The sequence below is a fragment of the Schistocerca nitens genome, chromosome 4 (assembly GCF_023898315.1).
Source record: "Schistocerca nitens isolate TAMUIC-IGC-003100 chromosome 4, iqSchNite1.1, whole genome shotgun sequence".
Lineage (NCBI taxonomy): Eukaryota > Metazoa > Arthropoda > Insecta > Orthoptera > Acrididae > Schistocerca > Schistocerca nitens.
Window position 1 is genome coordinate 443,044,392 of NC_064617.1, and position 144,179 is coordinate 443,188,570.

A 144,179-nucleotide genomic window follows, 5' to 3' on the forward strand; every position below is an offset into this window, starting at 1 on the left:
TTGTGCTAATTTCATGTTCTATGAATTTACTTGTGAAGCGACGTGCTTGTGTACATTTGCTGATTTTGACAATTATTGATTAATAAACAGTGTTATTACTTATGTATATTATGCATCGCTTGGCTGCTATGCTTTTTCACTGATGTCATATTTTTTTTATTATGTGCCTGTTGTGCTTATTTATTTACATTTTAATTGTCACCTGATTAATTGTGCTGATATGGTTATGTATGTAAGTTATACTTTGTGATTTATCTGCTTGCGCCTTCATGTTTACTTATTAAGATTACGTATGAACATTTATTTGCTTATGCTGATATGATGATAATGGCCTGTTTATTATGTAAGATACATTTTTGCTGCTGTGCGTATGGATTGCATATTCACACACTTCTGTTTTGTTGTCATAACTATAAGGTGGTATATAGAAATGCTGATATACTGTGTACAAACATAGAGTTTAGGTCACACTATGGTATTAATTATACACTCCTGGAAATTGAAATAAGAACATCGTGAATTCATTGTCCCAGGAAGGGGAAACTTTAATGACACATTTCTGGAGTCAGATACATCACATGATCACACTGACAGAACCACAGGCACACAGACACAGGCAACAGAGCATGCACAATGTCGGCTCTAGTACAGTGTATATCCACCTTTCGCAGCAATGCAGGCTGCTATTCTCCCATGGAGACGATCGTAGAGATGCTGGATGTAGTCCTGTGGAACGGCTTGCCATGCCATTTCCACCTGGCGCCTCAGTTGGACCAGCGTTCGTGCTGGACGTGCAGACCGCGTGAGACGACGCTTCATCCAGTCCCAAACATGCTCAATGGGGGACAGATCCGGAGATCTTGCTGGCCAGGGTAGTTGACTTACACCTTCTAGAGCACGTTGGGTGGCATGGGATACATGCGGACGTGCATTGTCCTGTTGGAACAGCAAGTTCCCTTGCCGGTCTAGGAATGGTAGAACGATGGGTTCGATGACGGTTTGGATGTACCGTGCACTATTCAGTGTCCCCTCGACGATCACCAGTGGTGTACGGCCAGTGTAGGAGATCGCTCCCCACACCATGATGCCGGGTGTTGGCCGTGTGTGCCTCGGTCGTATGCAGTCCTGATTGTGGCGCTCACCTGCACGGCGCCAAACACGCATACGACCATCATTGGCACCAAGGCAGAAGCGACTCTCATCGCTGAAGACGACACGTCTCCATTCGTCCCTCCATTCACGCCTGTCGCGACACCACTGGAGGCGGGCTGCACGATGTTGGGGCGTGAGCGGAAGGCGGCCTAACGGTGTGCGGGACCGTAGCCCAGCTTCATGGAGACGGTTGCGAATGGTCCTCGCCGATACCCCAGGAGCAACAGTGTCCCTAATTAGCTGGGAAGTGGCGGTGCGGTCCCCTACGGCACTGCGTAGGATCCTACGGTCTTGGCGTGCATCCGTGCGTCGCTGCGGTCCGGTCCCAGGTCGACGGGCACGTGCACCTTCCGCCGACCACTGGCGACAACATCGATGTACTGTGGAGACCTCACGCCCCACGTGTTGAGCAATTCGGCGGTACGTCCACCTGGCCTCCCGCATGCCCACTATACGCCCTCGCTCAAAGTCCGTCAACTGCACATACGGTTCACGTCCACGCTGTCGCGGCATGCTACCAGTGTTAAAGACTGCGATGGAGCTCCGTATGCCACGGCAAACTGGCTGACACTGACAGCGGCGGTGCACAAATGCTGCGTAGCTAGCGCCATTCGACGGCCAACACCGCGGTTCCTGGTGTGTCCGCTGTGCCGTGCGTGTGATCATTGCTTGTACAGCCCTCTCGCAGTGTCCGGAGCAAGTATGGTGGGTCTGACACACCGGTGTCAATGTGTTCTTTTTCCCATTTCCAGGAGTGTAGATTGTTCGCTTGGCAGAGCCTCGTTGTAGGGATTCTGCTGCATCCACTTGTTGACATTCTGTTCTCTACTGGTATATTTACGCGCTATTGCATGTTTTGCTTACGCTCAGTGCCTTATATTTTTAAGATAAGAAAATGAACTGCTATAATTCTACGAACGACATTGGTACAAGAAACTGCATAGAAGTCACATGAGCTGGAGGTTTTTAGGAAGCTGTATAAATTTATGCTAATAGGAAGGAAGCTAACGACGTGACATACCAACACTAGGTTTAGACCATTGACAGTTATTACACTGCATTCTTCGTGAGCAATTGAAATAGGAAGTGATACTTGACACAAGAAATACTCCACATGTTTGCTTCTGCCATGATTCTTGAAGTGGTGTACACACTGTGAAATATTATGATCATTCACACTCCATAATCGTAATTAATTACTGAGAGTTATTCGAACTAAGTCTGTTAGAGGTCATGTATGCATTTCTTTTATTTAATGATGGACAAGGAACCAAAATGTATCTTATAATTTATAATGAGTAGAAAATTTGGGTCAGATGGATTACACAGTGGTTGTGTGTGGACACTGTGTCTTCGGATTGTATGGGATGCTGAATTGAAGTTGCACTAGGATTTTGTCTGTACTTGTTCGAGGAGACTGACTAAAGAGTTGTTATGGAAGTGAAATGATATTGGTGCTAAGGTTTATATGTATCGATGTATTGATGCTGATGATTATTGGAGTTTTGGTGGATAAGAGGTAAAGTAATGATGATGATTATTGGAGTTTTCGTGGACAAAGGTTTATATGTATCGATGTATTGATGCTGATGATTATTGGAGTTTTGGTGGATAAGAGGTAAAGTAAGTGAGGAGCATTTTTTTTGTTGGTCTATATGGAACAAGGAGGATGAAGATGGCAGACTAGAACACTTAAGTAGAAGAAAGATTGTCTACACACACACTTTGTTAAATCAGTAAGCAGTATATACTTTTTTTTTTTTTTTGAGAGAGGAAGCATTTGCATATCTTGGCTCACTGACAGTTGTTCAGCAACCACACAATTTGATCTGGCTTGGCAAACATTGGTCTTGACATGATGACTATGACGTTGACTAACTATTATTGACTGTTATACATTGCTGCCACTACTACTTGATACACATGATGAACATAAAATTTTGACAGAATTGCATTTACACAGTTAACACTATTCAATTACACAGTAGCACTAATGTGGATGAAAGATGAGTGAGTGCTTTTTGTGTGTTTTCCTTTCCCTATCCCAAATTGGTACCAACCTATCTCCTAAATATTATTTTACTTGTTGTTGTGGCTTGCACTGACACCCATAAAAATTATAGGTTTACTGATATTTGTGTATTTGTAATATTTAATATGACAATTATCTGATATCATTTGTGTGTTTATTATGATTTGTATGTTTAGTGTAAAAGCATTGTATGTGTATTCAAACTATTGTTCATGCCTGAACTGTCTGATTAGTGATGGTGCTGCACTTTTCAACATGATGTGTGACATTTAGTCATGTTTAATTTGTGCTGATGAACAGTGTGATTAGTGAAAGTGAATATTATGGACTACGGTTAGCACCTGTTCAACATTGCTGGGTGCCACTGATGGACTGTTTCTACTGAAAAGATGTCACCTGTTGCTGTCTGCACCTGCTCAACATTGCTGGGTGCCACTGATGGACTGCTTCTACTGAAATGATGTCACTTGTTGGTGTCTGCACCTGCTCAACATTGCTGGTGCCACTAATGGAACTGCTTATACTGAAATGGTGTTACTTGTTGATGTCTGCACCTGCACAACATTGCTGGGTGCCACTGATGGACTGCTTCTACTGAAAAGATGTCACCTGTTGATGTCTGCACCTGCTCAACATTGCTGGGTGCCACTGATGGACTGCTTCTACTGAAATGATGTCACTTGTTGGTGTCTGCACCTGCTCAACATTGCTGGGTGCCACTGATGGACTGCTTCTACTGAAATGGTGTTACTTGTTGGTGTCTGCACCTGCTCAACATTGCTAGGGGCCACTGATGGACTGCTTCTACTGAAAAGATGTCACCTGTTGCTGTGTGCACCTGCTCAACATTGCTGGTGCCACTAGTGGAACTGCTTCTACTGAAATGGTGTTACTTGTTGGTGTCTGCACCTATTCAACATTACTGGGTGCCACTGATGGACTGTTTCTACTGAAAAAATGTTGGTATTTGCACCTGTTGACCATTGCTGGGTGCTACTGCTGGAACTGTCAACTACTTGTTTCTTGGGCTATGGAAAGCGTTTATGTGAATATTTGTATAAACTGATTTTTTGCGTATTACTGTTTGTGAAAAGTTATGAGACTCTTACCTGCACATATTCGTCATTGCTGACGCTATTGATTGAACTGTTTAACCACATAATACTTGTGTAAACTGTTATGTAAAGTCACATGTATGAAAGAATTTGTATTGCTTACTGTATTTTATATATTAGGTTATTGAAAGGTCAGTGCAAAGCCAAAATTTTATCTAGTATGTGATATTTACGTATTAATATTATCTTTTATTTTTGTCTGTATTTTTTTGACGAATTTGGTGGTATTTTCACCACCAATGCTGGCAAAAATACCATCAAATTCTAGCCTGTGGAGGAAGGGCATATGAAAGGTGGCTACACTGAGCCACAGCGCCAGAGATCGCGCTAGAGAGTATTGTTCCGCCGCCTCCACTGGCAGTGATTATTGAGAACTCGTAGTGGGCAGTGCTTAGGGAGAGCTCGTGGCAGTCAGTGCTGAGATGTCGTAGTGAGGAGTGTTTGTTGAGATGAGGTAGTAGGCAGTGCTTGCTGAGATGTGATACTGAAAAGTTCTTGTTGAGATGTGATAGTAGCGAGTCGGTGTGGAGAGATTGTAATGTCTAGAGTGCCTTTCATCAATATAAATTAAGGTAACAAACTACTTTTCTTTTCGTTCTCATTATTTCAATGTCCTGAATAATGCGTCATTACAGGTTCAGGCAAAAAAGCATCTGGCTTGTGTTCTTGTATTAGAGTGTAATTCTGTTTTTCTTGAGTAATTATGGTATTTCTATTTTCTTTAATGAATTCAGTATAAATGATATTTAAAATTTTTTGTGTTATTGAAGAAGAACCGTGCCAGATGCGTACGTTGAGTCATAGTTCCACACACAGAACAGTTATACTTGTGCTTTGGTTTCGTAGGTTTTATAGTTGCTGGGGACTTAATTAACTAATTGTGTTAATGAAAATTTCCATTTCATTCTTGTTATTGTTCTATGCAGTCAGATAGCGTAATAATACTAGTCAGGGCCAACCGTTACGAGACTTCGTAACCGAACAGACAGTTACTGAATCAAAAAATTAAAATTATTTGCATTCTATTTTAATTAAGCCCCCATGCATGCGTTACATAGTCTGAAAATTCCCATGCCAGACATTTTACGTAATTTCCTTCGAAATACGTACATTGAATCAAAGTCGTTTTTCATTTTGTGTCTACGGTGTTATTTTGCTACTTGAACGTTTGTGGACGTACAAAATTACCTCTTTTTCGTCATTTGAACAGTTGCATACAATTTCTGATTTGTAAAATTTCTTCGTTTATTTGTCGTTACATGTGATTTGGTGTGTCGTTTATGGGTTGTATTGTTATGTATGTGCATTTTAGTAATGTTATTAATGAAGTTTGCTTATCTGTATGAAAGCGCGCATGCTGTGGCGTCCACTATTGAGAGATTCGCCTGTGGCCAGCCAGAACCACAGGGGCGTATTTTTCATTGGTTGAAAGTTCAGACAGCGTGATTTGTTTAAAAGTCGCAGATGTAAACTACTGCTCGTGTTCTATAAATTGTCACGTTGCAGCTTCTGTGAATGAATTTAATCGCTCTTTCTTGTGGCCTTGTACAGCGAAAGTGTTGATATTCTTTTCTTAATTTACACTTTTCTGATATTTCTTCTTAATAGTGAAGATGATTTTCTACAATTATTGTGACACAGAGGCAAGTTTCTTTCATCTCTCAAATGACTCATGTTACTATAATACGAAGTGGCACGAATACTTTGGCTCATTTTTATAAACGTAACCTGAATTCAGTAAATCAGTTGCATAACGTCTTATAAAGACTGTGAATCGTCACAAAAACGAGGAAATCCCTGTTTCATTTCTAGTGGTAAACGCTTTGTGGAAATCGATTTGGTAGAATAATTTCACTGTATCAAGTATTGCTTCGTATGGAACCACAATTTCAGGACTTTTAGATAGATTTGATAATATAATTCGTATACATATTCAATAACGATTTATGGTGTTATCATTCTTAAGAGATATCCGGCACGTCACTTTCAGAACAGCTGTACAACAGCAGACGAAATAATATTTCAGTATCTGAACGTGTAATCAGTATAATGAACACAACGGCTTGGTCAGCTTGCACAGTTAGCCTTCAGCTGAACTCGGTCAGTATGCGACAGTATCAACCCCGTCTTCAGCAGGTTGCTCCGGCACGCTGCTGCTCTGATAGCAGTAGTTTTTCGTTAAAAGAGCTGCAGTGCGGTTTTGACACGGTGTCATATGAATCATCCAACGACTGCACAACCTAGGACCTCGTCTCTTCCAAGTGTCTGGCACTTACAGTCCAATCGAGATCAAATTCATCCATGTATGAAATCTCGTCGTCTTGTGTCTAAACCTTCTTTTTGGACTGACGCTGTTTTAGACGTATTGAAAACAAGTTCCCCCTAGAGCGAAATATAGTACAAACTGACCTACGAAATTACTGTAGGCGATACGCTCGCCGACACTGTACAACATGCGTATAAGCACAAAGCCTGTGAGCAACTCAGCAGGAGTAGCACAGCTCTGTATCTCTCGGCAACGTGACTTGCTTCGCGATAAATTGCCCAGCGGGTGTCACAAAGCTGCGTTCGATGAAGAAACGCTGCTGCGATATTGCGCTGCGCTCTTTTCACCCACCGCTCCCCTTTTCGCCACCTTGTTTCATTCTTGCTGCTGCTCCTACAACACTCTTCTTCTTATTATTATTCCTTGCCCTTTCCCGCTTCTCCAAGCGTTTGCATTGTTATGCGAGTTGTGGTAATGTCAATGACATCAGGTTTCCTGGCGCCCTCCCTGACTCACTTCAGCCGGGGAAGAATCTGTGTACCCCATCTGTCGGTGTCTACAGTATATGTCATGTTCTAGTGTGAGACTGTTTTCCAATTCCTAAAAAATTGCGTTACGTGCATCTGAGGGGTGACGTGGGTGTCGGCCCGATATTTACCTAGTTGGATAAGGGAAAACGCCTAAAAACCACATCCACAACGGCTGGCTCATCAGCCCCCGTCGTTAATCCGCAAAGTGACACTCTCGTTACGAGCCTCTCACTTACTAAAATTATCAGTGATCCATCACTTAATATTTTACACGTCGTTGTGACAGATTATAAAACGACGGCGAAAGTCATTAGTTATCATAGTGCATGGCAGCAGCTGCGAAAAACAGTCTCCCCTGCTACCCACACTGCTACGGGTACTCCACTCACGAACAAAATCCCACGAACTGATGCTGAATACTCAAGTTTTATCAACAGTTCTCCTCCACTGGCCAGCCAAAAAGTGCATGTAACGTTGTATCAAATTACGAGCCACTCATATTGGCACATGTGTATCCATATTTAACCTGAAACGTGAGAACAGGGCTGAAATGAAATATAAACATGTAGCGAAGTGGATGTATGAGAAATTAAAAAGAGTGGTATGAGACCAGAGCAAATAAAATAGGAAGTAATTAAGGCTAGGAAAACTACTTGTTTTGGCAATGGGGAAACCATAAATGTGACGTATACTAAATGGAGCTTCTGGATGAAACGAGGGTAATCATAAAGGGTCTTTAATGAAGCGAAATTAGATGTAAAATTTAAATACGATGGAAATGAAAAAGATGAGCATAAATGTGCAAGATAGATACTTCAAAAAATTCAGCATGCAGGGAGAAAGAACAAATTATTGTTTTGAAGGGTAGAGACATAGTTGTGACGTGGGATGAACACATGGAGTGAAAGAATATATTGAGTGTAACAAGAAGGTATGGACAAAATTTTAAGAAACATTAGTCACACATAGAGGTAGAAAACAGAGTATATGGACATGTGTTCTGGGACGGTTTATTTCCATGTTAGAGCTCATTTTTCACTTCACTTCATAATTGCATTAGTCGTGGGAAACACAGAAACGTACTAGCATTAAATGAAATATTTTTGTACGTTAGATGAAAATGTTCAAAATACCGTCTCACCCTCTTGTTGACGTTGTATAAGAGGGTACAGCAAGTTGTATTTCTTAGGTTCTCATCCGGAGTTTGTTGCTCCAAACGAACGAGGGTTGTCTTGGGATGCAACCCACTTCATTGTTTGTGTTGACATGCGACTAACTTCATTGATTTACTAGTATAAATGATTCCATGACAGATGGGTAGGTAAAGGTGCACCAATTTCTTGCCTTCAGCGCTCTCTGCTCCTAGACAAACTAGACTTTTCTTGTGGGACCCCGTTGTAAGACATACGGCCTTCGTGACAAATTGTGGAGGACTGTGAATCTGCACGCAATTCACTAAGGATGTAACCCACCATCGGGGATTGAGTACGATCGCAGGTAGCAGCATGTTTTCTTCCTATTGGAGGGCAATTTGAATACTTCCTTTAGTAAAACATTGCATACTGTTGTGATATGTTCTTTTCCTGTGCGTTTCCTATGATAAACGCTATTATGAAGACAGATAGATAAAGAGCTCTAACTTGGAAATAAAGCATTTCCGATCCCTGTCCATATGACCTACAGGGTGTACAGAAAGTTCTGCTACACTTTCAATTATTTATTGCACAAGAACCAAGCATTGTAGAGACATCATACATATGTCATTTTGAAGAGAAAGCTGAAAGATTTTTTTCATGTATACCACCACAGGTTTGGGAAATATTCCGGTAGTCAGCGCTTAGTCCCAAACATGGCGAGTTCAGTTGCGGAGCGAGCTTTCAGTGTGTTGGAGTTCGACAAAAACAAGTGTGCTACAGCTGTTCAACGAATGCTTAGAACCAAGTACGGTAAGAATCCACCAACAAGTAAGGCCATTTACTACTGGCACAACAAATTCGTTGCGATGGGTTTTTTTGTGTCATGTCACGTCGAAAATTGTACGGGCCATTCTTCTTCGCCGAGAGCACTGTTACTTGATATTCCTACTTGGACATGTTGCGGCAATGGCCGATGCCTCAAATTCAATCAGACTCTCCGTTCATCTTTCAGCAGGATGGGGCTCCACGCAATTTTTAACGTGAAGTTCGTGGGTACCTGAACACGGAGCTGCCGCATCGATGGATCGGCCGTGCTACAGAAGGGGGCAGGTGTTTCATGAAATGGCCTCCCCGGTCTCAAGATCTCACTTCGTGTGACTTTTCTCTGTTGGGACACATTAAAGATCTGGTGTATGTACCGCCTCTACCACGTGATGTAGCAGAGCTCCGGGAGAGATTACGAAAAGCGACTGCCACAGTCGACGACGCCATGATGAGACGGGTATGGCAAGAATTCGATTACCGTACTGAAGTCTACCGGGTCACTCATGGTTCACATATCGAATGTTCGTAAAAAAACTGAGAATTTCTCTTCAAAATGCAATATAAATCACATCTGTCCAATGTTTAGTTCTTGTGCTATAAATAATTGAAAGTGTTCCCGGAGTTAATCGATTATTTTCTTCCTCTATGTGTGAGGAATGATTCCTGTAAGTTCGGCCGTCCCTTTTGGTTATATCCATTATAAGGAGTCAACTACTTGTAAGAAGTATTACTGTGTTACACATATTATATTTTACATATATTGGCAAACTTGATCATCTTTGAAATAGCGTCCCTCGAATATGTTGCCAACTTTTCACTTATTGACAGAAGTCTTTTTGAAAGCAGATGGAAGTTTTGGGGTAGAACGGTTCTAATGACACAGTTTCACTTCTCATTGTGTAGAAGATGCTTCTTTTTAGGCCATCCCCCCTTTGAATCAACAGGGAAACGTCAGGGGGGCCTTATCTGGTGTATGGGGCAGTGCGAACAATTCCTTTTTTTGTCTTTCGTCTGAATTTACTTGGCACTGAACCCTGTGAGACTGGGGGCATCGTCTTGGCGACGAGCCAGTTCCACAAGATGTCCCAGAATAATCAGTACTCAGGGATCTTACAGGAACGACCATTCGAAGCAAGTAAGTCTAGAGAACACGCGCTTTAAAATGTATACCTTTATAGTTATGAGAACTTCATCTTAGATGCTGTGAAGCATATCTTTGCAACTGAAAACTGTTTGCCTTCCATATTTTGGGAGGTGATAACACGAATCAAAACATTAATCATATGACAAGAGCATATTAGACGAACAACACTGCATGCAAATATAAAACGTAAGTTGTTCTCATGTTTTAGTCAGTAAATAAAAAATATTTTATTAAATCTTATTTTGACCAAATCATGTCTATACAACCGAAGCTAAGCCAAACGGTAATTACTAAATTACATAGAGCTGCAGGGAAGCTATGCACAGAAGGGTGTGTCCCACAAGCATAATGTAGTATGACTTAGACATCTACCAGCTGTTGTTCCTGTTGACCAATCAATTGTGGGTCCAGTTTAAAACCTACGGCAGTGAATGCGGAACGGCCAACAAGATCAACCACAAATTAGACCTCATAAAGAGGCTGACGTAATAGTGGAACTGTGCATATATGCAGTTAATATTATGGATACCTTCCAGGCTACACACACTAGTGTGTCTTTAAAGAGTTCCATAATACTTTTAAGCCGGCCGGAGCTGCCGAGCGCTTCTAGGCGCTACAGTCTGGAACCGTGCTTCCTCTACGGTCGCAGGTTCGGATCCTGCCTCGGGCATGGATGTGTGTGATGTCCTTAGGTTAGTTAGGTTTAAGTAGTTCTAAGTTCTAGGGGACTGATGAGCACAGATGTTAAGTCCCATAGTGCTCAGAGCCATTTGAACCATTTGAATACTTTTAATAAGCAAAACTGTCACTGCTGTGTCTTGCAATGTACAGAACTGATTATGAATATAGAAAACCTGTCAAATAACTCTGCTCACAATGTTATACGGCTGAGCTTCCTTCGGCAAATCATTAACTGTCAATCCACACAGCCCGAGAGTTCATGAAGCGTGGTCCCGGGTATAGAAGTCATGGAAGTAAATCCTTTATAATCTCGATTTTGATACCATTTTGACGTGGTGAGCTTGTGCTGCGTCATTAGTTGGGCAGAAAGCGGGTAGCTAATGGACCATGTGTCTCTCGCTCAAACGGTCTAGCGGTAATTACAACGCAAATAGAGAGCTTTGGTAACATTCTCATCGGCACTTATTATTTTGCTCCGAATGTACTAGAAAACTACAGATGAACCAACTCTTCATTTGGAATTAGTCCTACTACCTCCCAATATAAAAAGGACCGTAGGTTATTAAAGTTTGTATGTTTATAATTTTGTTATCTAGCAACGTACCTATCTGCCACTTTAATTTGTGACACACACCATCTCAACATAAATGACTCCACAGCTGTGGGTCGTTGTCTAAGCTCTTGTGCGTTAGTGTGAAAACTTGTATCTCTGCTCGTTACGACTTCTCATACCGGCCGGGGTGGACGGCGGTTCTACGCGCTACAGTCTGGAACCGTGCGACCGCTACGGTCGCCGGTTTGAATCCTGCCTCGGGCATGGATGTGTGTGATGTCCTTAGGTTAGTTAGGTTTAAGTAGTTCTAAGTTCTAGGGGAGTGATGACCTCAGAAGTGAAGTCCCATAGTGCTCAGAGCCATTTGAACCATTGGAACTTCTCATTCAAATTGCCATGAACTACCACAATTTTCTTCACTGTTATTTTTCCCTGGCCCATCGTATCTCGTACTACGTAATCCTTAGTTTCAGCAGGGTTTTGACACCTTTTTCTCTTTTTTAACTGTGCTTGAGGGTATATATATATATATATATATATATATATATATATATATATATATATATATATATATATATATATACCTCAACTGAACCTCTCGATACCAGCTATATTCTACTGTGTTTCTGTTAACTACTTAACATATTTCTGAGACAACATTTAGATTTGATTTCATTTGTGGTACATCGATATGTTAATATTTCAATGACATTATTCTTATGTGTATTCTTTCTTTTGTCACTATGATGTTTGACGTACTTGTAACTCTCATTTTTGGGCGCGTAAGCGATAGTTAGTTAGTTGTTAACTGGTTAGAGAGTCGTTCCTTGAAAAAGTCAAGTGTTGGACGTCATGTAGGAAAGACGCGTATTGTAGTCCGCTTATAAAATGTGAACTTTAACAGTGACTGTGAGGAAGATATTTTCAAGTATGTTTTGTATTGTGAAGTGATGTTTTGTGTGTCACGTGATATTGCAATAAAAGCAATTAAAAGTGTAACTTAATTTCGGAGTGCTGATCATTTTTTTTACATCACTATTGTGCTAACTTTGAAAGGTTTAATCTCCAAGAATGGTTTGTGGAGCGCATCTACAAAACTTTTGAATATAGCAGAATAAAACCTAGGCCTCTTTGCATCCGCGCTTGGAATCATAACCACCTAGATTTTCAACGATTGAGCCATGATTTTACGACGAGACCAGCGTGGGACACACAAAAAGATGAGTGCCTAGTTTTTTGATTATTACATGAAATGACTTTAGTAACAGTGCTCTAAAGACACCTGCCACATAATATGACTGTTGTTGCCCGAAAATGCAGTATTTAGCAGCGTGAGCAACACCACAATCGTTATTAAATGCTGACCTTTGTTGTGGTAGGGTTGTTAGAGGTTGCACTTCAGTCACTTTGAACGATTCTCTTCAGTTGTCTTTGGTCTAGTTCTTGCAGGACCTTTGTGCTGCCGCAGCGATGTCGGAGATTTGATGATTTACCGGATTCCTGATATTCACGGTACACTCGTGAGATGGTCGTATGGGAAAATCCTCACTTCATCGCTACCTCGGAGATGCTTCGTCCTATCGCTCGTGCGCCGACTACAACACCACATTCAAACTCACTTAAATATTGATAACACGCCACTGTAGCAGTAGTAACCCATCTAATAACTGTTGTGATATATAGGCGTTGCCGACAGCAGCGCCGTATTCTGCCTATTTGCATACCTCTGTATTTGAATATGCATGCCTATTCCAGTTTCTTTGGATCTTCAGTGCAAATCTGAACTGGTGGATGGAGATTTGAGCAGTTTGTCCTCTCGAATAAGAGTACTCTGCCATACCAGTGCGCTGCTTAGCTCGCGAGCCTCTCCTTTTACGATGATATTAAGTGGCAGGTTAACATTACAACTGCAGAACACATGTTTCCTTCACACATCTTGAAATATCATGAGAGAGAGAGAGAGAACCATGGTAAGAACTTTCCGCGAACTAGTTTGGAAGAGGTACTTATTCGCTTTACTCTGGGAAACATAACCCACTCAAAAAATTTTAGCATATAACATCTATGCAGGAGACACACCATCCACGACTGCCTAATATAAAAAATCTGTAAACAAAATAGCATCTAAGCATCCAAACTGTGCCGCGCAGAGTGGTCGCGCAGTTAGAAGCGCCATGTCACTAACTGCGCGGCCCCTCCCGCTGTAGGTTCGAGACATCATAGTGTGTAAGTCTAGGGACCGATGACTTCTGCAGTTTGGTCCCTTAAGAACTCACACACATTCGAACATTTTTTCGATCCCAACTGTCAGATACCAGACAAACCATTCTCATCATTAAAAAAAATTCGCATCTATGTGTGCTGAATAAACAAAACGACTTTCACAGTTGTATGAGGGTAGTGACACATTACTGTACCTGCTGATTCGCTTTAGACCAGTTGTAGCGCCACCACTGTTTTTTGTCGTCGTACTGTCACAACTGTTGCAAACGGACCGTGGACGCCAGTAGAGGAAGAGACGCCCAGAAATCCATTACATCAGATGGAGCAATACCAATGGGGCGTTCACACTTTGTGTGCCAGGGGCCACCGCTCACAGCGCAGACGACGGAGCAGAGAGATGGGCCGACCACAACAATTATAGGCCAGTGGCCACAGCCTCGGGCTGCCGCCTCGTTATGTTGTAAATCGTTACAAGCGGTGACTCGACACGATAACTAAATACGGAGCGTATATACACTACTGGCCATTCAAATTGCTACACCAAGAACAAATGCAGATGATAAAGGGGTATTCATTGGACAAATATATTATACTGGAACTGACATGTGATTACATTTTCACGCAATTTGGGTGCATAGATCCTGAGAAATCAGTACCCAGAACTACCACCTCTGGCCGTATTAACGGCCTTGATACGCCTGGGCACTGAGTCAAACAGAGCTTGGATGGCGTGTACAGGTACAGTTGCCCATGCAGCTTCAACACGATACCACAGTTCATCAAGAGTAGTGACTGGCATATTGTGACGAGCCAGTTGCACGGTCACCATTGACTAGACGTTTTCAGTTGGTGAGATATTTGGAGAATGTGCTGGCGAGGGCAGCAGCCGAACATTTTCTGTATGCAGAAAGGCCCGTACAGGACCTGCAACATGCGATCGTGCATTATCCTGCTGAAATGTTCTGTTTCGCAGGGATCGAATGAAGAGTGGAGCCACGGCTCGTAACACATCTGAAAAGTAACGTCCACTGTTCAAAGTGCCATCAGTGTGAACAAGAGGTGACCGAGACGTGTAACCAATGACACCCCATACCATCACGCCGGGTGATACGCCAGTATGCCGATGACGAATACACGCTTCCAATGTGCGTTCACCGCGCTGTCGCCAAACACGGATGCGACCATCATGATGCTGTAAACAGAACCTGTATTCATGCGAAAAAATTGCATTTTGCTATTCTTGCCCCTAGGTTCGTCGTTGAGTACACCATCGCAGGCGCTCCTGTCTGTGATGCAGCGTCAATGGTAACCGCAGCCATGGTCTCCAAAATGTTACTGCAAACGTCGTCGAACTGTTCGTGCAAATGGTTGTTGTCTTGCAAACGTACTCATATGTTGACTCAGAGATCGAGACGTGGCTGCACGATCCGATACGATAAACCGGAATTGCGATAGGCTACAATTGGACCTTTATCAAAGTCGGAAACGTGATGGTACGCATATCTCCACCTTACACGAGGCATCACAACAACGTTTCACCAGGCAACGCGGTTCACTGCTGTTTGTGTGTGAGAAATCGGTTGGAAACTTTTCTCATGTCAGCACGTTGTAGGTGTCGCCACCGCTCTGAAAAACTAATCATTTGCATATCACAGTATCTTCTTCCTGTCGGTTAAATTTCGCCTCTGTAGCACGTCATTTTCGTGGTGTAGCAATTTTAATGGTCAGTAGTGTAAATATTCACCATTTTCAAATAGAGTCATTACAGTCTAGCAGTACCAACAATGACATGTGCTCCACATCAGGAGACGAAGTGACATGCTTTCTCAAGCTTCCAGCTCAAGATTTAGGCTACACCACAGACGGGACTACATCGGGTTCTGAGTCCACTCCCAGGGTCTTGACGCTTTCCAGCTGATTGACCACTTTCAGACTCCTTTCACATGTAGGTGCTCTTTCATGCTGCAAGGTAATCGTTTGTGAACGGAGTGATGCAGCGGCCAATCTGCTTATATTCCAGCAGGCAAACTGACACTGTACGCCTGCGTTTACGAAGGTGGACAATCCATCACTGGGGACTGTCTTCCTCTTCAAGAATCAGTACGGGCTTCTACATCTGCAGATGCGTGTTGTCCTGAGCTGTAGAGTCACAATGAGAGGGTACATGTGTTTCTGCGACCATTCCAGCGACCACCCAGTCGCTGCCGCCCGTTCTCCCAGAACCACGGGTTCCGCACAGTCTCTACACGCTGAGGGGGCGTAGCTACTGTGGAACCACAGACAAGACTGCTGCAGCCTGTTTTCTGATAAAATGGGTCATTGTTAATGATGTTCTCTTGAGCTACAACTGGTCAAATTTTTGACTTAAAATCACTGTCTCAGCTCAACTCTGCCGCAATAGAGGTCAGCCGGCCCAGGCCCTTACATTTTGATGCATATCTGATACGGACATTGGCAGTCGGACCCAGCATCACAAGGCAGCTGCAGTGCTTAGCATCGAGAGTTAAAATGTGGTGAGGGGACAGGCTGCTCTGTTTTCTTCTGCTAATTCTTCTACAAAGGATGCGTTCTAGATAGGACTGTCGAATTAAGTTGAGAGTAGTACTTACGAAGCTGGAGGAAACGGTGGATTCGGCACAATATTGTGGCAATTTTAGGGAGCAATATCAGCAACCAGTGCAACTTGTTAGGGCAGAGTGAACCTTGTGCTGAGTCGGTATCAGTGATGTGTTTTATATGCCACCATTACAGCCATACTGCTAGACAGTCTACCGATTCGAAGTACGTCATGGCTAGAAGTAAGATGTAAGCTGGAATTCTACATCTGTAAGAGGGTGTGGCTTCGTGTTGTTGCTTTATTATACTTGGATATGTATTGGGGATAAAAGCTCTACAGAGTCTAGGACAGAGGGTGTTTCCGGGTAGGAAAGCGATTCAGCTGATAATAAACCACGTATAGCAACTATGGGCAGCTAAGGTAGAGATGCACAGGCAGGCAGATGCTATGACAAATGGTGGGGCTACTCCATAGCGGCTGCTATCCTGGTTACTCTCTTTTCTAGAGAGCCAACTGCGGGGGCAGTAGCAAAGAGCGCATTTCGATCAGATGATCTGCTATTACTGATCACTAATTTATAATTGATGGGGAAGGCAAGAGCATTTTTAGGTTTTATTAGAAGTTGAAGAAAGCTCTGACGGCAGAGCCGTTTGGACAAGGGCTCAAGTAACTCCATAGCAAACATAATACTACGAAGTTTTTCCGAGGGCAGTTGAGTGGAATGTCAGAGAAGCACAAAATGTCAGTGGGTGGATAACAAAAGTCAATAGATATACTTACGAATAAATGAAAAGTGATGAAGCGAATAAGTTAATCCTCTACGAAGCGCTGGAAAGGCCTCTAGCTGCTGTCCTGAGAGGCCTACCACGTGATGCTCATAGCAGAGTTCGGATAGGAACCCCCAAAAGACTTCAATGCTTCTATTAGAATAGTTACGGAGCAGGAGGCAATGTATATAGGAATAAAGGGTGCACAATAGGCGAGTTGTTTTATCTACAGACATAAGGAGTTATAGGTTTGGAAAAGCAGGACCCGGCCAGAAGCAGTGTCATCAGTCACGATGTGACAAGTGTGGTGAGTTTGGGTCCCAAAAATGGAATAGTAAATGCAAGGGGCAGAATGGACAAGAAGTGAATTTTCATGCGTTAAACGCAAACGGGGAGTCATTTCAGTACTGTAAAAACGTAGAAGGAGTCTCAAGTGGTAAGAAGCATAAAGTCGTTTGCCCACAGGGGTGCTTGTGTCAGTGGTAAAGCTGGACCCCGTAGGAAGGAGACGGTTAAATCGACCATACTACAGTATGCTTGGGGTTAGAAATAGTGATATGAAGTCACTGGAATCAGCAATACTAGATGTCAAGTTGGTGTGGAACGATTTCAAGTGTGCAAGGAAGTGGTGCCTCATATAAGCGAAGGTCACTGCACAATACTGAGGTTAGATCTTCTGTTTAAGCACCATGCCGAAATTACCTACAGCGACGAGCGGTGGCCAGTGTTCCAACTCGGGGAACCTGTCTCCTGAGAAACGCTGTCGCAGGGTTCGGCTAAGTTAAGGGACAAACCAGTCAAACTGTGAACAAAATCACTAAGCCTTAATTCTCATGATACAGTGACAGATGGCACCAGGAACCTACTCTGTGTACGGGGTAGTACCTGAACTACTGGTTAACTTGATGTGTACGATGGAGCCTCTAGAGGAGAGTGGTGTATTGGAAGGATCACGATGTTTCATATGAAGAAGTATTTTATGCATGCATGAAATGGACAGTGAAAGAGTAGTAAAAGCAAGTTTAGATAACTTCGGCGTCAATGAAATTGTAGTTGAGAGCGAGTCTAGACTTTAGGATGGAGTTGATTTGGGCACGTCACATGTGGTCCATAACCGTACTTACGATAAAACAAAGTCTATGATTAGTTTGGAGGATTGTAACTTAACAAAGATGTTCCTCTGGAGGAAGAAGGGTGAACAACACGTAACTGTTGCGTAGTCTAATTTATCATACCTCCTGTTTCGCTTGTTAACAGCATTTGAACCCTTCTACCGTAACAAAAGTTTCAGTTTCACTACAGTACCAATCGCGAGTAGGGCCATTTGTATTACATTAACTATCTTAGTAGGCAATTGTGAATTGTGATAGTCTTTAAGTTTTTATAGTCTTTCTCTGCGTAACGTTATAGAATGCTTATTAACAATTTTTTTTTAAAGTTTGAAACGTACCTCACGTTCAGATACTTCCTCAACCTTACAAACAGTTCATCTACTACACTCCATATTTTCTAATACACAGGAGTAGCCTCCGGTTATTTTTATTTGCGTGAAACTCCATCCCGTTTACCGTTATTACAGTGAACTATTAGTCTAATACATTAGGTATGGTACTGTACTTGATGTAGTTAGTCTTTTTGCGCTCTATGGCACTCGCACTTCCTCCTACGAGTCATTTCTTAGTTTATGTACGTCATCTCTTATTTCAGAGTGACTTCAGTCTTTACTGAGTCAAAGAAAGCAATAGTATCCAAGGTGTGAAGTAGCTGTTCAATAATATTCAGCGACCCTCATATGTTTGTGTTCTCGGGCAGATAAAGTTAGTAAACAAGGTTGTATCGAAAATAGCGAGGTCATTAAATACAGTGGAAAGTCATTGAAGAAACGCCAGTAAGCTGAAGAGGCATCCCAACATTCACCTACACTTATTGAGGTCGCTCTTGGAAATTCTAATTTGGGATAGAAGCCAAGTATCTTATACGCTTTGTCTTCTCCATTGAGCTACCTTGCGTAGTAACAGAGAAGACACAAATTCATCAACCTAGAATTAATTAGAATGTGTTACTCACCGAAATCGTAGCATTTCTTTCTAATGAAACTTTTTTATCATTATACGGGCGTAAAAGCATTCTTATCTCTTATCTAAATCGATGTTCTACAACACGCAATCACTGACCGTGAATGAGTATTGGTTACCTGAAGAGTCACTGAATCTCTTTAGATAAAGCGTTATCTGTAACAGATTTTGGAGGTCTGACGTACGCGATGTCGAATATAAAAGATGTGGCACCTTGGACACTAAAGTAGTGTGCCACTGAGGCGTTGACTGCAATGGCAACTCTAGGTACAATGACAGGTGAGTCAATAACACCATTGCTTTGTGAGATTTTCCTGCACGATATCTTCTCACGGTTTCTTCCTTAATTTCAGATACTTGGGTTTTATGAGTAAAATTGTGACATTATTGCTCCGATGCCTTAGCTCCATAGACTACTACACTGAAGTCCAATGTCTGCTTCAGATATATAATATTATAAGCATTTTACCCATTATAGGTTCTGCTGTTCCATACTTCGCCTTTCGACAGTTGTCAAAGATAAACACAACTCCCGCAACGGCAGCTGTATAAAGATCATTTTAGTGCACCAAAAAAAAATCTTGCAGGCCGGTAGTTTAAAGTTTTTGCATTAATATTCCTGAGTCGAAAAGGTGTAGTTGGCTACACACTTCTGCTAGCGATACATCATACTTTATCATTTTCATAATATTTGTGATAGCTGCTCATACCAGAAATCTTAACGTTTATGAGAGATGATAAAGCGAGCTTTATTATATAAGGTTACTTGAAAATACCATAAATTGTAAGGTTTATATTTGTATTTACATTTAGTTCTTCGTCGTTTGCCATCACGTTGCTACGAAGCACGGGAACGTATTATTTTAGTTTATGAACGCCGTAGGTAGTTTAACTTACTAACCTCTCAGCAATTCAAACAGAAGAGAGCTTTAATTCCTATCATTGATTCGTATTGCAAACCTGCTTTTACTCTGGATACGGTTTTCGATATACTTTCCCAGCTCACTTTCTAATACATTCCATATTTCAACTTCATCTCTCCAAATGACTTTCAGTATACTAATATATTTAATATGCCAACAAATGACAATTTTTCCACATTTTTCTCGCTCGGTTTCTGCACAAATTTTCTTTCACATTCATTCACGCCAATTGTTGTCACAATGACCACTTTTGGGTACTAGTACCAGATTAACCTGCGATCTGTGCACTTGAACTGCGGCTAAATAGGATTTTGTTCAGTCTGCGGCTTTGGATTTCCCTTCTTTTTATTAGGTACCTTATTAGTTTACTCACAACCTCAGCGCTGGGTTTCAAATTGAAGGCGAGTGGTGCCCTTTCGGGAAGAGTTCCTTCCCTACTGGACCATCTGATGAGGCCTAGTGAATTTCCTGAAAATCTTAACCCGCTCAGGCTCTTTCTCATGAGTTGCAATCACCATACTGTGTCTCCAATGAATCTCTCGAATTATGAACCGCACAAACAGCTGTTACCTCACAATGTTGTATCGATCTGTGATGCGTAATCAGATCATTCCGTACACAACACCATCTATGTGTATGCGGTGCTACTTATTGCTACGTTAATTCATCAGCTCATTTTCATTCAGTTCGAGAACGGCTCGGTATGAATAACTATCAGTACTCACCCATATAAGTTCAAAACTCATCTGCAAAGAGAACTGAAACTGCTTATCGTATGTTAGATGGAACTTCGTTTCTATATATTAAACCAAAACATTCATTGTCCTTCGCGATTTCCCACCATGTTCCGTTCCCAGGGTTATGCCATTGGTTTCAAAGTCTCTCACCTCTATAAGTGGTGGGTGGGAGAAAGTTTCTGTACATCTTGCAACGACTTTTTCCAACCGAATACCTCTGTGATGCGACACGATATTGTAGTGCCTGTGTTATTCTGATTTACGATGTAAAGTTCCTTCGGACGTGTATAGGCACTCCTATATCGTGCTATTATCCGCCGATAATTGGAAAGCTACTTTCACGTAAAATGTCCCCCCTGTTGGGGTATATATATAATGGATGTACGAGTGCAGGTTGTGCGCAAGTTGTTGACGTCATATGGAAGTTTGGGTCTATCCATGAGTCGTGCTGGTATAGCTAAATGGTAAGGTGACTGTAAGCTATATGTGAGAAATCAGGATTCGAGCCAGAAATCAACACAGATTGTCATTGTCGTCATTCCATTATACAGCTGGTGGTTGTTCATATTTGCAACTGCGAATACGGTTCATGTTCCTATCTGATGTTTTATCCTGGTGTCCGCCGAAAATTGTTCCCGACGTTCTGGCGCCATAGCTGTCAATCTCTGCCCCAACCACGTCCCGCAATCTGGTCAATTAACATCATGTTTACAAATAAAGCAGTCAGCTAGCTTGGTCATGTATCTCTCATAATGCAGATGGTACATCTAGGGGCGTGGGCCATGTATCCTTCCTTTTGAAACAACGCAACCTCTAAATAATACAAGTTGCTTGCATACCTGTAGTACTGCTTACGCACAGCCCTTGTGAAATTTGCTTGGAAACTGACGATTTCTTGATAGTTTCGATGCATTAACAAATTTGTGCAACTCATAAATTAAGCAGCGTTGTTTCCACAGATATAAAAGTGACTATAAAAAACTGTGTTAACTATATGTCTTCGAACGTATAAGAGCTATGAATGGTCAGAATAAAAATGTTTCCTCTTTAAGAAATTCTTATTCATTGTTATTAAACACACGATGAGATTTACAACTTTTGATACTGTTTCACATCCTTCGTAGTCTGGACTATAGGTACATTAAATCTTATGACCAGGTTTAGTAATTTCAGGTGCGCACCTAAGTCCATAACCCCCTTTCTTACATTTTTTTCTTTTATTGTAGCTTCTCCCTAATTTTTGTGAATGCCTTTTGTTGTTTATAAGAGAAATGACTTGGTAGTTTCATTTCCATTTGTATATGGTTTCGAATCAGCATAAAATATTTAACCTTATTAACGTCTCCCGAATTTGCAGGCGAACACGTGAAGAGCAAGCCAATGTCTTTCAGTAAATGCCGGACTGAAAAAACAGCTGCAACAATGGAAAATAACTGTGTGTAAGACAAATCCTCTTTCTATCAGCCTGCGACAATACAAATGACAAGAGCGCATTTCATTCTGTCCTTTTAATTTCCCGAGAATCAACAGCCTACTGTTCTTGAATATACGTTCGTCAGTAAACAATTGTACTGTATTACTAGATTTCCACCAAACCGATAGAGTTCAGTGCCTGACTTTTCGTTCTGGCTCAGAAATCTCCTACTAGAAACAGACATTTTTTTTTAAAATATAGGCTAGTTTAATATTCTGAAGGGCAATGCTTCCACGGATGATAAGTGACATCTTGTTCTACATGTTTCTAATTCAGTAAACCAGAATAAGAGAAAGAGAACTAGTTGTATTAGTTGAGGGAATTACCATTATTTCTCCTTTTTTACCTTATTTTAGCACATTCTCACCTCCTCTTTCAAGCTGAAGTTAGCATATAAAAATGTTAATCTCACTTATGTCACAGATTATAGACAATCACCGCTGGTGTAAAGGCGCAGGACACTAGTATGAGAACACAAAGGTGAACAACAAACGTGCCGTGAACGCAAGCCAGATTAAGAAAGGTTAAAATTTCAAGCTTTGCCTCCAGGCGGCACTTAACGTTTATCGGAAACAAACTTCATCATCGGATAGGAGAGGCGTAGGGAAGAAGAGCAGCTATGACCATTGAAAAGGAGTTGTCGTGAGATTCACTTAAAACAGACGAAAAATTACCTTAGTGGCAGGAGAGACACTTCATTCCCGCTTCTATAAAACGTAAGGCCAGTGTCTCAATCATCACGCCACCTCGCTCTTTTGCTTTAGCGGCAAGTGTGGTATACCTGCCAAACAGTGTTCGCTTTTTAGCCTGTGAACCAGTCTCACATAAAAACATGGTTAAGCGAAGACCTTTTTCTCCAAAGTTAATCTACACTAACGCTTAAAATATAACGCGAGTATAACAAAATTACACAAAATTTAAGAAAGACCCAGTACATACGACATTCATCTGATAGGACATTACAGTATGAAAATGCGTTAAGCAGTTAATAAATCATATATTGTTGATTGCCTATCAAAATCAGACTGCGAGGGATATCCTGAAAGTAAGCAATTACCGATCACGAAATGTAAACCACTGTGAAAATGAAAACTATTTTAATTGAAACTTTTCTATGTCGTCGCCCCTCCGACTTAGATATCTGTCGTTGCGTTGTGCCAACTTTCCAATACGCTCACCGTAGAAGACCGCCTCCTGTGCTTTCCGACAGTATTCTACGCTGTGCTACAGCTGGTTGTCCGTCCCAAAATGTTGCCTTTAGCCAGCGGTTCATTTGAGCAAAGCTGAAAATCAGAGCAGGAAAGTACGGGCTGTATGGTGAGTGATCAAACACTTCCCGTCAAAAACACTGCAAGAGCATCCTCACTGTGCCTGGAGTGTACGGCCGAGAACTATCATGAGGAAGGAAATGCATGACAGTTACTCTATGTGGTGTTGCATGCAATGAGGAGAAGTCTCACGGCATGCACCCATACTTGGCGGTAGACACTAATTTCTAGAAATTTTTAAGCGCTCATTGAGCGTCGGGACTAGGAAAAGCGACGTGGCGCTATTCATGGGTATGCTAGAAACACTGCCCAGCACATATGGTGGGAACATAACCGGATTTTCTGTGTGGTTATCATTTAGTGATCGATCGTTCCTTACTTTCAGAGTAGCTCTGCATAAACAGTAAATCATGCCGTAAAAGGAAACAAAAGGACTGATCACAAACTGTTTCCTTACAATTTAAAGTTATAGATTTTTATGTATTTACAGCGGAGTATTACTAGGGAACAGTTTGGAGAAATAAGCCGCACAGTTCAAAGAAAATTAAATGATACTGCACAACACTCCAAGCCGAAATGAGTGAACTAAGAAATCATGGTGAAACACATCAATAAAAAGAGGAAAGTAGATTTAGTTAAGATACATTACAGCAAGACAAGGCCGATGTCAGTTATATATTACAGAATTCAAATGCATTTGTTACTTCACAATCTTTAATTTGCACACTAGTATTAAAGCGAATAATTCTCCATTTTTGCAGGCTTAGCGGTGCTTCTGGTTCTGGTGGCAGCGGCTGTGGGTTCCCACCAGCAGTCACTGGCTGACCCGCCGGTTTGTCCAGAGCGGATCCCGGGCGTGATACTCAACATTACCTTCTACCCAAATGAAGACGACTGCACCAAGTACTGGGAGTGTGACAACGGAAACCTTTATAACGGATCGTGTACTGATGGCTTGATTTGGAATCCCAATGTGGACTCTTGTGACTGGCCGTATAATTACGATTGTCCTTATGATAGGAAACTACCTATTGACGTCATAGACTGTCCTCAGCCATCCCCAGGTGAGATTTTCAACGTTACTTTCTACCCCAATGAGGAAGACTGCACCTTGTATTGGGAATGTGATAATGGACTTTTGAGAAATGGATCTTGTCCTAATGGTCTCATATGGAACAACGACTTACAGGCCTGCGATTGGCCTTACAACTATGACTGTCCCTATGATAAGAAGGGACTTATTATCCTTTCAGATGCCACTCCAGACTGTCCGCAGCCATCCCCAGGTGAGATTTTCAACGTTACGTTCTACCCCAATGAGGAAGACTGCACCTTGTATTGGGAATGTGACAATGGACTTTTGAGAAATGGATCTTGTCCTAATGGTCTCATATGGAACAACGACTTACAGGCCTGTGATTGGCCTTACAACTATGACTGTCCCTATGACAAGAAGGGACTTATTGTCCTTTCAGATGCCACTCCAGACTGTCCGCAGCCATCCCCTGGTGAGATTTTCAACGTTACGTTCTACCCCAATGAGGAAGACTGCACCTTGTATTGGGAATGTGACAATGGACTTTTGAGAAATGGATCTTGTCCTAATGGTCTCATATGGAACAACGACTTACAGGTCTGTGATTGGCCTTACAACTATGACTGTCCCTACGACAAGAAGGGACTTATTATCCTTTCAGATGCCACTCCAGACTGTCCGCAGCCATCCCCAGGTGAGATTTTCAACGTTACGTTCTACCCCAATGAGGAAGACTGCACCTTGTATTGGGAATGTGACAATGGACTTTTGAGAAATGGATCTTGTCCTAATGGTCTCATATGGAACAACGACTTACAGGCCTGTGATTGGCCTTACAACTATGACTGTCCCTATGACAAGAAGGGACTTATTGTCCTTTCAGATGCCACTCCAGACTGTCCGCAGCCATCCCCTGGTGAGATTTTCAACGTTACGTTCTACCCCAATGAGGAAGACTGCACCTTGTATTGGGAATGTGACAATGGACTTTTGAGAAACGCGTCTTGTCCTAATGGTCTCATATGGAACAATGACTTACAGGTCTGTGATTGGCCTTACAACTATGACTGTCCCTATGACAAGAAGGAACGTAGTTCCCTGCGAGATGAGGTGTTTGTTTGTCCTCCAGTTCGCCCGCATTTGTTAGGCGTTGTTATGTTTTTCCCCAATGACGCTAACTGCCACAAATACTGGGAATGTCTAAATGGTAGAGTGAAGGATGGCAATTGTGAAGGAGATCTTGTGTGGAATCCTAATCTCAAGAAATGCGACTTGGAAACTAACTATCCTTGCAACACAGATAACTGATTGTTTAATAATTGATGACAGCAACCCCCATACATTATTTGCAGTTACCGGAGTAGTGGAGTAACGTCTTGACTCATAATGTAATGAAATCTAAATTTTACGAGCAGAGTGACCTAATGTAGTCTCTGTATATTTATTTTGTATTGTGACTATAAATTAAAGTTTGGATCTATTTTGGAAAATGATTGTTTAATCTCTTATACATACCACTACAACAATCCTGGATAGCGTAAAACCATCGAAACAAGATTGTGTCAGTCATTTCTCAACTCCGTTCTCCTCAGGTTTCGTATGATCTTTATTGTCCACACTACGGTCCAGTGAACGTCGGTCAACGGTACTTTGCATTCATTCCTGCGCTGCTGTTAAATGAAACCTAATTGAATATAGTGCACATGCAGTATTTGTCTGAGCTGTAGACACATATATCACATTTGGCAACCGTCTTATGTATGGCATAGGGCGTTATCCGCAATATTTGAAAATATAAGCTTGTTTATAAGAGCATGTGAGAAAACAGAACTACGTAAGTTAATAAATATCATCAATGCATAACACTTGACATAAATATGCAAAGTCCCTACATCAGGCTCTAATGCACAGAATAAAAGAAGAATAAATATAACCTTCTTTTGAACGTAGCCTACAGTACTGAAACACTCCATTACTTACTACTAATATCAGAGTTTTTTGTCATGACTTTCATGTCTCAATGAACTATGCGTCATTTAGCAGTTTCAAAAACCAGTATTCTATAAGGGGCGACAAAAGTTTTCTGTTCGAAGGCAGCACTTTCCAGAAGCAGGCAAAACCGCCGTGAGCGTTTAGGTAATCATCCCATAGACGCACCAGATTGAAGATATCCCTTCCTGCTGCACGAACAAAACTTCTGCGTTACGACATTTACGATATGGGGATGTGGATATAGTGAAGCAGCAGCACGGAACTTTGCGCAACAGTCCACAGAAGGGATTTTGGACAGACGTGTTGTCCCAGACACATTCCTCAGTCTCCAATGGATTTCTACCGATGTTTGCCTTTCGGCAGCCAACAGATGATAAAAGCATTTTGGTCTCGTTTCGACGTATTCGATAACAACGTCGCAATAGATCACATTTCCACATTTATTGCACGTAAGTCGTAAAGACACGAAAGTCACAGTAATCCCTAGCCTATGTGTTGCATACACGCTGCAGCAACGCTCTCAAATGGAAACTTTATTATCGTTTCTTATAGAATAAAGAATGGTCTTCACGGCAGTGAAGAAACTCTTGTGCGTCAGTGACCAAAACCATTTTATGGTTATGTACCTGCTATTTCAGACACTTTGTCCGCTTGTAATATTAAACAGGTTTAGAAACTTACGAATTATTCTCTACACTTGTCGCCAGTTCCCATCATTGTTGATATTTTATTAAAGTTGTCGAGAGTATTTACGAGTCTCTAAATTGACTGACGTGCTATGTTGTATAAAAACTTTCCAACCCATCAGTGGGTATAACATTAAATCCTATACATTGCGCCCAACCCCAGGCATCTTCAAGGGATCCATTCTACCGTCAATCCCTCGTGTCCAACACATAGTACAATTTCCAAACCCAATGCCAGAGGAACTAGTCTTAAGAGTCCTACTGGATATCACGACCCTTCATTCGATATCTGTACCACTTTTCACTCATTCCAACGTTCCTTTCAAATCTACTTCAATAACTTCACATGTTAGTGCAACCAGTGCTCCATTGTCATCGACATTCCAGAAATGGAGAAAGTGCAATGTGATAAACGATCGTAGCTCTAGTTTCTGTGTTCTATAAACAACTGTCCACGATGTTACAATCTTCCTGACACTAGATCTACGAAACACTAATCAGCCGAAATAATACATGCAACAGTCTAAGAATTTTAAGCTGCGTATGTGACTGTTAAGTTCCTGCAGGAATTCCACATTGGCAAAGGACTGTCTGAATGAATAGTGCGTGTGTTTTCCTAACGTGTCGAGGGAAAAATAATGCATATGAGACAGAGTATCTTTGTCTCGAACTTTCTGATGCGAACTGACAGATATTTAATTGGAAGGATATTCAGCTACAAACAGTTGTTGCGGAATGTAAACGTACTAAGTATTGTAATTACTATCTATTCGTTTGTCTCTAACTAATATGAGTTATTTTCAAAAGGTATTCACGAGAATATATTTTAAGAGCACGGCAGAACTGTTGACGAGTATTAACGAAGATGGTTGCATCCTTGACACAGCATGTTATAACAGTTATGCCGACTTCACGATCAGATTACGTTATGCAAACTGCTCCTCTCCACGTTTTCAGTCAGCTGCATAAAGCACTTGAGGGTCATTAAGAATCGCTCTTACCTTTGAGTCTATTGCGTTCGTTGTCTATTCGCAATTGGAGTGTAAAACGCTATTTACATTATTTACCTAACACCACGATGCCACACAACATAATGGCGTCTGTAAGATTATTTGTGATACTGCAACAAATCCTGTGACCACAGGACACTGCACATACTTCTCATTTCTGAAATCTGCTAAATATCACATGCGATAACGGTTGCTTTCTGATATGGAGTCTTCTGTAAAGGCAGCTGAAAACGGCTGCTGTTAAATAGAGTGTACATGGACTTTTAATATTCCAACGATCAAACTAAGGGACGATGGCTCTACAGATGAATATCTTGAGTAAAAATATCTTTTTATGCTGTCTTTTATAATTTATGTGCACAAATAAAGCTATCCGAAAATTACATGTTTAACGTAACGTAGCTAAGTGATAGTTATTTGACATTTTTCTCATAAGCCTTCAGTGTGTCCAACTAGTAGAACCTGCTTACAAGCGAGGTTTTTGATCCATCATCGACTACAGCTTGTTTGAGAGACACGATGCGTTATGTGTTACCATGAGATGAGGGTGGATGAAAGAGACTTTCGCCATACACATGCTTGTCTAACTGGAAAAATGCAATCCACAGCACCTTTCTGAACATCATAAACACTTTCGACAAAATCATAATATTTAGCGTGTTAACTGGAGAATGCGTAATATTAGAGGCTCAAAACCGAAGCAAGGTAGGTTAGAAGATGTAATATTCCACGGTTGGCGAAGTCTTTAGTTACGGAGGATAAACCTCAGATTGAGGAAGGAAGAGAAAGGAAATCGAAACATATCCGTCACTTGTGTCTATGAATTTTGTGAAACTTTTGAAAATAAGAATCCGGTTGCTGGACGAGGGTTTGAATCTGCTCTTTCTGGATGCAATTCCACTACCTTCATCACTGAGTCCTCTGTCTCATCTCTAGATCAGAAATTAGAACGCCATTATTAGAATCTTTAATGATGTAACTTCAGTTCCTATTGTGATATGGTTCCTGCTATGGGAAATAATATAAAATCTCTCGATTTATGGCACAGGCCGCTGCTGGGTTTAAGTTACGGACCACACCACTAATACGAGCCGCGCAGCTCTCCTTCAGTCGCTCCATACTGTATAGATTTAACTGTAGCTCCCCTCTGTAATTTATTTGGAAATACAAAAAAAATGGTTCAAATGGCTCTGAGCACTATGGGACTCAACTGCTGAGGTCATAAGTCCCCTAGAACTTAGAACTACTTAAACCTAACTAACCTAAGGACAACACACACATCCATACCCGAGGCAGGATTCGAACCTGCGACCGTAGCGGTCGCGCGGTTCCAGACTGTAGCGCCAGAACGGCTCGGCCACCAGCGGCCGGCTTGGAAATACACTTGACTGGGCCACTGTGCTATACATATTAAAACGTGTTTAATTTTTTCAGTACCAGTAACCGCAAACTTTGATTTAATGCGATGCAATAGCCTCCGATTATCACATTCATTCCGTAAAAGAAATCTGGCTTAACTTTAAGTTAGTTACACAACTCTCATAGCACTTGTATCTACATCTGCGAGTTTTACTCCGAACTATGGACAATTTGCTATCTTTAATGCAAGGCAATGACACAGGAAATGAGAGGCTTTGGCAGCATTCCATGCTTTTAAGGTAGTGCTGACATCTTCCTTTAAACAAACTTTAATTCCTACCAAGGCTGCCCAGGCGGGGAAGGAAGCCAGTGTGCTCTCCGTGTGCACACCGGGGGGAGTCATTCCGGATGCGGAAAGGTTGCCTCCGGATGCCATGAAGAGTACAAGGTGCAGCCAACTGCTGGTGGTAGAGCATGTCGGTACCAACGACGTGTGTCGCTTTGTATCGGAGGAGATTCTTTCTGGTTTCGGGCGGCTAGCGGAAACGGTGAAGACTGGTAGTCTTCCTTGCGAGATTAAGGCGGAGCTCACCATCTGCAGCATCGTTGACACAACCGTTTGTGGTCCTTCAGTGCAGAGCCGAGCAGAGGGTCTGAATCAGAAGCTCAGGCGGTTCTGTGACCGTGTAGCCTGCAGATTTCTTGACTTGCGCCATCTGGTGGTGGGTTTACGCGTTCCGCTTAAAAGGTCAGGAGTCCACTACACACAGGAAGCGGCTACACGGATAGCGGGGGCTGTGTGGAAGAGAGTGGGCGGTTTTTTAGGTTACAGCAGGGGCGGGCAGGAATTCTGCACGTGTGCGGTGCACATGCACGTGTGCAGTTAACAGGTGTTCTGCGTGCACACAGGGGCAAGCTGGCCACCCGCTTCTCTCCCCTCCCCACCATACCGTCTCTGCGCTTCTTCCTCTGTAATGCGTTTTGTTTCCTGGCCTGCTTTATTGAATGAAGGAATAAGGGTAGTAAAAGTGCTTGAAAGTAATCATCGTTTGAAAGAGTACCTATTACCTACGATACGTTTTATTTAATTATCACAGGTGGAGTTTACAATACGTTTAATGTCTGGAATAAAATTTCTACATACAGACAAACGCAAACAGTTACGCAAATTTTCATTACTGATGTTTGCTCTTAACCGAGACTTATTAATTTTCATAACAGAAAAAAATCTCTCACAAACGTATGTCGAGCCAAACATTGACATTATCTTCGCGGCTTCACGATGGAGACGAGGAAACTTGGTGTGGAAAGTCGTGATAAAAATCTATCACACGTCTTGCCAAAAGGAACCTGTCTCTCAGACGAGAATTACGCTGTAGACCTATTAATTCCATTTGCAAACTGGGATGAAATCTACAGAAACAGCAGATTGTCTATTCAAAGCCTTGGGATAAGTAAAATATATCCCCAAATCGCTTGGGAAATTCCTCTTTTATTGCACTAAGAACGGCAACATACTGAAATTTATTATAATGGCGTATTAAACTTACGCTGACCAGCGAGAATACTGTCACATATTATACATTTCCAATTTTCACGTTTTTGCACACAGAAAAAATTATTCTCCCATTCCTTTTTAAAAGATAGCAAATCTCCAAATCTCCGTTTCCTTGATTCACTCTGCATTTTCCGGTTACTGAAATTCACTACGTAGTGGTCGCTTCGCGTCAACGTCCGCAGCTTAGCCTGGAACTACACTGCGGCAACCTGCCGGCTGTCGCCACTGCTCCGTTCGACGATTGCACGCAGGCAGCACACGTGCACCGCTGTGTGCTCATGAGCCGCGTGCAACGTTTGCCCGCCCCTGGGTTACAGTGTCTCAGGAAACCACAGAAAGGGCGTCCGTCAAAAAGGGGGCAGGTAAAACACAGTAAAGTTCTTGTAGAAACGATCGGTGTTGTAGTTGCAAATTGTCGTAGCTGTGTTGGGAAAGAACCAGAGCTCCAAGCCCTGATAGAAAGCACTGAAGGTCAAATAGTTATAGGTATAGAAAGCTGGCTAAAGCCGGAAACAAGTTGAGCCAAATTTTTTTTCAAACGATCTAACAGTGTTCAGAAAGAATAGATTAAATACAGTTGGCAGTGGAGTATTTATTCCTGTCAGAAGTAGTTTGCCTTTTAATGAAATTGAAGTAGATAGATAGTTCCTGCGAAATAGTATGGGTAGAAACTATACTTGACAATCGGACTAAACTTTTAATCGGATCATTTACCGACCCCCCGACTCCGAAGATATAGTTGCTGAACAATTCGAATAAAACTTGAGTCTCATTTCAAACAGGTAGCCTACTCATACAATTATAGTCGGTGGCGACTTCAATTTACCCTCGGTATGCTGGAAAAATTATACGTTAAAACCAGCGGCATGCACAAAGCGTCATCCAAAATTGTACTGGATGCTTTCTCAGAAAATTATTTTGAACAGAGTTCATGAGCCCACTCGAAGCGTAAATGGTTGCGAAACCATACTTGACCTTTTAGCAACAAATAATCCAGGACAAATAGGGATTATCATGACGAATACAGGGATTAGCGACCACAAGGCAGTTGCTGCTAGGCTGAATCCCGTAACACCCACAACCATGAAAAAGAAACCAAAGTACATCTACTTAAAAAAGCTGATAAAAATGCTCTTAACGCCTTTTTAAGAGACAGTCTCCACTCCTTCCGATCTGATCACGTAAGCGTAGAAAAGATGTGGAATGACTTCAAAGAGATAGTATCGACAGAAATTGGGAGATATATACCACATAAATTAATAAGTGATGGTACTGATACCCCATGGTACACAAAACGGGTCAGGTCGCTGTTGCAGAAGCAGCGAAAGAACACAAAATCCCGAAGATTGCTAAAGTTTTGCAGATGTTAGCTGTTGTGTCGCTTCCCTAAGGTCTCGACACAATGAGTGGCTAGGTGCACGCGAAACTAACGCAGACGGGCGTAAATTCTGAAACAGGAGACTGGATGAAAAACTATAAAGAAAAGAAGAGAGATTTTAATATACTTAACTTTAATGTAGTCTTGTTCTTGTTGAAATACATCTCTTGCATAGTAGTAAGCAATTAGCAATGATACACATGGCGCCTTGCTAGGTAGTAGCGATGGACTAGCTGAAGGCTATTTAATCTGTCTCTCGGCAAATGAGAGGAATACTTGGTAGGTCTAGTCGCAAGCTATGTCGTCCGTACAACTGGGGCGAGGTCAAGTCCGTGTCTTGTGACCTGCCATGTGGTGGCGCTAGGTTTGCGAATACACAGTGGCGACACGCGGGTCCGACATGTACTACAGGACCGCGGCCGATTTAAGTTACCACCTAGCAAGTGTGGTGTCTAGCGGTGACACCACATTAGCGTACTTCAGTGCGAGATGCTTTCACTAATTTCCACAACGAAACTCTGTCTAGGAATCTGGCTGAAAACCCAAAGACATTCTGGTCATATATAAAGCACACCAGTGGCAGGGGGCAATCAATACCTTCACTGGGCGGTAACAGCGGTGAAGTTACTGATGGCAATGCCACCAAAGGAGGGTTATTAAACACGTTATTCCGAAACTCCTTCACCAAAGAAGACGAATTGCAATCAAGAACAACTGCGAAAATGAGAAACATAGACGTATATATCCTCGGAGTAGCAAAGCAGCTTAAATCACTTAATAAAGGCAAGGCTTCCGATCCAGATGGTATACCAGTCAGGTTCATTTCATAGTATGCACATGCAATAGCTCCATATTTAGCAATTATATACAACCGCTCGCTCACAGGAAATTCCGTACCTAAGAACTGGAAAGTTGCTCAAGTCACACCAATACCCAAAACGGGAAACATGAGTAATCCGCTGAATTACAGGCCCATATCACTAATGTAGATTTGCAGTAGGGTTTTGGAACATATACTGTATTCTAGCATTATGAAGTACCTCGGAGAAAACGATTTACTGACACATAGCACGGATTCAGAAAATATCGTTCCTACGGAAGACAACTGGCTCTTTACACTCATGAAGTAATGAGTGCTATCGACACGGGATGTCAAATTGACTCCATATTTTTAGATTTTCAGAAATTTTTCGACACCGTTCCTCACAAGCGTCTTCTAACCAAACTGAGTGACTATGGAGTCTCGCCTCAGTTTTGCGGCCAGATTTGTGATTTCCTGTCAGAAAGGTTCGTAGTAATAGACGGAAAGTCATTGAGTAAACCAGAAGTAATATCCGACGATCCCCAAGGAAGTATTATAGGCCACCTATTGTTCCTGATCTATATTAACCACATAGAAGACAATCTGAGTAGCCCTCTTAGACTTTTTGCAGATTATGCTGTCATTAACCGTCTTGTAAAGTCATCAGATGACCAAAACAAACTGCAAAATGATTTAGATAAGAAATCTATGTGGTGGGAAAAGTGGTAGTGGGCTCTGAATAAAGAAAAGTTTGATGTTATTCACATGATTACTAAAAGAAATCCGGTAATTTCGATTACGCGATAAGTCATACAAATATGAAGGCTGTAAATTCAACTAAATACTTAGGGATTACAATTACAGATACCCTAAATTGGAACGATCACATAGATAATTTTGTGGGTAGAGCCAACCAGAAACTGCGATTCATTGGCAGAACACTTAGAAGGTGCAACAGATCTACTAAAGAGACGGCTTACACTACACTTTTCCGCCCTATTCTGGAGTACTGTTGTGCGGTGTGGGATCTGTATCAGGTGGGATTGACGGATGATTTTGAAAAAGTTCAAAGAAGGGCGGCTCGTTTTGTATTATCGCGAAATAGGGGAGATAGTGCCACAGACGTGGTACATGAATTAGACTAACAATCATTAAAACAAAGGCGTTTTTCGTTGCGACGGGATCCTCTCATGAAATTTTAATCAGCAGTTTTCTCCTCCGATTGCGAAAACATTCTACTTGCACCCACCTACACAGGGATAAACGATCATCACTATACAATAAGAGAAATCAGGGCTCGCACAGAAAAATTTAAGTGCTCGTTTTTCCAGCGAGCCGTTCGAGTGTGGAACGGTAGAGAGACAGCTTGTAGGTGGTTCATTGAACCCTCTGCCAGACACTTAATTGTGAACAGCAGAGTAATAACGTAGATGTAGATGTAGACGTACATGTAATGCGTAATATCTAAGTCACAATAGCCTCTGGCGCCCAAATATTCGAATATGTGTCTGCCCCACAAATATTTCTTCGTAACTGTGTTGATTAGAGCTCTACATATAGGAAATTAGCATTTACCGTCATACCGATCACGAAATCGTTGGTGATGTGTAGTATCAACTATGTGATCAAAAGTATCTGGACACCTAGACGTAAATTACATGCAAGTTCGTGGCGCCCTCCATCGGTAATGCTGAACTTCAATATAGTGTTGGCCTACCATTTGCCTTGATAACAGCTTCCACTCTCGCAGGCGTATGTTCAAGCAGGTGCTGGAAGTTTTCTTGGAGAATGGCAGCCCATTCTTCACGGAGTGCTGTATAGAGGAGAGGTATCGATATCGGTGGGTGACGCCTGGCACTAAGTCGGCCTCCCAAAACATCCCAGAGGTGTTCTATAGGGTTCAGGTCAGGACTCTGCGCAGGCCAGTTCATCACAGGGATGTTACTGTCGCATAATCACTGCGGATCGTGTTGAAAGATGCAGTCGCCATCCCCGAATTGCTCTTCAACAGTGGGAAGCAAGGAGCTGCTTAAAACATCAATGTAGGACTGTGGTGTGATAGTGCCACGCAAAACAACAAGGGGTGCAAGGCCGCTCCATGAAAAACACGACCACACCATAACACCACCGCTTCCGAATTTCACTGTTGGCACTACACACGCTGGCAGATGACGTTCACCGGGCATTTGCTATACCCACACCCTACCATCGGATCGCCACATTGTGTACCGTGATTCGTCACTCCACACAACGTCTTTCCACTGTTCAATTGTCCAATGTTTACGCTCCTTACACCACGTGAAGCGTCGTTTAGCATTTACCGGCGTGATATGTGACTTACGAGCAGCCACTCTACCATGAATTCCAAGTTTTCCCCCCTCCCGCCTAACTGTCATAGTCCTTGCAACTCCTGTGTCATGGTCTGGTTAGATGTCTGCCTATTACACATTACGACCCTCTTCAACTGTCGGCGGTCTCTGTCAGACAACGGACGAGGTCGGCCTGTACCCTTTTGTGCTGTACGTGTTCCTTCACGTTTCCACTTCACTGTCACAGTGGACCTAGGGATGTGTGGAAATCTCGCGTACAGGCGTATCACACAAGTGTGAAACACACCCGTTTAAATTCTTTTATTGGGTTTTGTGTAATTTGCCGAAGCCGCCGAACAGTTAATTATTATGATTATATGACCGTGTGCTTAATGAATGAAAGACTGTCGGTTTTTCTGCTGTGGTTTCGGGGGTATTTCAACCGAGTGCTGTTGTTTTGCAACTGAATAGTGGAATGATTGAAAGTTTGTCTATTATTAAGGACCACAAAGGTTGCGATGTACAAACTGTATTGTATTATCTGCGAACCCACAAATTCTGAGGCAGTTGCTACCATCGCCTTACACGTCTAATTACGGTTATATCTTTTTATTGATTGCTGATTTTCAGTACTTCGTCACACGCAATTCTGATGGTTAACATTCACAACAATCCTCACTGCAATCCATGGTTGTTTCTGGCCAACGCAGTTGACGCGAAACACGTAATTCCGCACTTATCACTTTCTGCTGCATATCACTCGCGAATCGGTATTAGTGAGGGTCAACCCCACAACGAGTAGGGGGACGTGCTCACTCGTCATACTCCAGTGAATTTTACCGTTTACAACTCACTCGACCACCATTCTTGCCCATCCCTGCAGTACCACTTCTCACTCACACTCTCCCGTACTACTGCTCACTCGACACTAGTCTCACTGCCTCCTGCAGCGCTTGACAATCGACTCCTGTCTACTATCGACCTGAGCGTCGGATACTAGCATCTATGTTCGTGGGATCACGGATCCCTTACATCACCGCCCTAAAAACCTTCTTTGTAGCCACAGGCGAAAAATAATAATAGGAAAAAATTATCACATAGCATATAAATGAAAAAGAGGAACGTAAGTTCTTGTTCACATACTGAAAATTACATTGTATCGCAAATAATACCCTATTTACTCCGGTAGCAAACTGCTCCTACAGAAACATTATACAACATCACTCTATCTTCATTAATATAGCATGGTAAATATTTTTATAAAACTTTGTCGTACGTTCAATTACCTAAAATCTTCACTTTCAAAGGTTTGTACGAGCTATTAACTGCATATTTGTTATAACTTGCTACAGCATAGACAAAAAAAATTGTTGAATGCCAGCTACCCCTTTGGTATGCTGTCCTTTCAGTAGGGTTCCTGCCGTCCATACTACTATCACTCTTATTCATAACTCACTTGCCCAACACATATAAAAGTTAAGGAAGAAAAATCACAACTTATTTGAGTCTTTAACACAAGAAAAATTGAAAATGAGACAAAATATAACGTTTATACCTTGAATTATGCACTTATTTTACAATTCCTCATACCTCTACAGACACAAGAAAAATTGAAAATGAGACAAAATATAACGTTTATACCTTGAATTATGCACTTATTTTACAATTCCTCATACCTCTACAGACCGACTCCATAATATTGAATCCTCCATTATACCACTAAATATGTCTTACATAACTATTTGCATCGCCATAACTAATGTGGTCACCCAATGAAAATTTTAAATTACTGATCATTTCATTTTGCCAAACATTTACTGCCATCGCTAATGCTCAGATGAAAAATATAATATTTCGCATTACACTGACATTAGTCCAAAGCTGCTATATGGATATTTATTGTTCATTACACAGTGCCCGAAATCTGCTTCTAAAGCTTGATGTAAGTACAATCATACTTGACTTTGATAGCTAATTGGATACATGAATTACTACTGAGTTACACTTTCTGTTTTATCAGCATACTTTAGATCAACATGTATACATATAAATAACATCAAACAGATGTTGATCATGTGCTAAATGACTTACTTCAAACATATCACACTCCATAGATTTCATTACACATAACTCCCTCAACTTAACAGCAACTTCAACTGCAAATAAATATATATCTTCAAGCTACATCAATCCTCCATATACTTCAATACTTCAAACATCTCATACTCAATACACTTCATTACACATAGCTCCCTCAACTTAACAGCAGCTTCAACTGCAAATAAATATACATCTTCAAACTACATCAACCCTCCATATTCGCTGCAATAAGTACACAAAAATACTACTCCAGACTCCTTGGCCTCTCCGTACACAATATGTAGATGTATAGGAACCTGGTGTTTATGTGTGCTGAAAGCAATGGTCAAAACACAGTGCTGTCATATAGGAAAGAAACGAGGGTTAGAAGGTATTCACACACCTACTATCTAACTTTCAAAGTCATTCAACTACTCAAGGTTTAGCGATGATTTTTTAAAAAAAATGTAAGGAACTTTTGCTCACATCAATGCTTTCAGCACTGCTGATACCTGTATCTAACGTTTAACCACAATGTTCTGTTCACTGTAATTATATAAATGTACTCTTCAGGTGAAGACAACACCACAGTAAAACTCTGAAAAAAAACAGCTACTAACACACAAGTCCTCTACATTTGTTCATATTGCTAAATACCATAATGCTGCTGAATATAACAACAACAATTACAATAATAATAATAATAATAATAATAATAATGCAATATTAGTACTTTGAACTTTTTATAAAATTCTTATAATAGTAAGAACTATAAAAGTAATAATAAGTGTTATATACAGAACTTTATTTAAGAAAATTACTTATTTTAATATTCACATAGAGAAAATTTTTAATGATGGACAATTTTCAAAAGGCATCCCTCTTAGAAAGCCTTATATTATTTATCTTTTTATACTACTTTCGTTATTGCACAGACTGCAGTTTAGACACAAGTACTCATATAAATACCGAAAAACATCTTAAATATGAAATCAAAGTTTTCAATGCGACCATCTATTTTTGGAAGCATTGCTATTTGTTGTCTAACTTCGTTCTTATTCTTGCAATTTGGACACAATTAGGTGACGTGAGCTTTTTTAAAAATGTCTGTTACATTTTCTACGCAATATTTTAGTTTTAATGACATTGCATTCTGGACACAGCTTACAGCTTGCTCGTTTATTGGGTTTTCTTTTTTTCACTGACTATGATACACTTTCCACTCCCTCAGAGTTACGGATGTATCAAACCATTCTCTGAGAATCTTCTTCTCTTAGAAAATGTTTCCTTGAATCACTGTGTTCTGTTATCGTGGTTCTGCAAGAACATTGTCTTTCTTAGCATCTGACATCAATTTTACGTCATTTTGAGTCAGTGTACAAAGTACTTCTTCATATGAACTTCCTACGTTACATATTCTGATGATTGTGTACCTAGTAACTTCTCATGTACTCCTGATGACATTCGAAGCCGATAGGTGGCCATGTTATGCTGGTGAGTGCAACTGTCATTCTGTATTCCATTTTTAGAACGAACAGGCTGTACTCTATTTGCTGCTGGGGCACGATTCATACAAGCAGAAATAAGAAGGATTCAAATAACTGAAGAACGCTAAACAGTTTCTTGGAGAAAGCAAGAGACAAGCACATCGTAGTAAATGCAGAGGTTTTGTTGATTGTACAGAGTAAGTTGGAAGGAAAAAAAAACATTATTACCATATAGTACAGCAGAAAATTAAAAAAAAATTGACATGAGAGCAGTGATATTTGTTTCGGATCACTATCAATCCAACACAACATATGTAAATGTTGAGGTTTATGACCAGACTTCTTGAAATATTTTTACACGTCTATTACTTATGACTATTGAAAGTTGCCAAATTCCATCTTATCTTGGTTGTTGTTGTTATGGTCTTCAGTCCTGAGACTGGTTTGATGCAGCTCTCCATGCTACTCTATCCAGTGCGAGCTTCTTCATCTCCCAGTACTTACTCCAGCCTACATCCTTCTGAATCTGCTTAGTGTATTCATCTCTTGGTCTCCCTCTTCGATTTTTACCCTCCACGCTGCCTTCCTACGCTAAATTTGTGATCCCGTGATGCCTCAGAACATGTCCTGCCAACCGGTCCCTTCTTCTTGTCAAGTTGTGACACAAACTCCTCTTCTCCCTAATTCTGTTCAATACCTTCTCATTATGTGATCTACCCATCTAATCTTCAGCTTTCTTCTGTAGCACCACATTTCGAAAGCTTCTATTCTCTTCTTGTCCCAACTATTTATCGTCCACGTTTCACTTCCATATATGGCTACACTCCATACAAATACTTTCAGAAACGGCTTCCTGAAACTTAAATCTATACTCAATGTTAACAAATTTCTCTTCTTCAGAAACGATTTCCTTGCCATTGCCAGTCAACATTTTATATCCACTCTACTTCGGCCATCATCAGTTATTTTTCTCCCCAAATAGCAAAATTCCTTTACTACTTTAAGTGTCTCATTTCCTAATCTAATTCCCTCAGCATCACCCGACTTAATTCGACTACAGCCCATTATCCTCGTTTTGCTTTTGTTGATGATCATCTTATATCCTCCTTTCAAGACACTGTCCATTCCGTTCAACTGCTCTTCCAAGTCCTTTGCTGTCTCTGACAGAATTACAATGTCATCGGCGAACCTCAAAGTTTTTGTTTCTTCTCCATGGATTTTAATACCTACTCCGAATTTTTCTTTTGTTTCCTTTACTGCTTGCTCAGTATACAGATTGGATAACATCGGGGAGAGGCTATAACCCTGTCTCACTCCCTCCAAACCACTGCTTCCATTTCATGCCCCTCGACTCTCATAACTGCCATCTGGTTTCTGTACACAATGTAAATAGCGTTTCGCTCCCTGTATGTTACCCCTGCCACCTTTAGAATTTGAAAGAGAGTATTCCAGTCAACATTGTCAAAAGCTTTCTCTAAGTCTACAAATGGTAGAAACGTAGATTTGCCTTTCCTTAATCCTTCTTCTAAGATAAGTCGTAAGGTCATTATTGCCTCACGAGTTCCAATATTTCTACGGAATCCAAACTGATCTTCCCCGAGGTTGGCTTCTACCAGTTTTTCCATTCGTCTGTAAAGAATTCGCGTTAGTATTTTGCAGCTGTGACTTATTATCTCGGTATTTAAATAAAAAATGAAATTTTTAATCTTTTTGGGTCATATAAACCAGAACAGAACAGCAGGGTTAAACAGCAACCACCACTGCTGGGATAAGATTGTAGTCATTACTACATCTTTATGTAAACAAGCAGCGCAACTGCGCAGTGCTCCGGCGCAAATGGAAGAGTGCCGCACACGACAGCACACCCTCCCATCACTGCACTGCACTCCAATGCTATTAGGATGGTTGAATCTTACGCATGTTCTAGCTAGAGACTTGCAGGCAACTCGCCTCGTCTCCTGCTGTTGCTCTGAAAGCCCATTACTACACATGTAAAACACTATTTACACGCATGAAGTCGGTAAAGAATTACACAGACCGCCTCTAGTTACAATTACTACACGCGGTTTTTTTTTATTCCATCTCGCTGTACCAACGGTCATAGCAGTAGGATATCATATGAATGAATCAGTTATGATTTTTTTATTACTTAACAGCCATAGCTAGCTCCACTGCCACTAATGTCAGGTGTGTTAGAATGGAGACTGAGGTAATTCTGAGCAGAGAGCTTGCCGTAGCCGTCTCCTGAAGTTCACACTACAAGGTGTGACACACCGCTATCACGAGATGTCGTACCCGGCCAGATAAGGCTGGCCATGAAAAACCTCTTCGCCTCCGAACGCTAACTGAAACCTGCATCCATTGGAACACGTTTACTGTATTCATGAATAATACGAGACGCTTCTTGTAATCTGTTAAAAGTATTTCTCGGAAAGACTGGAGCCACCCATGGAACAAAAACGACTTAGAAAACAGGAATACCTCCACCAAAAACGACCGTAGACCCCGCCGTATCTGGGAGCACAGTATTCCTCCTCTACCGCCAGAGCCTCTCGCAAGACAGCACAAGTTCACCAAGATTGCTGACCACCTGAGGAGACGGTCCCCCCACAACACAAAAGCATGTATAGTCAATTAAACAAAGGAGTTAAATGGAGGGTTGTCCCAAGTGGAACTTGTTCGTCTAAATTACAGCAACACAGTCCCGCCCCTTGGTCAGGATGTAGCTGCACCCTCATATACAGAGTAGGAATGTACCCACCGTCCCCAATAGGCCTGTCATTTTGCGATGGACAACAATTTTATTTAACGTCAACGCATTTCTTATAATCGAGGATCTATATATGACGGTAGTATCTGTTCCCGAAAGAACAGTTACCGTGGATGACCAAGCAGCTTTTCTAGAAATGAAATGATAATTAAATGGACACCCTAGCATCAAACAGGCATTGATGTACTTCATTGGGGACATCTTGAAAATGTGTGCCCCGACCGGGACTCGAACCCGGGATCTCCTGCTTACATGGCAGCCGCTCTATCCATCTGAGCCACCGCGGGCACAGAGAATAGTCTGTCTACAGGGACTTATCCCTTGCACGCTCCCCGTGACATCCACATTCCCAACATGTCCACACCACTACATTCGTAGTGCGCCTAATAGATGTTTGCCCATCATACACATTACTCGTGGCAGATTAATCTACCAAGTCCCGTACGAGTTCGGGCATAGCGTGTGCGTTCGCACAAGAAGGTCAATGGCCGGGAAGCCATATTTTAACTATACAGTATATGACAGTAGTATCTGTTCCCGAAAGAACAGTTACCGTGGATGACCATGCAGCTTTTCTAGAAATGAAATGATAATTAAATGGACACCCTAGCTGCAAACAGGCGTTGATGTACTTCATTGGGGACATGTTGAAAATGTGTGCCCCGACCGGGACTCGAACCCGTGATCTCCTACGTAAGCAGGAGATCCCGGGTTCGAGTCCCGGTCGAGGCACACATTTTCAACATGTCCCCAATGAAGTACATCAACGCCTGTTTGCAGCTAGGGTGTCCATTTAATTATCATTTCAAATCGAGGATCTATTAAAAAGGAAAACACAATCGTGACGATAATATACGTCCTCTTTCAACGACAATAGGCGCAGTCGTTTATGAGCAAAGTCAGTAGAGTTTTCACGTTAGACTGCGAGATATAATTAGAAGCTTATTATTTTGGGATATCCAACGAAGTGAACCACTGGCGATTACATTCAGAGTTCAAGCTATACATCCCCTATACACGTCCACTATTTTGCTGTGAAATTTACCGATCACCGCAGAATGTCCTCGTCATACAGAAGAAGCGAGAATTTAAAATATGAAGAAACTAAGACATCTACTTTAAACAATTTCTTTCAGCTTTATGGACAAATTACATGATCTCAAAGCGTCTCTCGCTTTCAAATCAGTGTCTGTAAGTAAAATGTAACGCACGTTTGTATTACAAACATTTCTGACATTTGAAATAACACTAGAGAATAGTCTTTGACGCCATTAGCTAACATGCCAGGAAAAAAACCACCGTCAGTTTTACCTTAGACGACAACGTGTTGTAATTCCAGGGTACGTTGCTGTTTTTTGCACTATGGCAAGGCCCATTTAACCATTGCGACGCTGTATCACACTGGTGTCTATGAAAGAAATCGTGAGAGCCGGACGTGTAATAGAACCTCCTACAAGATTTTCCCGCATCTCTTGCTCTCTTCCGTTAAACTGAAACCAATTACTGTCTGCGTGTTTACATTTGACATTTTTGCTCCAAAACTTCCCTCTGCCAACAGTAGATTCTTGTGTTCTAGTTTTGTAAGGAAATTGATCATCACAGCCTGTTTCACGCAATCCACACGTATGTCAGGAAAAAAAGACGTTATAATTTCTGGGTTCTACAACATGCTACTAATCAAGTAGTGTCTACTTTATAATTAGAGGTTATGAAGTATGAAACAACACAGGACTAACGCTAACACTCATTTATTAAACACGCAGTCATGCTGATGATAATGAAAACTATTATGATTCCATGAGATACATGCATCCGATTTCTATTACTTTTATGAACAAAATCGGTGTAGAGTCAAGAGAACTATCTGCACCAAAATTGGTTGCCACATAAAGCACTCCTGATAACAGAACCTGCTATTAGATTTTATTGTGTCTCTCTCATCCGATATATGGAAAAAACAAATACCATCTGCGTGTTGACATTGAGCATATTACATATACACGTATATGGATCATGTGGCAAGTGCTCGAAGCTGCTTTCACAGATCAGGTTGAAGTTTTCTCTACTGTACTGGAGGAAGACCATAGCAAGCAGACTATCAGTCACACGAGAGGGTTCCTGTATTCATAAGCAGTTTAATACATTGTTTTTTTCGGCGGTAACACACTCAAGCCGGATATGATTAGTTTTGCACACCGCCATACACTTCGATTTTCTATCACGGCTTCGAAGTCTGTGTCAGGTGTTAAAACTACTTTTAACACGTTTTCATCCCTTGGCTCTCACAGAAAGCTGAACATCGGATGGCTAAGTTGTGCAGCTCCCACTACACAAGGTCGGTAGAAAGAAAACAGAGGCGATGTTTGTTATTGACAAAAATGTGGAAGACATCATAGCATATGGAAACTGAAAGAATCTGCGGCTTTGTAGAGCGTTTCCAACAGCTATCCGAGGTGATGTCCCATACAATTAATCTCATCTTCCACAGCGATGAGGTAGCAGATATCTCGGTGTTCCATTTGTTTCCTCATTTTGCATTCTCGTATGTGGTTACTGTTCCAGTGTTGACCATTGCTGTAGGGTGCCGTTCACAACACGCACGAGGTAGTAGAACTAAAAAGATCTACTGTTATCTTCTTGGCGAAGAAAATAATAAAAAAATGTTGGGGGCATTGCAGCATATGGAAATAGGACGAGTCCGCAGCTTTGAGGAACGCTTCCAAACAACTGTCTGACGCTGACGACCTTTACATTTAATGTCATGCTACAAACTGATTAGCACGAGATATTCAGTGTTCTGCCAAGGCTCCCTCCATCACAGCCAAGTGGTGTCAGTCAATCATTATCCAGTAATCAACAGCGTACCAGTGGACGGATGGGATAGGGAAGACACTCTTGATATGGGGCGCTGTGCTGTAACACACACAACAGTTGATAGTGCGTTCAATTCTAGCAATTTTACCAGCTGTTCCGTAATTTCCACGCCAGACAATGATATAGCAGAACGGTTCCCAATTTCAGAATCATCGATAAATCATCCTTCGACTAATTAGCAACTACCACTACTAGGTTGCAAATACAGATAGTTTAATGTACAATACGTTGATTTGACCTTATACACCAATGTATACCAGACAGCGTCCTATAACGATGCAATTAGGTTATCCGCGTATTTGGAGCTCTTCGATCATACTGAAAGAATTTACGATTACAACTGGCCATCTTTCCTGTGCGGATGGGCATCACAGAGTATTCTTGCATTCGCATGGTAAAGTCGGAGATTGGCAGGTCCCTCTCACCTTGACCTTGACCAATCCTCAATGCAGCATCAATCTTACCAATGGCATCCATCCAAAAGCACAAGATTTCTCCAGACGCGTGCTTACCGGTGTTTAGAAGACATGGTAATGTTGCGGTGATATAACAGACGGTTAAGAAGAACAGTGTGGTTCATACATAATGGAGCTCCAGACAGATATATTTTGAAACGTTACACGTAAATCAACAGCGCTATCAATTCAGAAGCATTATTACACTGTCTGGAGTCAGTACCAGGAAGGTACCGGCATGAGAGAAATGATTTTAGAGCATAAACACACATACCTATGGTTACACGGTTTTGCACCTAAAAAATGCTATCTTGTCAATACCATACGGTTTCTGAAGAATTAGTTGTGCAGAGTGTAATGTTCGTAATACCCTAATCCAATATATATATATATATATATATATATATATATATATATATATATATATATATATATATATATGTCCAACATCATACATACAACCACCCCACAAGTTTCCCACCCCAAACACTTTGGTGACAAATTTTAAAATGATAAATATATTTCCTTCTACGCTACTCTGGTGTCCTAGGATGGCATCTTCAGTGTATATCCACCGCTCGAGCTGCATATAAACCAACTAGAACGAAGACTGCAGACTGCTGAAATTGATGGATTTTATACTTTATAAGAAACGTACGTACCTTCAACCACATTTCTCACAGTAATTAGTAGTAGTATCGGTTTTGACGGATGCCACAATGTTTCACTAGAAAACAGAGGAAGCAATAACGAAAATGAATATTTTCAACGGCTGATACACTGAAGTGTCACACCCTTCTGCACAAAATGCAAACGAAGAAGGAGCACTATCAGTAGCCATAGGAGACGTAACAGTCTTATTGCTGTTTACAGTAGCATCACCATACCACTGCTAGCATTCCTCTTGCACAAAGAATTCTTGGTCTGATGTTGGTTAGTTTTGCTCATTTCTTGAATAATACAGCAATTTCGTCCTAACACCACATCTCTCGAGTATAAAGCTCCCACACTGTTTAAGGTGATACATGTGACAACAGCCTGCTCTGCTACAGAACACTGCAGGGAATGACTTAAGTCTAATGAATGCATCGTTCTGCTTAGTACTGCGCTCGCCAAAGGCGGCAGTCGTCGTTAAGAGCTCTTCCTGTCTTGTTCGATGGTAGCCATGCTCTCGGTTACGAGTAGTTTGTGACATGAGTGTTTCATTATTGATCTAGTAGGAATAAAAGTGATACGGCATTCTGAATGTTAATTTCGAGTAAATAGATGCCCCAAAGTTGATCGACATCAATTTAAGATAATTAGCTTCCACCGACATAGACATCCAATGCGCCAATGAAGAATCTGCACGGGTCAACATTTACGAGAGCTGCACCGCGTACTGGTAGGAGGAAATCATACGACACGACCCACCAAGGCGGATAAAGGAAGGTCCGAGTTACACTAGCAAATTCCGGGTGGAAATGCTGACCAGTTATACTGTACGTCATATATACCACCCTCTACGGACTCGCGACTAAGCTGAGTAATAACAGTATCAGTTTAGAAGCGGGGGGATCTTGCATTTGGCATCCCTTGGGGCGGAATAAAACTGCGTGAGAGGAAGAGCATTAAAAAGAAAATTGCCAAATCTTGCAATTGGCATCCATTTCGGTGGAATAAAGCTGTGTGAGAGGAAGAGCTTTAAGAAGACAGATGCCAAGTTTGCACTTGGCGTCCATGACGTCGGATAAAACTGCGTGGGGGGACGAATACTATCAAGAAGGTTAGTATTGAAGATACCAATTCGAGAGTGCCTACCTGTAAAATGTGTTACGAACAGCAAGTAATAGTGATTTCAAGTGACTGAAACGGAAGCAGGAAGTGAATGGAAAATATAGAGCAAAATATGGTCCAAGCTAACGCAAATTTAGTGGGGAGTAGTGATGAATTATTTACACTTCCTAGGTCTAAAGAGCTGTTACAGTAGGGAATGATGAGCAGGGAAAGATGGCAGAAACTTTAGAAACGGCAGAAACAAGGGCTTAGTGTCCCACTGGAACGTTGTTAGAGAGAGAGCAAGCACAGTACAGGAGGCTATACAGAGTAGAGGTGAAGATATGGGCATCAGGGAAATGTTGATAGCTATAATGAATGGCACGAAAGCGTTGAGTAAGAAAATAGAGAAATTTAATCAGAAAACTAGGGAAGAAATCACTGGGGAAATTAAGGAAAATACTAATAGGCTAGATGAGTATATCAAAATAGCTGACAATAAATTCACCGAAATAGAGGGAAGGATATCAACAATAGTAAAAGAGCAGAAAACGGTAGCAAGTGATTTGTCAAAGAGGATAACCACAAGTGAGACTACAATAGTGCATCACAGTAGAGATATCAGTGAACTTAAAGTATCACAACTTTCGATAAGAATGTTACTAAGAAGATTAAAAAGCAAAAAGGGGAAATATCCAAAGTAAACGAGAGAGTGACGGAAGTAAAGTCAGAATTATCGGATTTGGTAGAGAATAATACTAAAGAGATATCTTACAGGATAGCTAGTATTCAGCAAGAAGTCAATGGTTTTACAAACAGAGGCACTGATATCTTTGCTGAAAAGGTAGAAAAGAAATTAGCTGCTAAATTTAAAAATCTAATGGAAACAGGTAATAATAGTGGAAAAATTAAAAATGAGGACCACTATCTCAGGGTGTGTACATCCCAAAGAATTTATAAATCAATTTAAAGAGGTTTTGCCAGAAAATTGGGACGACAGAAGAAAAATACGTTGTGTCACTAGCAGAATGGAAGGGGACGCTCTGACGTGGGGAATGAGAGCGGGAGAAGCATGCCAAATTTATGACGAATTTATTAAGAAATTCTTGGACAAATATTGGTCTAATAGTATACAAGGTAACGTACGTAATAGTATCTCTCAGCCGCGCGAGATTAGCCGAGCGGTCTTAGGCGCTGGAGTCATGGACTGTGGTTTTGGTCCCGGCGGAGGTTCGAGTCCTCCCTCGGGCATGGGTGTGTGTGTTTGTCCTTAGGATAATTTAGGTTAAGTAGTGTGTAAGCTTAGGGACTGATGACCCATAAGATTTCACACACATTTGAACATTTGAAGTATCTTTCAAGGGAGAAATTTTTTTGGGATTGGGTTCGATAGTTACAAAGATTATTTCCAGAGTTTCTGGGAAAAATATTTGTATTTAGATAATCCACTGAGTGAGGAGGATCTTATTGCAGTAGTGTTGGTGAAATTGCCGATATCTGTGCAAGAAAAGCTGATAGGCATATCTAAAAAGAAATCTGAGAAAATATTACAAGCACTTGATCAATTAGATGTTTTATCAGGGGAGGAAACATCCAGTAACGGCTGGAGAGGTGTAAATTGGAGGTCAAGGGAAAATGAGAACTGGACAGAGGGTAACAGGAATCACAATAGCATGAGGGAAAACGAGAGACGTAATAACGGGCATAACAGACGTGGTAGAGGAGGCTGGAACCAAGGTGGTTCGAACAGCCATGGTAATAGACGGTACGAAGCACAGGGAGAGAGATGTGAAGGTGGCAGGACCGAAAGAGGTTCCTAAAGAGAAATTATCGAGCAGGAAAACTAGAGGGGAGTTCGTGTGGGGTCCGAGCACGAATTCAAACGGACGGTGGACGAATACAGATCAAAAGGGAAATAAAAGAGGATTGGTACGATATTAAAGAAACTCTTTAGAGGAAGATGAAATGGTGAGTAAGGAAGAGTGTCAAGCGATAATAGATGTGGATATTAATGGTATCGAAGCAGTAGCAGTCATTGATACATGTAGTGAGTTGTGGATCATAGCAGAGATGCTTTATGACCGAATAAGAGACCTGGAAGCGATACCTATGTTACCGTTACAAGGAGGTATAGTCGTGGATGCAGTAGGAGGAAAAAATAAGGTAATAAAAAACCAAGTGTTATTGGAAGTGAGATTTCAAGGAACTGTATTGGAAGTTAATGCTATAGTGGTACTTGACCTTTGCGTAGGGCTTATATTAGGGATGGATTTATTGGTTGGCGATGCAGCTATTGTAGATTTAAAAAGGGGTAGTGTGATCCTGACGGTAAATGGTACTAGAAACGAGTTTAAGTTTGGCAGGGCCATTCAAGCTAAAGAGAAGGCGTAGGGAAAATTCTACCTGAAAATAATGCGTGAGTGTTTCCAATGGGAAGCAGATTCAAAGGGGAGTGACTGTAGGAAAGAGAGACGAGAGCCAGTTAAGGCAGAATGGTCAGTAGAAGATATCAAAGCTAAATTAAATAATATCGGTGATACGGACCAAGGTGCAAAAAAAGAACTAGGAGAGTTGCGGATAAAACATCAGAAAGTATTTTCAAATAGACCTGGGTTAATGAAGGGAGAATCTTATGAGCTTAAAGTCAAACCGCACCAACCATTCAAACTGAGACCCCATGTGATACCTTTAGCAAGAAGGGAGGCAATAGAAGAAGGATGCTAAAATTGCAAACTATCGAAAGATCGACGAGTCAGTATTGCAATCCGTTAGTATATGTCACAAAGAAAGATGGTTCAGTGAGAGTAACCTTGGATGCTAGGATAATGAATAAGATAATAGAGCCTCACAATGATAGGCCAGAATCTCTTGAAGAATTGTTGCAAAAATTCGAAGGGGCCAGTAAATTATCTAGCCTCGATATGACTACTGGGTACTGGCAAATAAAATTGGCTGAGAAATTTAAACAGTACACAGCTTTTGTATATAGAGGCAGGTGTTATCATTTCAAAGTTCTCCCATTCTGACTGAATATATCGGTAGCAGCGTTCATAAGGGTATTGGATAACATACTGGGAGACGAATTATTGTCTACAATCACCGTTTATGTGGACGACATCCTGATTGCTGCCAGTGATTGGCAGGATTTTGGAAGACGTGTTGAAAACATTTCAAGAGAGCAATGTTACCGTGAATTTAACTAAGTCCGAATTCGGAAAGTGAGAAATACAATGTTTAGGGCATATTATATCGTCAGAGGGTATTAAGCCGAATCCTAAGAAATTGGAGTCTATCAAAGAATTCCCACGGCCAAGAAATAAGAAACAACTAAAGTCGTTTCTCGGTTTGTGTAATTTTTACCGAAAATTCGTGGATAAGCAGGTATTAAATGCAAAGTCACTGCTTAATCTAACCGGAAAGAATATACCTTTGGTGTGGACAGAGCAGTGTCAGAAAGAGATCGATGACATAAAAGAAGCTCTATGTAAAGGGGGAATACTTTACCACCCTAAACTGGACACAGAAATTTGTCTGTCAGCAGATAGTTCGGACTTTGGAATTGGTGCCCACCTATTCCAAATGATAGAGACGGAAGAGGGGGTAGAACATCGCACTGTCGGATTCGCGAGTAGGTTGTTGACAAAATGCGAGAGTAACTATACCGTTACTGAAAGGAGGCATTGGCCACAGTATCGGTCTTCAAATAGTTCATGTACTATTTAATGGGTAGAAAAGTAAAAGTATACACAGACCACAAGGCTTTATCTTTTGTGAAAAGCTGCAGATTAACACATGGCAGACTCATTCGTTGGACTATAGCTCTTAAGGAATACCAATATGAGATACATTACAGACCTGGTAAAAACAACGTAGTAGTGGACTCGCTGTCCAGATTGCCACTGGGGATGAACCAGGAGAATCAAGATGTGTCGGATTCTCGAGAAATCCATTTGTTATATATGAAAGGGGTGGAATATTAGGATAAGATTAAAGGGTATCTGAGGAATATATCACAGGAACAAGAGGAGGACGAAAGGTTGCGTAAGACAAAGGAGAAATGGGAAGAAAATCAAGAAACACAAGTGAAGCAATATTACCTAGTAGAAAAGGGAATACTATATCACAGGACTAACCTGGTATGGGAAAACTGGAAGTTGTGTTTGCCTGAACATACCATAAATGAATTTCTCTGGTATATTCACATGAGCTATGGACATTTCGGTCCTAAAAAGTGTTCTGAAAAATTGGCAGAAATATGTGTCTTCAGTAATATGATGAAGAGGGCTAGAAAGGTACTGGAAAGCTGCGAAGAGTGTCAGAAAACGAAGACACCTACAACTAGTAGCAAGGGTCAGATGTATTGTATTATACCGGAAGAAATAGGAGATATGGCATCGGCGGATGTATTCGGGCCACTACCGACCTCAAGAGGGGGGTTTAAATACGTTTTGGTGATAATGGATGTATTTTCGAAATTTTTGAGGCTGTATCCCTTGAGAAGATGTACAGGGAAAGTAATGGCAAATAAGTTAGGAAAGGATTACGTTCGCACCGTGGGTAAACCAAAAAAAAAAATCTCAGTGATAATGCGGCTCAATTCATATCCAGAGTATGGAAGAAGATGTTGGAGAAGTTAGACATCAAAGCTATTTATATAACAAGCTTTCACACAGCTTCGAACCCGGTAGAGAGAGTGATGAAAGAGCTGGGACGGCTTTGTAGGGCTTACTGCCACGACCATCACACTACTTGGGGAATGTATATTAAAGAGTTTGAGGAGATACTGAACGAACTGCCACATTCGACAACTAAGGTATCTCCATATGAGTTGCTAACGGGCAAAAAGCCTAGAAATATGATTGAGAATGTAGTAAAATTCCCGAAGACATCAGACATGGCTGTAGAAGGAAAACAGGAATTGGTGTTAACCAGGATGTAAGCAAAAGGAGCTTATCGGAAGGCAAGGCATGACAGGAATATTATACCCAAGGAATATGTAGTGGGAGACGTAGTACTGATTAGAGCTCACAGGAAATCGTCCAAAATTGACGCTGAAATAAAGAAATTTTATGAGATTTTTGAAGGTCCTTATGAGGTAAGTAGGGTACCACACCCTAATTTTGTGGAAGTGGCTCACCCTGAGTTGAAAGTAGTCAGAGGAATTTACAATGTAGTGGATGTAAAACGATATCGTGGAAGTTACGGGGAAGCCTCTTACGTTGACGATCATGAACAGTAGCTGCCAGACAGATATCTCTTTAGCGTACAAAAACAAAAAAAAAGTTATGAAACACACTCTAATCCGATTTAGAAACTAACTTATTTGTGTAATAAATATAGAAAGAAATGATAATATGGAAAGAATGTGTAATAAACAGCGGTCTAAGGCGCTGTAGTCATGGACTGTGCGGCTGGTCCCGGCGGAGGTTCGAGTCCTCCCTTGGGCATGGGTGTGTGTGTTTGTCCTTGGGATAATTTAGGTTAAGTAGTGTGTAAGCTTAGGGTCTGATGACATTAGCAGCTAAGTCCCATAAGATTTCACACACATTTCAACATTTTTTTGTTGTAATAAACATAAGTGGAATGAGGAAATCATAATATTTACTTTAAGAGTAGGTCAGTAGGTGAAGGACCCAATGTCGATGAATGAGAGTCGGGGTGTTACGTCACACGAGGCACCGGTTGGTCTTAATGAGCTTTTCTCTGACCGGCCAGGCTGACGGGTCAGTGCCCTATCGTCTGAAAGTGAGGGTGTGTCTACGACTTTGTTTACATACGAAGGATTACATACTGACACAGTGGTGTTTAACAGGATGAACTGTAATGAAATGTGGTACATAAATCTTAGTATTATTATTGATTTATACCTTTGTTATTTGATTTCCCAGGAACTGTTGTAAAATATTATTGTATTCTTGTGTCTAAAGTAGTCTTTTTCTGTTTCATGTACCATTATAATGTAACTGATGAATGATGAGACGTAATGTGGACGCCCTTGTAAGCTGACCAAGGAATCTGGGAAACCTATCCAAAGCAATATCAATTAAAAGGGAAGAACTGGTAATGGCTGTTGCTTCCGGATCCGAGCGGAACCAGCGAACCAAAGAACGCTAACTTTGCGATTACAGTGAATACTGGTTCGAAAGAAACTGTTGTGAGTGGCGTACGAAAAAATTGTCTTGAGCCATCAGTGTTCAGTGGTGTAGTGGACGGCCTGGTGCTGTAAAATAGGGCATATGAATTTGCTGTGTCTCTAAGTGTGCTGAAGATATAGTTTATCATCAATGTACATAGTGGTCTGTTTCAATGAAAGAAACAACGCTCTTGGTAACTTTTTGAAAAACTTCTACAGAGCCGATACGGAAGTCGAGCGTCTTGTTTAGTGTTGAGGTGACGTATTCTTCGACAGGCGTCACGAATTATTGAAAAAGTCTCTACATAAAATGTATATATAATGTTTTGTAAACTGAAATGTATAACAAATTGTCTTGTATCTTGGTTATTCATTTTGTATTGGTGTTATTTGAGAAATGATTATACTCTTTCACTATTTAAATTATTCGTTTATATATTGCGCTTTATCTGAATTATAGGTGTTCATAACGAGAGCATGGGAATAAATATTCTAATAATATGGTGACATAGAAGAGCAATGATACAGAACGATTAGTAATTTTGTAATGGAAAAAAAAAAAGATTTTGTGTACGTCCAATTAAAAGAAAAAAGAAATACTGAGTTAAAGGAAAAGTTGAAAATTTTAATAGAAAGCAAATGACCAAAAAGTAAAGGCTACTCCTAGAATTTTCCAATACCGCGATTCTGTTATTTCCAAAATTGCGATTTTGTCTTACGAAAAAAGCACAATTTTGGAAAGAAACAACAGGGGGAATATGTAAGGTGCCTCTTACGTGAGGAAGACATTTTTACCAGTTTTAATAAATTATTGTCTCTTATTGATGTATTCACGATAGTTAGGTACTGCTGTAGTCTGTAGCCGGCCATGAGTCGGAGAGCATTTCCCACGCTGGCTCGCTAGGTGACGAAGCTACCATATGTCGCGCGTAGTGGCGTGGGGCTCGGCGCTGGATCGTAGCAACAAGCGTCAGCCTGGGAAATATACATGACGGGAAGTACCGCCATCTTGGCGCCAAAGTCACCGATTTTGTTTATTTATATTTAATAATTAAAGTCATTTATGACGACATGAATACTAGGAGGAGCCTCTGGATGTTTAAAACTATTTATCATAATTTTGCCTCGTTAAAATTCACACCCGTTCATTAACAATTGCATATCTTAGTAAGTACGAACTTGATCGGAAATCCATAAACTGCGACGAACCTAGTAAGAGATACGGACTGCGCGCCAAAGTCGGCAGTCGTCGTTAAGAGCTCTTCCTGTCTTGTTCGATGGTAGCCATGCTCTCGGTTACGAATAGTTTGTGACATTAGTGTTTCATTATTGATCTAGTAGGAATAAAAGTGATATTACGGCATTCTGAATGTTAATTTCGTGTAAATAGATGCCCCAAAGTTGATCGACATCAATTTAAGACAATTAGCTTCCACCGACAGAGACATCTACTGCGCCAATGAAGAATCTGCACGGGTCAACATTTACGAGAGCTGTACCGCATACAGGTAGGAAGAAATCATACGACACGACCCACCAAGGCGGATAAAGGAAGGTCCGACTTACACTCGCAAATTCTGGGTGGAAATGCTGACCCGTTATACTGTACCTCATATATACCACCCTCTATGGACTCGCGGCTAAGCTGAGTAATAACAGTATCAGTTTAGAAGTGGGGGAATCTTGCAAGATGTCCATTCCTCTTCAACTGTATTGCTTACTGAGCTATTCCTTATTGCTGTATCTATGGCCTTCCATAACTTCAAGCGCGTCTCGTCATCCCTTAGTATTTCTGCATCCTACTTTATTCATTACTGATTCTCCCTGACTGATCTCTTAAACTTCAGCCTACTCTTCATCACTACTACATTGTGATCTGAGTCTACATCTGCTTCTGGGTACGCCTTACAATCCAGTATCTGATTTCCGAATCTATGCATGACGGTGATGTAATCTAACTGAAATCTTGCCATATCACTTGGCCTTTAACACGTATACCTCCTCCACCTGTGTTTTCCAAGTCTACGTTCTCCTCTTGTGATTCTTGAAGAAAGTATTCACTATTACTACCTGAAATTTATTGCAGTTCTCAATTAGTCTTCCTCCTGTCTCATTCCTTGTTCAAAGCCCGTACTCTCCTGTAACCTCTTCTTCTACTCCTTCGCCTATAATTGCATTCCAGTCCCCCACCACTATTAGATCTTCATCTGCCTTTACACACTGTTTTACCTTTCAGTACCCTCATATACTTTCTCTATCTCTTCATCTTCAGCTTGCAACGTCGGCATGTATATCTTAACTACCGTCGTCGGTGTTGGTTTGCTGTCGATTCTATCCACCACGAATCCTACTCCCATTATACCGTTTTCTGCTGCTTTAGATATTACCCTGTACTCATCTAATAAGAAATCCTTGTCTTCTTTCAATTTCATTTCACTGACCCCTACTGTACCTAAATTGACCCTCGCATTTCCATTTTAGATTTTCTAACTTCCCTACCGCACTCAAGCCTGTGACATTCCACGCCCCGTCTTGTAGAATGTTATCCTTTCGTTTATTATTCAATATTTTTCTCATGGTCAACTTCGCCTAGGCAGTCCCCTCCTGCATATGCGAAGGGGGGCCTATTCAGTAATCTTTTGACAGTGGAGAGATCATCATGACAAATTTTTCAATTGAAAGCCACATGTCCTGTGAATACACATTATGTCTCTTTAATGCAGTGGTTCCCACTGCATTCTGCATCCTTACGCCGTTGATCGCTGCTGATTCTTCTGCCTTTATGGGCAGTTTCTCATCCCAGGGACCAGAGAGTGTCCTGAACCTCTGTCTGCTTCTCCGCCCTCTTGGACAATGCCGTTGGCAGAATGAGGGTGACATCTTACGCCGGAAGTCTTAATCAAAATATAAGCTGAAGCGGGTTTCCAACCTGGGCATAGGAGGTTTTGATTACTAATTGGAGATGATACCTTCAGACAATGGGCTCTACTATGCCACACGCTCTTCCAGCGTCCATATGTTGCGATGTCTTCCACATTTTTGTCAGTGAGAAACATTGCCTCCCTGTTTTCTTTCTGTTGACCTGTGAGATGCGCGATCTGCATCATTTACATCATGCAATGTTCAGCGAAGGAGGATCCTCCCTAAAAGCTGTCAGTGACCACGGTGAGCACGTGGCTGTCCTGAACACAGCCGAGGAATACTGTGCTCCACGATATGGCGAGGTTTGCGGTGGCTTTAGGTGGGGGGGTTTCCTGTTTTCCAAGTCTTTGTTGTTTCATGAATGGTCCAGTCTTTCTGAGGAATAAATTTATCAGATTGCAAGAAGTGTATTGTTGTTGTATTCTGTCCATCTGTGACTGATTTCCGCAGACTAGAGACGGTGTATCAAAGCCACCAGAAGGATTTCATTTTGGACCACCAATGGCAATATAGAAAGGACGTCTGTCCCTACCGATGGTAAGAAGAGGGTGGGAGGGATGGGTAGAAGGGGAGGTAAGACTACCTCCAAGTTGGTTAGTTCCTGAGCACCCGTCGAGGAGGACAAAGCTGCAACTGCTGCCCCTATGCAATCTTCTGGGATCGCTTTTTGTGGTAGTTGTGTAGTTACGATGATTTTTCCCAATACCCAGTACATATGTTACATTATGACCTGTTCATTATGTTTGCTTGTTTTTCCACTACAATTTTGAAGAGTAATTAGGACAGTAAAGCATTTTTTACGTTAGTTATGGTAGCGTGTATTGGCCTTGATTACCTGGGCGGCAGCGTAATTGTCCAGCGGAGTTTCTAGTGAATATTGACATCAAACGGCTATAGTTACAGTCCTCAGCTATAGGGTTGCAGGTAATACGCTTATTAAGCTCCTTTCTGTCTGACACTAGCGTCTTGTCAGTTGAATATATTTCTCACCAAGTACCTCACACCACAGCCTTTATACCAGTTTGAAGGTGAAGGTTGGAGTCTGAGTGCGCCTACCATTGTGAAATTTTTTCTCAGCAGGATACCACCAGTGGCATGGCATCGTCAATTTTTGAGCTGTATTGTCATTTTAGGCAGTCTTTGCGCAGCGATATGAATATATTTGTGTAATTAGGAACGATCTCTATGATTAATTACGTAATTAGGACCGACCTTTACTTCAGTTTCCCAAACAAAATAAATGAAGTACGCTAAACCGATCTTTATTTCAGTTTCCGAACCAAAATAAATAAAATACATTAAGCTAACCTTGCTCTCCTGCATCAGGGCAGTTTGCATGTATTGGGGCATGCAGTTAGACTTCCTGTCCAGAAGGACTAAGTTTCATGTCCCAGAAATGGCACCGCCATATTTACTTTTCCACCAATTAATTCCAAGTGCGTTTGGTGGTATATTTGTGTTAGCGGGCTACACTTAGGGCTTTCCATCCAGGAGATCCTGAGTCTGAGTCCCAGAAAGAGCACTGCCATTTTTAATTTTCCTACAGTTGCCGGGTGTGGGGTGGGCTGGTACGTCAGTGGGACAAAGAAATTCCCACGAAAATGCTAAATTCCCACCAAAATTCGAAATTCCCGCCAAAATTCTAAGTTCCCGCCAAAATTTAAATTAACGCGAAAATGCGAAATTCCTGTCAAAATTCTGAATTACCGCCAAATGCGACATTCCCATCAACAGGGTATGTGGGGATTGGGAGGGGTAGAGGGGAGGAGAGGGAGGCATCCCACTTGCTAGCAGCGAAGAATACATGACGTCACTCGGTGTTGGACCGTGATTTACAGGTAATTAATTGATCAATTTAATTAATTTGCATATCAATTTCATTTCAAAAGTGGTTTCATACCGCCAGTAACCTACTACTTTAGGAGATAAACACACATATGAAAAATTATTCGAACAATTTACTCAATGAATAAACTGCTTTGAAACACATCCCCTACTTAGCAAAGTATATTGAAATTTTCGACCATAGGAAAGCATACACACACACAAAATTAGTCATATAATATCTACGCAGCAAATACACAATTGATGACTGCGAAAGATAAAATATCTGCAAACCGTAAAATAATTGTCAAACCATTATTAACAGAAACAAGGTTCACAACTAAGTACGCTGTATATACAAAACTTCTTTCACAGTTGTATGAGAACGATGACACATTAATCTACCTGTTGACTCACTTTACAGCAGTTGTAGTGACCCACTACTTTTCGGCATCACACTGCCACAGCTGATGCAGATGGACCGAGGAAGCCAATAGACGAAGAGCGGGCCAGAAACCCGTTACATCAGATGGAGCAATACCACTAGCCTTTTATCACTTTGCAGGCCACAGACCATTGCTCACAGCAGACGACACGGCAAGAAAGTGCGCCGACCACAGCAATGGGAAGTCAGTGGCTATACCCTTGGGCTGCTGCCTCATTTGTTGTACTTGGTTTTGTGTCGTTTCGTTATTACTGTGGGCTTGTACTATGGGAAGCAAGTAGAGGATGCTGTTTGGTGACCAGTATCCTCCTTCTGTAACACAACTGCATTTATGTATTAAGAGGGTTCTTTATTCATAAGATAAGAAATTACTTAAGACAGTCCATGTGTTGTGGTACAAGCTCTCCGAAATATTCCACATTAGCCTCACTGCTGGTGAAGTACAAAGCTCCGCTATGTACATTGCTCCAGTCGCTATGTGCTCACTGAATCTTAGCTAGAGGCTCAGCCAACTTCTGCTGCAACTGCCACTGGGATGCGAGTGATGAGTCTGTAGTGGACTGCTAAGGCAGCCAGTCCACAGAGAAGGGTAGCCGAAAGGGCACGCGTACACACACGCCGACTGGCGCGAAGTCTGGAACAGGATTCGTAATGAATGTGATAAAGAAAACAACGTAGCTACTAGAACACTTAACTTTTATCTCGTCCTTTGGTATACAGCATTCTTGATGATACAAGTGAGACTCTTTAGATTCATGAAGTAACTAATGGCGCCTTGCTAGGTCGTAGCCATTAACTTAGCTGAAGGCTATTCTAACTGTCTCTCGGCAAATGAGAGAAAGGCTTCGTCAGTGTAGTCGCTAGCAACGTCGTCGTACAACTGGGGCGAGTGCTCGTACGCCTCTCTAGACCTGCCATGTGGTGGCGCTCGGTCTGCGATCACACAGTGGCGACACGCGGGTCCGACATGTACTAATGGACCGCGGCCGATTTAAAGCTACCACCTAGCAAGTGTGGTGTCTAGCGGTGACACCACAGAGTCGACACATTGTCTCACTAAATGATTGACTTGCAATTACTGGAGCCTCCAGTCCGCGACTACGATCTAAATACTGTCGGCCGAGAGGGCGTTGGCGGCCAGTTTCTTGCACGTCTGTCTTTGGCCTCTATCGATCTTCTCGCAACCTCTTTGCTGCACGGTGTGCTGGCGACAGCTTACGCCAGCACATTCCCCCCCCCCCCCCCCAACTGCTGCACCATTGTCGTGTTGTGAGGCTGTGAACGACAGCTGGGATGGAGGGAGGACACTGGATATAGAGATGAACCAGGAGCTGTTGCTGTGGAGGACAGTGTACTCCCAACTGTTCTCCGCCATCTGGCTAGTGAGGGAACAGGAACATCCTGCTGCAAGGGCAAACGTCCAGGCCTCAGGGTGTGTCTGGAGGTGATGACGGCGACTGCTATGGCGATGGCGGGTCCAGGTCAATGGGGCCGGCGAGTAGGAACGGAGGGGCGAGGGCGCATCGTCCATGCGCTCCTCCTGAGGTGCCCTTGTGGCACCAGCAGACGGCTGCGATGGCTGCGCTGTCCCGTGAGGCTGTGAATGTGGAAGAAGAAAAGCAGTAGATTCACTGTGCAAATGACGCGGATTTGGTTCTGGTGGTGGCGCTGCAAATCATTGAGACCTGCAATCAAATACATAGAAGAGCCAGTGCGTTCCTGGATTACGCCTTTTCTCCAGTGCCCACGAGTGCCATAAACCCTGAAAAGAACAAGATCGCGCAGTGCAAAGCGATACTTGTGAACCATTGGCGGCGCCAGATGCTGCGGTGTGTGTAGCAAGTGGAGCAGCTTCCGATGGCGGCGGTCTTGCAGATGCTCCGCCGGTGATGGCCCATCTCGTGAGTGGGAGCGATAGGAGGCGAGGAAGAGTTACAACCCCTGTTACCATGTATGGGTGGTGCGGAGCTTGGCCATCTGTCGCTTAGCAGTGTGAACGAAGCGTTCTGCTTATCCGTTGGAGTGCGGGTGAAACGGAGCACTTGTTAAATGATTGATTCCACTGCGTACACAAGAAAGTCACGTGAAGTGAACTGTGGTCCGTTGTTACACAAGTACTTCTGGCAAACCTTGTATGCAAAATATGGAGGACAACGCTTCAATGGTTCTACGTGATGTGGCAGAAGCCATACTTATCGCAAATAGGAACTTGCTAAGATAATCTACCACTATGAGCCAATGAGTGTTTCAAAATAGTCCTGCAAAGTCAATATGCACTCCTTGCCATGGCGATTGAATTTTAGACCTGATAATATCTCTGGTGAAGTGGATTGGTTCTCCGCGCAAGTGCGACATAGTGACGTCTTCTGCTCAATGACGTGTGAAATATCGGCGCACTGCTGAGTTCTAGATCCTGTTCAATGAACGAGGCCAAGATGTGCGTATGTATTGCAACAAAATATTGAGTCTTATTCCGTGGCCTATGCTATTTTTCTGTAGAGCGATGGCAAAGATTCCATCAACTGGGAGTCCTGCGCATCGATTTGGCAGTAAGATGAGGCAGATGCACCAGTCTGGGCCAATCAGAAGGCAAGACAGTGCGTCTGCATTGCCATAGTTTCCCCATAGGTCTGTACACAGTTTCATACTGATACTGTGAAAGCAACAAAGCCAAGCGTAGCAGTTTTTGAGCAGTGTGTGTAAGAACCGGCTTTGACCAATGAAACCACGATTTCAAAGCCTTGTGATCCGTCACTAAGTAAACTTGCTACCATACATATAGTGATGGAATTTTGTCACACCATACACAATAGCGAGAGTCACTTTTTCAATTTGAAAATAATTGCACTGAGTTTGAGATAACAGCTTTGAGGAAAAAGCAATAGGCCTGTAATGGTCAACAATTCTGTGGTGAAAGCACAGCACCGACTCAGAAGGAAGAAACGTCGACTTGCTAAACTACCAGCTAGGCAGGGTCAAATGTACTAAACATGTCACTGAAGAAGGCATTTTTGAGTTTCTGAAATGCGTCTGATAGTCTTTAGTCCACACAAAAGGCACATGGGTGCGACGCAAGTGATGCAATGGAGCCACAATATTAGCGGCATTCGGTAGGAACCAAATGTAGTACATCGTCTTGCCTAATGCTGGCTGCAGTTCAGATACATTGCGAGGAATAGGCAGGTCAAGGATTGCAAGCAACTGAGACTGGAGGGGTGCACACCCTGACTGTTTATCACAAGACCTAAGTACTGTAGTTCAGTTTGAAAGAAGTAACACTTTTCGAGACGACAGTTGAGTCCTGCTTCTGACAACACTCGAAAAAGAGTACGCAAATTGGCAATGTGTTCCTCTGGTGTACGACCTGATACGACAATACCGTCAAGGTAGTTTGATAACAATGGCACTTTTGCAGTCGGCCGCTCCAAATAAGGTTGAAAAATGGCGGATGAGGAAGCCAAGGGCAAACGCGCCGGCCGGAGTGGTCGACCGGTTCTAGGCGCTGCGGTCGAAGGTTCGAATCCTGCCTCGGGCATGGATGTGTGTGATGTCCTTACGTTAATTAGGTTTAAGTAGTTTACGTTCTAGGTGACTGACGACCTCAGATGTTAAGTCCCATAGTGCTCAGAGCCATTTGAACCATTTGAAGGGCAAACGCAAATACTAAGTGTGTATTTACAACAAAGACATTCTTTGATTTCTCATCCAATGGAATTTGCAAGTAGGCATCACGCAAATCAATTTTAGGAATGTAACGCCCTTTACCAAGCTTGTCCATGAGTTCCTCAGGGTGAGGTAACGGAAAAGTGTCAACTACGTATGCGGGTTGACTGTAGACTTCAAGTCAACAAAAATGCAAGTGGGACCAGAATGCTTAGGCAACAAGACGAGAGGACATGCCCATTGATTAGCTTGAATGGGATCAATTACATCATTATCTTGCAGTTCTTTCAATTCACTGGCTAATCTCTCTTAACGCAATTGGAACTTAGGCTATGCATTGTCTTTCAATGTAACATGCGCTACAAACTTATTTATTTTTCCCATTCCCTATGAAAATACTTCAAGAAGTTCTTTAAGCAAGCTAGCGACACTATCTTCTGGACCACAATTCAATATGGAAGGTACGTTGCCGTGGATGCTAATGCCAAACAAATAGAAGGTATCTAAACAGAAGATGTTTTAACTGTCTCCTAATTTCAACTCTCACTGTCCTAGGGTGAGATTTGCAAGTGGCAGGCAAACTACACTGTCCAAGGGCTGGAATTTCCTGTCCGTTTAAGCAGTGGGGTGCTTTCTAGATTTAGAAAGGCATGGTGAGTCTAACTGTTCGTACATGGTACGATTAAGCAAAGTTAATGAGGCTCCTTTGTCCAACTGAAAGTTCACATAACGGCCAGCAATTCGTTATGAGACAAGTAGTTTGTTAGAAAATCGTTGCACATCATTAGGGGGTGAAGGACGCACAACCTTAATCTTACTTTTGTCAGAACCTGTTGTAGGTTCGGAACACACAACGTTAACTGCATGTGCACGAGCCAGTTGTTTCTGAGAGAGGGCAAAATTGGCGTTTTTGTGCTGTTGCAAACAAACTGCTTGCACATGGCCTTTTTCCCACATGTATAATGTGGTGTCACCGCCAGACACCACACTTGCTAGGTGGTAGCCTTTAAATCGGCCGCGGTCCGTTAGTATACGTCGGACCAGCGTGTCGCCACTATCAGTGATTGCAGACCGAGCGCCGCCACACGGCAGGTCTAGAGAGACTTCCTAGCACTCGTCCCAGTTGTACAACCGACTTTGCTAGCGATGGTTCACTGACAAAATACGCTCTCATTTGCCCAGACGATAGTTTAGCATTGCCTTCAGCTACGTCATTTGCTATGACCTAGCAAGGCGCCATATACAGTTACTATTGATATTGTGAATCATGTACCGTCAAGAGCGACGTTCATCATTAATGGGTTAAAGTTAAGTATTCCACCAGCTACGTCCGTTTTTCTAAATTCTAATTTCCTTGTCCTGTTCCAGACCTCACGCCAGCCTGCGTGAGCTAAAGCGCGTGCCTTTCGGCCTCCTCTAGTAACACGGTGTTGGCTCTCCAGCCAACCACAACATTGGCGACGAGGCAAAACCGCGTTCTTATCGATATTGCTCTGATTTACTTGTGTAATGGCTTCGCCACAATCTCCAGATGTACTGTCCGAATTTTATCGCTTACAGAATCAGCAGACACAGGCATTACTGGATGCCCTTGGACAGCTTGTCCAGGGACAATGTGCAATGCAAAACGATGCGGCAGCCGCCGCTCCACCGTTAACGCAGCCACAACACGCTGTTGCACCAACTTTTCGACCTTTTGATGCTGCACTGGAAAGCTGGACGGAGTGGTCTCGCCAATTTGGATTCCATCTCGCCGCCTACAGAATTCAAGGTAACGAGCGGCAGGCTTTTTTGTTGTCCTCAGTAGGGGTGAACACGTACTGTGTGATTGTCAAATTATTTCCCCAACGCGACGTAGCAACTCTGTCCTACTACGAAATTTTGTTTGCATTAGATGCATATTTCAAACAATCAGTCAATGTATGTAGTTGTGAAAAGGTATACCTTCTTTTGTACAAAACGTACGGCAGGTCAGACTAATCAGGAGTGGGTTGCAACCTTGCAAGGCCTTACTAGGGATTGTGCTTTTGAGTGTCAATGTGGACTCCCTTATTCAGATACTATGGTACGTGATGCAATTGCACAGAACGTTTCTGATGTTCGTATAAGGGAACAGATTTTGAAACTAGTCAATCCCTCCCTTAAACAAGTGATGGACATATTGGATCGGCAGGACACACTTGACTTTGCTCAGGAATCATTTGGAACTTCGCCACCCATGTGTCTGGTTATCCGGCCACTGGGCGAGCTGCACGGAATAGTAAACAGTCCTCGTGCCCGGCCGCGCCGCTGCCGCCAGGCTCTCAGCCACGGGTGCCGCACCGGCAAGCAAATGCAGTGCTCAAATCCTGCCCGCGGTGCGCTACTAGACATTCGTGTGAGAATTGCCCGTCACACCAAGCTATTTGTTTTATTGTAATAAAAAAGGACATGTTCAGAGTGTTTGCCAGAAAAACCTCAGATCGGAAGCTCAAAACCATTTCTGGCCTTTTGCTTCGTGCCGGAATCGGAATCGAACCAAGGATACTTAGGCTCGCGAAACTTCACCCACGGAAATTCATTTAGTTCATTCCACTCCGCCCAGTGCCACTCTCTCTAACAGCGACTGTGTTCGTCCCACAAATAGTGTGCGTCGACATCGCCGGAACTCCCATCAAGTCGCAAGTGATTTTGTACCAGTGTCTGTTCACATTGCACGAGACAGTCGCTCTTGTCATCAGCAGGACAATAAACTTTTTGTGGACTTGGACATTAACGGCAAAGTGATACCAATCCATGTCGATACCGGGACTGCAGTTTCACTGATCAATCAAGACACATACAAACTGCTGGGCACACCTCCTTTGCATGCCGCAAATGTTAACTAGTTATTCAGGTCAATATATCCCTGTGTTAGGACAGTGCAGCCTTCTTGCAACATACAAAGGACAAACAAAACTTGTGTATTTTTACTTCCTTCATTCTTCTTCTGCAGTGAACTTGTTTGGTTTCGATTTATTTCAGTTGTTTAACTTGTCTATAATAAATCAGGTCCTATCAGTGAACCAGACTGTGCCTTCCGACAGTGTTTCTCGTCTATGTGAAGAATTTGCAGACATTTTTCCACCGGGCCTTGGTTGCGCTAAGAACTATAAAGGACATTTGGAACTGAAGGTAAACACGCAACTGAAATTTTTCAGAGTGCGCAATGTTCCCCACGCATTGCGTGATGAGGTCGCAAAAAGATTACACGATTTGGAATCACAAGGTGTAATTGAACGAGTGCAGGCTTCTCTCTGGGCATCACCCTTAGTAATTTGGCCAAAACCTTGGGGAAAATTGAGACTTTGTGTGGACTTCAAGGCAACAGTGAATCCACAACTAGTGATTGCAACTTTTCCTTTACCCCGCCCGGAAGATGTTTTTGACAAACTGTGCCCGGGTAAATATTTTTCAAAGTGGGACCTAGCAGATGCGTGCTTGCAAATACCGGTGGACAAAGAATTCCATCGCGTTTTGGTGGTTAACACGCATCTTGGTTTGTATCGATTCAAACGACTGCCATTCGGGTGTGCATCCGCCCCTGCATTGTTTCAGCAATATCTACAAACTGTTTGTGCGTCGGTCCCTACTGCAGCAAATTATCTGGACGATATTGTGATTTCCGGAAAGACGGAAGAAGAACATTTGGCCAATCTCAGAACATTATTTCAGGTCTTGCGACAAAATGGTCTTCGCTTGCGGAAGGACAAATGTGTGTTTTTTGCTCATGATTTGCCATACCTGGGACATGTACTCAATGCCCAAGGGAACATCCCAGTCCCACGCACCTTCGTGCCATAAAAATCTTGCCTTCGCCGCAGAATTTGAAGCAGCTACAGAGTGTGCTGGGAAAAATAAATTACTATAACAGATATGTGCCACATGCCTCTTCCATTTCAGCTCCGCTTCATCGCTTACGCCGTAAAGGTGTTCCGTTCGTCTGGATGACGGAATGCGAACGCGCCTTTCGCCAGTTGAAATTGGCGTTGCTTTCCAATACTTGCCTTACGCCATTCGATCCCCAGAAGCCCCTTTTGTTGATGGTGGATGCATCGGATTTCGGGATCGGTGCTGTGCTTGCGCACAAAGATGGATGGCGCGATCGCCCTATTGCCTTTGCGTCCAAATTGCTCTCGTCTGCGCAAAGAAATTATTCACAGATCGAGGAAGAAGCATTGGGTCTCGTATTTGGTGTTACAAAGTTTCATGAATTCTTGAATGGTCGTCACTTTACCATAATCACAGACCACAAACCTTTGACATCGCTTTTTCATCCGAGCAAGCCTGTACCTCCACGTACACGCAGAAATTCATTCGCTAGTCTATTTTCCTCTCGCAGTACCGCTACGGTATCTTGTATCGGTCCACTGATAAGCACGGAAACGCCGATGCGTTGTCCCGCTTGCCTGTTGCGGAGGATAGGGCATTCGAGTATTCCGAACTTGCTTGCATGTTCAATGATGCGGAAACCGATGACGTGGTCGAATCGTCTCCCATTGATTTTCGTCGTGTAGCTACAGCCACAGCTGCCGACCCTGTCCTTGCTAGCGTTCTGCGTTTTGTTGCTACGCAATGGCCGTTGTCAAAGTCACGGATCGGGGACCCGTTGGTTCGCCGATTTTTTGCTCCCAAGGAGAGACTTTTTGTTCGACGTGGTGTTTTGCTGTTGCGTTCTGATAATGATCAGTCCAGGGTCGTGGACCCACGTTCGTTACAGTCGTCTGTCTTACGGCTTCTCCACCAAGGACATTGGGGTATAGTGAGAACGAAACAACTTGCTCGTCAGCAATGTACTTGGTTCGGAATCGATGCCGCGATTACGAAAATGTGCTCTTCTTGCATGGTGTGTGCCGAACAACAATCAGCACAAAAAAAAAAATGGTTCAAATGGCTCTGAGCACTATGGGACTTAACATCTATGGTCATCAGTCCCCTAGAACTTAGAACTATTTAAACCTGACTAACCTAAGGACATCACAAAACACCCAGTCATCACGAGGCAGAGAAAATCCCTGACCCCGCCGGGAATCGAACCCGGGAACCCGGGCGCGTGAAGCGAGAACGCTACCGCACGACCACGAGCTGTGGACCAACAATCAGCACCACCGCGGAAATTCTTTGCATGGCCAAAAGCCACTTCCCCTTGGCAACGCTTATACATCGATTTTGCTGGTCCATTCTGGAATGCTCGATAATCGGCTGTGGTAGATTCATTCAGTAATTTTCCTTTTGTTGTCCGGATGTCTTCCACGACGTCATCTGCCACCATCCAAGCGTTATCTGCTATCATTTGCATTGAAGGTCTTCCACAGACTATTGTTTCCGACAATGGCCCACAATTCATGTCCGCAGAATTTCAGTAATTCTGCAACGCCAATGGTATTCCACATCTGACGTCCACGCCGTTTCTGCCACAGTCAAACGGTGCCGCTGAACGATTGGTCAGGACTTTCAAGTCACAGATGTTGAAGTTAAAAGAGTCGCATTCTCGGGAGGATGCATTATTGCTCTTTTTGTCCTCGTATCGCTCTCAGCCACGAGATGGTCGCTCGCCGGCTGAGTTGCTCCACGGTCGCCCTCATAGAACCTTGCCGTCTTTGCTACATCCGCCGCATCATGTTCCTGTGCAGCGGCAGACACCTGCTTTTGCCCTAGGCGACGTTGTTTACTATCGCCACTATCGAGGTTCACGGCGTTGGCTCGAAGGGCGCATTCTTCGCTGCCTCGGCCGCGCTATGTATCTGGTTTTGGGGGCCCCTGGTGAGGTGCGTCGGCATCTCAATCAGCTGTGCCTCTGTCATCACATGGGATCTGCAGCTCCCCGTCTGCTTTCAGCGACGGTGCCGTCCGGTCAGCGCCCTGGGGACCCATATACTGGCTCGCCTCAGCCCCTGGTGTTACCGACGCCGCCTTCCATTTTGCCCCATGGCGACGCACCGCCGCCACCGCCGCCCCCGCCTGTTCTCCCGCCAGCGACGCCCTCAGTGGACACGTCGCTGCAACCGCCGGGCGCCTCCATGGGTCACGCGCCGCCGATCGCCTCCTCGTGACCAGTTGTCCTCCGACATGGAACTCTTGCCCGCTCCGGACCATATGTCGTCGGGTGCCCCGGCCCGATGGAGGTCGACCCTTCGGCCGCTCCTGTCTCTCTGCGGGAGCATACACCGAATGTTGGCGTGCACCCTGGAGCAGGTTTACAGGCGTTTCCCAGCTCCCCGCTGTCCGAATGGCAGGGTGCGGGTGGCACAGCCTCGCCTGTTGTTAGGCTCCCCACCTCGTCGCATACGTCAACATGGGGTCCTCCCCACGGCGGGCGGAAGCCTTATGCCACATCCGTACGCCGATTTGCGGGGGAGGAATGTGGTGTCACTGCCGGACACCACACTTGCTAGGTGGTAGCCTTTAAATCGGCCGCGGTCCGTTAGTATACGTCGGACTCGCTTGTCGCCATTATCAGTGATTGCAGACCGAGCGCCGCCACACGGCAGGTCTAAAGAGACTTCCTAGCACTCGCCCCAGTTGTACAACCGACTTTGCTAGCGATGGTTCACTGACAAAATACGCTCTCATTTGCCAAGACGATAGTTTAGCATAGCCTTCAGCTACGTCATTTGCTAAGACCTAGCAAGGAGCAATATTCAGTTACTATTGATATTGTGAATCATGTACCGTCAAGAGCGACGTTCATCATTAATGGATTAAAGTTAAGTATTCCACCAGCTACGTCCGTTTTTTCTAAATTCTAATTTCCTTGTCCTGTTCCAGACCTCACGCCAGCCTGCGTGAGCAAAAACGCGCGCCTTTCGGCCTCCTCTAGTAACACCGTGTTGGCTCTCCTGCCAACCACAACATATAATACGTGACGTTACGTGATGGGCTATCTTGTCTTTTATGGAGAGCAAAACAGCTAGGACAAGACTTCACTAGGTTCACAGGTCTGTTTACCTGTCTACGTGGCTGTCCGCGCGGCTGTGTACGCCTTCGTTGTAGTGGCTCCTTGGGGCGGTCGCGAGCAAGGGGCGATTCGACCCGACAAAACGTGGCTTGGTCAAACTGATTGACCGCTATGGCGGTCGAGTCATACTACTCTGAGATTTGCAGTACTTGGGGAAGTGATGGATCACAGTACTTTAGGATCTGTTCCCGTATTCTACTATCTGGAACAATCAATGTTATTGCATCCACAGTAAAAGTTGCCACAACTACACTTAAATTTACACTTATTAGTCATGCCCGTTAATTCTGTGAACCAGCGACGGTACGTTTGTTCCGGCTTTTTGTGCAAGCGAAAAAACTGATATCTCGCTGCAGCTACTTGAACTTGCTGGTCATAGTACTGCGTTAATGCAGCGATTTCTTCGTCATAAGTGAGTTCGTCGGGAGACGCAGTTGGAAATAGTTTTTGTATTAACCTGAACACAGAGGACTCGAAAAATAGTTCAAATGGCTCTGAGCACTATGGGACTTAACATCTGAGGTCATCAGTCACCTAGAACTCAGAACTACCTAAACCTAACTAACCTAAGGACATCACACACACCCATGCCCGAAGCAGGGTTCGAACCTGCGACTGTAGCGGTTGCGCGGTTCCAGACTGAAGCGCCTAGAAGCCCTCGTCTACACCGGCCGGCCAGAACTCGACAATCGATAGGAAGTGTTGTAGCTTCACAGCACCTTGAACTCGATGAACTTCACAGTGTACTTAGAACTGAGTCAGGTATTCGAGCCAATTCTCTTTGGTGTCGTTAAATTGCCGGAACGGTGGTATGCTGATCGGTGGCACATGTTGGGCTACCCGATATGTCGGTTGTTGTCCGGCCGCGCGGCCTTTGCAGCCAGAAATTGTTGTACAGTCGTCAGCAAAGCAGCAATTTGTTGGTTCTGCAACTGGGTTTACACAAATACATTACAGCAAAAAAGCAATCAAAGTCACTGAAAAGAGAAATCTGATTAGTTCTGTGGCACTCTTCCTGGAATACGTTCAGGAACGCAACAAAAAATCAGCAAACACTTGAATACGACATTCCCCGCAATCTGATCACACCTGCAATGTGAAACACAAGAGAAACAAGCAAAATCTGCTCTGAATTATACTGGTCGCCAGTTTTTTTTTTTTTTTTTTTTTTTTTTTTTTTTTTTTTTTTTTGTGTCGTCTCATTGTCATTGTAGGCTTGTACCATGGGAACCAAGGAGAAGATGACGTGTGGTGGCCGGTATCCTCTTTCTGTGACACAATTACATGCATGTGTTAACAGGGTTCCTTATTCGTATGAATAAGAAGTTAGTTAACTCAAGATTACCCAGGTGTTGTGGTACAAGCTCTCTGTAAAAGTGCACGTTAGTCTCACTGCTAGTGAAGTACAAAGTCCCGCTGTGTACACTACTCTGGTCGCTATACGCTACCCGAGTCTAAGCTAGAGGCTGAGCTAACTGCTACTCCGACTCCCAGTCGACTGCAACTGATAAATTGACTCATTGCCTCAATCGATGACGGACTGAACCTGACTGGGGTCTCCGGTCCGCGGCGGTGATTTAAATATTGGCAGCTGAGTGGGAATTGTGGCGCGTTTCCTGCGAGTCTGTCTTTGGCCTCTGTCGATTTTCCTGCAATCTGCTTGGCACATGGTGTGTTGGCAACAGCTTACGCCATCACACTTGGTTAGAAGTGGTGCCTTGGCACAATAAGTAAATACCAGGAGATGACCCCTTCACACACAGCGGAAGGATAACGAAGCGTGAGGAGGCAATCCACAGTAGTAATGTCATTTGCCGTTTGGTTACATTCCTTCAAACAACAATAAAAATATTAAACACAGTAAGGATCAGACTACCTCTTAACAAACAACAACAGTAGGGCATTTATGTCAAAAATGTATAACAGAGATACACACACGATAAGGAACAGTACCATTTCACATTAACAAAAGGGTAAAAATGAGGCCTTGTGGCCTATTCCCACATTCAGTCGGCACTCGACCAAGCTATGCCGCTAATCACAGAAATTGTTACAGTTTATAGTACAATCAGTAATTTCATAAAACGCAACACATTATTTCATAGCAACGTTAACAGTTCCTTATACCAAGAAACGAAGTGAATATACTGTTAAAGCAGAATATTTACCCCTTTTTTTAGAAATTTTTTTAAAATAAATAACACTAAACTGCCTCTAAAGGCTATAAGGTGAAAGCAATGTATTCGCAGCCAGTCACAAGAAACACTTTCAAATGTACTTACGAATCCGTAATGTTTGAGAGGATGCTGGTGCCATATAGTTACTTAAATCTAAAACTCTAATAAGCAAGATATTGAGAGGTTGGATAAGAATACGGTGTGTGAAATACACAAGAGAAATTAAGTCGCTCGTTCCAATAGACCACCAGAATTACTGTACTTAGGCTAATCCCTCGAGCAACGACGTAAGTTAACAAACAACAAGGTGGTGCGGAACAAGAAAAGATCCCAGCGCCGTGAGGTGTAGAGAAGTCAGCCGCAAGCTGAGGCAAGTAAGAGCTGTTAACAAAAGCATTAAATAAGAGAGAGCCAAGGAAGCTGTTTAACAATTATAAATGAAACCTTTACAATAACATACCAAAGAGCAGGAACTTATCTTTAACTCTCGTAAGAAAGATCACTATTCAACAAAAGAGAACACGAGAATTAAAGGCAGCTTCAAGCTGTAATCAACTGGCTAGTCACAGTTGTAATCAGAGGCTCAGCACAAATACAGCCGATAACTGTTAGGCCACCAAGTCGTTTGTTGGCGTATGTTACAATAAGGGAAGAAGGATATACCTAACTTCTACATAATTGGAATTAAACAGATTCTCACGCGTATTAGTTGGTTACGCAACACTCCAAGCAAGGGAACCTATAATACAATTTGCATACATATTACACATACAAGGTTTAAATCCGTTCTCCCCAGAAATAAAAAAAAAGTGAAAGGTCAACTGCTAAAATAACCAGCAGCAGAAAATACAACTAGTAAATGTTATTGACTTTAGACTCAGGTGTTCGAATGGCTAATTAAACATTTCAGTTCAATCAGAATTACACCTAGCCGTCCATAGTAAAACTCAGACCCAGATACATTACAAAACTGTTTAAAGAGTACAAAAATAATAAACTACAATTAGCAATACAATTATTGGAAAATGGTTCGCCACCAAGATTTAAATACGACAGGGCAACGCTCAATGTAATCACCAATACGAGAAAAGGATCAATTAATATTAGTTAAATAGCTGCCTTTGGCCACTGTAAGTGGACTTAAGCAACCAAATTACACATGCAATAAGAAACGCAAAAAAGCACCCTTACAGAGGCACTGTAAGACACAAATACTCAATTAATGTAAAACACCTATAAATAAAAATGGCGCTTAATCAGTAATCACGTTAAATCAGCCCTTCAGGAAGCCACCAAGACCAGGCCAGAAGCTCTCTTAGTACGACCAGTTTTGATGAAAGATGTAAAAGTAGAAGGCAAGTTGAATATTTTCAGAGCAGCATTAAATAGCCGGCTGTACACAGCATTGAATCGCCTGGATCACAAACGAACGGAAGTGAAGACGAATCGAATTTATACAACCAGACGCCATCTCCCTAAAATTGCAACAGGCGAGAAACGCTAAGGCTGTGACCATAACAGGCACACAAGAAACATAGCTGCCGCTGGTAGTGGAGGCCGCTGGTAGCCCAGGTCTGCTGTACCCAGCTGTTCGCTTGCTCTCGTCGCACTGGCTCTCTCTGCATTCCGCCACCTTCTCGATGCCCCGAAACAGATGCTGCTTCCCAAGGTGAATACATAAAAAAAGTGAAATGTGGTGAAATAGACTCACTCGACTACGTAAGGCAGGGAAGAATCAGAATGAGCCGTCACCACAGCTCAACCTCAACCTCTTAAACCGAGACGCGCGGTGTAGCCGCGCAGTCTGGGTGTCTTGTCACGGCCCGCGGGGATCACCCCGTCAGAGGTTCTAGTCCTCCGTCGGGCATCGGTGTGTGTGTTGTCCTTAGCGTAAGTTAGTTTTAGATCAAGTAGTGCGTAAGCTTAGAGATCGATGACCTCAGCAGTTTGCCGCGCGGGATTAGCTGAGCGGTCTGAGGGCGCTGCAGTCACGGAGTGTGCGGCTGGTCCCGGCGGAGGTTCGAGTCCTCCCTCGGGCATGGGTGTGTGTGTTTGTCCTTAGGATAATTTAGGTTAAGTAGTGTGTAAGCTTAGGGACTGATGACCTTAGCAGTTAAGTCCCATAAGATTTCACACACATTTGAACATATTTTTGAACCTCAGCAGTTTGGTCCTGTAAGACCTTACTACAAATTTCAGTTTTACTTAAACCGAGAGGTCCTCCCCTTGAGCAGAAAGGTAATTAGCCTGTTAGACCTGGCTCACATGTATATTACTATTTGTACCAGTCGTCAGGTCATGAACGAGAAGATTCAAACAACCTAAGACCGTATCAATCGAAAAAGGCCCCACAAACTGGAGGGCTAGTCTGCCAGACCCCACACCATGCCGATCTCTAGCATTATTATGATTGTGAATAAAAACCTTAATGGGTGTCTGCCTTGATTGTAACGTTTCCCATGATGGCGGAGGGCTAACTCTGTATTCCTTTTAGTCCTATTCCAGTTCTGCTTGATAACCAAGGGAGTTATATTCTCTGGCAAAATGGCACCGATATTCGACAGAAAGGCAAGTGTAGAGTTAAGAGGGTAAGTCAACATATGAGCCGGCTGAACAGTCTTAGAAGCTTTATGCTAAGCAGAATTAAGGGCAAAATTGATCCAGGGGAGAGGTATATCTCATTCTGTCTGAGCTTTATTGTAATAAATAATAATTAAAGCTGCCTTAGGATGTCTATCAACCTTATCAGAGAAGGAAGGCTGCGGATAACGACGGGTGGTCGTAACATGTTTGATTGCGTTTCAGAGACAAAACCGCTTAAAGTCACTAGAGACAAAGGCGTGACCGTTGTCACTTACAAGAACCGTAGGCGGACCGAACCAACAAAACATGTTAGTAAGATGACGAATAGTAATAGAATCAGAACCCCATCTACTGGGAAGTAACCAAACAAATGTAGAAAAGGTATCGACTACTACTAGTAAATAACGATTCCCTCCTTAAGTACGAGGAAGAGGACCCACGTCATGAAAAAATAATGTCTCCACTGGACTCTGGTCTCGCTCACATTGTAACAACCCTTTGTACGAGTTGGTGTTAGGTTTCTCCAACTTACACAACTTGCACTAGTCCACTAAACGATGAATATCCCTAAATAACGAGGGCCAGGTAAGATGACAGCGAATTTTAGCCACAGTTTTATGAAGGCCCAGAAGACCTCCCACGAACGAATCATGGAAGTATTGGAAGGCAGGAGACACCAAATCGGTAAGTAAACAAATCCTTGTCTGAGCTAATATACCCACCTCTAGACACAGTTCCTTTACTCAAAAGATTACCGGGAATAGGCTCGCCTGCTACCAGACACTTCTTAATAGGCCCGAAATAAGGGACTTGCTCTGGCTTACTCCTAATATCTCCAAAGAGCTGAGGCATCTTCGTCAAAACGTTGCAAACTATGGACTAGCCACGTTACAGCATCCAGTTTCATTATCGCCTTCATCAAACATGCGACTAAGCGCACTGGCAATTAGAACTTTGCAAAAGCTAAAGGACGTCTTTCCTCTAAGTTTTCCTACAACAAAACGGCCACAACTCCGGTATTATAAGTATCAGTTTGTACAATTAACCTCTTCCTGAAATCCGGAACAGTCAATACCAGAGGGTTGCTAAGGTCGGTCTTAATAGTTTCAAAAGTCGATTGCTGGCTTTCTCCCCAAAAAGTCTCCCCCCCCCCTTTTTACGTATATGGTTAGGGGGGGTGGGGTGGCAAGCGGAGCAAAATTAGGGAAAAAGCGGCTAAAATAATTGGCCATTTCAATTAATCTGGCTGCGCCCTTTTTGTTCCTAAATAGTGGGAATTTTCTCAAGGCAGACTCTCGGTCTTGGTGAAACCTAATACTATTCATAGAAACCAGGTGTCCCAAAAAGGACTTCTGTTGCCTAGTAAGATTAATCTCAGAATGTTTGACCGTTAATCTGGCAGATCGGAGCCTTGCAATAACTGTACCAAATGGAAAATAGACCACCACATCATCAAGGTGATTGTGTACACAACCGAAGTGAAGGTTGCCTAAAACTTGATCTAAAAGCAGCTCAGTAGTCAAGCCAAAGGATACTTGATTAAACTCATACAGGTTCCACTCTGTACAAAAGGCAGTAACGCGCTTAGAATCCTCACTTAATGGAATTTGAGAGCAAACCCTACTTAGATCAAGAACAGTGAAATAACAAGCACCAGCAAAGCATGTGAAACAGTTATGGAAATCGGGAATAGGACTGACTCCAAAATAAGTTTCCCATTAAGGGTCTATAATAAATAACTGGCAAATAATCTACGCCTTGTCCCTTCGCCACCAGAAATGTGGGCGAGGCACGCGGAGAAGTATATAATCTATATCACATTATTCTGCAGCATTTCATCAATTTTTCTTTTAAGTATCCTCAATGTGTGAGGTGAGAGACGATACGGGGAATGGCGTACTAGGTCACTGGTTAGCCGAATCTTGTAATCATTGAGAAGCCTGAACCCCAATTTATCGGACAAGTCAGAAAACGGTTCAAGTAGGATAGTTAACTGTTTACCCTGATCCTGCCCAAGATGACTAACCTCAAATTCCGAGCGTTCAGATTTGAAACAAATTATGTCATTAACGGCACGAGAAGAAGATGAGGCTACTTCCTCAGATGGGCAAAACTTGAAGAAAGATGTTTTTCTAGCAAAGTCGAGAACAAAGCATGTTTGCTGGATGAAATCTAACCCAAGCAACAAGGTAACAGACAAGTTTCTAACAAGGATGAATGAGACAGGCCAAGAGATATCACAAATAGATAAACTCAACCGCACCTCACACGCCAGAGGCAACTCTTTCCCATGATCCACACGCTATCTCGGAGAAGACGGGCGTAAGGGTGACATCGTACACAAATCAGCAAACTAAAAGATGTTAACTATAGTCTAGTACGGAAACAGAGCTTCTAGAATCCAAAAGTGCACTACTTGGTTACCGGTTATGTCGAGCACAGACGTGTGGAAAAGAACGCTCATTGTCTGCGCGAACACGCCTACAATGAGCGGGGAGGGATGGTGGGAGGGGGAGGTTACTAGAAAGAGTTTTACCCCTCCTCCGTACGGCGTCAACCGTTAGACCTAGCGCGACGGCCCTTTGGACAGTCGCGTACGGGTGATTATGTGCGCCACATCAGAAACATCGCTTATTGGTAAGAAGACAACTGCGGACGAGTACCATTTTTGGCGGGAGATTCGACTTGAAAATTGCTGCCCTCATCCCGCTGCTCATTAGTAAATTTAAGTGCCTTTGTAGTACCAGATAGGTACACTGAACTGTCGCTAATACGGCCCTCAGCAGTCCGGCCTCTCAGTAATCCGGCATACTTCCGGCTTCTAGTCGTTCAACCTGAAATGACGCCTACAATAATGAAACTTCGTCTGCAACAGTGTTGTTAGTTAATAAAATGTTCAACATTCATGACCGGTTTGAAACTGTGGCTTTCCTTAAGGGTCATTATCATCGCTTGTAAAGAGCAACACGTTATGCTCGACCCCAAGCAGAAACTCGAAATTAGATATAAACTGAACTGAGGTTCTTCGAAGACAACCATTGCTGCTGGCAACAGTGTTAGACGAGGAACTATTTATGACCAAGCTTGAGCAGAAAAGGGGTAATCATGAGCTTAGAGGAAAGTTACGACGAAACTGATGAAGAAGAGGACATAGGAGGAGAGAACACGAAGATAGCTGAAACTGCTGGTTCTGAAACTGGACACGCCTTCATGGAGTACATTATGTAACATTCAGAAACGTGGCAGGACCTATGAAATGCCTGTAAAGCCGTTATGTGATAAAGCACACTGCCGTCGCGTATCATCATTGTGACAACTAAAAAGGTGGGACATGTTTCATAGTGATAGTAATATGTATGTACACATGACGGACTACGTTTTCTGCGAAAATGAATGTATCTTTGGGTTTCAAATGGTTCAAATGGCTCTGAGCACTATGGGACTTAACATCTGAGGTTCAAAAAATGGCTCTGAGCACTATGCGACTTAACTTCTGAGGTCATCAGTCGCCTAGAACTTAGAACTAATTAAACCTAACTAACCTAAGGACATCACACACATGCATGCCCGAGGCCGGATACTAACCTGCGACCGTAGCGGTCGCGCGGTTCCAGACTAAAGCACCTAGAACCGCTCGGCCACACAGGCCGGCTATCTTTGGATTTGATAAAGTACAATCCCTATGTGTTTATAGTAAATTTAACACACTTTCTATAATCCGGCACTTCTGCTCCTCCCCGGAGACTCACACCCTCCCCATCCCGGGCGCTTTCACTGCATAGAACTGGGAGGACACTCCCTCACTCCCCCCCCCCCCCCCTTTCACGAGCCTTCCGCATTCCTCATGCCAGACCCTCTTGTCACCGCTAACCACGACCGCAAACATCTGTCGGCAGCCTTCTCGGGCAATCAACACCCGAACATGCAAACGTCCAATCTCTGCCAGCTCACTTCGACGAGTTCAAATATGTATTTAAAACTACTGATATACACGTAATACTTTTGTCAGAGACATGGCTCAAACCAAGTATTCCTACAACTTCCGTAAACCTAGATGGCAATATCTTTCTCAGTCACGACAGATGCAACAGACGAGGGGGCAGAGTAGGGGCGTACATACGCTCTGATTTGTCACCTACTGTACTACATACATCCGACAACAATGTAGATAAACAAGAGGAACATATGTTCATAGAGATCAAATCCCTTAACAGAAAGTGCTTAATATGTGTCCTTTACAAACCTCCTAAAGTAGGTGGGCTCGCCTGCTTCGAAACTGCCCTCTCTAGCCCCGAATCGTCATATGAACATGTAATTGTAGAAGATGACACTAACATTAATTTGCTGCTCAATAGTCCTTCCACTGGGAAATTTAAGAAGATGCTTTCTTCCTCAAATATGACGCTACTTCAGCTGACACCTATTCATCACACTTTCATAGATATATTCGCAACGAAATCTCCAAACAGAATAATACGCACCTCTCAAATATCTGCGCCTGGCATGTCTACCCATGACATCATTTTCATGACGTATTCACTAGAATGTCCTAGAAAGAAACAAAAACTGTCTACATACCGAGACTTGAAACGCATAACCTTGCCTTAACTCGAAACTGAGGCACAAGAAATAGTTTGGGGAATGACCTCTACTCCCCTCATGGACATAAACGACAAACTCCATGATTTCACTAACAAAATTACTCAACTATATGACAAATATGCTCTCATAAAGACCAGAAAACTAAAAAGGAATCCTGCACATTGGCTGACTGATGAACTAAAACAGCTCATGAATCTCAGAGACGCTGCACATCGAGCATACAAGATACACCCTACGCCTGAAAATCATATTGTACACAAGGAGAAACGAAACATAATCAGTCAAGCGGTGAGAAACGCTAAGCTCAGGCATGCCCGTACATTAGCTGACAAAATATGTAGACCAGCTATCCTATAGAAAAATCTCCGTAGTCTCGGTTTAGGCAAAATAAAAGTTGCAGAAAATCCCAAGGGTCCAGCTGAAGAACTAAACCGATTCTTGACATTACCTACAACCACAATTGAACCCCCCCCCCAAAAAAAAAACAAACTTAGAATCATTGATTACTTCATGGGGATGAACGACTGTAGCAAAGAAAAGTTCTATCTACAGCAAGTCACCTGCAATACTGTCCAGAAAGCCATAATGCGGATTAGATCAGCATCTACTGGACATGATGGCATCACTATCCACATGGTAAAACTTATAATTGATCAACTACTGCCCTCTATAACAGACATTTTCAACGAATTCAAATTTAAATGTGTGTGAAATCTTATGGGACTTAACTGCTAAGGTCATCAGTCCCGAAGCTTACACACTACTTAACCTAAATTATCGGAAAGACAAACAAACACACCCATGCCCGAGGGAGGGCTCGAACCTCCGCCGGGTCCAGCCGCATAGTCCATGACTGCTGCGTCTTAAACCGCTCGGCTAAACCCGCGCGGCCATTTTCAACGATTCATTAATCACAAGTGTTTTTCCTGAGGCCTGGAAACTGCGACAAATTAAGCCACTGCCTAAAAAGGACATCGCCACAGCACCCTATGACTACCGCCCCATCTGCCTTCTTTCTGCACTATCAAAGGCCTTAGAATATATAGTCCATGACCAGCTCACCAGCTACCTAACTACTAACAACGTACTTGACGAATATCAATCAGGTTTCCGTAAACATCGAAGCACAACATCCGCACTGATAAAGGTGACAGATGACCTGAAACTTGCCATGGACAGACAAGAAGCGATTATCATTTGCTTCTTAGATTTCAGCAAAGCATTTGATACTGTCTACTTCGACATCTTACTAGCCAAACGTGGCGGTCTAAATTTCACACCAAGTGCAGTGCAATGGTTTCGCTCATACGTGACGTCTCGTCAGCAACGCGTCCTGTCCGGGAATATAAAATCACAATGGCGGTAGGTAGTGTCAGGCGTTCCCCAAGGCTCAGTATTAGGTCCTATACCCTTCTCTCCGTATGTCAATGATTTGTCATCGATTCTGACCTATTGCAAATATCATATGTATGCTGATGACCTTCAGTTGTATCTAAGTGCGAAGCCAAGCAATCTTAAGAAAGCTATTGAAAATTTCAATACTGACCTCGATGCACTATCAAAATGAGCGCAGGACGTAGGACTAAAACTAAACCCATCTAAAACCCAAGCGCTACTTGTTGGTCACTCTAAGTTCATTAGCCCAAAACATCGGGAATCCGTACCATCTCTTTTCCTACCTGGAACAAATATTAATTTCTCTCCCTCAGCAAAGAGTTTGGGAGTAATAATAGATGAAAATCTAAATTGGACAGAGCACGTAACTGCAGTGTGTAAGAAAGCATCAGCATCCCTTCATGTCCTACAAAAATATAAAAAACTCTTCCCTTTCAATCTGAAAAAGAAATTAGTACAAACGCTTATACTCCCAATCATTGACTACAGCGATATTATCCTACAAGGCCTCTCTCAGGAAAATTCGCGACGTCTGGAACTGGTCATGAATGCCTGCGTCCGATATATCTGTGACGTTCGACTTTTTGATCACATTTCACCAACATAGGCAAAACTGTCCTGGCTGCGAACAGACAAACGCAGAGATTTCCATACACTCTGTCTCATCTACTGCCTTATAAATGTACATTTTCCCTCATATGTCTCCTCGTTCTTAACGCTTATGTCGGAACAACATGACAGAAACACACGTTCCCATCATAATAAAATCCTCTCTGTTCCACTGCAACGCTCAGTCACCTTCTCCGAGTCCTTTACAGTAGCGGGAACCAGACTCTGGAATAACCTCCTACGTTACGTTAGAGAACTTAAAAACATGTCCGGCTTCAAAAAACAGTTAATGACGTATCTACTTAAGCAACAGTAATGCCTTCCCCTGCACATGAATGCACTTCACCTCATTACTTCCCTCTTTCCCCCTCCTTAAATTTCCCTTCCCCAAAACTCGCTGTACTAGTAAACATCTACTTTACACACCAAGATAATAATGTACATCTGCACAAATCTTCATTACTATTGCCAATTTTTCTCATGTTTATCATTATTATTTGAATTTTTTACTGTTATTATTATTGCTTTATCATAAGTTGGCCGGCCGCGGTGGTCTAGCGGTTCAGGTGCTCAGCCCGGAACCGCGCGACTGCTACGGTCGCAGGTTCGAATCCTGCCTCGGGCATGGATGTGTGTGATGTCCTTAGGTTGGTTAGGTTTAAGTAGTTCTAAGTTCTAGGGGACTGATGACCACAGATGTTAAGTCCCATAGTGCTCAGAGTCATTTTTATCGTAAGTTGTATGTATAGCACCTGTTGTAAAAATACTGCCAGAATTTGCTTTATTAGGTCTTAGTCATAACTCTTTATTCATATTGTCACTAGATTAAACTAATTTTCTTATTTAAACTATTGTCATGATTTAACTCTGATGTGTGAAATGCTACATACAGTATGTGGAACACTGGTCCGATGCAAGAGAGGGTCTGATGGCCCTAATCTGATCAGGTTAAATAAGTGTGAGGAATGGTTTAGCAAGAGTCTAGTGTAATCCAGTTCAACAAAGGTAGTAGATTTGTGGGCAAACACCAAACGTGACCGATCTCCAGGGCTCATCCCTTTTAAAATATTTGAAATACTGTCTTGTTCAGCAAGCCTTACGTTTCAAACCAAGACCGCGTCACGAACCTGTTCAATATACTGACCCAAGAACCGTGGCAGCTTGTATCCGTGAATAGTATCTCGGCTCAAGCTCATTACGCAAATGCTGAGCCAACATTTTCTCTATACTTCGCATCCTAAGCAGACTCAGTGTACCTTGGTCTATAAGTGCTTGAGACAAAAAATCGCTTAATAACCTCTTTGGTAAAGGATAAAGAAGGGAAAGTGTCACAAAATGCAGAACGGCCAAGGCCTCGTCATGGGTTTGAGAGTGAACAAGTAATCACAATACCTGTTGAACTTGATCCAAGTGGTCAGTAGGTAACTTTGAAGTACCCTGAAATAGACACTTTATTGGGTTCGGTAATTTAGCAAACGTCTCAGTGACACGACAGCCAAAACTTCGACCTCCGGCCTGATTTAGATTTGGCACCTGGCTCTGATGGCACTGCTTTGTTCTAGACTAGTTGATGCGTCACTCTCCAAACCCCTATTCCGTAAGTCTTCTACGTAACTGTCCTGCTGCTTAATAACTTCCCCCTGCTGATCACTAAACTTAAGGCAACATCATTGAGGCGATTACTACAATGAGCCCGATGGGCTTGGACCCTGCACAACTGCCGATACATAGGTTGACTGCCTTCCAAAAACTGCAAACTACGAAACACCTCCTCTAAACTTGCAGAAGAAGCAGATAAACGACGCCTTCCTACCAAACGGTGTCAATGGAATTGTGAAGAGGCTCTTCCAATGCTGTCTGCAACCCGGCCGCCAACTCCGAAACACTACCTTCTACTGGAGCGCGCCGTACCCACAGTTCTTATTCAACGTGTTCAATTGTGAGGTATGACACACAAAAACAGCCTCTGGCCGCCACGATGATAAATGGCTTACAGAAACAATACACAAATGCAATTAGAATAGGATTACTCTAAATTTCAAACGACAAATAACACGAAGGATAGACAGTTCTAAACCCCATTCTTAACACAGAAAACAAGCACGCTCTGTTATGGTAACCCATTTACACAGAATGGAAGAATAACGAAGCGTGAGGGGACAATCCAGAGTAGTAATGTCGTTTGCTGTTTGATTACACTTATTCAAACAATAACAAATAATAAAATGGTTCAAATGGCTCTGATCACTATGGGACTCAACTGCCGAGGTCATTAGTCCCCTAGAACTTAGAACTAGTTAAACCTAACTAACCTAAGGACATCACAAACATCCATGCCCGAGGCAGGATTCGAACCTGCGACCGTAGCGGTCTTGCGGTTCCAGACTGCAGCGCCTTTAACCGCACGGCCACTTCGGCCGGCAACAAATAATACGAAATACAGTAATGATCAGTGATGTGTCGGCAGCGGGGCCAACACCTTGTAGATCGAAGTGGCTGAAAGTGCACGCTAAACTAACGCAGACGGGCGTGAAGTACTGGAACATGAGACTTATTAATGAATAAGAAGAAAAGTACGTAGCTGGAATAATATACTTAACTTTATTCTCTTGTTGGAATACATCTCTTGAATAGTAGTAAGCTATAAGCACTGATACAAATGGCGCCTTGCTAGGTAGTAGCTATGGAATAAGCTGAAGGCTATTCTATCAGTCTCTCGGCAAATGAGAGGAAGACTTGGTAGGTCTGGTCGCAAGCTATGTCGTCCGTACAACTGGGGCGAGGTCATGTCCGTGTCTTGTGACCTGCCATGTGGTGGCGCTAGGATTGCGATTACACAGTGGCGACACGCGGGTCCGACATGTACTACAGGACCGCGGCCGATTTAAGTTACTACCTAGCAAGTGTGGTGTCTAGCGGTGACACCACATTCCTCCCCCGCAAATCGGCGAACGGTCGTGAGATAAGGCTTCCGCCCGCCGTGGGGAGGACCCCATGTTGACGTATGCGATGAGGTGGGGAGCCTAACAACAGGCGAGGCCGTGCCACCCGCACCCGGCCATTCGGTCCGAGGGGAGCTAGGAAACGCCTGCAAACCTAGTCCAGGGTGCACGTCAACAGGAGGTGTAGGCGCACGTAATGATACACGAGGGGCCGAAGAGTCGACCTCCATTGCGTCGGGGAAGCCGACGGGCGAAGACGACATCTGGTCCGGAGCGGGCAAGAGGTCCATGGCGGAGGACAGCTGGTCACGGGAAGCGAGCGGCGGCGCGCGACCCAGGGAGGCGCGTGGCGGCTGCAGCGATGAAGCGGAGCTGAAATGGAAGAAGCATTGCGCACAAACTTTGAATAATAAGTAATTTTACCCAGCACACTCTGTAGCTGTTTCAAGTTCTGCGGAGCAGGTAAGTCCTGTATGGCACGGAGGTGCTCTGGACTCGGATGTATACCTTGGGCATTTATGACATGCCCCAGGTAGGGTAAGTCCCGAGCAAAGAACACACATTTGTCCTTTCTCAAGCGAAGACCATTCTGACGCAATACCTGAAATAATGTTCGGAGATTTTGCAAATGTTCGGCTTCTGTCTTTCCTGAGATTACAATATCGTCCAGATAGTTCGCAGCAGTAGGGACCGACGCACACACAGTTTGTAAATATTGCTGAAACAAAGCAGGGGCGGATGCACACCCGAATGGCAGTCTTTTGAAGCGATACAAGCCAAGATGCGTGTTTACCACCAAGACGCGCTGGGAGTCTTCGTCCACAGGTATCTGCAAGTACGCATCTGCTAGGTCCAATTTTGAAAAATATTTTCCCGGGCACAGTTTGTCAAAAAGATCTTCCGGGCGGGGCAAAGGAAAAGTAGCAGTCACAAGTTGTGGATTCACAGTGGCCTTGAAGTCCACACAAAGTCTCAGTTTTCCGGAAGGTTTTGGCAAAATTACTAAGGGTGAGGCCCAGAGAGAAGCCTGCACACGTTCAATTACACCTTGAGATTCTAAATCGGCCAATGTTCGTGCGACCTCATCACGCAATGCGTGGGGAACATTGCGCGCTCTGAAAAATTTCGGTTGCGCGTTGTCTTTCAATTCCAAATGTGCAGCATATTTCTTAGCGCAACCAAGGCCCGGTGCAAAAATGTCTGCAAATTCTTCACAAAGACTAGAAACACTGGCGGAAGGCACAGTCTGATTCACTGATAGGACCTGATTTACTATAGACAAATTAAACAATTGAAACAAATCTAAGCCAAACAAGTTCACTGCAGTAGAAGAACGAAGAACGTAAAATGATACAAGTTTTGTTTGTCCCTTGTATGTTGCAAGAAGGCTGCACTGTCCTAACACAGGGATCGGCTGTCCTGAGTAACTATGTAACTTAACATTGGCGGCACGCAATGGCGGTTTGCCCAGTTGTTTGTACGTGTCGTGATTGAGCAATGAAACTGCAGCTCCGGTATCGAGCTGGAATGGGATCACTTTGCCATCAAAGTCTAAGTCCACAAAAAGTTTATTGTCCTGCTGACGACAAGAGCGACTGTCACGTGCAAAGTGAACTGATACAGGTACAGAAGCACTTGCGACTTTACGGGATTTCCTGCGACGTCGACACACACTTTGGGTGGGACGAACACAGTCACTGTTAGCTAAAGTGTCACTGGACGGGTGGGAATGAACTACATTAATGGCCATGGGCGAAGGTCCACGAGCCTGATTGTCCTGGGTTCGATTCCGGCGCGAAGCAAAAGGCCTGGAATTATTGCGATTGTCTGATCTAAGCTTTTTCTGGCAAACACTTTGAACATGTCCCTTCTTTTGACAGTAAAAGCAAATAGCTTGGCGTGACGGGCAATTTTCACGCGAATGTCTAGTTGCACACCGCGGGCATGATTTCACTGCAGTTGCTTGCTTACGCGGCGCACGTGTTTGCAAGGTAGGCTGCGACGGGCGCGAGGGCCGCTTAGCGTCCCGTGCAGCGGGCCCGGCGGGCCGATTAATGTGACACACTGCTGGCGAAGTTTCAAATGAGTCCTGAGCAAAGTCAAGTGTGTCTTGCCTATCCAATATGTCTATCACTTGTTGAAGGGAGGGATTTACGAGTTTCAAAATCTGTTCCCGTATGCGAACATCAGAAACGTTCTGTGCTATTGCATCACGCACCATAGTATCTGAATAAGGGAGGCCACATTCACAGGCAAACGCACAGTCTCTAGTAAGTCCTTGCAAAGTTGCAACCCACTCCCTATTAGTCTGACCGGCCGTACGTTTTGTACGAAAGAACGTATACCGTTTTGCAACTACATTGACTGTTTCTTTGAAATAGGCATCTAAAGCAGACAAAATTTCTTCGTAGGACAGAGTTGCTACGTCGCGTCGGGGAAACAATTTCACTATCACACGGTAGGTAGACACACCGACACAAGAAAGCAAAAACGGCTGCCGCTCTTTACCTTGTATTCTGTACGCGGCGAGATGAAACTGGAACTGGCTGGCCCACTCAGTCCAGGTTTCGCACTCGGCCTCAAAGGGCCTAAATGGCGGTGCGACAGCGTTGTGTGTCTGCGGTAGCGATGAAGCGGCGGCTGCCGCATCGGTTTGCAGCGCACGTTGACCCTGGACGAGCTGTCCAAGGGCTTCCAATAACGCCTGCGTCTGCTGATTCTGCAAGCGAAAAAATTCGGACAGTACATCTGGAGATTGTGGCGAAGCCATGACACAAGCAATTCAGAGCACAAAAAGGGAAAAAGAACAAATCAGTCCAAAGCAGAAAAAACACTTTCTCTCGTCGCCATGTGATGTGTCGGCAGCGGGGCCAACACCTTGTAGATCGAAGTGGCTGAAAGTGCACGCTAAACTAACGCAGACGGGCGTGAAGTACTGGAACATGAGACTTATTAATGAATAAGAAGAAAAGTACGTAGCTGGAATAATATACTTAACTTTATTCTCTTGTTGGAATACATCTCTTGAATAGTAGTAAGCTATAAGCACTGATACAAATGGCGCCTTGCTAGGTAGTAGCTATGGAATAAGCTGAAGGCTATTCTATCAGTCTCTCGGCAAATGAGAGGAAGACTTGGTAGGTCTGGTCGCAAGCTATGTCGTCCGTACAACTGGGGCGAGGTCATGTCCGTGTCTTGTGACCTGCCATGTGGTGGCGCTAGGATTGCGATTACACAGTGGCGACACGCGGGTCCGACATGTACTACAGGACCGCGGCCGATTTAAGTTACCACCTAGCAAGTGTGGTGTCTAGCGGTGACACCACAATCAGACTCAATCTTAACAAACAACAACAGTAGGGAAAATATGTCAAAAATGGATAACAGCGATAGACACGCAATAAAGAACAGTAGGATTTCGCATAAAGAAAATGGTAAAAATGAGGCCTCGAGGCCTATTCCCACATTCAGTCAGCACTCGACCAAGCTATGCTGCTAATCGCAGAAACTGTTACAATTTGTAGTACAATCAGTAATTTCATAGAATGCAACAAATTATTTCATAGTAACGTTAACAGTTCCTTATACCAAGAAACGAAGCGAATGTACTGTTAAAGCAGAATATTTCCCCCCCTTCTGAGGAAAAAAATTAAAATAAATAACACTAAAGTGCCTCTAGAGGATATGAGGCGAAAGCAGTACATTGGCAGCTGAGGCAAAAGACACTTAAATACTTTCAGATTAACAATGAATCCCTAATGGTTAACAGAAAGCTGGTACAGTAAAGCTACTTAAATCTAAAATTCTAGCAAACAAGGTGTTGTGAGGGAAAGGGTACAATTTAGAATCAGAATATGGGGCGTAAAATACACAAGAGAACTTATGTTGCTCGTTCCAACAAACGGTCTGAATTACTGTGCTTAGACCTAACGAGCAAGAAGGCGGTGGGGGACAACTGCAGGTCCCCACCCCTGTGAGGTGTAGAGAAGTCAGCCGCAAGCTGAGGCAAGTTAGTGCTAACAAAAGGCACTAAATAAGTGAGGGCCAAAGAAATGGTTTAACAATTACAAATGAAGACCTTACAAGAACATACCAAAAGGCAGCAACTTATCTTTAACTCTCGTAACACAGATCCCTATTCAAGAATAGTCAAGTCAGCCTCAAAAGCCGGCCGAAGTGGCCGTGCGGTTAAAGGCGCTGCAGTCTGGAACCGCAAGACCGCTACGGTCGCAGGTTCGAATCCTGCCTCGGGCATGGATGTTTGTGATGTCCTTAGGTTAGTTAGGTTTAACTAGTTTCAAGTTCTAGGGGACTAATGACCTCAGCAGTTGAGTCCCATAGTGCTCAGAGCCATTTGAACCAGCCTCAAAACTGTAATCAACTGGCTAGTAACAGTTATAATCAGAGGCTCAGGACAAATGCAGCTGATAAATGTCAGACCACCAAGCCATTTTAATAAAAGAAGCCAACCCTCAAAGTAATCACCAATACAATAAAAGGATATAGAAAATTGGGTATTGTAACTGAACGTAGTTACGCATGCAATAAATAACGCAGGAAAGTAACCTTAGAGAGACACTGAAAGCACAAACATACACTTAATAAAAAAAGCAAATAAATGAAAATCGGCTCAATCGCTAATCATATTAAATTCAGCCGCTCAGGAAGGCACCAAGCCCAGGAAAATCCAGAAGCTCTCGTTATACGACCACAGTGCATGAAAAATGCAAAAGGCGAAGGCAGCATTAGATATCCAGTCCCACACAGCACTGAATCGCCTGAATCACAAACAAACGGACGTCAAGACGAATGGAATTCATACGATTGGACCATGTCTCCCCATAAACTGCAGAAGGAGAGAAACGCTAAATTCTTGACCAAAACAAGCACCCGAGAAACATAGCTGCCACTGGTAGTCCGGACCGCTGGTAGTCCAGTTCTACTGCATCCTGCTGTTCTCATGCTCTCCTTGTACTGGCTCCCTCTGCGTTCCGCCGCCTTCTCGATGGACCGCCAGAGACGTTGCTCCACAAGGAGAATCGACACACATAGGGAAATGTGGGCCCATCAACACATATGACTACGGAATTCACTGAAGAATCAATAAGGAGCTGTCGCCATGGCTCACCAGGCATGTGTAAATATCCAGCATTTTTAACGAAAGTCATCATACTCTAGCATTACCAGCAGGTGCGACATGCTTTCTCAAGTTACCTGCATAAGATTTAGCATGCACCACTGACGAACCTAATTCTGGTTCTAAGTCCACTGCCAGGGACTTGTCGCTTTCCCGCGGATGAGCCACGTTCAGGCTCATTTCACCTGCAGCTGGTCTTCTGTGCTGAAGGGCAACCGTTTGTGAATGCAGTGGTGCAGCGCCCACCTGCCTGACACTGTACGCCAGCGTTCACGAAGATGAACAATCCACCACTGGGGGCTGTCATCCTCTGCAAGAATCATGACGGGCTTCTACATCTGGAGGTACGCTTTGCCCTGAGTTGTAGGGTCATAATGGGATAGTGCATGTGCTTCTGCGACCATCCCATCGGCCAGTCACTCACTGCTAACTGTTCTCTCTGCACCACGATTCCCGCACTGTTTGCTACTATGCAACTACACTATGACTGCTGTAGCCTCTTTTATAGTAAAATGTGTGATCATCTCTTGAGCCACCACAGGACGACTTTATGACTTCAACTCGCTGCTTCAATTCAACCCCGACGAAGTAGAGTTCACCCAGCCCAGACCCTTACATTTTGGTGCGTATTTGCGGCGGATATTGGCAGCCGGACCCAGCACCACATGGCAGCTGCAGTGGTTGGAATCGAGAATTAAAACTATCTTGAGGGGACGGGCTGCTTAGTTTTCATCTGATAGTTGTATGTACAAATGACGGGTTCTAGATAGGTTTGTATATGTAAGTTGAGAGTAGTATTTACGAAGCTGAAGGAACCTGTGGCAATTTTTGGGAGCAGTATCTGCAACCAGAGCAACTTGTTAGGGCAGAGTGAACCTTGTACTGAGTCCGTATCAGTGATGTGTTTTATATGCCACCATTACATCCATACTTGTAGACAGTGTACCTATTCGAAGTACGTCATGACTAGAAGTAAGATGTAAGCTAAATTCTACATGTATAAGTGGGTATAACTTGTAATGAACACTCGAACTGTAGAACAGTCGAGGAAAATCTGATGGAAAATAATTGTGTGTACGACAAACTCTCCTATCCTTCACTTTATCGCTGTAAATAGCCTGCAAAAATACAAATGGAAAGAGTGCATTTCATTCTGCCCTTTTAATTTCACGAGAATCAACAGCCTTCTATTCTTGAATGTAAGTTTTCTACTAAAAAACTGTACTGCATTCCTAGATTTCACCACACCGAATGTGTCCAATGCCTGACTTTTCGTTTTGGCTCAGGAATTCAAACAAGATTCCACAGAAATTGATGAAACTGTTATGAGATGCCTTATTTGATATTCAGGAAGTTTATTAGAAAGAGAAGATCAGCGAAATCGCATAAAACAACACTGATACCTCACAGCAAGTGTTGGGTTAAAACACTTGTACAGTGGACACATATATTTCTTAGTTTGTTGTTTCATGGAATACCGCCGACCGCGGTGGTCTCGCGGTTCTAGGCGCCCAGTCCGGAACCGCGCGACTGCTACAGTCGCAGGTTCGAATCCTGCCTCGGGCATGGATGTGTGTGAGGTCCTTAGGTTAGTTAGGTTTAAGTAGTTCTACGTTCTAGGGGACTGATGACCACAGATGTTAAGTCCCATAGTGCTCAGAGCCATTTGAACCATTTGAACCATTTTCATGGAATACACTTTATTCCTTATCAACATTTCTTGTAATTACAATTCAAAAAACTTGTTAAAAGAATAACGACGCTCACGATTATTTAAAGACGTTGAACAAAATTAATTCATTAATAACAAACTAATGATTTATAACATTAAGGAATGACCTTGCAACCAGGAATGTACAGTTCCCAAATACAGGTAAGAACCCACACCAAGTAGGTGTGGCTGCAAGCGAATTCAACAAACTTAGTCTTGTCAGCATAATGAATCACAAATGACTAACAATTCCAAAGCATGGAGAACACGTTAATGAAATAGACAACGCCCACCCAAAATACACAAAGGTTAACAAGTCATGCCAATGACTGAGGCAGTAAACGCGCGGGACACTAGCATGACAACTCAAAGTTTAGCAAAAAATGGGCCGTGACCGCAAGCCAGATTAAGAAAGCTTAAATTTCGAGGCCTGCCTCAAGGCGATACTTAAGGTTATGAGAGACATCATCGGCTAGGAGAGGCAGAGGAAAGAAGAACGGCTGTGGCCACTTCAAAGCTGTTATCGTGACATTCGACTAAAATAGAGGAAAAATAACCTTAGTGGCAGGGGAGACACTTGCATCCCGCCTCTATAAAAGGCACGTCTGGTGCCTCAACCATTACATCACCTCGTTCATTTCCTTTAGCAGCAAGTGTAATACATCGGCCAAACAGTATTTTGCTTTTAGCCTGTAAAGATGGTTAATCGAAGCCCTGACAAGACATGAAAGCATGACAGTACGTCAAGCAGTACCACATCATGTATTGCTTACAGCCACTCGTAGGCGGAGTGGGAGGGCTATTCAGAATTACGGAGCTATCGGTCGCGAAATGCAGACCACTGTGAAAATGAAAACTGTTAAATCTGAAACGTCGCTACATAGACTCAGGCATCTGCGTAGCGTTGTTCCAACTTCCGAATACCCTCCTCATAGACGATCGCCTCCTGTGATTTCCGACAATTTTATACGCTGGGTTGTCCGTCCCAAATTGCTGTCTTCATCCAGAGGTTCATTTGACCTGAATTGAAAAGCAGAGGAAGGAAAGTCCGTGCTGTATGGTGGGTGATAAAACATTTCCCATCGAAAACGCTGCAGGAGCGTCCTCGTTGTGCCTGCAGTGTGCGGCTCAGAACTATTATGAGGCAAGAAACGCATGACAGTTACTCTATGTGGTGTTGCATCCAATGAGAAGAAATCTCACGGCATGCACCCATACTTGGCGATAGCCACTAACTTCTAGAAGTTTTAAGCGCTCACTGAGCGTTCGGGACTAAGAAAAGCACCGTGGCGCCAAGTGTGGGTATACTAGAGATACTTCCAAGCACATATGTTGAGAACATAATCTGATTTTCTCTGTGGTTATCATTTCGTGATCGATCGCTCCTTACTTTTAGAGTAGCTCTCTATAATCAGTAAACCATGGAGTAAAAAGAAACAAAAGGATTGATCACAAACTATTTACTTATAATTTGAAGTTATAAGTTATTATGTATTTACAGCGGAGTGTTACTAGCGGACAGTTTGGAGATATAACCCACACAGTTTAAATAATATTAAATAATACTGCATAACACTCCAAGCGGAAATTAGTGAATTAAGAAATCAGACATATGATGAAACATATCAGTAAAAAGAGCAAACTACATTTAGTTAAGATACATTACAGCAAGACACGGCTGATACCAGTTATTATTACAGAATTCGAGTGCATTTGTTACTTCCGTTTCTATTAAAACGGAAAATTCTCAATTTTCGCAGGCTTAGCGGTGATTCTGGTTCTGGTGGCAGCGGCTTTGGGTGCCCACCAGCAGTCACTGGCTGACCCGCCGGTATGTCAAGAGCGGATCCCGGGCGTGACACTCAACATTACCTTCTACCCAAATGAAGATGACTGCACCAAGTACTGGCAATGTGACAACGGAAACCTTTATAACGGATCGTGTACTGATGGTTTGATTTGGAATACCAATGTGGACTCTTGTAACTGGCCGTATAATTACGATTGTCCTTATGATAGGAAACTAACTATTGACGTCATAGACTGTCCTCAGCCATCCCCAGGTGAGATTTTCAACGTTACTTTCTACCCCAATGAGGAAGACTGCACCAAGTATTGGGAATGTGACAATGGACTATTGAGAAAGGGATCTTGTCCTAATGGTCTCATATGGAACAACGACTTACAGGCCTGTGATTGGCCTTACAACTATGACTGTCCCTATGACAAGAAGGGACTTACTGTCCTTTCAGATGCCACTCCAGACTGTCCGCAGCCATCCCCAGGTGAGATTTTCAACGTTACCTTCTACCCCAATGAGGAAGACTGCACCTTGTATTGGGAATTTGACAATGGACTTTTGAGAAATGGATCTTGTCCTAATGGTCTCATATGGAACAACGACTTACAGGCCTGTGATTGGCCTTACAACTATGACTTCCCATATGACGAGAAGGGACTTATTGTCCTTTCAGATGCTACTCCAGATTGCCCGCAGCCATCCCCTGGTGAGATTTTCAACGTTACTTTCCACCCCAACGAGGAAGACTGTACCAAGTATTGTGAATGTGACAATGGACTTTTGAGAAATGGATCTTGTCCTAATGGTCTCATATGGAACAACGACTTACAGGCCTGTGATTGGCCTTACAACTATGACTGCCCATATGACGAGAAGGGACTTATTGTCCTTTCAGATGCTACTCCAGACTGTCCGCAGCCATCCAGGTGAGATTTTCAACGTTACTTTCTACCCCAACGAGGAAGACTGCACCACGTATTGGGAATGTGACAATGGACTTTTGAGAAATGGATCTTGTCCTAATGGTCTCATATGGAACAACGACTTACAGACCTGTGATTGGCCTTACAACTATAACTGTCCCTATGACAAGAAGGGACTTACTGTCCTTTCAGATGACACTCCAGACTGTCCGCAGCCATCCCCAGGTGAGATTTTCAACGTTACCTTCTACCCCAATGAGGAAGACTGCACCTTGTATTGGGAATGTGACAATGGACTTTTGAGAAATGGATCTTGTCCTAATGGTCTCATATGGAACAACGACTTACAGGCCTGTGATTGGCCTTACAACTATGACTTCCCATATGACGAGAAGGGACTTATTGTCCTTTCAGATGCTACTCCAGATTGCCCGCAGCCATCCCCAGGTGAGATTTTGAACGTTACTTTCCACCCCAACGAGGAAGACTGTACCAAGTATTGGGAATGTGACAATGGACTTTTGAGAAATGGATCTTGTCCTAATGGTCTCATATGGAACAACGACTTACAGGCCTGTGATTGGCCTTACAACTATGACTGCCCATATGACGAGAAGGGACTTATTGTCCTTTCAGATGCTACTCCAGACTGTCCGCAGCCATCCAGGTGAGATTTTCAACGTTACTTTCTACCCCAACGAGGAAGACTGCACCTTGTATTGGGAATGTGACAATGGACTTTTGAGAAATGGGTCTTGTCCTAATGGTCTCATATGTAACAACGACTTATAGGCCTGCGATTGGCCTTACAACTATGACCGTTCCTATGACTGAAAGGAACGTAGTGCCCTGCCAAATGAGGCGTTTGTTTGCCCTCCAGTTCGTCCACATTTATTAGGCGTTGTTATGTTTTTCCCCAATGACGCTAGCTGTCACAAATACTGGGAATGTCATAATGGTAGGATGAAAGATGGCACTTGTGGAGATCTTGTGTGGAATCCTAATCTCAAAAAATGAGACTTTAACTATCCTTGCAACACAGATAACTGATTGTCTAATAATGACCTTCAACGGCTTCAGTAAATATGTTTGCAGTTGCCCTTAGTAATACACATATCATCTGTGGGGTAACATTTTAGAATCATAATGTATTGAACTCGCATTGTTACGAGCAGAGTGATCTAATGTAGTCTCTGTATATTTATTTTCTTATTGTGACTGTAAATTAAAGTTTGTAGCAATTTGGAAAATTTTTTTTGAATCTCTTATGCATAGCACTACAGCAATCCTGAAACCGTAAAACCTTCGAAACAAGACTGTGTCAGTCATTTTTCAGCTTATGCTATCATATTTGTCTGTACCACTATGACGTAAACGTTTGTTAACAGTGTTTTGCAATCTTCCCCGGGCTGCTATCAAATTAAAACTAACTGAATGTCGCAGGCATGTAATACTTGTCAGTTCTGTAAACACGTTACCTTTCGTAACCGTCTTATGAATGGAATGCGATACTTTTCGTAATATTTGAACATATAAGTATGTTTATAAGTGTATTTGAGAAAAGTGAGCTTTTACGTAAGTTAATAAGTAGCAGCAATGCACAACACTTTACATAAATATGCGAAGTCCCCGCATCATGTTCTAACGAAGAGAAATAGAAGAGTAACAAATATAATCTTCTTCTGATCGAGGACTATAGTACTGAAACACTACATTAATTACTACTAACATCAAAGTTTCTTTTGACAGTTATTTTGCCCCATACACATTCCTCTGTCTCCAATGGATTTCTAGTGGTGTTTGTCCTTTGGCAGCCAAGAGATAATAACAGCATGTTGGTCTCGTTTGGACATATTTGGTAACAGCGTCGCAGTAGTTCACATTTCCGCATTTATTTCATGTTCGTCGGAAATACACGGATGCCATACTAATCCATTTCCCACTCGTTGGTTCTTACATACGTCGATCTTACTTGCGTTGTGTTGCATATACGTTGCAACAACGCTCTCAAAAGGAAATTTTTTAGAGCTTCTTACAGGATAAACTATCGTCTTAACGGCAGTGCCGAGGTTTTCGGTGCGACAGTAACGTAATGCTGTCCACAACACGATTTTATGGTTTTGTAGTGGCAACTACTTGGTATTTAAGACAATTAGGCTGCTTTTGATGTTATACAGATTTAAAAACCGTTGCAAATTATTTTAAAAGTTTGACGTCAATCTCCGTAATTGTTCACATTTTATTAAAGTTGCCTACGGTATTTAAGAATCTTTAGACTCACACATTAACTAACATGGTAGGTACAACACTAACTCTCATACATTCCATCCAACACAAGCGTCCTCCAAGGATCCAGTTTACCATCAGTCCCTTGTATCTAACACACAGTACAATTTCCGAAACCAACGCAAGAGAAACTAGTCCAAAGGGTCCTAAGGGATGCCACAACCCTTCATTTGATGTCTGTTCTACGTTTCATTCATTTCGACTATCCCTTCGGGTCTACTTCAACAACTCCACAGATCACTGTACCCACTGGTCCCTTTTCATCGATATTGCAGAAATGCAAAAAACGCAATGTGATAAACGACCGTAGCTGTGATCCATAAACAACTCTCCGCAATGTTACCATCTTCCTGACACTCGATATCTGAAACACTAATCGGTCAAGAGAATGTTTGCAATGGCCTAAAAATATTAAGCTGCGTATATTGCTGTTGAGTCCCTCCAGGAATTCACGTGATCAAAGAACTCTCTGAATGAGAAATATATGTCTTTTCCTATTGTATCGAGGGAAAAAGAATACCTGTGAGATGGAGTATCTGGGTTACAATGTTACTGATGTAGACTGGTAGACAATTGATGGGAAGGATATTCATTTACTCACAGTTGTTATGGAATGTAAACACAAAAAGTGTTGCGATTACCTTCTATTCGTTTGTCTCTGACTAATACGAGTTGTTTTCAAATTTCATTCACGAGAATCTCCTTTAAGAACAAGTCAATGTAGATGACCAGCAGCCTTAACACTTCATAGTATAACAGATATGCGAACTTCACAATCATACTTCGTTATGAAAGGTGCTTCTTTCCATATTTACAGCCAGCTGCATACAGCATTAGTGAATGTCATTAAGACTCGGTCTGACCACTGTGTCCACTGTGTAGCTTACCTATTTGTAATTGGACTGTAAAACACTAATTACATTGTTTTACCTAACACGAGAAAGCCGCACATGAGACTGGCGTCTGTAACATTACTTGTGATACTGCAACACATCCTTTAGCCACTGAACACTCCATGTACTTCTCATTTCTGAAAGCTGCTAAATATCACTTCTGACAACGGTCGAACGGTCGCTTTGTGCTATGGAGTCACGTGTAACGGCAGCTAAAAATGGCTGCTTTGAAACAGAGTATACATGCACTTCCAGTACTTCAAAGACCAAACAAGATAACGATTTGTCTACAGACGAACATCATTAGATGGGGAAAATACCTTGTTTATGTTGTCTTTTATGAATTATGTGCACAAATAAAGCTTAACGAAAATGGCATGTTATGTACCTCAGCTAAGTTATACTTATTTGACATTCTTCTCATAAGCGTTCAGTGTAGCCAACTAATAATACTTTCTTACAAGCGAGGTTTTGGATCCAACATAGACTATGGGTTGTTTGAGAGACTCGACGGATTATATGTTACCATGAGATGGGAGTCAATGGAAGAGATTTATGTCATACCTATGCTTGCCTGATTCCTAACGTGAAAAAAGCAATCAACAGGACCTTTCTGCTTAGTGACTCTACATAAACACTTTCGACAAAATCATGTTAACGATGGAATGTGTACTATGATAGGCTCAAAAAGGAAGGACGATAGAAGAAGGATTTAGCGTTTCATGGTTGCCAAAGTCTTTAGTCAAGGAGGAAAAACCCCGATTGAGTAAGGAAAAGAACGGAAATCGAAACAAGTCCGTCATTTGTGTCTGTGAATTTTATGAAACTTTGGAAAACATGAATCTTGTTGCTGGACGAAGGTTTGAATCTACTCCTCCTGCATGCAAGCTCACTACCTTCACCACTGAGTCCTCTCTGTCGCCTCTAGAAGGTCAGCTATAAGGACCCCGTTATTATAAACATTAGTAATGTAATTTTTGTTGGTATTTTGATACGGTTTCTGCTAAGGGAAATAATTTAAACTCTCTCCATCGATGTCACAGACCACTGCTCTGAACACCAGCTCTCTTGCAGCCGCTCCATACTGTGTAGCTTAATCTGTCGCTACCCCACTGGAACTTATTTGGAATACACTTGACTGGGAAACGTGTTTAATGTTCTCGGTACTAGTGACATCAATTTTTGATTTAATGTGATGTAGTGGTCTCAGATTATCAATATTCATTCTGTAGAAGAAATCTGGCTTAACGTAAAGTTAGCTACACAACTCTCACAGCGAATGTTTCTACATCCAAGCGCTTGCAAAATTGCACATTCGCGAGTGCTACTCTGAACAATTCGAAATTTGCCGTTACATTTTTAATGGAAGGTAATGACAGAACATATGAGAGCAGATAGTAGCATTTCGTATTTTAAGTGAGTGCGGAGTTCTTACCTTAAACAAAGTTTAGTGCCTAATATCCTAATAACAGTAGTCCCTGCCACCCAAATACGGGAAAATGTGTAGGCCCCATATATATGCACGTAAGAGCTTCACGTAACAGAAATTATGATCTACCAACCCATCCATGATGAGGTCGTTGATGGGGTGTTACTACAGGACAATGGGAACTGCAATTCACTTGGAACTTAAGTGAGGTATTGAGGTATGTAATGCCATTGACACCAAGCACAATTATTAGTGCATGTTCCCTAGATTCCAGGGGGAAATCCATGATGCCATAAATCTTACCCTCCTCCCTCGCTGACACATGGGCTCGATTCTTCTCTAAGCCAGCCATCTGGCTAGCCTCCTTATGGCATATACTCATAATTTGTCATGTTACTGTTGAAATTTCTGTCCAACGAATGAAATAAATGTATTTTAATAATGAATTATAACGTTTGCCCTGGACCCACCAGCTCCTATCACTTCCTTGGTCTTAATACCTGCCAGATGGACTACTCTTCACTCGTGTTCTGTCTGCACTCGTGACATATGCCTCTGCCTTTTATGGCATTTTCTTTTTTGAAATTTGCAGCAGAGCACTGTGCCCAAAGACATTTCTGCAAGCACCCCACTGCCTTCTTACGTTGCCATCTACAGTTTTGAGGCTATTTTTTACTAAGTTGCTGCTGCTACAAAATATCGGTATCCACATTTTGAGATGGCAAATACGAAACTTGAAGCGTTTAACAATTACCACAGTGAATTATTCTCCATAATTACACTGATAACACACATTTTAAACAATCAACAGCCCACTGTGCTCTGAGAAATTAATACTTAACTGCGACTAGATGTACACAAACATGGTGTTCAGGTGCGTGAAAAACTATGGTCTACACACTGTGATGCGATTTAAGTAGGAAACGAGGGTTACCAGGTTTTCACACACCTTCTTCCAGTAATTTTTCAAAGTCACTCTACTACTCACTTTTTAACGATGAAGCAACAACTTTTTTTAAAAATGTAATGAACTTCTGCTTTCTTCAGGCAATGTTATGAGCACTGGTGACACTTGTATCTAATGTTTAACCATGATTTTCTGTTCACTACTATTACACGAATATACTATTTTCGTTAAGATAGCCCAACAGTCAAATTCTGAAAAAAATCTACTAACACACATGTTCTCTTTAGTTGGTTGGTTGGTTTGGGGGATTAAAGGGACCAGACTCTCTTTAGTTGTGTATATTGCTATGTACCAGTACGTTGCTCAATATAACAACAATAATAATAATAATAATAATAATAATAATAATAGTACTTAAAATTTAAAAAAATCGTATAATAGGTATAACTATAAAAGTAATAACAACTGCTATACGCGGAACTGGGTTAAGAAAATTACTTATTTTAATATTCACATAGACAAAATTTTTAACGGCAGACAGTTTTCAAAAGGTATCCTTCTTAGAATGTGCTACATTATTTTGTTATCTTACAGGCTACAATTCAGACACAAGAACTCATATAAATTTCGAAAAACATCTCAAATAAGAAATCACAGTTTTCAGTACAAGCATTAACATTTACTTTTGGAAGCATTGCTACGATTTACTGTCTAGCTTTCGTTCTTATTCACTGCAATTTGCAATGAGTTTAGTACACATGTTTGTTTTAAAATGATTGCTTTCTAGATACAGCTTAGAGCATGCTTATTTAGTAGGTTTTCTTGTTGTCACTGATTCTGGCACACTTGCCACACCCCCAGAATGTCGGATGTGCCGGACCACTGTTTGAGAAGCTACTGTTCTTGGAAAATGCTTTCCTGTCGCAGTGTGTTGTGCTACCAGTGACTTTCTGTGGCCCTCGAAGAGCATTCTGCCTCTCAATACTTGACATCTCTAATATTTTATTTTGAGTCAATGTACAAAGTTCTACTTCATATGTACTTTTTACGTTACATATTATGCTGGCTGTGTACCAAGTAACTTCTGGGGTACTATTGGTGATATTCGAAACTGATAGGTAGCCACGTTATGCTGGAGGGTGTAACTGCCATTTTGTACTCCCATTTTTAGAACGAACAGACTGTACACAATTTCCACTGTGTCACAATTCCAACTAAGCAATAACAATAAGGATTCAAACAACTTTGAGGAGCTGAACAATTTCTTTGAAAGAAGCAAGAAACATGCACGTTGTTGTAAATGCAGACCCATCATTGATTGTTTGGTGTGAGTTGGAACGACAAAAATCATTATTACCATTTTATATGACAGAAAACTAAATAAATATTTGAGATTGGAGTAGTAATATTTGTGTAGGGTCATTATCAATCCAAAGCTACATATGTAACTGTTGAGATTTATGAGCGTACTACTTGAAGTAATTTTTCACACCTATTGCTTATGAATTTTTAGAGAAAAGTTGCCAAATACCGTCTTATCTTGGTATCTAATTAAAAATTAAATTTATAACCATTTCAGGGCATATAAACCAGAACAGAACAGCAGGGTTAAAGATTAACCACCACTGCTGGCACAGAATTGTAGTTATTGCAACTGCGCAGTCTTCCAGCGCACATGCAAGAGGGCCGCACTGGACTGCACCGCCTCCCATCATTGCACTGAGCTCCAATGGTCTTAGGCTGGTAGAATCTTATGCATGCTGTATCCCCAGATTTGCAGGCCACTCTCCTCGTCTACTGCTGATGATGTGGAGGTCCATTACAACACATATAAAACAGTATGCACATACAGGACGTCGCTAAAAAATTACGCTGACAACCTCTAGTTACAATTACTGCAAGCCTTTTTTTTATTATTCTGTCTCGTTGTACCAATGGTTATAGGAGTAGAATACCGTAAGAATGATTCTTTTATGATTATTTTCATTACTGAATAGTCATAGCTAGCTCCACAGCCACTAGTCCAAGCTGTGCTACAGTGGTGACTGTAGTAACTGCGAGCAGAGTGCTTGGCGTAGCCGTCCCCTGAAGTCCTCACTACAAGGCCTGCCACACCGTTATCACGAGATGTCGTACCCAGCGAGATAAGACCGGCCACCGTCGACCAGCATAGCGTATTTCCCTCCTCTTTCCACTGACTACAAAGCTTATTCACACCAATCTGCCACGTTCTTAGTGGTATGCACTACATACGCCATCTGAGAAAAAGTGCCTTGACACCGACTAATAATAGTACCACTACTGCAGCTGTGCTTGGTGATGTAGTTACCCACATGTCACGGTTCCCAGCATGCTGTGTGTAGTTTTGCCGTATCAGGTATCCTCTGCAATGTATAAAATGGTTAGAAAGTTGGACGATTACGTAAGGGAATAGAAATTACAGAACTGGTGGCAACAGTAAACAGACTTCGTTTAGAAATCAGCAAGATATTTGTGCTCAATTTCTAGAAGACTATACTTTTAATGATGAAAATATATGGGGAAGTAAATTAATAGCTCCCCTGAGCAATGAACAAATAAGACTTGTTACTGCTCCTTCAGCTATAAGGCTCTTAGTTTCTTCTCTCGTAAGAGAAAAGATGATTTTACTGTAACATCGTGTGTCACAGAGACAAGTCAAACGATAGTACTTGTTTCTACGAACTGGCATTCCAACAATACACTTGCAGTGTAAAATATCAATATATATTTATATATCACCGAGAAACAGGATTTTTTGGCAGGATAGCAAATCGAAAAACAAACTTTCCTCTGAAAAACTTTAATAATCGCATATACATTTAGAAAACGAAAACCACACTTTTTTATGTTTTCTCTGTATAGTATTAACAATGTCTAATTTGATCTACATCCAAACCATTTAATTCTTTATCCGACCAGTAAGTCGACAAATACAAACCAGTTATGGTCTCAAATTCCAATATATATCTAGTGTCTTTGTTGCAAAAGTTCCTTTCATGATCTTAACAATTAGTTCTACTCCTTCTTGCAATTAATCTATGCAAGAGGACTCGTAAACATTAATTTTGCTCTTCCCACCTGCATTGTTCTATTGTTAAAATATTTCACTTCTTCCAGGATGTATGTTGGCAACTTTTCCGACCTGCCTTCTCGTGAAATTTCCGTATCAAACTTTTAAGTTTACAACTTTTGCCACCAAATTCACGTTTAATGTAGTGATTCTGTCAGTTTTTAACTCTTCAGAGGGCTGTTCTGTCGCTAGGTCCACTCTATTTATATACAATGTAACCAATCTCCTTAAGCAGATCCAAAGATGATTGGAGCTATATAAACAGATTTTGCTGTGCTTTCTTTAGCATACCAAGCATCCTGGAATCCACAATTTTCTGCCAGTACTCCAACATATAACTACTTGCCTATGCCTTTTCACTAATTGCCGGTATCTTATATTTTCCACGTACATCCATACGTATCCACACGCTCTGTTTAATGTATGAGCGCTACCTACACATCTGCAGTGGGTTCCTGCTTTTCCAGCAAGAGTTAATATTCTTCCGTTACGGCAATCGTCTTTGCCGTACACTTCAGACGTCTGCTGTCAGTTTTCTAATTATTTTTTCCAGTTTTCTTTTTTGTACAAAAAACACATTAATTGCAATTCAATGTGTAATTTCTTTATCAGGCCAGAGTCTGGAATTGATTTCGGAGTTGTGACTGAGGGACGAGGAGAACTACAGCAAGGTGATAGCATTGTGGAACAATTTGTAACTTAATTCCTGTTGACTTCGATTCTTAGGCTGTTTTAGAGGTAAACGGACATGCTGATTCCAAAACTGTGATTAGTTTTTTCGTATCACGTCAAGTTTTGTTTCTACAGTTGTTGCGCATGCGATTACACTTCTGACAGGCAACTTGTTTGTTACAGATAGCAGTGCTGCACTCTGTCGGCGAACCTTAATCCAGTGACTACTGGAGGTGATAGTGACGCCGCGCGACCCCTTTACATTCATATTGCCTAGACTTATGTGCCTAACCCCATGAACCATGAACCTTGCCGTTGGTGGGGAGGCTTGCGTGCCTCAGCGATCCAGATAGCTGTACCGTAGGTGCAACCACAACGGAGGGGTGATGATGGCGTCCTCTTGGGTAAAACATTCCGGAGGTAAAATAGTCCGCCATTCGGATCTCCGGGCGGGGACTACTCGAGAGGACGTCGTTATCAGGAGAAAGAAAACTGGTGTTCTACGGATCGGAGAGTGGAATGTCAGATCCCTTAATCAGACAGGTAGGTTAGAAAATTTAAAAAGGGAAATGGATAGGTTAAAGCTAGATATAGTGGGAATTAGTGAAGTTCGGTGTCAGGAGGAACAAGACTTCTGGTCAGGTGTCTACAGGGTTATAGACACAAAATCAAATAGGGATAATGCAGGAGTAGGTTTAATAATGAATAGGAAAATAGGAGTGCGAGTAGCTACTACAAACAGCATTGTGAACGCATTATTGTGGTCAAAATAGATACGAAGCCCACGCCTACCACAGTAGTACAAGTTTATATGCCAACTTGCTCTGCGGATGACGAAGAAATTGAAGAAATGTATGATGAAATAAAAGAAATTATTCAGGTAGTGAAGGGAGATGAAAATTTAAGTCATGGGTGACTGGAATTCGTCAGTAGGGAAAGGGAGAGAAGACAATGTAGTAGGTGAATATGGACTGGGGGTAAGAAATGAAAGAGGAAGTCGCCTGGTAGAATTTTGCACAGAGCACAACCTAATCATAGCTAACACTTACCACAATTGCCTGCTGTTTTCTGGGGCCAGCACTGTCTGCCTAACATTGGAGACCGTAACGTATCTAGAGCTTTCAGCGAAACCAGCCTCTCTTATAAGACGTGAGAGGTCGCCTGCTGGTTTAGACGTCCTGTCAATAATGGTTAACTTAATCATCACGTTTCACGGTGTTAGTTATCCCAATGTTGTTCGTGAGAGGTGAGCTTTCTATACTTCTTTGCTTGTTCGGAGGGCGAGATAAATGGCTCGATCTTCATAGGATTTATTTTAATTGCAACGGAAAGGAGCTATCAGGTTAATCCTGTCATTGCCGACTTTCATACAATGGCAAATACAAGTGTTGAGCAAAATCAAGCAAATACCGTAAACACAGCACATAATCAAGCCTAATACGGTGTAGACCGCAAGGGCTCAGCGTAACGTTATACCGGAAGCGTCTTTGACTAGTAATCCTGTTGCCCACGTTCGAACCTCGTCGTGGTTTAAACATTGAATAAAAATCATCAACAATGGTGGCCGAAGACGTTTCCTCTTTCTTCCAAAAGCCTTGTCAATCAGGCCAGGGGAGCGGATTGAGGTTCAGAACAACGCCTTGACTGTGAGGTGGGAAACTGCTCCTAAAAGGCAGAAGCATCAGCTATCATCAACAGCATGAGGATGCAGAAGGGAATGGAAACCATTGATTTTAAGACACATAATGTATATTCATAGGACACAGGACCTGCAACTGAGAAACATGACATGAAGATCTCGTCATTGGCAACAGATTCTGGATGCGTCCACTATTCGGATTTTAGGGACGTGGATGTACGAAATTGGTACTTGCCTGGCGCCCCGCCTCGGTCAACGCAGAATGCCACGGACGTGTGGCAGCAAGAGGGCAGACACAGCGACCGTGCTTAAGCACGAGGACAGCACGTAAGCGAGACCAGATTGGGCGACAGCCTCAGGTTGAGTGGGCCGCTTCCAAACGAACCCCGTCACCGATGACGCCAATGGGGATATCTCAATGACGCGTTGCTGCAGTGCAGGATAGTAGGACTACTGTAAAGAGGCTACCAAGTGACTTCCCTCTCAAACAGATATTTCAACAGCAGGCACTCCAAGAGATTGAGAATGGTCTCCGTTAAATAGAAAATAGCAATTAAATGTCCACGGCAGACACCCAAACACCAAGAACTCTTTTAATTTTTCTAACTTGAAGACTTGATACAAAATTACAACTGAAATAGCGTATTTTTATCTGATAATATCGATTGTAGAAGCTTTGCTACGCCTCCGCACGATGTATTTGTGGAGGCGTAGAAAAGCTTCTGCAATCGGTTCAATACCTCACACTCAAGTCAGATCTGTGGAAAATCTATGAGACACTTGTAAGCCGCACATGATGAAACAGACGGGTAACTATGTGCACCAGTGCGTTATAATAAGCACATGTCGCTCCGCAGCAAAACCCAACCTCGAATAATTTTAACTTAAGGCTGATATTTAAGAGAAATATTATTCGGTAATTAACACACGTTAAACATGCATTAACGAATAAGTGCACATTATTCGAGTTCATAATTTATTGCCGATATCGCAAACCAAACAGAATTCCAATAAGAAAATTCATTCCACTAAAATAATTGGGCACAGGCTAGAATTTACGACGTGCGCGAGAATTAAAATTTGAAGTTCTTTTACACAGCAAGCTGAGTTACTAACATGCCATGAAGAAAAGAGATGTCACGTGTAACAACACAACAATAGTCACCGTGAAGTTGGTTACGAGGATACTAAACGATGAACGATGAACTTCAGGCACCGATGTTGAGAGCCTTCTCCCCCTACTGCATTGGCAGACCGGAAGCCCCCAGAAGACTTGTTTTGATTCCTCCACAGCCCGTACTGCCACGACCGAAGACAACCGAACCCCCAGGTTCGCCACGGTCCCCCCACAGTGACCCACCCTGCGGTCAAAGATGAGAGGTGACTGTCAAAGTCGATATCACCCAATAAACCGACACTGCTCATAAATGGCTTTCTTCCATTGATCCACAGTCCAGGTTTTACGGCTCTCCTGTTACTGTCATTTGCGTTAATGATGTGTAGTTTTGGAACCCTAATTCACACTGCAGCTCGGTGCAGACAGGGATCGTAAGTGCAACTTTCAGTAATATACTGACTTTTGCTGCTTTCGTCTTCCTGCTTTTCGTCTCAACGTTCTTCGAAGACCACCCGCCACGATCTCTCAACACATTTTTTCGTCCATGATGTGACTTAGTGGACGATGTTCCTCGGCTTTTCCTGTATGCAGCATAAATCTTCTATACGACACCTGTTGAAAAACTAATTTCGGTGCCACTGATTGCAGAAGTATACACGAGCACCAAAAATTTACCCATGCTCAAATCTACTTGTCTCTGATATAAAGCACTTACAACTACAAAGAACACCATTCTTACAACTACAATTAACACCATTCTGGCGACGACTGACACTTGCACAACATACAACAGTGCAAACATCGGGCTTTTTCCTGCAACTGCATTTATGATAAAGCCTGCATTTATATTCGTGTTTCCATATTTTTGTCCAACTCCTGTAACGTTGTAAGGAAATTGTCTTCCTTTGGACTAAAAAAATATCAGCTGAAACTGCTGTGGATACTCGGTACGTAACAGACTCCACAATGATATACAGGGTGTTACAGAAAGGTACGGTCAAACTTTCAGGTAGCATTCCTCACGCACAAATAAAGAAAAGATGTTACGTGAACATGTGTCCGGAAACGCTTAATTTCCACGTTAGAGCTCATTTTAGTTTCGTCAGTATGTACTGTACTTCCTCGATTCACCGCCAGTTGGTCCAATTGAAGGAAGGTAATGTTGACTTCGGTGCTTGTGTTGACATGCGACTCATTGCTCTACAGTACTAGCATCAAGCACATCAGTACGTAGCATCAACAGGTTACTGTTAATCACGAACGTGGTTTTGCAGTCAGTGCAATGTTTACAAATGCGGGGTTGGCAGATGCCCATTTGATGTATGGATTAGCACGGGGCAATAGCCGTGGCGCGATAGGTTTGTATCGAGACAGATTTCCAGAACGAAGGTGTCCCGACAGGAAGGCGTTCGAAGCAATTGATCGGCGTCTTAGGGAGCACGGAACATTCCAGCCTATGACTTGCGACTGGGGAAGACCTAGAACGACGAGGACACCTGCGATGGACGAGGCAATTCTTCGCGCAGTTTACGATAACCCTAATGTCAGCGTCAGAGAAGTTGCTGCTGTACAAGGTAACGTTGACCACGTCGCTGTATGGAGAGTGCTACGGGAGAACCAGTTGTTTCCGTACCATGTACAGCGTGTGCAGGAACTATCAGCAGCTGATTGGCCTCCACGGGTACACTTCTGTGAATGGTTCATCCAACAATGTGTCAATTCTCATTTCAGTGCAAATGTTCTCTTTACGGATGAGGCTTCATTCCAACGTGATCAAACTGTAAATTTAGACAATCAACATGTGTGGGATGACGAGAATCCGCACGCAATTGTGCAATCACGTCATCAACACAGATTTTCTGTGAACCTTTGGGCAGGCATTGTTGGTGATGTCTTGATTGGGCCCCACGTTCTTCCACCTACGCTCAATGGAGCACGTTATCATGATTTCATACGGGATACTCTACCTGTGCTGCTAGAACGTGTGCCTTTACAAGTACGACACAACATGTGGTTCATGCACGATGGAGTTCCTGCACATTTCAGTCGAAGTGTTCGTACGCTTCTCAACAACAGATTCGGTGACCGACGGATTGGTAGAGGCGGACCAATTCCATGGCCTCCACGCTCTCCTGACCTCAACCCTTTTGTCTTTCATTTATGGGGGAATTTGAAAGCTCTTTTCTACGCAACCCCGGTACCAAATGTAGAGACTCTTCGTGCTCGTATTGTGGACGGCTGTGATACAATACGCCATTCTCCAGGGCTGCATCAGCGCATCAGGGATTCCATGCGACGGAGGGTGGATGCATGTATCCTCGCAAGGGAGGACATTTTGAACATTTCCTGTAACAAAGTGTTTGAAGTCACGCTGGTACGTTCTGTTGCTGTGTGTTTCCATTCCATGATCAATGTGATTTGATGAGAAGTAATAAAATGAGCTCATACATGGAAAGTAAGCGTTACCGGACACATGTCCACATAACATATTTTCTAGAATGAGATTTTCACTCTGCAGCGGAGTGTGCGCTGATATGAAACTTCCTGGCAGATTAAAACTGTGTGCCCGACCGAGACTCGAACTCGGGACCTTTGCCTTTCGCGGGCAAGTGCTCTACCATCTGAGCTACCGAAGCACGACTCACGCCCGGTCCTCACAGCTTTACTTCTGCCAGTATCTTGTCTCCTACCTTCCAAACTTTACAGAAGCTCTCCTGCGAATCATGCAGAACTAGCACTCCTGAAAGAAAGGATATTGCGGAGACATGGCTTAGCCACAGCCTGGGGGATGTTTCCTGAATGAGATTTTCACTCTGCAGCGGAGTGTGCGCTGATATGAAACTTCCTGGCAGATTAAAACTGAGTGCCCGACCGGGACACGAAATCGAGACCTTTGCCTTTCGCGGCAAGTGCTCTACCATCTGAGCTACCGAAGCACGACTCACGCCCGGTCCTCACAGCTTTACTTCTGCCAGTATCTCGTCTCCTACCTTCCAAACTTTACAGAAGCTCTCCTGCGAACCATGCAGAACTAGCACTCCTGAAAGAAAGGATATTGCGGAGATATGGCTTAGCCACAGCCTGGGGGATGTTTCCAGAATGAGATTTTCACTCTGCAGCGGAGTGTGCGCTGATATGAAACTTCCTGGCAGATTAAAACTGTGTGTCCGACCGAGAATCGAACTCAGGACCTTTGCCATTCGCGGGCAAGTGCTCTACCATCTGTGCTACCGAAGCACGACTCACGCCCGGTCCTCACAGCTTAACTCCTGCCAGTATCTCGTCTCCTACCTTCCAAACTTTACAGAAGCTCTCCTGCGAACCATGCAGAACTAGCACTCCTGAAAGAAAGGATATTGCGGAGACATGGCTTAGCCACAGCCTGGGGGATGTTTCCAGAATGAGATTTTCATTCTGCAGCGGAGTGTGCGCTGATATGAAACTTCCTGGCAGATTAAAACTGTGTGTCCGACCGAGACTCGAACTCGGGCCTTTGCCTTTCGCGGGCAAGTGCTCTACCATCTGAGCTACTGAAGCACGACTCACGCCCGGTCCTCACAGCTTTACTTCTGCCAGTATCTCGTCTCCTACCTTCCAAACTTTACAGAAGCTCTCCTGCGAACCATGCAGAACTAGCACTCCTGAAAGAAAGGATATTGCGGAGACATGGCTTAGCCACAGCCTGGGGGATGTTTCCAGAATGAGATTTTCACTCTGCAGCGGAGTGTGCGCTGATATGAAACTTCCTGGCAGATTAAAACTGTGTGCCCGACCGAGACTCGAACTCGTCTGCCAGTATCTCGTCTCCTACCTTCCAAACTTTACAGAAGCTCTTCTCATTCTGGAAACATCCCCCGGGCTATGGCTAAGCCATGTCTCCGCAATATCCTTTCTCTCAGGAGTGCTAGTTCTGCATGGTTCGCAGGAGAGCTTCTGTAAAGTTTGGAAGGTAGGAGACGAGATACTGGCAGAAGTAAAGCTGTGAGGACCGGGCGTGAGTCGTGCTTCGGTAGCTCAGATGGTAGAGCACTAGCCCGCGAAAGGTAAAGGCCCGAGTTCGAGTCTCGGTCGGGCGCACAGTTTTAATCTGCCAGGAAATTTCAACTAATTTTCTTTCTTTGTGTGTGAGGATTGTTTCCTGAAAATTTGGCCGTTTCTTTTTGTAACACCCTGTATACTCATGTAAAATCCTTTTCTTGATTTTGTATTTATTACTCTGTATTCGATTCACCAGGAATCCTGTTCTTCCTGCCTCCGCACTTCAATAAATACCACTATAGTTTGACCTAATCGTTTCCCTTTCCAAATTCTCTAGCCTGCACAGAGCATAATTTAATCCTCACCAATACTTAGTTTAAAAAACAAGCATGAATGATGTCAACGTGGAAAAGAGCTTGAGGCACTGGAGCGTCTCAGACTGATCACGTAATGACAAGGCACATATTTCAGGAACAGATTTTACATTTTAAGACAATTCTAGGACCACATGAAGATTCGGACTATAATTTATTGATAATAAGCCGTAGATTAAAATTGAAAAATTGCAAAAAATGTAGGAAGTTAGGGAGATGGTTCCAGCATAAGTTGAAAGAGCCGGAGATTATTGAGTGTAACTTCCGAAAATTCTTAAAAATGCACGTTTATTTGCGTTGATATACAATAAAATTTGTGGTGGTCTGTTCTTTGGCAGTAAGTGTGAATCACATACGCTGATTTTCTGCGAAATAAGTAATCCAAAACAGTCATGCCGGTACCTTACGAAAATACAGTTTTGTAAGCAGCCGAAAATTTTCAAAAATTACACATTTGTCAAGTAATTATGCAATGAAATTACAAAACGATCGTTTTGAACGAGGATTGGCCGACTGTTTTAAAAAACTTTAAAAGTCACAAATAGGTTTAAGCCTACAATTGACGCTAACAGTTCGAGTTCATCGCGGCACTTACGAATGTTCGAAATTTTACACTATATAACAATACAAACAGTTATCGGTAAAATCAATGATATTTTATGTAGAAGCAACGCGAAGAGTAAAATACGCTGATCGAGAATTTCTGTCGGCACACGACTCTAAGTTTATATCAGTGAAAATAGTGAAAATGTGCAGCTCCAACACAGCACATCTTTTGCTTGTTTGCAACTAACATGCTTGATGTGCAGGAAATGGTACGTTCTGCAGGGGAGTGAGATCTGAGGTACTGTTTTGATTAAGACATGAGAGTACTGAGATAAAGATATGCCGTTTACCATTTCGGACACTCAGTCATTCCAAGATCAAGTAAAGTTCAATGGAAGGTGGTACACCTATTCCAAAAATTTTTGATTGCAATAAATGTGGTATTCAAAGCATACAAAGCCCAATTATTTACGAAACACTGCCGCATAGTTTCCAAACTATGCTACGTACACTACTGGCCATATTAACTGCTACACTAAGAAGAAATGCAGATGATAAACGGGTATTCATTGGACAAATGTATTATACTAGAACTGACTTGTGATTACATTTTCACGCAATTTGGGTGCATAGATTCTGAGAAATCAGTAACCAGAACAACCACCTCTGGCCGTAATAACGGCTTTGATACGACTGGGCATAGAGTCAAACAGAGCTTGGATGCCGTGTACAGATGCAGCTGCCCATGCAGCTTCAACACGGTAACACAGTTCATCAAGAGTAGTGACTGGCGTATTGTGACGAGCCAGTTGCTCGGCCACCATAGACCAGAGGTTTTCAATTGGTGAGAGATCAGGAGAATGTGCTGGCCAGAGCAGAAGTCGAGCATTTTCTGTATCCAGAAAGGCCCGTACAGGACCTTCAACATGCTATCGTGCATTATCCTGCTGAAATGTAGGGTTTTGCAGGGATTGAACGAAGGGTAGAGTCACGGGTAGTAACACATCTGAAATGTAACGTCCACTGTTCAAAGTGCCGTCAATGCGAACAAGAGGTGACCGAGACGTGTAACCAATGGCCGGGTGATACGCCAGTATGGCGATGACGAATACACGCTTCCAAAGTACGTTCACCGCGATGTCGCCAAACACGGATGCGACCATCATGATGCCGTAAACAGAACCTGGATTCATCCGAAAAAATGACGTTTTGCCATTCGTGCACACAGGTTCGTCGTTGACTACACCATCGCAGGCGCTCCTGTCTGTGATGCAGCGTCAAGGGTAACCGCAGCAATGGTCTCCGAGCTGATAGTCCATGCTGCTGCAAACATCGTCGAACTCTTCGTTCAGATGGTTGTTGTCTTGCAAACGTCCCCATCTGTTGACTCAGGGATCGAGACGTGGCTGCACGTTCCGTTACAGCCATGCGGATAAGATGCCTGTCATCTCGAGGCCGTTGGGATCCAGAACGGCGTTCCGTACTACCCTCCTGAACCTACCGATTCCATATTCTGCTACCAGTCATTGGATCTCGACCATCGCCAGCAGCAATGTCGAGATTGGAACGCATTTCTCCCCCTTACACGAGGCATCACAATAACGTTTCACCAGGCAACGCCGGTCAGTCAGCGCCTTGTAGGTGTCGCCACCGGCGCCAACATTGTGTAAATGCTCTGAAAAACTAATCATTTGCATATCACAGCATCATGGTTCAAATGGTTCTGAGCACTATGGGACTTAACATCTATGGTCATCAGTCCCCTAGAACTTAGAACTACTTAAACCTAACTAACCTAAGGACAGCACACAACACCCAGCCATCACGAGGCAGAGAAAATCCCTGACCCCGCCGGGAATCGAACCCGGGAACCCGGGCGTGGGAAGCGAGAACGCTACCGCACGACCACGAGATGCGGGCCACAGCATCATCTTCACGTCATCTTTGTGGTGTAGCAATTTTAATGGCCAGTAGTGTAAGTGTAGTGATGGTCTCTGTGATGGTCCCTCCGACCATTAAGAAATGTTCTATTAAAACTACCACGCCTTATAGACGGAAACACATTACATCTTGATTTCTGAATGTAATTTACTTACTATACACAAACATACAGAAAAATAGCGCAATTGCGCAAAGCATTTACATAACTGATGCGGTGTGGACAGAGAGGGGTGGGGAGATCGACAAAGGGATGAGGCGGAGGAAATGAACAGAGAGAAGTGGATGACTACACTAATAGCTAGAGGGGGAGGAGGAGATGGAGAGTGGTGGGAGGAGTAGATTGACATACAAGAGAATGGTCCACTCCGTCATGTCGAAATATTCCTTCTAATTTTTCTCAAAGGAAGAATTCATGGAAAGAAATGCAGTGTCAAAATTTTAGCTGTTGAGGCGAACTGCACGTATTTAAGAAATAGTGAATTTTTGCCACACGAAGAGCAGCTTACAAAAGCGGTTTGCACAGCTCTTCCTGCCTAGTGACGAATCGGTGAATAAGCAGACGCAGCCCTGACGAGAGGACGTAACGACACGTAACGCGAAGTTCAGAGCGCACACGCAAATTTTAAGCACTTAACCACACCAAAAACATCTGACATCACTAATCTTTTGAACGACTTGCTCTTCATATGGACAACTACACTGCTGTGGTTGTAGCTGTTACATAGGTGACTAACAGAGGAAACAAAATGAAGGCAGTGAATGATGTTCCATTACAGATAATTCAATCCATTATGACTTTAAATAGTTGACATTAAATATTTGATAACAATTCATGTAGCACAGTTCCTACGATAATTTTTGAATAAGGTTTATTTCGCTAACAATGAAATAGTTCTCTAAATAAAATTTTCACTCTGCAGTGGAGTGTGAGCTAATAGGAAACTCCCTGGCATATTAAAACTGTGTGTCGGACCGAGATTCGAACACGGGACCAATCCTTTCTTCCAGTTGTGCTAGTCATGCTTGTTTCACAGGACAACTTCTGTGAAGCTTGGAACATAGCTGTCGAGATTCTGGCGAAAATAAAGCTTTGAGGACAGGTCGTTGGTAGTGCTTGGGAAGCATAGGGCCGTGAAACGCAAAGGTACCGAGGTCGAGTACAGGTCCGGCATACAATTTTAATCTGCCAGGTAGTTTCAATGAAACAGTTCCATGTTTATTATGTTTATATGAAGACTGAAGCGACGAATGAATATTTGTTTAAGGTTGGGATTCGAACCCAGGTCTGCTGGGCTGAGGTGTGAATGGGAGTTTGGATTGATAAGGGAGGTGTACTAGGGTAGTCTGTGCAGATGTGCAAAGCCACTGTACAAGCATTTCTTTCTCACTGAAAGCTATTTTTCTACATGTTTTCTATGGACATGGATGGTACTCTAGTTTTGTTCTGGAATTTAGCACAACAGTCATCATTCGAACCACAATTCACGGAATTATCCTAGTTATTTCCTGGTTGCTCTAATGTTTCCACAATTTCTAACGAAACTTCGACATCATTCGACTGAATGTTGCAGAAATTCATTAATAAATAATACATATGTAGACCTTCAGGAAAAGTAGGTTATTTAGATTGCACCACGTTTCTCGTATTTCATCTTTGCAACGTTGAAAACGTTAACTGAATTCCACAGTACTGTGAAATTCTGGAACCTGCACAAAGACAGATGCTGTTAGGAAGCTTATACGATGAGATCATATACAAAATTAATTCAGTTTCATCTCCATTGTTAACACTCAGCTACAGCGCAAAGGCAACCGCTAAAATATAATGGATGTTATATGAGTTGCAGATTCGAGGGAATAGTAACTGTGAACAGTTGTGCCAGATACACCATCAACGGAAACTGAAATTTGCTTTACAAATCATGAGCGCATTTTACCGTGATTTATGTGTACCAATGTGCCGCCATTCTAGAATATGTGCCATCCCTGTTTCGAATTCGCTGTCTGCTACAGCTACGGCGGGCGAATAAATTTCTCCAGCCACCTGGTGAGCTACAAAATTTCAACATTAAAAAAAAGCTTGCAATGTGTCTTAGAAGCTAAAATTTTAACATCCTGTTGCATTCGGTTTATTGTTCCTGTATACTGAACGGGTAATTCAGTAGGTAAAATGGAGATTAAAATAGTCATGGGGGACTACAAGGCGGTTGTAGGGGAATGAGTGGAAGAAAGAGTTACAGGAGAGGAGAAAGACAATTTGAGTTCTGCAATGAATTTCAACTAGTAATAGCGAATAATCTGTTCAAGAATCACAAGAGGAGGAGGTAGACTTAGAGAAGGACTAGAGATAAGGGAAGATCCCACGTAGGTTCCATCATGATCAGGAAGAGATTCCGAAATCAGATACTGGATTTAAGGGCATACCCAGGACCAGATATAGACTCAGACTGCAATTTATTAAGCTGAACATTAAGAGACTAGTATGGAAGAATCCAAGCGCATAGAAGTGGGATACGAAATACTAAGGAATGAAGATGTACCTTTGAAGTTCCCTGAGGCTATAGATAATTCAGTAGGCAGTCCAGTTGAAGAGCAATGGACATCTCTAGGAAGGGCCGTCACACAAGTTGGAAAGAAAAACATAGGACCATGGGTAAAAGAAGAAATACTTCAGTTGATCGATGAAACAAGGACGTACAAAAACATCCAGGGAAAATCAGGAAGACAGAGATATAAGTCGCTTAGAAATGAAACAAATCGGAAGTGCAAGTGGGGCTAAGGTGTAATGGCTGCATGAGAAACGTGAAGCAATTGAAAGAGAATTTCCTGTCGGAAGGACTGACATAGCATACAGAAAAGCCAAAACAACGTTCGGTGAAATTAAAAGGAAGGGTGATAACACTGAGAGTGCTAAGGGAATCGTTGTTAAATGCAGATCTGAAAGAAGTCGGGTGAAAAACTTATACTGAATTCCTCTATGAGGGGGGGGGGGGCTCTTGTCTGATGACCTAACACAATATGAAATAGGAGTCGATATAGAAGAGATGGGGCATCCAATAGTAGAATCAGAATGTAAAAGAGCCTTTGAGGACTTCAGGTCAAATAAAGCGGAAGGGATAGATAACATTCCGTAAAATTTCTAAGATCATCGTGGGAAGTGGCAACAAAAAGACTATTCACGTTGGTATGTAGAATGTGTGACTCAGGCGATATACCATCTGAGTTTCGGGAAAAGATCATCCACACAATTCCGCAGATTGCAAGAGCTGACAAGTGCGAGAATTATTGCACAATCCGACTCACAGCTCATGAATCCAAGTTGCTGGCAAGAATAGAGTACAGCAGAATGGAAAAGAAAATGAGGATGTTAGATGACGTTCAGTTTGGCTTTAGGAAAGGTTAAGGCGCCAGAACTGCTTTTCTGATATTGTAGTTGATAATAGAAGCACGGCTAAATAAAAATCAGTACATGTTCATAGAATTTGTCGACCTGGAAAAAGGGTTCGACAATGTAAAAGTGTGCAAAATGTTGGAAATTGTGAGAAAAATTGTGCTACAGGGGAAGACGGTCAGTACACTATGAACAATGTGTGGAAGACCAAGAACAAAGTGGTCCGATTAAAAAAAGTGTGGGACATGGATGACGTCTGTCACCCCTACTGTTCAAACTATACATCTAAGAGGAAATGACGGAAATAAATGAATTGCAAGAGTGGAATTAAAATCCAAGGGGAAAGGATAACAATGATAAGATTTGCTGATGACATTGTTATCGTCAGTGAAAGTGAGGAAGAATTACAGGATCAGTTGAATGGAATGATAGCCTAATGAGTACAGAATATGAACTGAGAGTAAACTGAAGGAAGACAAAGTGACAACAAGTACCAGAAACAGTAACAGCGAGAAACGTAACATCAAGTCTGGTTAGGACGAAGTAGATGAAGTTAAGGAATTTTGCCACCCAGGCAGCAAAATAACCTGTCACGGACGGAGCAAGGAGGATATAAAACTCAGACTAGCACAAGCGAAAAGTGCATTCCTGGCCAAGAGAAGTCTGCTAGTAAGAAACATAGCCTTAATCTGAGGAAGAAATTTCTGAGAATCGACGTTTGGAACGCGACACTGTATGGTAGTTAAAAAAGTGCAGCGGAAAAACCGAAATAGGAATCGAAGCATTTGATGTGTGGTGCTACAGAAGAATGTTAAAAATTTGGGGGGCTGAAAAGGTATGCAATGACGGGGCTCTCTGTAAAGTCGATCAGGAAAGTAACGCATGGAACACATTGAGAAGAAGAACGGACAGGATGTTAGAACGTCTGTTAAGACATGGGGGAATAATTTTCATGGTACTATAGGGGGCTGAAGATGGTAAAAACTATTCAGGAGGATAAAATTTGGAATATATCCAGCAAATGATTCAAGACGTGGGTTGTACGACCGGCCCAGGAGAGGAATTCGTGGCAGCCCGTATAAAACCAGCCAGAAGACTAACGACTCAAAATAAATACTGACTCCAGCGTGAACAGCATGCGGAAGGGCTGTTCAAAAATGGCTCTGAGGTCATCAGTTCCCTAGACTTAGAACTACTTAGACCTAACTAACCTAAGGACATCACACACATCCATGCCCGAGGCAGGATTCGAACCTGCGACCGTAGGAGCAGCGCGGTTCCGGACTGGAGCGCCTAGAACCGCTCGGCCACAACGGCCGGCGGAAGGGCTGTGCTGGATCGCACGTAGAGGTTAGGTTCGCCGTGCCATCAGCAGTCTCACTATTCCCCTGTCACAGTTAGAAAATCTTCCATAAACCTGTCAACTGCCAGTACATCTGCTAGTATTTATATTTACACACATCTTACATACACACATCAAGAAAAGTTTTGCAACAATCCGGTTCACAAAACTCCTGAAGACAGACGTTGTCTGTGGATATTGTATGACAGACACAATCTCTTTGACTGTTCAGAGATGTCACTAATCCCGCCCAAAGATATAAACAATCATGCATGAACAGCGCCCATTAGACGGAGGGGGTCCGACAGTCGGTCAATTCCAGTCCTTCCCCCCGGAAGGAGGTATACGGCTCGTGTAATCTGTAGTTCAACCACGGCTAGCCGGTCAATACTGCGGTTCGATTGCGTCCGCATTGTTACTTTGTGCCACGAAGGGCTCTCAAAAAGGGAAGTGTCCAGGCGTCTCGGAGTGAACCAAAGCGATGTTGTTCGGACATGGAGAAGATACAGAGAGACAGGAATTGTCGATGACATGCCTCGTTCAGGCCGCCCAAGAGCTACTGCTGCAATGGATGACCGCTACCTACTGATTAAGCTCGGAGGAACCCTGACAGCAACGCCACCATGTTGAATAACGCTTTTCGTGCAGCCACAGGACGTAGTGTTACGACTCAAACTGTGCGAAATAGGCTGCATGATGCGCAACTTCACTCCCGACGTCCATGGCGAGGTCCATTGCCACGACACCATGCAGCGCGGTGCAGATGGGTCCGACAACATGCCGAATGGACGGCTCAGAATTGGCACCACTTTCTCTTCACCGGTAAGTGTCGCATGTGCCTTCCACCAGACAATCGTCGTAGACGTGTTTGGAGGTAACCCAGTCAGGCTGAACGCCTTAGATACACAGTCCAGCAAGTGCCGCAAGGTGGAGGTTCCCTGCTATTTTGCAGTGGCATTATGTGGGGCCGACGTACACCTGTAGTAATCATGGAAGGCGCCGCAACGGCTGTACGATACGTGAATGTCATCCTCCGACCGATAGTGCAACCATATTGGCAGCATATTGGTGATGCATTCGTCTTCATGGACAACAGGACGGCCTCAATCGTGCACGTCTTGTGGATGACTTCCTTCAAGGTAACGAAGTCGCTCGACTAGAGTGGCCAGCATGTTCTCAAGACATTAACCCTATAGAACATGCCTAGGATAGATTGAAAAGACTGTTTATGGACGACGTGACCCACCAACCACTCACTGGGATCTACGACGAATCGCTGTTGAAGCGTGGGACAATCTGGACCAACAATGCCTTTATGAACTTGTGGATAGTGTGCCACGACGAATACAGACAAGCATCAGTGCAAGACGACGTACTACTGGGTATTAGAGTTACCGGTGTGTACAGCAGTCTGGACTACCACCTCTGAGAGTCTCGCTCTATGATGGTACAATATTTATTGTGTGGTTATCATGAGCATTGAAGAGGTCGGAAATTATGTTTATGTTTATCTCTATTCCAATTTTCTGCACAGGTTCAGGAACTATCGGAACCGAAGTGATGCAACACTTTTTTTGATGTGTGTACATAACATATAACAGTGTAAATTATTTCTTCATTGGTAGATATGTAGGAATATTTAAAACTACCCATCGTTTACACACTTTGCACAATCCTGAATGATCGTAGGATTAGTAGATTCCTCGTCTAGGTAAATATTTTTTCACGTTAAATGAAACTGTTCTGCTTATTACACTTCAAATAAATAACCACGCTGCAATACTTTTATTTACACATGGCAGCTGGTGTTTTGTCGCCCTGCTGTCAACCGCAAAAAGTCCTGACCAGTTTCTTCGTTTTCCAGCGCTCCCGCACACTTCGTGGTGTTGCAATTCTTTTCCCAAAACGTTTTTCAAACCAAATCAGCACACGAGTAATGCCGTACTTGTCACTTCACCCAGTCACTCATCCATGTCTAATACATTCTCGTATCTTTATTAATTTTTAGAGGAGAGTAGATGGGGCACTAACGATCAACATAGGGGAAACGTTACGAGCAGCATTCGCTACTATAAAAATCTGCAAGCAGCTTTCGTCACAATACCAGGTTTGTAATATAATTTACCCATCGCTGCACACTTTTGCAACGTTAGAATACAGTCAGTCATATAAAAACGTACAGTTTGGTATACACTGAGGTGGCAAAAGTAATCATATGACACATGTACAGGTTGCAGTAGTATCACGTACACAAGCTATTAACGGCCAATGCATTGGCGGAGTTTCCACATGTACTCAGATGATTCATGTGAATATGTTTCCGACGTGATTATGGTCGCACAACGAGAGCAAACAGTCTATGAAAGCGAAACGGTAGTTGCAGATAGACGCATGGGACGTTCTATTTTTTAAAACCATTATAAAATTTAACATTTCGAGGTCCACGGTCTCAAGAGTGTGCCCAGAATACCAAATTTCAGGCCAGTCTCCACTTAAGGACTGAGCGTAGCAGCGTCTTGGGTGCTAAAAGTGCTAAAAGACAAGCAACACTCCATGAAATAACAACATAAGTCAATCTTGGACGTAAGACGAACGTTCCTGTCTGGACTGTGCGGTGAAATTTGCCGGAACAGTCAATGCTAGCTACGGCCAACGTTGTTAGCCTTTGCTAACAACAGAAAATCCCCTACAACGCTTCTACTAGGCTCGTGACCATATGGGCTGGTAAACCGTGGTCTTGTCAGATGAGCCCCGAGATCAGCTGATCGCATCTGCGATCTAGGGTTACCAACCTATTGTGTGGATATCCTTGCACCACACTGTCTCTCACCACGTATCCAGGTTTCGCAAGTCCCGCCGCCCTTCTTTTTCTTTCGGCACTTTTTACTTAAACTGAACTACGTCAGTATTGTGACACTGCTAGCGCACTTGACATCCGCGAAGGCGATCTATGGTTTTCTTCAGAAGCACAGGTCACCGAATGTGGTTGAGGGAAAGCTTCCCCACGTCGATCGCCGTGCCGTTTGGCGATCGGTGTGCGCTCCTTATCTGGACACTGACGTCCAGTCTGCATGGTACCTTACTGTCGATGGGAAGCAAATATGACGTCACGCCTTCACAGTATTCACCTCACAGACACCCCGTTGTGTGTCGCCTGTGATGTTTTGGACACAGACGAGCACCGCAGATCGGGCAAGAGGTGCCTGGTTCTTGGTGCGACAGATGTTGTCCGTAATTACCCAGACGACTCCTCATCAGGAACCTACTAAACTACTCCTGTTTCTGGACGCGGATACTAACTGCAAACGAAGACGAGATCTGTGAAGTGGATTTGTGGACACGCAGCTCACTACTTGTTTGCTGATGGCGAGAAAAGTATCCTTGATTTTTGACAATTCCCTAATGAACGCCGTGGATTTGTCCTCAGTCCAAAATACAGATAATTTTTCAGCAATTTCCTTTGCAGTGTCTTCCTTAATCCGCATCAGAGCTGGGATGTTCCCGTCATGAGGAGTTGAACACCGCCTCTTCCACCGCTAAAACCAATATAGTCTGTGGTCATCGCTACGTTCTTGTTGCAAAAATTATACCTTGATAGTCTCAATGAAAATGACTTCTTGCTGCGCCCTCCTATTCACGACGCCGGTTTCCTACTATTATCGGTGGTATTAATGTTAAAAACAGGAAAATAAATAAATACAAGATGTTCATTGTACCTCTATTCCACGTTCCCTACGCTCCTTCGTTCCTGGAGAATGGGAACGGGACATGGTGTCTAGGCCTCGGGTTGCGACCCCTGTCCACTTTGCCCCCAGGGCGCTGGGAATGTCCCAATAAAAAAAGGGGATAGTGTCAATGATCAGTAGTCAGAACCTCTTCGTTCCTGGGTTCCAAACCGGTCACCGCTTAAATCATGACTAACAATCAGCGTTAGTCGGTGAAGACGTCCGGTATAGTGCCAACGGCCCTGTTAAAGAGGGCAGAGGACCGGACAGACATTCAGGGCACTCTCCTGTCCTTGGCGTGGGAAACTGCCCCCAAAGGCTGAAGAATTAATCATTATCAACGGCACGAGGCGGTAGAAAGTAATGGAAACCATTTTACTAAAGATATGAAAAGTATACCCACAGCACATGTGGCCTGTAACTGAAGAAGTGTCAGATGAGCTCTTCATTGGGAAAAGGGGACGGGACTGCCAAACGGGAGGTGACTATGGGAGAAGATTGAATAACCAAAGAAAGGATAACGTTCTGTGAGTCAGAAGCTTGAACTTGGCAGGGAAGCTAGAAAATCTGAAAAGGGAAATGCAAAGGCTCAATCTATAAGTAGATATAGAATGGGTCAGCTCAGTCAAATGGAGAGAACACAAGGATTTCCGGTAACATAACAGCAGCAGCAAATGGTATAACGGGAGTAGGTTTCATTATGACTAGGAAGGTATGGCACAGAGTGTGTTGCTATCAACACTTCACTATCAAGTTTATTCTTATCAGAATTGACTGCAAACCAACACCAATAACGATAGTTCAGGTATACAAGCCAACGTAACAAACTGAAGATGAAGAGATAGAGAAAGTGTATGAAGATACTGAAAGGGTAATAATGCACGTAGAGGGAAATGAAAATCTAACAGTCAAGGGTGACTGGAATGCAGTTGCAGGGGAAGGAGTAGGAGAAAACGTTACAGGAGAATATGGGCTTGGAACAAGGAATGAGAGAAGGCAAAGACTGAGTTCTGTGATAAATTTCAGCTAACAATAGCGAAGACTTCGTTCAAGAATTACAAGAGGAGAAGGTTTACTACAAAAAGGCTGGGTGACGCGAGAAGATTTCAGCTAGATTACATCTTGGTCAGACAGAGATTTAGAAATCAGATACTGGATTGTAAGAAGTACCCAGAGCAAATATAGACTCAGATCACAACGTAGTAGCGATGAAGAGTATTGGGAAGTTTAAAAGATTAGTCAGGAAGAATCAATACGCAAAGAAGTGGGATACGAAAGTACAAAGGAATGACGAGATATGCTCGTGGTTCTCTAAGGCAAAAGACACAAAAGTATGGAAAAGCTCAGTAAGTAGTACAATCGAAGAGGAAAGGACATCTCTAAAAAGGGCAATCACAGAAGTTGGAAAGAAAAACGTAGGTACAAAGCAGATAACTGTGAAGATACCATCGGTAACAGAAGAAATTCTTCCGTTGTTGGATGAAAGAAGGAGGGACAAAAATGTTCAGACAGTTCAGGAATAAAAAAAAGAAATCACTGATCAATGAAATAAATACTAAGTGCATGGACGGTAAGGCGAAATGTCGCATGAAAAATGTGAAGAAAATGAAAAAGATATGTTTGTCGGAAGGACTGATACAGTTTTTAGGAGAGTCAAAATAATCGTCGTTGAAATTAAAAGTAAGGGTAGTAACATTAAGAATGCAACGGAAATCCCACCGTTAAATGCAGAGAAGAGAGCGGGTAGTGGAGAGAGTATATAGAAGGCCTCTATGAGGTGGAAAATTTGTCTGATGCGACAGAAGAAGAATCAGGAGCCGAGTTAGAAGAGGTAAGGGGTCCAATATTAGAATTTAAGAGAGCTTTGGAGAGCTTAAGATCAAATAAGGCAGAAATGACACATAATATTATATCAGAATTTCTGAAATCATTAGAGGAAGTGGCAACAAAACGACAGTTCACGTTGGTGTATAGAATTTATGAGTCTGGTGACATACCATTTGACTTTCGGAAAAATATGATCGGCACAATTCCGAAGATTGAAAGAAAGGGGCGAGAATTATCGAATAATCAGCTTAACAGCTCATGCATCCAAACTGCTGACGAGAATAATATACAGAAGTATGGAAAAGCAAATTGAGGATGAGTTAGATGAGGATAAGTTTGGCTTCTGGAAAGATAAATGCACGAGAGGCAATTCTGTCGTTTCGATTGATAATGGAAGCAAGACTAAAGAAAAATCAAGACACGTTCATGTGATCTGTCGACCTGGAAAAAGTGTTCGAAGATGTAAAATGGGGCAAGATGTTCGAAATTCTGAGAGAAATAAGGGTAAGCTGTAGGGAGAGACGAGTAATATACAATGTGCACAAGAGCCAAGAAGGGACTAATTAGAGTGGACGACCAAAAACGAAGTCATGTTATTAAAAAGGGTGTAAGACAGGGACGTAGTCTTGTGCCCCTACTGTTCGATTTGTACATCGAAGAAGAATAATGCGAACAAAACAAAGGTTCAGGAGTGGATTTAAAATTCATGTTGAAATGATATAAATGAAACAATTCGATGATGACATTGCTGTCATGAGTGAAAGTGAAGAGGAATTACTTGATCGGCTGAATGAAATGAACAGTCTGGTGAGTACAGAATATGGTCTGAGAGTAAATCGAAGAAAGACGGAAGTAACCAGAAGTAGCAGAAATGGGAATAGAGAGAAACTTAACATCAGGATTGATGATCATGCAGTACATGAAGTTAATTAAATCTACTACCTAGGCAGCAAAGTAATCAATGGCGGACAGAGCAAAAATACGAGTATACTAGCACTGGCGAAAAGGGAATTCCTGGCTAAGAGAAGTCTACTAGCTTCAAACAGAGGTCTTAAGTTGAGGAAGAAATTTCTGACAATGTTGAGATACGGTGCTATAAATCAATATTGAAAATCAGGTGGACTGATAAGGTAAGAAATGAAGTGGTTTCTGCGCAGAATCGGAGAGGAAAGAAATATATGGAAAACACTGGCAAGGATTACAGACAGGATGGTAGTTATCTACTAAGACATCAGAGAATGACTTCCATGGTACTGCAGAGAGCTGTAGAGGGCAAAAACTGTATGGAAGACAGAGATTGGAATACATCCAGCAAATAACTGAAGACATAGGGTACAAGTGGGGCAGGAGAGGAATACGTGTCGGGCCGCATCAAACCAATCAGAAGAATTATGATTCAAAAATAAAGGGGACTGATGGTAGAGTTCGAGAGTGGCGCAAACCCCACTAAGTCTTGGATCCAAGTTGTTAACAAGGCACTGAGCAAACTGTTGGTGGCTCTATAATGGTGCGATGTATGTTTACAAGGAATGGACTGGGCCCTCTGATTCAACTGAACCGATCGTTAACTGGAAATTGTTACGTTCGGCTACTTGAGACCATTTGCAGCCATTCATGGTCTTCATTGTTCCAAAGAGCAATGCAATTTTTGTGGATGAAAAAAAGTGCACCATTTCACCGGGCCACAATTGTTCACGATTGGTTTCAAAAACATTATGGACAATTCGAGGGAAAGATTTGGCCACCCACATCGCCCAACTTGAATCCCATAGAACACTTATGGGACATAAATCGCAACACTTTCGCAATTATGGATGGCTATAGAGATCACATGACTCAAAATTTCTGCAGTGTGCTTCCAACAAGTTGTTGAGGAGCTGCACTTCGCCAGCCAAATGGAGGTCCGACACGATATTAGAAGGAATACCATGACTTTTGTCATCTGAATGTGTAGTGGACACGTCTATTTTAATAAATGAAAAGCACAAGTTTGCTTTTGTTCTACGTCTATTTTACTTTCAAGCACTACAGTCGGCACCAAGGATTGACGGTTCTTATGACTCTTCTGATTTAATCCATCACTATAGGGCAGGAAATGGGAACGTATTGCCACTGTTTGTCACAAGTACTACTATAGCGTCTGCCTGTTTATTCACGTTAACTTGAGGAGGAATAGAACGGTATCCATTCCGAGTTATGTGGAGGACGTCATCTCTCTGGACAGAAGCGTCGGATTATATGATATTCATATCTTACAGTGGCACAGGGGGCTCCTCTGAGTTAAACGTCGTAGTTCCTCCATAATATTCACGAATCCTCTTAGGGTATTCTACAGAATGTAAGACACTTTGTTGCTTTTCCCTTATATTCCCCTCGTAGTGAAAATATAGTGAAGTTAGGATTTGTTGAAGTTAATTTACTCGTTGTCTACACCTTAGAGGGATCGGTATGTTCATGGTCAGATAGCACTAAAGACGAATGGTACGGATACTTGACTGTGTTCAAATGGCTCTGAGCACTATGGGACTCAACTGCTGTGGTCATTAGTCCCCTAGAACTTAGAACTACTTAAACCTAACTAACCTAAGTACATCACACACATCCATGCCCGAGGCAGGATTCGAACCTGCGACCGTAGCAGTCGCACGGTTCCGGACTGCGCGCCTAGAACCGCGACTTGACTGTGTTTCCCGTGCTTTGGTCTTTACAGTCGCTGGGAATCTGATCGTATCTGTAACTGGTACTATATTCGCCTTGTGAAAGATTTTTTAGATGTCAGATGCTGATTTCAGTAATCGTACGTAAGTGACAATAAGTTTTACGTCAATATATTTACAGCACGACACCCCTACAGGTACAGTTGTAGCAACCTTCTTTCATCGCTGTTTCTGTTATCGTATCAATCAAGGAAACAGACATTGCCTTGTAAGGATTTCTAGTTTCACAGTCAGATCAAAAGTGCCCGGACACTTATTACTATGCAATAAAGTGGGGCATGTCCGCCCTTCGCCTTTATGAAGACTTCAGCGATGCTGTGGGCATGTTCATTGAGGTGTACGTATCTCTGTGGAGGAATGGCAGTCCATTCTTCTTCAAGATGCGGAACCAGTGACCGTAGTCTGGGTCTGTAGCGAAGTCAACCTTCTTTTTTTTTTTTTTTTTTTTTGGTCATCAGTCTACTGACTGGCTTGATGCGGCCCGCCACGAATTCCTTTCCTGTGCTAACCTCTTCATCTCAGAGTAGCACTTACAACCTACGTCCTCAATTATTTGCTTGACGTATTCCAATCTCTGTCTTCCTCTACAGTTTTTGCCCTCTACAGCTCCCTCTAGTACCATGGAAGTCATTCCCTCATGTCTTAGCAGATGTTCTATCATCCTGTCCCTTCTCCTTATCAGTGTTTTCCACATATTCCTTTCGTCTCCGATTCTGCGTAGAACCTCCTCATTCCTTACCTTATCAGTCTACCTAATTTTCAACATTCGTCTATAGCATCACATCTCAAATGCTTCGATTCTCTTCTGTTCCGGTTTTCCCACAGTCCATGTTTCACTACCATACCTTCTAATTCATCTCAAATGGGCTCACTGGATTCAGGGTAGGAACTCAGGGCAGGCCAGCCCATTTGGAATGTCGACATCCACAAACCATAGCCTCACAGATGCTGCATTATAATAGGGTGCATTGTCATGCAGTCATCCTCTCCGAATTAATCCTCTACTGTACGCACCATGAAATGCCGTAAAGTATGATTATATTCTTCCGCTTTTAGCGCTTCCTTTAGTGCGACGGTGGAACCACACCCTAACTACGGAAAACACCTCCATACCATAACATCTCCTCCTCCGCACTACGGTTGACACTTCACGTGACGTCAGGTAACATTGTCCAGCATCTGTTAAATACAAACCCAGTCACCGCATTACCACCGGGTACAGCGTGATCCGTCACTCCATATCACTCTTATCCAGTCATCTAGCGTCTAGAGGCGTCGCCCTCCACACAACCTCAAGCCTAGCTTAGTACTGACTGCAGAAATGTGTGGCTGATGAGGAGCTGTTCCATTAGTCTGAACTCAGTATTCTGGACTGTTGGTAGCAGTTTGAAACCCAAGAGAGATTCCCTTCGCTGATTTCATGCAATGTTGTACACTGCTCGACCGTCCCCTCCGTCAGTCTGCTGGTCTTGGTTTGGATGTGGTTGTTCGTATTTACATTTCAAAATCACATCACCAAAACTAGACATAGGCAGCTTTAGAGAGGTTCAAATCTTCTGGATGGATATATAACTTAGGTGATACCCAGTGCCCAGTCCACGTTCGAAATGACTGAGTTGTTCTGACCGAACCCTTCTCCTGTTACTGCTTCTCTGAAGTAAGGCAACCGCTGCAGCCTCTTTTTATATTGGCTTGCGTGCCTCTTGTGGCATCTAATGGTCAATTCGCATTATAATTTTAATTTCTCTTCAATACTGGTTCCATAACAGCATTTCACTTTCGTTTGAGTTGACAACGACATAGATGTTCCTATTTCATGTAGTTTTCCCACATCTGATCGTTGTAGACATGATCGATGTGCATAATACCGACGCTCAAGCAAACGTTTTAAGGATATAAGGTATAATGGAAAACTGAAATACAGCAGTCAGTGACAGTAACTGTTTTTTCTATTTCATAATGATCGAAAGCTCCTTTCCGGTGCTGCAGTTGTATACTTACACTCCTCGAAATGGAAATAAGAACACATTGACACCAGTGTGTCAGACCCACCATACTTGCTCCGGACACTGCGAGAGGGCTGTACAAGCAATTAACACACGCACGGCACAGCGGACACACCAGGAACCGCGGTGTTGGCCGTCGAATGGCGCTAGCTGCGCAGCATTTGTGCACCGCCGCCGCCAGTGTCAGCCAGTTTGCCGTGGCATACGGAGCTCCATCGCAGTCTTTAACACTGGTAGCATGCCGCGACAGCGTGGACGTGAACCGTATGTGCTGTTGACGGACTTTGAGCGAGGGCGTATAGTGTGCATGCGGGAAGCCCGGTGGACGTACCGCCGAATTGCTCAACACGTGGGGCGTGAGGTCTCCACAGTACATCGATGTTGTCGCCAGTGGTCGGCGGAAGGTGCACGTGCCCGTCGACCTGGGACCGGACCGCAGCGACGCACGGATGCACGCCAAGACCGTAGGATCCTACGCAGTGCCGTAGGGGACCGCACCGCCACTTCCCAGCAAATTAGGGACACTGTTGCTCCTGGGGTATCGGCGAGGACCATTCGCAACCGTCTCCATGAAGCTGGGCTACGGTCCCGCACACCGTTATGCCGTCTTCCGCTCACGCCCCAACATCGTGCAGCCCGCCTCCAGTGGTGTCGCGACAGGCGTGAATGGAGGGACGAATGGAGACGTGTCGTCTTCAGCGATGAGAGTCGCTTCTGCCTTGGTGCCAATGATGGTCGTATGCGTGTTTGGCGCCGTGCAGGTGAGCGCCACAATCAGGACTGCATACGACCGAGGCACGCAGGGCCAACACCCGGCATCATGGTGTGGGGAGCGATCTCCTACACTGGCCGTACACCACTGGTGATCGTCGAGGGGACACTGAATAGTGCACGGTACATCCAAACCGTCATCGAACCCATCGTTCTACCATTCCTAGACCGGCAAGGGAACTTGTTGTTCCAACAGGACAATGCACGTCCGCATGTATCCCGTGCCACCCAAAGTGCTCTAGAAGGTGTACGTCAACTACCCTGGCCAGCAAGATCTCCGGATCTGTCCCCCATTGAGCATGTTTGGGACTGGATGAAGCGTCGTCTCACGCGGTCTGCACGTCCAGCACGAACGCTGGTCCAACTGAGGCGCCAGGTGGAAATGGCATGGCAAGCCGTTCCACAGGACTACATCCAGCATCTCTACGATCGTCTCCATGGGAGAATAGCAGCCTGCATTGCTGCGAAAGGTGGATATACACTGTACTAGTGCCGACATTGTGCATGCTCTGCTGCCTGTGTCTATGTGCCTGTGGTTCTGTCAGTGTGATCATGTGATGTATCTGACCCCAGGAATGTGTCAATAAAGTTTCCCCTTCCTGGGACAATGAATTCACGGTGTTCTTATTTCAATTTCCAGGAGTGTATTTAGTATGACCATCAGACCAGTTCCTTAATGAAATGAAGAGTGTTGTGAAGAAAATTTTTAACGTCACGTGGCGTGAGGAAAGGTCCATCAAACTTCGGGCATGCAACCTTGCAAATGCTACTTCTTCGATTGATATTTCTGCCACCTGTAGTCCGACCATCCTTAGAGTGCGTCGCAAGATTGACGACAAGGTGCTAAGTGTGGCCTTGTGTGCTCCATCGCGGCGATGCTGCCCATGTTGGTCGCAGATACTGGTAGGCGGCAAGGAGGTTCTAAAAATGGTTCAAATGGCTCTGAGCACTATGGGACTCAACTTGTCAGGCCATTAGTCCCCTAGAACTTAGAACTAGTTAAACCTAACTAACCTAAGGACCTCACACACATCCATGCCCGAGGCAGGATTCGAACCTGCGACCGTAGCGGTCTCGCGGTTCTAGCCTGCAGCGCCTAGAACCGCACGGCCACTTCGGCCGGCAAGGAGGTTCACTTACACATGCAGCACCTGTGGAGAAACCGTTCAGACACTGCATGCTCTTATCGGCGGCGGTAACATCTTGTCAAGTTCCTGGAGTTTAATTACACAAAGAGCCCGATTCCGTGTATTATGTGGCTGTTCTTTCTTGGAAGATAATCCACAGTCTCTAAGAACACCATATCAAGGTGATCTTTCAGTCTTCTGCAAAAGCTGCAGCCTTATTTGGTTTTGTGAAGGATGATTTATTCCTTTGTGAGGTGTATGTCTATGAGATATATTGAGGAAATTGTGATGATTCACATATAGGTCACACAATAACCATCATTCATGAGATGGGTGTGGAGCACCGAAGATAAACATGCTTACTACAGCCAGAGATGTCAGCTGCGGCATAAAATTGTGTAGATACGCGTCATTCGATGACGACAAAATGTTAACAACACGTCTTCCAGTTGGGTTTCTATCTTCAAGGAAGAAATAAAAATTAGATTAACCGTCATCTTAATAAATAAAGATAATCGGCAGCTGAAACATCCGATCGTGAAAGCCTTCATTGTATGAATAAAGGTAATGGTTTTAATTTGGATAAGGCATGGAATCCGGCTCCTGATGTACTTAAATTGCAGAGGAGTCGTCAAAGTGTTACCGCCGCCGAATAGACATCGATAAGCGAATCGAACATCTGAACGCTTTCACCAATGGTGGCGCATGTTTAAGTGAACCTCTTTGCCGCAGACCTACATCTGTGACCAGCGTGCACAGTACCGCCGCGTTGGAGCATAATAGGCCGCACTTGGCACGTGATCGTCAGTCTTGTAAATCACTCTGAGAAAGGCGGACGGTACGTGGCCGAAATATCAGTCGAAGCAGTTGCATTTGCACGGCTGCAAGCTTAAAATGAAATGGACTTTGAAGAACAGTTTGAATCAGGTACTCTACAAGTAATTTGACATCGACAATTTGTGCAGTTTAATAATACAATGTCAATGTTCCACTCCTCACGTGTTTTTTACTGCAGGCGATCCATAATTTAAACATGGGACACTTTTATAATTTAATCTCCCCTTTCCACATCTAGGTGTACCGTCACATACATCAGACCCTAATTCACTCTTCATTATGACGCCTATGAAATTAATTCAAACTTCATTATGAACCTATGAAAATAACAACGCAAAGACTACGATTTCGACATAATAATGTGCTTGCTCACATATGCACCAACGTCTGCAATCGTATCTGTCAATGAAGCAGCAGGTACGATTATCGCCCCCTGTCTTCGGTCCAAAAACTGGTTTTCTGTACACCATTACAAAATGGAACGTTTGTTGCTTTTGTTCTGAAAGAAACTCGTGTGCCTTAATCACTTGCAAGACCGAAAGCAATTTGTGTTCCAGTTTATGCTTCTGATGTAGGGTATTGTATGAATTCTGTACATACTAAAATTACTGATTGAGAGTAATTTCATCATTTACTAGAAGTATCGACCTATCCTTGGTTTGTGTACGATTACAATATTTGTATCATCACATGTACGAATGTTCTTCAGGTCATGACAGCTCTATAAGATTACAATTTTCTAACACAGCCTCACTCACCATGATGATGACACTTTGACCAGTCTCATATGGTCAACTTCCTTTCCACAACCACAGTTACTAATCATTTAACAGAACTGTTCATAGTACAAAATAACGCTGTAGTGTAAATAATTGCTATACAGACACATATTTTTTTAGGCGCGATTGCATTATCACTCTTTTAATCTTGCCTCTCCACAATCAAAATCCCTAATTACTTAACAGAATTATTTTAGTGTATTAGGCAGCGCTGCAATACAAGAGAACATTGCACACCAGTTTTTTAAAAATTGGTTCAAATGGCTCTGAGCACTATGGGACTCAACTGTTGTGGTCATAAGTCCCCTAGAACTTAGAACTACTTAAACCTAACTAACCTAAGGACATCACACACATCCATGCCCGAGGCAGGATTCGAACCTGCGACCGTAGTGGTCGTGCGGTTCCAGACTGTAGCGCCTTTAACCGCTCGGCCACTCCGGCCGGCCCCCAGTTTTTTACTTCTTTGAGGCAGTCAGTGACTTCACCTTTAATAGTGACAGTTATCAAGCAGACACTGAACATCTAATGAAGCAGTAGGCCTTATGCATTATATTAGTAAACAGCGTACACGACATAGTGTAATAATTGTGGGAATTACAAAATATTATAGCTTGAGAATATTATAGCTTGTTTTAAAATTCATTTTTTTAGTTAAAAGACCGATTCCACGTGGTTGCTACAACGAAATCATACTATAATGTGCTACGCCCAATTCTGAAATTACGCTTGAAGTGGAGTTTGCTTAATTTCTTCCATAAGCGGTGAAGGCCAGTCCTACTACTGACTTAAATTATTCACTTAAAAATTTGTGAAGATATAGAAGAACATCATAGAAACAGTATCCAAATTTGTATCTAAGCTTTCGCTGTACCAGTTTTCTTCTCTAGGCGAATGTAGATAGGGTAATAGTCGGCCAAACTTCCATGGAGCTTTAGGTTGGACTGGTTCTTCTAGGGGTCATTGAAACTGTTGGCCAAAAGGTTATGGCGAGTGGAACGACTGAATATCACAATATCAGTTCATAAATTAGTTAAATAAACGCAAATGACTGAAAACGAAAAATTAAATGTTGAAAAACACTTAAGAACATGCACGAATAAACTTCTTGGCCCATTCTCATCCTCTGATTATATTCCTCGCTTTCCATTGATATTGTATGCACTAACAATGTACATAGGTAAGATAATAAATATCAGGTAACCCTAAATATGAAAAAATTGAAGTTAATGCGGATGAGTTGGAATATCAAACCTGTAACATTCAGAACCAGTGTTACTAGTGCCCTTCTTGATACAGTCAACTTGTTTAAATATCTGGGCGTAACGTTGCAAAGCTAAATGAGATGAAACGAGCATGTGACAACTGTGGTGTGGAAGGCGAATAGTCGACTTAGGTTTATTGGGAGAATTTTAGGAAAGAGTGGTTCACCTATAAACGACACCGCATACAAGACGCTGGTGCGGTCTGCTATTGAAGACTGCTCAAGTGTTTGGGATCCGTACCAGGTCGAATTGAAGGAAGACATCGAATCAATTCAGAGTCGGTCTGCCAGATTTGTTACCGGTAAGTTAGAACAACACGTAAGTGTTACAGAGATGTTTCAGGAACTCACATGGCAATCCGTGAAGAGAAGACAACGTTCTTTTTGGGAAACACTATTGAGGAATTTTAGAGAACCAGCATTTGGAGCTGACTGCCGAACGATTTTTCTGCCGCCAACATACATTGCGCGTAAGAACCACGAAGATAAGATATGAGAATTCAGGGCTCATATGGAGGCAAATAGTCGTTTCTCCTTCGCTCTATTTGCGAGTGGAACAGGAAAGGAAATGGCTGGTAGTGGTACAGGGTACTGTCCGCCACGCACACTACGGTGGCTTGCGGAGTATCTCCGTAGATAAAGATGTAGATGTAGATGACACACGTAATCTGCTTCTCCTGCTTTCTCCAGTCTCCTTCTACACCCCTCCTCCGTCACGCACTTTCGGTGCCGGCAGCAGCTTATAAGTGTTCTCTGAACCAGTTCCTGTCTGCACATTTTCTACATATCTATCATACATGTATATTGTGAAATGCTCTGAAATATTTGCTTCACTGTTGCACAACGCATTTCCGTCCTCAAGCACAGGAACATTTACAGTCCAACACAATTTATCACAATAATCCATAGGACAGGAAGGTTTTGGCAGCAGCAATGTTTTCTCGAGGAAATGAAAATATGGTACGATAGCCTCCCGGCGGGCTGCTGAATAGCCGAAAGCTTTTAGAACCAAACACTCTCTCGCGAGCGGATTAAATAACGACACGAGAAGGAAATTAATACTGACAACGCAGAAATAGTTTCAGAACAGCTCACGTGGGAGTGAAAGTAGCAGAGAGAGCACAAGGGAATTCATTCAGAGTTTCTGTAAACATCTAAGATTATTAGAGAAATTGATCACAGCAGGCACTGGGCGCTGTATGTAATATTCACAATATTTAACTTCAGATCGGGTGACAAGAACAAGGAAAGAAGATACGGCCGTTAGTTTCGAAAGAACTAAGATATTAGTTATATCGAGTTACGACCATTTACTCCCATTATTCTTACGCGGTCTTGCTTTTAGCGCAAGTGATTTTCTTGTAGTACTCAGCGATTACCTGTAGTATATAATGCAAACCACACTGTAATGCGTAATAAGCTACTTCAACAACTAATATAGCCGGCCGTTGTGGGCGAGCGGTTCTACGCGCTTCAGTCCGCAACCGCATGACCACTGCGGTCGCAGGTTCGAATCCTGCCTCGGGCATGAATGTGTGTGATGTCATTAGGTTAGTTAGCTTTAACTAGTTCTAAGTTCTAGGGGAATGATGACCTCAGATGTTAAGTCCCATAGTGCTCAGAGTCATTTGAACCATTTGAACAACTAATATACCTCCACGAAAACTAAAAGTGCAATATCGCATTGCGGCACGTCTGGAAAGTGATTCATTTTATATGTTATCGTTTTTTGTTCTGAAATTTTGACCTTTCCTTTGCATCAGTGTATCATGTTATACAGTTCAATAATTGTATGACACACCGATACGATACTGAATTGCTGTTTCCGCTACATAGTTATCGAGTACCCTGCCTCATCCGCGAGGAAAACGACTCATCGATTGTACTCAAGTAGTCGTGACAGTCTGCAGAACCGATCTTGACAGATGCGATTGAGGACTAAGACTGAGCCTGTCGTTTCCACTGATCGGGGAAGATTGGTAATACATGACATGAATTGTCAACCACGTCTGGAACTAAGTCGTACAGTAAGGAACCGCCAACATTGAAATCTAGAAGCTGAATTCAAGTAAATGGGCACTCCAACGCGACTGCCCGCAATGATCAGCAAATATTGAACTTGCAGAGAAAATGTTTCGAATATATCCCTCACGATTATGAATAATTGCACAGGAGCTAACAACTAACTTAGGCAATTCAGTATTTGAATAGCCGAGATATACATCTTTTCGCCTATTACTTCATCTCCATGTGCTGCGCCGGCCGTAGTGGCCGAGCGGTTCTAGGCGCTACAGTCTGGAACTGTGCGACCGTTACGGTCGCAGGTTCGAACCCTGCCTCGGGCATGGATGTGTGTGATGCCCTTAGGTTAGTTAGGTTCAAGTAGTTTTAAGTTCTAGGGGACTGATAATCTCAGAAGTCAAGTCCCATAGTGCTCCGAGCCATTTGCACCATTTTTTCCATATGCTGCACATATGACTGGGATAGTTCGAGAGATACATATATCTACCGAGATCTTTGCCTAATGCTGTACGATTTAGGGAAAATTTACTTTACTCCTCAGTTTTGACGCTTCTGTAACAACAATAACTCCACTGGATAAATGTAGACCTCGCATACGTGATACAGGTTTCTGCAAACAGCCACAACCGAACAATTTATTCAGTAAGCCTGTGTGAGTAGCTTCGAGAGTTAAACTGCGTTAATTTTCAAATTTCATGAAAATCATTCTTTTATATGTACGCTGTTGATGGCATACAGATTCATGAAAGTAATTCGGCTGCCAGACCAAATAATGAAGGAGGAAGCTAAATCTTGAGAGACGTGTTAACAGCACAGTAGAAGAACCATCATAATTTAATTACTGAGTTAAATGATTACCGATGTCCAACTCAATAGTGAAATGACCGGAACGCTAGATTTATAAAGGTTGCATTATGAGATAGGGAACCGTCATCTAGGCTGCCTGCAAGATCGTCTCACCTGTCGAGCGGAATGATGAACTTTCTAGACTACACTTGTATTCTACTTTAACAACCGAAATATTAGTAGCTATTTATCAGGCCAAAACATTATGATCAGCTGCTAAATAACATGTTTATCCGGCACTGGAACGATTCTGCTTATCAGGCATCCGACAATTTGTTGGTAGGTTTGTACAAGTATGTGGCATTAGATATTTACGTATATGTCATGTAATTCGTGTAATTAACAAGCCGCTGATTTTGCGTACGCGGTGATGACACCGGATAGCGACCCAGGAGAATTTGGGCTCCGAGACATCAACGTCAGTCCACTGTAATGCCCCTCAGACCAGTGTAGTGCGGTTCTGGCTCCGTGACACGGACAGTTATATTGCTGCAAGATGGCATCGCCGTCGGGAAAGACATCAAGCATGAAGGGATGCAGGTGGTTCGCTGCTGTCAACGTGTCTTCGATCACTACTACAGGTCCTATGCTAGCGCAGGAGAACGTCTCCCATAACTATACTGCTCCCAACAGCCTGCGTCCGTTGTGCGCTGAACGTTCCGAGCCGCCCTTAACTACGATGACGGCGTTTATGGAGACGACCAGCGACCTACTGTAGCAAAAGTGAGCGGACGTGTTTGAGTTGCTCGCCAGACGAATCCTGATGATCCCACGTTCCTGCAGTCGTAACTGACGATGTGTTGCGTCATCATGGGAACACGCTGGGATGGTCCGCTTCTGGGCTCCACGTTCAACAATGCAAGATGAACGATGTGCTCCGAAACACTTGTGAGTGCACAAGCATTGTGCTGCTTCGGCAGAGATATCACAGATCACCATCTATTGTACTTCACAGGGAATACAAGACTCCGAACCCCTCATTCTGTGAAGAGTCGTGGACGTCCAACCATTTAGCACCTAATGGTAATTTCACTGACCTTCCAACTCTTTCTGTAGATGCTCACTGCAATAGCATGTGAACATTCGACCTCCGTCGCCGTCTGAGAGATACTAGTTCACAGGCTCTGGGAAATAATAATCTGCCACTAGTAAAAGTCGCTTATAACAATGAATTTCCCCTTTGCAGCCCATATTTTCGCTAGGGTGGTCCATCATCCGTGTCGGCTCCACTTACATACTTTCGTTACCGCCTCACGTGCCCGCACGAGGCGGCATTCATCATTCACAAAGGGCATAATGTTTTAGCTTATCACTATACATCACTTTTGGTTGTATTTAGACACATCCTCGTTCATGGGTTCGACACTCGCCACTGCTTAAATTCTGATTAAAAATCAGCAATGGCTGCAGAAGACTTCCTCGTTCTGCCAACGGATTGTCAAAGAGGGCAGAGAAGCGGACAGAGGTTCAGGGCACTCTCTTGTCCGTGGGGTGGTAAACCAAGCCTAAAGGCGGAAGAATCAGCCATGATCAACGGCATCAGGGTGAATAAGGCCATGTAAACCACTACATTAAAGACACATAACGTGTATCGGCAGGACATGTGGCCTGTAATTGAATAGTGTCACGATGATCTCTCCGTTGGAAAAAGGTTCTGGAATAGTCCCACATTCAGACATCTGGGAGGGAACTGCCAAGGGATAGGTGATCATGAGAAAAAGATTGAATAACCAAAGTATAATGTTCTACGAGCGTGGATAGTCAGAAGTTTGAACATGGTAGGGAGAAGTATGGAGATGGCGGTTCTGGCGCAACTTTGATACCAAATTGATATGCAAATTAAATAAATTGATCGATAAATTATCCCCAAAACTACGCCACCCCCACACCCAGAATGATGTCATAAGTTTTCGTCAGCATGCATATGGGTCCCGAACCCAATGTCCCCACCCTCCCTCACCTATCCTATTGGTGGGAGTAATGACTGGAATTTCGAATTTTGAATGTAATTTTGAATTTTGGTGGGAATTTCAAAAATAGTGGGAATTTCGAATTTTGGACGGAATTTCATTGTCCCAGAGGGGTGCTGCCGTCCAACCCCACTCCCAGGGCTGCGCTGATGTCCCATCTCAGCCCCCCACCTAGAAATTGGTAAGAAAATAAAGTGATGATGCCCCTTCCGACACTCGAACCCTTGTCCTTCTGGACAGAAAGCACAAGTGCACCACAAAGCACATGGAAACTTCCCAGATGCAGGAGAGACAGGTTACATTAGTGTACTTTTGGATAGGAAACTGAGGTAAAGATTGGTCTTCGTAATTAGTCGTAAACATCAGGGATAATTGCACAACTATATACATAACGATAAATGAGGTCTAAAGTCGCAATACAGCTCAAAAACTTGTGACGCCATACAACTGATGTTATCCTGCTGGAAAAAAATTCATGATACGACTCGAAATTATTGGCAAATGCACTAAAATTCTACTCTACACCTACAAGCTGGCAGCAAAAATTTGGAGATGAGAGGTACTATCTTTTTTTTTTTTTTTTTTTTTTTTTTTTTTTTTTGCAGTAGATATATTCAGCTGATGAGATGCTGGTGTTGGACAAAGAGGAGTTTACTAAGTATATTAAGTGCAAGCATACAGCTGTTTGACGTCACAGTTCATTACAAATGCCTGCTCGACTGTCGCTTTGCAACCCAGGCAATCGAAGCCAATACACACTACCAAAAGTAATGGAAAATGCATTACTGTTCTAATTGCACATCGAAATTGTATTTAAAAAAACAGCACTTGTAGTCAACTGGTCACAATGCAACACAGGTACTGGGGATTGGGCCAGAAGATTGCAGAGGGGCAGCAGTTGCGGCTGTGTCCTCCTCAAAGGGCGCTCACATACTAGCCAACTTGGAGGTAGTCTTAATCCCCATCCCATTTCATCACTCATCCCTCCCTCCCTCTCCTCACCATAAATGTGGATAGAGACCTACTCTATCTTGTCACTGGTGGTCCACAAAAAGATCCTTCTGGTAACATTCAGTCTGCGGAAATCAGTCACAGATAGACAAAAGACAAGAACAAGATGCCTCATGTAAACTGTTAAATGTATTTCTCCGAAAGACTCGACCCCTATGGAAGAAAAACGAAATTGTGGAGAACACTCGAAACCGCTTTTTCAAATGTCCGCTATTGGAAAACAGAAATCCCTTCGCCTAAATTGAGAGTTCAAAAATTCAAATGGTTCAAATGGCTCTGAGCACTATGGGACTTAACATCTGAGGTCATCAGTCCCCTAGAACTTAGAACTACTTAAACCTAACTAACCTAAGGACCTCACACACATCTATACCCGAGACAGGATTCGAACCTGCGACCGTAGCGGTCCCGCGGTTCCAGACTGAAGCGCCTAGAACCGCTCGGCCACACCGGCCAGCTAAAGTGAGAGTAGACGCCGTCTTATCTGGGAGCACAGTCCTCCTTAGCTGTGACCAGAGCAGCCTGCAGGGTACGCCACAAGCTCTGGATGCCTTTGAGGCGATGGTCCTTAGCTAACACAAAAGGGAAATTTAGGGGTATAGCCCCACCCTAAATGCCATCCCCCTGGTCGTGTGTAGCTGCGTTGGCGATCTTTCACACACTGGATCGTCCTCCACAGCACCTCAACTTACATATTCACGTATCACTCCATTGGAGCATGTGGCCAGTGATCAAAATTGCTTGCACAGATCTGTGTAAAGTATTATCGCTTGTACTGGGGAAAGACCATATCCAACATACTATCAATCATAAGAGATGGTTCCTGTACTGTTCCTTCATAAGCAGTTTAGTACATTGTTTTTTCGGCTGTAACACGTCCACGCACTGTACGACTACAGTTTTGTACACTGTCATACACATTTTTTACTACCATGATTTCGAGGTCTGTGTCAGGTGCTAACATTTACATTAACATGATTCAATCCTTTGGCTCTCACAGAAAGCTGAAAGTTGCAGGGTGTAAACTGCGCAGCTCCCACAACTTACAGGTTGGTAGAAATAAAACACTGAGGCCATGTTTCTCATTGACAAAGACGTGGAAGACATCGTATCATATGGAAACTAGAAGAGTTTGTGGCGTTGTAGAAGTTTTTCAACAGCAGTCCAAAAGCGATGACCTATGCAGTTAATTTCCACAGTGGCAGGATAGCGGACGTCTCAGTGTTCCATTTCGATGTACATGGTTTCCTCATTTTGCAATCATTTACATGATTATTGTTCTAGTGTCGACCATCGCCAGAAGTCGTGGTTGGCAACACTGTGAGGTATTGCAAGTAAAAAGAGGTACTCTTATCTCATTGGGAAAAAAAAAATACATCGCGCCATCGCGGCATAAGGAAATAGGGGGAGTCTGCAGCATTGAGGAACGCTTCTAAACAACTTTGTGAAGCTGATGACCTCAACATTTAATCTCATACTCCGACACTGATAAGTAGCTGATAGCCAGTGTTCCACCAAGGCTCCCTCCATCTCAACGAATCGGTGTCTGTCAATAATTAAGCGGTAATCAACCCCATACCAGTACACGGACGGGATGGGAAGGACACTGTTGGTATGGGGCGATGTATCGTAATACACACTGCAGTTGCTACTGTGATAAATATTTGCAATTTTATCAGTTGCTCCGTAGTATCAATGCCAGCCAATGACAGAGCATAATGCTTCCCAATTTCAGAATCATCGCAAAATTACCCTTCCACTACTTTGTAAGTACCATGTAATAGATTGCAGATGTGGATAGATGACTGTGCAGTATATCCATTCACTCATATGCACCAAGTTATACCAGTTGTCCCGTAACTTCAACGCCAGCCAATGACACAGCAGAGTGCTTTCCAATTTCTATATCATTGCTAAATCATCCCTCCAGTACTTTGCAGCTGTCATGTACTAGATTGTGAATGCAGCTAGATGACTGCACAGTTTGTCCATTCGACTTTATCCACCTGAGAATACCAGACAGCGCCTTATCTACATACTTCCAGCGCATTCATCACAGTGTAGAATTTACGATTACGACTGGCCATCTTTCCCTGCATATTCTTGCATTCGTGGGACAAGGTAGGAGACTGGCAGATCCCTACCATATTGTCCTTGATCAGTCCTCCCTGCAGCACTAATGTTAGCCATGGCACCCATTCAGTAGCACAAGATCTCTCCATATGAGTGCGTGTCGAGGAGAGTAGTGCCTCTTATCAGTGTATAGTAGACATGAGAGTATAACAGACTGTTAAGATAAACCATTTGGTTTACAAATGATGGAGCTCCAGACGGATGGAGTTTGAATGAAACATTTCATTCAAACTCCATCCGTGCTATTAATTCTGAAGCATTATTCCACTGTATGGATTTAGTACCAGAAAGGTACCTGCATGACAGTAATGATTGTAGAGCACAAACAGACACCCTAAAGGCTAAACGGTTCTGCAATTAAAATATGTTATTCTGTTAATGCTGTACGGTTTCCAAAGTATCAGTCACGCTGAATGGAATGTACCTAATTAATCCAGGATATATTTGTCCAATATGAGACATACACTCACTCCACAAGTTTCCTACACCAGTCACTAAATTAATGGATCTTATAGATCATTTTAAGTCGGAAACGTACATACCATCAATCACATTTCCAATGTCAGTTGTGCATATCATTGGTAGTAGTAGCATCGATTCTGATAGACGCAGCTATTTCTCACCAGGAAATAGTGCGAAGGAAAGCCAACATGAATTTTGTGGATAGCTGATTCATTGAGATACCATCTACACTCTGCTGCACGAAAATCCTCGCGAAGAAGCAGCACCTTCTTACGAGGCAGTATGCAACACGATCAGCAGCCAAAAGAGATGTGACAGTCTTATTGCTGTATTCTGAAGCATCACCACAGCTCTGGTAGCATTACTCTTGCACAAAGAAGTCCTGGTATGATGTTAGGCAGTTTTTCTCATGTGTAGGATAATATAGCAATTTCCTCGTAACACCACATCTCTCGAGTACACCCGCCCCCTCACACTATTAAAGGTGATACATGTATACATGTGACATTGGTCCACTCTCAAAACACTCTAGAGAATGGTTTAAGTCTGATAAACTCAATGATTCTCATCCTTAATACGTAAGAGAAAACATTGTGAGAAGCAGCTGTAATTCCGTGAAACATTCGACAGCACGTATGAGAACACAGTTATGGATTGGGATACATATGTTTTACCCGCTTTAATATGGCGCCTCTGCCCAATACTGATGTCGCCCTTGGTGGAGTATGTTTCACGAAAACCCACATAGTTTACAGGAAAAAGCGAAAGATGAGCTTCACTACTTTTGTTTACACCTTCCAACTCTGATACGTCCCCATAAGCATGTCGGGATTTTTCTTGTCCTAGTAGTCAGTTATTCGCTAGAGGACGGGGTGTCAACGGAATAATAGTCACGAAGGACTGTCTCCATCCTTCTCGGAAGGTCATCTAGCACACAAAATAGTGGAATCATGCTTGGGTGCCTTCATCATGGATCTGTAAGAGTATTAAAGGAGGCGCGATAGGCGCAACAGTATGCTATGGCTTTCTGTTACTACTGGAGGATCTAGACAATATTGTTACGAAACATCGGTAACATAACTTGAATCAAAAATGTTATCCTCTTTAGCAAGACGTAGTTAAATTTGCTCGCACCCCTTACAGAAGCGTTTTGCGATGAGTTTTTCGCTCTTTGCAATGTCGAAAACAATCTACAAGCGGTTCAGATTGAGACTTGGCGATTGGTAATATGCATGCATAGTTGTATGTGTGTAGAGCTGTCAGCAGGGGACGGTTGTGATTCGAATGCATAACTTGCTAACTGTCCATCCATAAATTACGTTGCCAGAGGTGCGCACTCTGTAGGTATGGAGAGGTTAGACCCTATAGGTCCCGGATGCTAAGTGGAATTGACACGCTGTCTACTACCGAATAACTTATTATTCAGATAAAAAAAAGTGCCCGACATCTAAAGTTTTTAGATGTCCTGAAATGGTTGTGGGGATGTATCAAAGTTGTAAGGTATAAACAAAAGTAGCGAAGCTCATCTGGTGAGCAATAATTGCATATACTTACTGGAAAAAAATAAATATCAGAACAACAGCAGAGATCAACTCTCTGCACATGTCAACACACTGCCGCAGATCCCTAGACGGTAAAGTGGAAGTCAAATGAATCTCTAGAACTGTGTCAGACTTTGGGATTCCTTCAAGTGCTCGTTACATGAGTCTGCAGACAAGCACTCGATGTGCAGTAGCAGTACACGGATTTGTTTACAGACTACGAGTTTCAATTCTGTACCGCTCGTTTAGTCTCATCTAGGTATGAGGCGAGAGTTAAGATACTTTTCATGATCTTCCTATCCAAAATGCATTCATATTGATGATCGGGAAGAGGGGAATTCTTAGGACCTCTTAGTAAGCTGGTGTATAGAACACGCAAATATCCTCGTATAAAATCAGACACCGCATAGGTAGCCAGCAATACGACCACATACATATGAAAAAATATCAAAAAAATAAGATGAAATGGCATAAAATCGGTAAAGATCGAGGAAAACCTTGTATAATTGCGACAAATTAATGGGACATACAAAAAAATTGAGGGAAATACGTCAAAATATGTAAAACAGCGACAAAAATATGCAAAATTACTTAAACTGACTGGGAATACATAAAGTTAGAGAAAAAGTACCACGAAATTGGGGGGTGGGGGGGCAACTGAGGTAGGTTGGGAGTACCCGGACACTCAGAACGGAGAAAAGCTTAAAAATTATGCTCTGGCTGCATTCACTTTTAACCCTCTCACTCCCCCAGTAAACTACGTGGGTTTTCGTAACACATACTTCAACAAAGGTGACATAAGTATTACACAGAGGTGCTATATTAAAGTAGGGAAAACATATTGTAAGACGTCGTGGTCTCCTGACCTTCATTGCTTACATATTCCACCTTCACAATCATATTCCGCACATCAAGACGCTTGATTCGAACCCGAACTCGATAAGATAAAGTCAATGTTGTATGAATTCATGTAAACGATATGCAAATAACAAGTGCGCAACGGGGTTGAAATACTCGAGGTTGGCGTACACACACACATTCCAGACACGACGGTCACAGGAGCTTTTAGTTCGAGAGAGGCAGACCACACACCGGGAGGCCGGTCCCTTCAGAGGACGAGTCAACCTCGGCCGCCCGTGGAGCAGACAACATGTGCCCGAGAGAAAGGGGGAACGACCCCATTTTCGGCTTAAAAGCAAATTCTGCTACATTGTGTGGGAGCGTCCAACATACACATTCTTTACACATAGCACGCAGTCTCAGAGATTTTCACAGGGAGACAGCAAATACCAAACGCCAATACTACAGATTTCCGGATTGGTCGCCTTAAACGAAACGACATTCTCCCGCTTTAGAAGAGCAATGGTGATTAGCAGACGATATGTCTGATGCCTTGAGGTGAAGGAATAATGGAAGAGACCGAAAGATATACCCCTTCACGTCTGGCATGGTGAGGCGCCATTCTGTTGTTGTTCTTGGAGAGAGGAACAAGTCTCTCCTCAGTACTTCACTGGGAGAGCACCTCTGTCGACAGAGAATCGAAGTGCGACTCTATATTGAGTCCTTGCGATTAAGCATTGTTCACTGTGTGGCCGACACACTTATTGTGCGGTGTGAACGGACAGAGTTATAGTTAAATGCCTGCGAGCGAATTTTTGAGTGGCATCGAGGTGGACTGGTTATCTGACCGGTGTACCACGCCAATAGTTAGACTAGGGGCGAATAGGAATCCTTGACTTCATCAAGGCGTAGGGAGAGATTGATTGGCGAAGGTCACTCCAGATAGAACGAGAGTTATCTTATTTGTCAGCAGCGAGCGGCGCAGACAGCAGTCATCCCAGTTTACGGTAATGTGCGCTATAGCTATTGCGAGCCCCATATTTCCTCCACAACAGTACACTTCACTGCATTTCACACACGATAGCCTCGACCGTACCTAGCAACATTCTAATGGATAATTATTCAAGTTGAATAGGCGCGCCTCTCAGCCATTCTGCCAAGTCAATAACAGTCTTAAACTTTGTATAGAAATTTCATTAGCGAATCCTGTCCTTGAGAGGTAACTTCACAATCCGAAAAGAACCAGGATATAACTTGTTCAATTCATAACTAAAAGTGGCATTGTGATTTCTCAGAATTTTTGCAAAATAAATAATAATTTTCGTTACTTTCATGTTTTTCTTACACTAACTAGCACTACACCAGTACCCAAGTATCCCACTAGTTACGTAAGAATTTTGTGAATTTTTGTGTCATTTCCTTACAGCGGACAAGTCCAGAAGATATTTATTGCTGAAAGTTTTTCAGGCATTTCTCTTTAGAACGTTAGGAGCGTCTGTCTGACTTCTATAGTAATGTGGGGGTGGTAATTGCATCTTGCAGGAGCCACAGGGTAAAGGGTACATCTCAGATTAATCCGTTGCGCAGAATAACAGAATAGCAGATCAACCCCACGCTCACAATATGTATCCCAAGCCGTAACTGTATTCCCGAACATGCCATTGAATATATATATATATATTACCGAATTACAGGTGGTTCTCACAAACAATTTAATTCCTTATGCATTAAGTAGAAGAATCCATGTGTTTATCAAACTTAAGCCATTCCCTAGAGTGCTCTGTTGGACAGTGAACTGATGTCACCTTTAATAGTGTAATGGGGGTGCACTTAAGAGAAGTAGT

At 43.0% G+C, this 144,179-nt stretch overlaps 1 protein-coding gene across 1 annotated transcript; it reads left to right on the forward strand.

The window, feature by feature from the left end:
- The first annotated feature begins 19,255 nt into the window (after positions 1 to 19,255).
- LOC126252364 (peritrophin-48-like) lies at positions 19,256 to 93,522 on the forward strand. The gene is made up of 5 exons (XM_049953256.1): positions 19,256 to 19,335; positions 24,220 to 24,568; positions 24,791 to 25,188; positions 92,191 to 92,412; positions 92,855 to 93,522. Exons 1-5 carry the CDS (start codon positions 19,311 to 19,313, stop codon positions 93,520 to 93,522), a joined length of 1,662 nt encoding a protein of 553 aa, XP_049809213.1. The 5' UTR covers positions 19,256 to 19,310.
- Positions 93,523 to 144,179: the final 50,657 nt, after the last annotated feature.

Coding starts and splice junctions, on each gene's coding strand:
- LOC126252364 (XM_049953256.1), top strand. CDS start 19,311: ATGGCAACTCTAGGTACAATGACAG. Junction 24,569..24,790: donor CCCAATGAGGAAGACTGCAC/CTTGTATTGGGA, acceptor GGAAGACTGCAC/CTTGTATTGGGAATGTGACA. Junction 25,189..92,190: donor CTGTCCGCAGCCATCCCCAG/GTGAGATTTTCA, acceptor AGCCATCCCCAG/GTGAGATTTTCAACGTTACT.